Source organism: Apteryx rowi, unplaced genomic scaffold, assembly GCF_003343035.1.
Source record: "Apteryx rowi isolate R43461 unplaced genomic scaffold, aptRow1 scaffold_119, whole genome shotgun sequence".
Taxonomy (NCBI): Eukaryota; Metazoa; Chordata; class Aves; order Apterygiformes; family Apterygidae; genus Apteryx; species Apteryx rowi.
Window position 1 is genome coordinate 1,697,097 of NW_020447408.1, and position 141,202 is coordinate 1,838,298.

The window sequence follows — 141,202 nt, forward strand, 5'->3', positions numbered from 1 at the left end:
AAGTTAAATTCTTCCCGAGGGGGATCTGCGCACTCATAAAACTTGCGGTGCTTTAACACGGCGCTGGAGATCGGGCGCCTGACAGCAGGGGCAGATACGGAGACGTCTGCAGGAGCGCGCGGTGCGGGCGCCGCGGGCTTGGACGTGGGCAGAGGTGGCCCGAGCCAAGCAAAAGGGAAAACAGCTTCAGTATGTGAAAAATGCGGGCCCAGCCGGGCAGCGCGGCCCTGGTTCAGTAGCTCCAGCTAGAGAGGGACTAACGCGGCCTCGCCGCCGACCCCGAAAATCGCAGTGGCGAGGGCCCCCGCGACGCGTGCCGGAGCTCACCTGGAGAGAGCGAGCGTTTTTTGGGATCCGGCCCGCACCGGGTGATCTCGTGACACCCAGCCAGACAGCCTGGCTCAGATCTTGCCAAAACGTGGCAGCCCGCCGGGCATGTGAGTCTGTGGGATCAGGAACATCCCGTCAGCTATGCTGAGCAAACCTGGAGACCTTCCCTGGGGGTGCGTTGAGGAAAGCCCGGAGGGGGCCGGCTGCGCCGGAGCGGGCGGGTGTTGTGCTGGGGGCTCCTTGCTGCGACTCCGAGGGAAATTACGGGGTGAGAATTGCGTCGAGAAACCAACAGTTGGATGTGGTTTAAACACGGTTGTGTTAACAACAAATTAAAAAAAAAAAAGTTCAAATCAAAATTTCTTGATGAAAGTAGTAAAACGAGATGACAGTTATGCTCGTGTCTAGATGTTGACTGTGTTGATTTGCTAACATCAGTCGGAAAGATACGCTTCTTGGGAGAGCATAAGAATAGTCCATATGCTCAGTCACTTAAAGTTACTGCTTGACGTGAAAAGCAGACTTAGGGCAGAAGTGTTTGGTTTGTTTTCAGAACCTAAATGTGTGCTCTTTAGGGAGTAACTTTTCTGTTCTTGAAGAGACAAAAGCAGCTAGTGATTCATGTTAAGGAGATGGCGTGGGGCCCGGCGCAATAGAAAAATCTCACATTAACTAACTTCTGCTGGTATTTTAATAAGCTAAAGGTCTGCTTTTCTAGTCCAATAATCTTTCATAAGTTTCCACTTTTTAGTGATAATATAGATCTAAAATTATTGCAGAAGTTTCAAAATACCACAGTAAACATTAAATTGTACATCAGCAAGATGTATCTAGACTAACTTCAGGAAAAAGTGTGCTTCTCTAAATCCAGAAGATGAGGTGTTTTCCAAATATTTTCTTAAAAAACACTTTTAAACTTTTCAAAACAAACAAGCCACTGTTTTTTGCAGAATTTCCCTGACTGGGAAATACTGATTTTTATTTAATGTCTTCTGATGTTACATTAGACATTTGGATCTGCGGCTCTGGAAGCTGAATGTGCCGTTGGGACAAAGAGGTAGAAGATCCAAGCACTTTCCTGGTCACTTGTAGAAAAGTCTTCAGAAGACTGATGATAAGGAGTTCATTTGGCTTTTTAAGGATTCGGGTTATTWCAGTGTGTTTCTAGGATTATTAGTTTTGGTAGTAAGTGTTTGAGACTGTTTATATTATTGTTGTTTAGAGGCATTGAGTTGTAAAAGCTCACAGAATATTTTGGATTATGTCCTATTATGCAATGACAAATTCAARTTAGACATAAAGCTCTTGCAGGTCAACAAAACAAAGTGCCCAGAATGTGGGAAGAGGGCATCTGCTAAAGCGAATCTACTGAAACTGCGGGATAGTATTACTGACGTTTTTTTCCGTTTTCAGTGGAGAAATAGTTGTTTACAACACTGTTAAGAGCAGTGCTTTAACGCTCTACTGAGGAAGGATTGTCTTTGGAATTCAGACTTCAGTGAATTGTAAAATCATCTTTGTCAGGCAACAGATCATCTTGCGTGTATAGACTCAGCTGAAAAAGTGTGAGCTGGTTCTGATTTCTGGTACATGATGTGCTGAAATGGTCTGCTGTGGCAGATGGGTTTCCTTTGGGAAAAAGTTTATTCCCCTGTTTGACCTCCTGACAATGAGGAAGGAGACTTGTTTGCTTACATTGTCATTATAACCGTTAAAGATTTATAGATGAATTTCTGTAGGGATGAGAGGGACTCCAGCTCATGACACAGCGAAGTTATGCAAGTAGTTTTGTCTGTTCATTTCATGTTCTTGTTGTTGAACACAGACAGATAAAGTAAATAATATTTTTAATAATCTGCTATCTGTTCTCTTGAGGGGAATGTATTTTATATCTCTACAACCTTTTTTTTTTTATTCATCTGAAATGAAATGGAAACAGCCTTTAGGAAGGCAGAGTTCAGAAAACACCAGCACCGAGGCTCCCTGGTTCTGCAGCAAGCGGGTGTTAGCAGTTCCCCTAAGCAGATGCGATTCCCTTCGTCTAACTGTAGAAATAAGGCCTAGGAAATGAATTCYTCTTGTAGCCAGCATTACAGACGTAGCAACTTAGAGTAAGAAAATGCCAACTTCGGCAGAACAGTTTCCATGAGTACAGAAGAAATGCCACATCCAAAGAATCGCTAAGGAAATAAGCTCTGCTGCTTGCAGACGCTACATACCTAGCTGAAGGCAGTCTCCAGGCAGACTGAGTAGGAATATTGGCCCCCTCCCATCCCTAGAACCAGGTCCTTGAAGAAGTAAAATGCAAAGTCTCACTGGAAGAGCAAGGCTGTTACGCCAAATAGTCTTGTGCACAACATAAAAATTATACTTCAAGAGCAGCGCGTTTCGAGTGTCAGCATTTGCACTTCTGAGTTTCTCCGTCCGAGAAACGTTCTGATCTGATCTCTCTTCAGGCGCTCTGCTCTCAGCGCTGCTGGGTTTTGTTCACGTTTACTTTGAGACTTAGCTATTTCGTGAGATGATATCACCTCTTTTGTTCCTTAACTGGAAATAAACCTCATAAAGGTTTTCTGACTTTCCCTTGCAAATATTGACTATTTCTGACACATCTTTAGTATGATGGTAGTTCTGAAGTGGAGATTTGAATCTCAATTTATAACACACTGTAGCATTGAAACTTCCTTCTTTTTTCTTCATTAATGTTGAGTAGTATATGTGAAAGAGTAAGGAGAAGGTGAAAATATGTGATGAGACCTTCTATCACCACGCTTCTGCAGAAGTAGAAGCTTTGCAGGTTTGGGGGTCATAATTTTTATCCAAAACCCAGCGGGGCTTTTGGTGAATTTGGCAGTGAGCCCGGGGGTTACGCTGCCTAGCCGGTGACTTCACCTAAGCAAACCTTCTCAAAATAAACAGATTTTATGATTCAGAAACCTTCAGTCTGTAATATTTTAAATTGCAAAAGTTTGTAATTACTGGTAGATTTTAGCATTGTTATGTGACGCAGAAACAGCCTTTTCAAGGCTCAAGGAGTCTTCAAAAGATACTGGAAAAGAAAATCCAATTAAAATTAAAATCCAGTTTTAAAAAACCCATGAGGAGTGGAGTGTCTGTACAGTAGTGGTCTGTCCACAAATTCAAAGTAGCTTTACTTCTGTTCCTAGAAAAAAATAAGATAATCTGCAACATCATTCTAATAAGAATCCATATCCTTAGCTTAAATAAGGTTGTGATTCTTTTTTTTGAGAAATTTTGGAGGGGGGAATAAAGCCTAAATGAGGTGCTAGATAAATATTTTGCAAACAAGATTCATTCAGCCAGTGGAAGGGACCAACCAYGTAAGCAAATTGTAACTGTAGTTAAAGGACCGAACAAGGAGGCAATTCTGTATTATTCTGCCAAAGCATAATGGTCTCCGGTGTTAGTGAAGTGTCACCATGATGGCATTACACTGATGGCACTGTCCATCGAGGAAGAGGTCTTTGGGTTGTTTATTGTGCTCCTTCCTCAAGTTTTGGAGAAGTTTGAGCTCTAGTCTCATGACGGAGAAGCTTACCTTTTTAAATTTTAAACTTTGACTTTTTTTGTGGTGTTTAGCAATGTACTAACAAAAATGTACTGCTAGGGAAGAAAAGACATCTGTCACAGAGGTGACGTTTGAAGGGTTTCCTGCTTCTTGGCAAATGTTGTAAGGAAAGAATCCAGAGCAGCATCAAGGTGTCTCACTTCCTTGATGCTGGCCCAGCATTTAAAGATTTTGCACTTTGTAATTCGGTGCAGTTAAAACTATGAACCCTGGTAGTGGCTGAAAATGACCCGTTAAGAAACCACAGCTAAACGTCTCCCATCCCACCTGGGCAGAGGGAAGACTTGCTGTGTGAAGGCCTGCTCCTGGCCCTTGTCAGGAAAGGCCTGATCCTGCTTTCCTATATACTCATCAGAGAGTAGCCARGAGGGTTTGGATGGCACCAAGGTATTCTTTGCTTTAGTTTGCAGAAATAAAAAAAATAAAATATTATCCCACCTCCCCTTTGCTTCTTTTGTCTCCCTCACCTCTACCCTCCAGAATAAATCTGGGGGATCTACCATGTGATCTCAGAGTGGTTATAGGGCCCTGCCTTGGAGAATCTAAGGGAGCTTTTGGAACAGTTAATAATTCCCTCCCATATTCAACTTGGTGAGATTACGGGGATGTGATAGCTTCTAGTGTTAGTGGAAAGGAAGACCTTGTCTTTGCTCAGCTCATGTYTCTAGGTTCCTCTGAAATTTTTTTTAGCAAGTACTGCTTTTACGTTGTTTTTTTCCTCCTATCTCCTGCAATTTGCAGATTTACTGGTGGCGTCTCTTTCCATCTGTGGCTTTCTCATTCTCCAGACTACTTCCCCTTCTGTTTTCTTTTCCCTGTTGGAGAGGAAGTGTGTGCCCAGTCCTGCTTTTTTCCTCTGGCTGGCAAGCCCCCTCCGGGTTTCTCCATGCAGTGAAGGAAGCTGGTTTCACCCAGCTGCTTTCCTTCTGTTCTCACATAGAGGGGTTTTAAAAAGAAAATCTCTTGATTAGAAGGTAGAGTGAGAGAGGCTCATCTGGGGTTGCTAATGCTTTGCTCCGTTTGCCATTTAATGGAATTCCCTGTTTTACCTCTTTTGATGCCTCAGTTTCCACACTGTGGTTTCCGTACTGCATTTCTGTGTCATCCTTTCTTCATTTCTTCAAGCTTTGTTGTACTTTGATCACTGCAATTCAGCTTGATTTTGGTATCGTGTCTTTTATTTACCCCATATGTCCCTGAACACTCTCAGGGCTGCAGTAAGTGAGTAAGAGCAGAGATGGGGTGAAGAGGGGCAGCCTGGGCGAAGATGTGCTCTCTGCTGCCGGTGTGGAGCAGGGTGGGAGCTGCGTGGAGAGACATCCTTGCTGTGACAGTGAGGGCAGTGGGGGGACACGGCGCTTGTGAAACCACAGTCCTTATTTCTTAACCTGCCTTTGTATTAAAGCATTAGTTTGTTTTTTGTATAAAAGGGCTGTTGTTTGCTTAGACACTGAAGCTAAGTTGACATCTTTATGTGCCAAAAATAAAAACGTCAAATTGAAATATAACATTAGTTTTTGATTTGTGAAGAGCACAGAAAGCAAATAGCACGCAGTTACAGCCATTTCCATTTTTTTAAAGGATAACTATCATCAGGAAGAGCATCAACAACATGCAAGTTGGCCATCTGTAGCGTTTGTGGTAAATTATAGCAACTGCGACCAGTAAATAGATTCTGTCTTCACTTTCCCACTCCTCCTTTTCCCAAAAAGATTGCATCAGTTTTAATGATGTGCTACCACTGGACTTAAACAGAAATAATCAAAACAAAGCTATGTGTGTTCTTCAGTGAGCTGTTTCTTGCCAGTCCTGCTAACAGTAAAAGTAGTTCCCCTCAGGTTAGGAACCAGCAGATCTCTCTGGCTTCCTGGCGTTAGGCCTAGTAAAAACTTTAATAAATTGGGATCGGAGAGAAAGTTTCAGATGTGGCGCACTATGTTGTGTTTAATCCAGTGTCATTTTTAATTTAATTAGCAGCCCATGGTAAGATGCTGTGATATGCTGGTTTGGTACCAGTGCCTGATGGAGGAGAAATGGAGATGTTCTCTTGTGGTAATGACACTGGCATTTTTCAATCAGAGTGCATAGGTGTTAACCATGAGGCCCTGCTGTACCTTCAGTCTGGGGTCTCCAGGCTGCCCATCAGCAGTCCRGTGTTGAAAGGCAGTGGGACTCTCTCTTCCCCCTGCAGAAACACATATCAAGAAACACATTTGGCTCTACATGATACCACTTTGCATGTCTGTGGTGAAGTCATGAGGTCTAATCGCTGGTTTGAAACTGATATTTGCAGGGTTGCGTTGGTAGCCCTGGCTAGAACCTGTGCCCTTTCCTTGGACAGACATCCCTAATGATACTTGCAGGTCCCCAGCAGTGGCCTCTTCACAACTCCCTTGCAACATCCTCTGGCAGCGCCTCGTCCCTGGCTCCTGCAGGATCCGTGCTGCTGCAGGCTCCTCCAGCCGGGAGGCGAGCTTCTGCAGATCACCAAAGCAAAAGAGCGGTTTTTGCTGCAGCTTTGGTTGAGACGAGAACTGCAGCCTCCCCTTCCCCTCGCTCGTGCGGGGGGCTTACATGGGAGTCTGTAAGCACCCGTCCCTGTCCTGTGCAGGGCACCAATCCTGCTGGGAACGGGTTAACTAGGCTCTGCTACAGCAAATGCTTCATGGTTGGGAGAGGTGGGAGTGGCTCTCTAAAAAGAGGATCTAGGGTGTGGGTTGAGTCCTCCTGAGGGAGGAACCGAGGAACAGCTAAGCCTGGGAAAGGCAGAGCCGAGTTGTTCTGTTGGCCAAAGTTGCTAGCTTCTCTCTCAAAGCCACGCCTCGGGAAGGGGGTGGAGTGAGGCCGGCCTGAAGCATGTGGATTTTGGTTTAGATCAGGTCGGTAAACGCATCAGTGTCTAGTCTTGGCGGGGGCTGTGTGTGGAAGTTGCATGCTGTCGYGTGGTGGGAATTTGTGTCCTTTGGTCAGGTAGCTGCATGCTGATACCCYGTGCACACAGGAGAGCGGGTGGAAGGCATGCTTCCTTTTACCATGCTGCAGTGATGTGAGCACATGGGTCCCTCTAATAGCTGGGGGAAAAAATTGTGTTTTTTTGTGTATTTATTTCTGTACGGCTGCCTTGTGTTGCTTGAAAGAACATTACAGAAGTGGCTATTTTTGTACCTCTCTGCCCCTCTGCTTGCCTCGCAGCTGGGCTGGTTGTGTGGTAAGGGTGGAATACGCTTTAGCCTTTTCAAGTGTGGGTCAGATAAAACAGATGTTTCAATTCCTGTCTCCACCGCTAATGCGCACGTAAGCCACCTTTCCAACAGTAGGACATCAGCGTTGGCCCACGGGCCGTGGACGGTGCGCCGGGAAGGCACCGCGGGGCTCTTTGCTCCCCAGCGTCTGCCTGCTGTGGTGGGGCTGTCGGGAGAGCTGGCCASGCAGGCGTTCACTTCCAAGAGAAGCTCGTGGCTCCTCGTCAGCACCTGCGCGCAGCCCAGCGCGGCGCCCCCGCGTCGTGCTGGCAGCGGGGACCAGTGCGCTGTCAGTATGGGATTGCTCACGGATTYTGCCTCATGGGTTGCTTCTGTGCTCTTGCTAATGGATCTCGCGTGCAGAGGCTGCGTAGCTGCTTGTGAGCGGAGGGAAGCGTCTGAGCCACGCTTCAGCCAGTGCCAGGCRGACCCATGGGGTGATGAGAATAATAATCACGGGCCCCATCCTGCGGCATGTGCTCCCAGCACACAGCACATGTGCAGCGTTTCCTCTCCTGAGGCTTGGAGAACTRAGGGAACAGTTGTAAACCACAATGAGATGCGGAGCAGAGTCTCCAAGAAAAGCATTGCAGCCACATCCCCTCCACTCAGCTATGCCTTTCACTCCCCCAGACACCTCTTCAAGCTCGCTTTCTTCATCAGAAAGAGGGGATGGACAGGGGTTTTGGGACAGTTTCTTGCCTTGTCATCCCCAGACAGATCCTTGTAGAGGAGCATCGTGGAAACCTTGTGAAAGGGTCTGTGCCCTGCCTCAGCCTGTGCAATTGGCTTTGTGTGCTGCCTGAAGCGTGGAGCTGGCTCTCAGCAGAGAGTTGTGTTTCACCCCTATTTGGATGAAAAGGGCTGGAAAGCCTTGTGGAAAGAGTGACTTTTTGAATATGGAAAGAGCAGTCGACTGGCACCTTCGTTATTTTGTATTGCTGTACCACCACTTATGTCTCATGGCTTAGGCTCTGCGGGCACAGCAAAGAGACAGMTCTTACCCAAGACCTGCAGATGGTCCAGGCAATCCTGCAAGAGTAGAAGCTTGGGATATGCACAGTTGCCTTTGAGATGTTAGCAGTGCTGCTGTCATTCCAGTCTCATAAATGATTCCAGCAGGCCCTATAGTGACCCTGCAGTGATTTATGTTATAAAACTGCCCTTGTATCTAAACATAGCACAATTAAAAAAGAATTTTTTTCCTATATCTTAAAACAAAACAAATCTGAAATACGATACAGGGTGATTCCCTGGGAGAAGAGTTTCCACTGGAAAATATCTTGGCTCCTGACCAACCCTCTGTTAAAGCTGTTCTAGAGGGTAGCTCATTATTGCTACCTCAGTGGTTTTCTAGAAGAGGACTGTTACATAAGCAACAAGTTGGTGAATTGATTAGTCAGGATCACTTTGCAKCTCTTCCACTACATGGAAGAAAAAGGGTTCCCTGTCCTCCCAGACACAGGAGATGACTGCAAGTAGAGAGCCACTGAAATGAACAGTGACATTGGCCAGAGATTCATAAGTAATGAATTAAATCTGTGCAGATCAAAGGTTTCTATCAGAGTGTGGGAACGTTATTTTACTCCTACAGAGGGAAAACATGAAGTCACTGGCTTTACAGACTGAATTCTGCATAGATTTGCAACCCCTGATTGTGTGGATCAGTGCAAAGTTTGTATCACAAGTCTTAAAARATTTACTGTAGACAAAACTGAGGTAGTAAGACAAAAACTCTGAGAGGCCAAGGGTTAGACTGYGTTGGTCTTTCAGTTGCATATGAGAACTCACCATAGCTGATATATGTGGTGGATTGGGTTCATATCAGCAGTAATTAATAGCTTTATTAATGAAAAAAAAAAAAAAGAGGAATCTTGCTGCCCCATTGCTGAAATGCACTCATCCCCCTTGTGCCATAGAGCTGTTATAGTGCACGGCATGTKTCAGGACAGCACCATGGAAACCAAGCTTAAGCTATCTGGATGGTACTTCAGGCTCTGCTAGACTGGCAGAACACAATTCCCAAGTTTTAATTTAGAAAGAAAACACACCCTATTTTTTACAAAAAGTGCAAAGAGCATCATTTGTTCTTGTTTCTGTTTCATACAAGACAAAGTAACTACAGCAGCATAACAGCCAGACCCTGAACTCTGAGACCCTTTGCCATCACCTCTGCCCCCACTCTTATTTATTGCATCCAGCAATTAGCCATTTCTTGAAAAGCTTTCATCGTTTCCAGTGCTTGCAGGAAAGTAAACTGTAAAAGTAGCACTGTCACTGTTCTTGGACAGCTTAGTTTCTGTTCACATACTCAGATTGCATCTGATACAGCCACCAGTTTAAGTTGCATTACTTTGGATTTACTTTGCGCTGAGTGCAGTGACCCATGTTTTGTGGTCAGTCGGATCAGAGGATTACCTTCTGGCATAATTTAGAATTTGCAGCATCTAAAAGGTTAACTAGAGCTAGCCATCAGATCTCAAAAAGAAGCCAGCAAAGCCCACAGCTGCATTCCATCTTCCTGTGGATTAGCTGTGACACCTCTGAGTCTGTAGCTTGATCCTGTAACTTTGGAGAGAATTGGGAGAGGAATCTGCATTTGGATACTGATCTCCAAAACCCCTGCTCCCACAGGRCACAGAACTTCCCTCAAAGTAGAAGCACATGCTAGTTGCTTGGGAAAAACATTTCACAATTGGTTGAGTCTTTTGGATCTTCGGAGCACGTGCATCCCTACCCCAAATCCTCTCCTCTTGCAGGTGGTTGGTCTGATCAGCAACATGGAGCACCCTTTTCTCCCAGCGCGCACAACCATAGCTCTGGTTCAGTGCCATGCAGAGGTGAGGTGGAAGTGGAGCCTGTGTGGTGTTTGCTGGTTTGCCATGCCATTCCTCGAGGTTGCTGATTTCTCCAGCAGCCATGGAGGCTGTGTGTGCGGCATGTCCGGGACTAGGATTTGCTTCCCCCTCTGTCCTTCTCCCCTCCACAATCAGGGCATTGAAGTGCATACCTTAGTTTGGGAAGGGAGCCGGGCTACTGGGGGCAGTGTTGTCTAACAGCTGGAAGAGAGGAGAAAGCAGATGTCTTGGTTTTGTTTTCGGTTCTGACCCTGATTGCGTGGGCTGGCCTGTCACTGATTCATCTGCACTCAGTCTCCCCTGTCTGAGCAATGGGGCTCGTGCTTACTTGCTTCCCAGGAGTATTGTAGTGGTTATTTATAGGAATTAAATGCTTGCGGAGGGCTTGCATGCTTGGCTGCTGGATAAATGCCCTGGATTTCTAATTCCTGTGTGCCTGGTACTCTGCCATCCTGGCGAGAAAGGAGCAAAGGGTTACCCTGTACCAGCTCACTGGAAATTGAATCTCAGCCTGAGCGAGGTAAAGAGTTTTGCCCTAAGGCAGCAAAGCACATGCGCTTATCCATGTTTACAGGCTTATTTGTAGCCTCGGTCCTGCCTTCCAGCCCCTGCTCTTGCTTCACCCCTTCCTGCCATCACCCCCAAGCTAATCACATACCGCTCGCTTCGCTGGTACGCTCTGTGCGGTGGGTGCCGGCGCCACTTGGATCTCACTGTGCCGTTGCAGCCAGAGAATCATTTGTTTTTCTTTTAACGCATCTGAAAAAAAGAAAAGTTTTGTTTTCTGCCCAATTTTTTTTTTTTTTCTCAAGGCAGCTCTGTCAGCTTCTCACATGGAAATATCCCAGCTCTAGCTGCGAAGCCAGCGTCGACTCCGGCGCAGGGCCTCAGCTCCTGAGAGCAACGTGGCTGCTCCCCGCGGGCTCCTCGGGGGCAGATGGACGTGGGGCCGGCAGGACTTCCCTTGCCACGAGCAGCCTGAGCAAGGAGACTGCGCAGCCGCAGCCCGTGGGTGCGGGGATGGGCGAGCAAGGCCCAGCGTCGCTCCCGGCTGCGCTGTGGGGAAGGACAGCCTGCGCCGCCACAGCAGCCTGCGGCCATGTGCCTGGGCCTTGCTCCCCTCTGAGGAGAGCAAGGCCCGGGGTGGCCCTCCAGTGCTGCCAGCGCCTCCACTCATTCTCCCCAAAGCGTCCTGCTTCAGCCGGGCGCCATTTTACCTCAGCGAGGCGCCATTTTGCCTCAGCTGGGCGCCATTTTACCTCAGCTGCAGGCTGTTTTGCCATCCCTCCCCACGTAAGCTATCTTGTACCTCCGGGAATCTGGCAAGAGGGTCTCTGTGGTGTAAACAACCTGATCCTGTCACCGTCCTTGGTGCCTTCGGCCAGCAGGCCTGGGGACAGTCAGCCTGTTGGAACCACCATGGCACCACAGGGCTGGTAATGGCGCTGGAGTGAGGAGGCGGCGGCAGCATGGTCCCACAGGTAGGCCCTCCGGAAACGTGGGGTTTCATCTTGGCTCGTCCCCGATGCGTGGGCAAATGGCTGTGCCTCCATTTCCTTTCCCTCCTTTGCCCTCTCCTGTCGCTGTGGGCGCAGGTGGGCCCACGGGCCTCCCCGCGTGTGCACAGCTCGCGGCGAGGGCTTGGTCGTGGTGAGGGAGCGCCCTGAGGCACCCTGCGTCCCGGGCCGGGCTCCCCGCAGGGCTGAGCAGGCCGCTCTGCCTCGGGCTTTGCCAACACCGCCACAAACGCTGTGTGGGTTCAGGATCAGGCAGGCAGTAGCTCTTGGCTGTAGCGCGTTCAACAGGATCCCTGCTGTTAGCTGTTTGTTTAATGATGGCTGATTAAAGGGAGAGGACATTGCCCCTTTCCTTGTCCTTAGGGGGTGCGTTTCAGTGTTCCTGCGGGCAGTTCGAGGGCAGCTTGATCCTCTGCCTAATCGCCCTTACTGCAGGGTGCTAAAAGCGGTGCCTCTGCTGCACTGCTGCCGCTGCAGCTGGAGCATGGCCTTCCAGAGGGAGGGGCTTCTCGTCTTTGACCATATGAAACACATTTCAGCAGCAGCAAGTTTTTTTTTTTTCATTTTCTTTATTGAATATAGAGCAAAAAAGCCCTCAGCAGGGGCCTTGAGCTTACTGTTCAGATGTGATAAAAGCCAGAGGCAGCAATGGGTCTCAATTCTCCTCCTGGCTGTGACTCAACTTTTACACTTGTTTCTTTTAACGTTGTGGGGTCCTAATTCTTCCCGGCTCATGGGCTGGCTGGCAATAGCAAAGCCACCACTGGCAGAGCGTTTGCAGGAGAGGACTGTGTGGGAGTCAGGGAGTCAGCACAAGGGCAAGTGTGCATGTGTGGTGTGACAGTGACAATCTGTCCCATCAGATTTAAGTTAAAGAATTAATCTATAGAATTAAAGAGCAGAGAAGATTGTTGTGATCTTTCAGCCTGCCTTCTGCATAGGCTACAGACAGATGAGAGTCTTGGCCTTGACAGCATCAAGTCCTGGCTCTGCAGAGGAGTGTGTTAATCCTTCCCACCCACGCTTTCATGGTGTACCATGTTGCTCTGAGCAAAGCATGCTGTTTTAAATCCTGCTTGGCCATCAGTATGTGCAGGCCTTGAAATACCATGGCTCTCATACCACAAAGACAGGTTCCTGGGTCTCGGGATACTGAGACTCCTCCTATTTCAGCTCTCCATATACAGTTTTAGTTGGCGTTTCCCTGCCCTGAGTGGACACTGTGAGGGTCCCAGGGTTGGACAGTTTAAGCAGAGCAGGATTTTCAGGCATCTGACCTACTACTTGCCCTTGGGTGATGAGGAAGAAGCTGGTGGAGTAAATTCTCGACACATCAACAGTACTGGTTTTTCTTTGTATGCAAGGTACAAGAAAGCCCAAATTAAAATACACACGTTCAGCTGTGTCTATTATGTGGTACCGTGGTTTGTGTGAGCTTGCAGAGAAACCCAAAGCTCTGGGAACTGTTATTTGTATGGGTTGTGCCGAGAGCCTTGGGCAGGTTTGGGACCTCATACAGGGTACTGTACACAAGCATGGTAAATAACAGACCTTATCCTCAGGATCTGGCAGTAGAAATGGACAAGGCAAAAGAAAAAGGAAGTGTTCCTGTTTTACGGCTGGGTAAGGCCGTAAAAGCTTTATGCACATGGAGAGTAAGGGACTTGCCTGAGGTCGTACAGGGAGTTTGTGTCAGAGCCAGGGACTGAGCCCTCCCAGTTTTCTGAAGTGCAGTTGAGTGTGATGAACATGTGGGCTTGCATGTGCACATGTGGCCATGAATACCTTGTAGTGTGAGAAGGCTTGCTGGGGGGGGGGGTACATACATCTGCTGTAAAATAGTTGGTGGACTGGGTTGGTTGAAATTGTGATTCCTTTCCAAAAGAACCCCCCAGACTTTGTTAGTCAAGAAAAAGCAGCAGTGCACCCAATTTTGGGGGCAATGCAACATGATACATGAACTGCAGGACTGGAGTCTACGAGTAATGGATTTACAAAGCCATGGGTTATCCTGTGGGGTAGGAAGAGCTTGGTAAATTCTGTATTGACCTGCACCACCATGCATATACTTGCTGAGACTTGTGTGTTCAGCCAGGGGTTACTTCCAGCTGCCACTGGTCTGTAGCATCTTCAGGCATGTAAAACTGCATTTCCTTTCTTGTCCTAGTCCCAAACGCGTCACAGCATAGCATAGAGGCAGTTCATTTTGGGGTAGGGAGAGCAACGCCTAGTCATTGTATCCATTTGCTACCTTGCACTAGACCCTATTTCTGGTGTGCATGGAGGTCTTGCCTCTGCAGGACTGTGTAGAGACTGTTCTTCCATGGTGACCTCCAAGAAGCAGGATCCATTTAGATGAATTTGGTGTGACAAAAGGAACAGCATTTCATCATGAATTTGTGCCAGGGTTCTGGATTAATCATTACTGAACTTAATGGGTTTTAGCTCAAAGCTAGAACCATCTGCATCACCTGACCACTCTACAAGCAAAACCAATGTGATATCAGATTTTGGCATAGTTTTGCCACCCGGAAGTGGGGTTTCTGCAAGGCATGAGGGAATGGAGAGCAATGGTTAATAGGTAGGATGGAGTTAATCATTCACTGAATTCCTTAGCTACAACTTTTCTCCTCAGTCATTTTTTTGGTGCATTGCTGGAAAGGAAATAAGGGTATGTGAAGCAAAACCATACTTAACAAGTCACAGTAGCCCTGGTGTGTTTAGGATTTCTCGTCTTTTGCTAAGGGTGGAGCTCTCCTGTGGGAAGAGATGCTTGAATGATCTGATAGAGCTGAGCAGTGCTGGGAAGTTTGATGTATATCCACCTTTCACTTTAGATGCACGTGCCAGGGGTTGAAGAAGGAAATGTCTGGACTTGCACCTGCCTGAGACCCAAGGCAAAGATCTGTGCTTTTCTCATAAGAGTCAATGGCATCACCAACACCTCAAACAGAAGTGGGAAGACTTATCTTAATTAAATAGCTAGAATGTAACTACTTACAAGAGTCCAGCCCTGTCAGCCAAAATATGAGTCAGCCACTGCTTCCATAAATGTTGAAATTAAAATAAACCAAAAAAAGGCCGAATGTTATTGCCTTCTGGGTTCTGAGCCTTATGTCCTGTGCAGGAGATCTTTGGAGGCATCTCTTACCACTCAGTAAGGAGATATAGAGAAAAATCATTTCAACAAAAAAAAAAGTGAAGAAAGAAAGTATAGATTATCATTTAATGTCTTGATTCCAGGAGACAGCTTTAGGGAACCTACCACTTCCCTGATGGCAAGGCTGAGTACATCTTCTAATTCCCCTTTTTGTGTAAAACTGGACAGGGAAGGGTTATTTAGAGCTACATATCATGGGAGCTCCAGATAAAGGAGCTGGTTAGGATTCAGACAAGGTTGATAAAGCTTTGAGGTTGGTAAAGGTGCAGTTGAAATCTTGAGTGTCATTTTCAGAGGATTTATCCTGTGATCAGATGGATTATATGGCATTTGTGCTCTTTAGAGGTAAGTATTTAATCTGTGGATAACCCAAAACTGGATTGAGTACTTTGACAGCTAGAACTAGCCTTAGATCCAGGAATCTGACTTCCTCTCTCTCTCAGCCCAGATGCACCTCCCCAAACACCAACCAAATCTTGGGAAACTTTGTCCCTGAGCTTCTGACTTTTGCCTCCTTCTGCACAAAGTGATTGTGGAGTTGGGGATGTGATGTGTCCTACTGTGACAGACCTGCTGTCTTCTTCAGGAGCACTGACTGGACTTGAGATGTGTGACTGTAAGCAGGCAACCTGTAGGTTCAGGATGTGTTTTGTGGGTAGTGCCAAATTCAAGTACTGTGAAGCATTTAATTGGAACGGCAAGTTACTCCAGGGTTACTAAAAGGGATATTTTATCAATATTTCTCTCATATCTTCTCAGGAGTACTGTGAAAAATTATGATTTGAAGCCTGATTCTAATCTGTCTCATAACAGGAAGTTCACAGTGTTGTTCAGCTGAGTACTGTAAACTCACACCAGAAGTACATAGGTGGGAGAACAGATCTGGGCTTTTCCTGTGCCGGTTGAGTTTGTGAGCCTTTGAATGCTAAGTCCTACAGCTCATGCCAGCCCTGGGGAGATGTGTGGACATAACGGACAGTGACTGGTTGCTTGTGTGGCTGGTCGTTTCCAATTTGAAACTGCGAACCCTAATTGCTCGCTGTAAGTTACCAGGGCTCCCTGCGTGGAATCTAATTAGACAGCATAGCTAATGGGAGAGCAGAGGGAGCATTTTAAAGAGCATTTGATGGGATGTTGAACTAAAGGAAGATTTGTCTAAGATTACTGCCATTAGATGGGGAAATTTTGCTGTACTTATATTCAGCGTTAACTTGTATTCCCCACTTCTGAGCTACCAGCTGTGGGGTTCAGACTCTCTTCGCATTAAGAAAGGTAGGTTATTCCAAGAAGAGGGTGAATTTAATTTGCTGGCAGTTTCTTGTGTTCTTGTTTTTGTTTTTGTGTTGGGCCTGATGGCTTGATACAGCTACAGTGTCAGGGAGAGGTTGCAGCACTGGGGTTTATGGATGATACTGTTAACAGGAGCCCTGCTCCGCTCATGTGTCTGATGCTTTCAGTTTCTAGGATGGGAGCCAAATGTACTCAGTGCCTCTGAAGAGGCTTTCATTGAATCTTCATATTCAATGTCTGAAGAGCCTCAGACAAAATCTTCAAGGGAGGAGATTTCTTGCTTCACCTTCCTTTCTTATTCCAAGTTCTCCACAGTCCACCATTTTCCAGAAGCCTCTGCATGGAGTGGCTGGCTGGGTTGCCAGCTGTCTGACTGTGGAAGTCACAGTGCTTGAGCTGTGACAGTGCTCAGATCCCAGGTATGATGAATATACTGACCATTTCCAGGATCTTCTTGGAGTCCTGGTGTGCAGGGAGGAGCTCCTGGAACTGGCTCTGTAGTTGCATTTCTTGGGAAGTGTCTCCCATTGCTTTCTGTGCCATCAGTGATGTTCCCAATCAGTTTGTCTCCTGCATTAAGATGAAGCCACAGTCTGGCAGGGAAGGATAGCGGACATAGAGAGTTCTGAAATCACCCTAATCCACAGTTCAGAGATGTCCAGTTGCCAAAGACTTTTCCTCGTAGGGGAATGTGTTGGTTCCAGAGGGTATTTCATAAAACACTGCCTGAATCCTGCTCCCTGGGCCTGTCGCTGTCCCTTCTGCCAGACTGCAGTCAGTTAAATGTGTGCAGTCGACCAGAATCTGCAGGTGGATTTTCAGAAAAAAAAGCAGAGGGAGGGGAAAAATCTCCAAGCCTTCTGGAAGGACAAGGCAAAGTCTAGCTTTCAGGCAGCTTGGTGTGAGCGTGGAGGAGCCCAGCTAGGGCAGCTGAGGACTGAAGCCAGCCTCTTGGGGAGAGTCACTCTCCTCCTTTAATTTCTGTAGTAGCAACCTGTAGTTAGTTCTTCATCTTTTCCTCCTGCTGTTCTGTCTTACGCTTCCATACCAATTGCCCTTTATGTGGAAGAAGCCATATTTGAACATCCTTTTTGCTCACTGTGAAACAGGGAAGGCAGCAGCTCATCCCTACATCTCCTCAGTCACAGAGTAGYTGGCGAACTCTTCCCCCTGCTCTGTGAATACTCAGCACACTGTGTCATTCACCTGTTATTCTGCTGCTCTGTTCTGCTGTCCTCTCTGCTGTGGCAGGAAGATGGAGCCAAAAAAAGCCAAATGAGAGTGAAAAATAACCCAGTTGGTGTTAGTCACTCTGCAGAATGCGTTAGCAGTTCAACAATGGCCTTTAAACACCTAGTGGGATCCAATTTAAACCCATAAAAGCGAGGAAGTCCGGTCTTGGAGCCTGTTCCTCTACCTGTGTGAGAAGCAATGCTTAGAGTAACTGTGGCAGAGCAGGAAGGAGCTGGGATTTTTTTTAACTCTTAGCAATTATCATTTGTTTCCACGGATTTGATTTTATTGCTATTTCACACAGCAGGAAATTAAAAAAAACACACAAGACACCTCAGATGCAAATTTTTATTTGCTCAAATTGTGATGAATGTAGGAGTTGGGACTCCAAGTGGCTTCCGAAAAATGTCATAATATTTGATGATTCCAAGGGTAATAAAATACATGAAATTTATGCTCAATGCTTTGACAGAAAAAGATCCACCAGCCCAGAGCCTGTCAGGTGCAGGAGGTGTCCTCTTCGGGGCCATGTTTAGCTGTGTTTTAAGTTTAGGGTGGTTCCTGTTCTGGCCCATGGCACTGGTAGAAAAGGTCTCCAGCTGTCAGCCTTGGGTTTGCTTTGCTCCGCTTCCCCATAGTCCCTCTATCTGTGTTTTGTGCTGCTGCTTGTGGAGAACATGTCTCCATTCCTGGACACGGATTGAGAGAAGCTGTGCTCATTTTTCTAGTGATTTCTCCCTCACGAGGGGAGTCCGCTGCCCCCTCCTGTGAAGCTGGCTGCTCACACGCTTGTGCTCTTCCCCGCACGTGGGCAATGGGAGTACAGCTAGTCTCTTAGTCAAATAGCTCGTGCTGTCTCACTCTCCTGCCCTTCCCCTTACGTGCCCATTAATACCTGGGGAGTAGGGACTCATCCTGGGCATAAGGGACTGGAGGCCTAAAGGGACTACCAGAGCCAGGCTTTTGAGAATAAGGGACTAAGTAACTGAGCACATCAGCGTGGCAGAAGCAATAATCAGGCACTTGCCCAGCTTTGTAGGAGGGTTCTTCAGGACAACCCACTGATTTCAGCTGGAATTGGAGTAGTTCAAAATACTGCAGGAAGAGGCCAGGGGTAGGACAGAGATGGCTTCTCCACTCTCCTGGTTATCAGACTGAATGACATTTTGGCCTGACCTGAAGACATGGTTTGGACCACTCTGGCAAAGGACAACAAAATCTATTCCCCAGTCCCTTCTCCATGGGAAAGGTACAGACGCCCGAGATCAGGAGATCTGCCTTTATGTGATCCGTGAGAACATTAGTCACCAGTACTAACCCCCTTCCACATTTACAGCCCAGGCCTAAACCCGTGCAAGTAATGGTTGTCTTGCTTCCAGCACATTCCCTTCTCTATTCACTTAACCTGCTGTAAACCTCGGTGTGATCCCCCTATCATAGAAGGCTTCCAAAGCCCTCGGTAGCTGGGGAGCTGGGCTGCCTGTGAAGGACCCAAAATGCCTAATGTATTTCAGGGTCACCTCTCACTATCCCTGAATCTCCCCTTTCTAAGGATATCAGCAGCATCTCAGCCCCTTGGTGTGGAGTGGGAGCAGAGCTTTGCAAATGTCCTGCAGCATCTCTGAGTGGTGCAGCAGCAGCCAGCTCCACTGCAGGTTTCTCCTTGTGTGTGCGCGTGTGTGCTAACTGGGAGGACTGTGCAGTAAGAAATGTTTGCCAGACATGGCAGGCAGCTCTCAGAGTTTTCTTGGCAGGATGGTGTGGAAAATGTTGGAAAGGAAAAATGGAGCAAAGGCAGTCTGCAGCTCAGTCTGCCTCAAGACCAGAAGTGTGTGCAAGGCTGGGAAGCTCTGCATCACACACTCCTCAGTCCCTCTGCCTATCTGAAATCCCCCTTCATTCACTGCTCTACTTAGAATGCCAACATGCATTTTCCTTTCCTTTCCTTTCCTTTCCTTTCCTATCCGGGAAACAGTAGTTCTTTGACACCCTTCCAAGGGATAAGAAGGGCAAACTATTTATCTGGAAAAGCCTTGGGGTCTCTGCCTTCCTGAACCTACCAACTAATACAAAACACAACTTGCAGTGAGTCTAAGCTGCTATTTGTACTGCGAGAAAGATGGAGGGGTGCAGTCAATGGGGATTGTCACTGTTTGAATAGACACGACTGGGCAGTGATCCCGGCACGGTTTGACCAAATAAGGGCCTGGTTTTGCCTTCTAGTACGTGACCCAGGACCTTTGCTGATCACAGGTGCCAGGGCTGTGGTTTCGCATCCTGCTGGAAAGCAGCATTTCCAGCAGCTCTGCTTTCCCGGACACACACAAGGTACCTAATAGCCTGTCGAGGCTGCACAGCCCTGAGCTGAATGGGGGGGCTACACAGCTGTGCTGCCCCATTGGCTGGCGCTAAAGGGGAGCTCCAGCACTTGTCCTTGTCCCAGAAAGATCTGTGCTTAGTCTTGTCCTCATATAGCAGCATCTCTCATCTGACAGATTGGCAAAGAGCATCTTACAGACCATGGATCAAAGTCTACCTTTCCTCACATCAGCAGGATGAGGGAGGATTGAGGGCTTGCTTGGTGGCATCACTTTCCTAGTACGCTGGCAATTCTTCTTTCCATCTTAAATTCTCCTTTAACGCTGGATTGTGCCATTAAATAGTGGCTGTATTTCAGTGGCGGGTTACATAATCCCTGTGTACAAAGTGTACTTCAGTAAGTTAAGTTTGTAATGTCCTTTTGGATCTGAGAGGAAGAGAGGTGCTATGGAAACGTAACTTGTTATTATTATATGGGAATGAAATTTGTTATTTCCCTGTTCTGCTTCAATTTTTGATTACACCACAGAGTAATTTTTAGCCTTGGCAAGAAGATGATTTAATGTAAGACCAAAGATACAGTTAACTCAGTGTCTACCGTAAATCCTGAGAAATGATGATGCTGTCTGAGGGTCAGTGCTCCTTGAGATCCGGGCGGATGTTCTTTTCTGCCAGCAGAGCTGATGTAAGATCTGATTTATTATTCTGATACTTCTTGACACTGCTGTGGTGTCCAAAGATTACCAGGGATGTTTACCAAAACCCTCCAGAGTCTCTGTATGGAGCTGTAACAGGGAGCTGGAGAGGGGATCAGACTGCATTTACATGTCCCACCGTGCCAAGCCTGCTCCTGGTAACCTTCCAGCCTCTGCGGTGCTGGGAGCAGAGACGATGGATGGCTCTAGCAGGGCGCAGGGCAGGCTCGTGCCCCCTTCGCCTGCCAGGCAGCCCAGGAGCGCAGGCTGCGCGTCTCCGCTGCTTTGGGGGCACTCTGCCCTTGGCATTTTGTTGGACTTGGCATTGCTTGGATTTGTGCTTTTCTTTCCATTTTAAACCAAGCAAATTTACTGACAGTTTGGATTTGCTGCTAACACCCTCTTACACAATCACGATCATAGTTGTGTATCTTCAGCTTATGAAAAATAAGGTAGAGTCATTTTTTATTTAATCGTTAAATTGTGACACAGTCCAAGGCAGTTGCATGGGCCTGAAGCAAAGCATCAGGTTCCACAAAGACCACCAGTACTGTCAGTGCTTCATTTTGAGTAAYGCTGTGTCAGAGAGGGAATTCACTTTGGTTTTCAGCTTTACTCAACAGAAAATTAAACAAAACAAAAAAGCAGTTTGTCTACAGTAGAATAACATCTATGAAGTGGAATCGATGTGATTTTCTCTAATTGTCTGTCTGCTCCAGTGACATCTGCCCTGTTGGGTCTCTGACGGTTTGTTTCTGCTCTCCTGGTGCGTGCTTTGAGAACGGCGTACGGTGTAATGGCCGTGGGTGTTAGACAGCAGTAAACGCCTGTAGCTAAAGTGAATTGTCAGACGAGCTGTGTCTGGGAACATCAGAGAAAAACTGAGCTGGGGAAAGTTTAAGCTGAATAATCAAGAAGGGATTTCTGAGAGCAAGCAGCAGCTCCTGGGGAAAAGCCCCTTTGCTGCAGCCGTTTGAAACGAGAGCGTACAAGATGAAGCAGGGCTGGGCTGGGACAGGCCTTCATGTAGCTGCCCTCTCTGGCCCCTGGGAGCCTCTGGACACATGGATTTGGTCCTGGGTTGCTTTGGGGAGGGAAGGCTGGTGGGCAACACCCGTGGGGTACTGAGCCCCGGAGCCACAGTGTCAGCTCTCGTGAATGTTTGTGTGGGGAGTAGACAATAATTTAACAGATTTTACAGTTTGATATGCCTGTAAATATTGACCTGGGAAAGAAATGGCCCTTGGCTTTGCATATGAAAAGAAAAGAAAAAAAGGAGTAAGTACATAATGTAGGTTACCATTGGTGAGGTTCACCCCTGGGCACAGAGCCAGCACAAACAAGGCCCATGAAACCACTTAAGCCTTATTCTGAGGTCTTGAGGGGGACTGGAGTGTTTCACAGGCCTTGTTCTGGTCTTGTACGCTGGGGAATGCTTGACCCTGACTAGCTAAACCACAGCAGTCTGTCACCCGTGACTTAGCACCAGTGCTTAGGCACACTGGGCGTGTTGAGCAGATGCAGAAATCAAACTGTGGACTCGAGGATGTCCCCTGCCTGTTCTTGCTAATATGATTAAGAAATCGGGGGGAAAAAAGCATTGCAAAAGCTGCAGGGAAGGGATGCTTGCCAGAAAGAAAGAATAATTAAAGAAAAAGGGTGGCTACAGTAGAAGAAAAAATGCTGATTGTGAATCATCAACTGTCCGTGACTTTCCCGCTGTAAAAGGTTGAATGGTCCAGTCTGTGTATTTGTGCTGGCAGTGAGTGATCTCTACAATAACAGCCATACCCTGTTTAGCTTTGCTACTATTTGGAGAATCTGTGCCAGGACTTATTGGAATCCCCCAGACAGGCATTTAGAAGGTCTTCAAAAACTGGGGTGGGGATAATGCAGGGAAGGAAGCAAAAACCCCTACCCCGTCTCTGGAGAAATGGCTTTGTCTAAAAAAAAATCCACAGTAGGATGCTGAAGTGTAGTGAGATGTTTAATACGACAGCTTTTAATGCGCTCAGGAAAGGAATACCTCCCAGTAGTACTTGCAGGTATTAAATCATTAGGAAGATTAGCACAGTTGCATGGCTGTTTTTTTCCCTAGACAGTTTGTTTCATATAATGATGATTAAAAAAGAGGGTTATAGGCATCACTCCTGTGGGAGAAAGGAACAGACGTTGTAGCAATCCTCCCTTTAACAGAACACTAACATGATTTATAATCTGAAGTGAATGAAATTATCCTCTTTACGATTCTCTTACAACAAAATCAGACCAGCTGTGTCTCCATTATGTATTTAATTTTGAGGGACAGACATCACTTTTCCAAACTTTATCAGATAAAGCAGTTTACAAAAACAGACACCTCTTTCTAGCTGGCTGGAAGCTCATTTTGAATGCGCTCTGGTGCAGTCACGCCGGTGCCCACACCCCGGGGCTCCTGCGTGCAGGCAGGCTCCCGAAGCTGCAGGAGTCCTGCCGCGCAGCAGTGCCAGTGGTGCGGGTGGCCCTGCGGCATGGTGGCTGCGAGGGCAGAGTGCTCCAGGCGTGCGTGCCAGCCAGCGAGACCCCTCAGCGGGAGCAGCCACACCACTAGCTGCACGGGGAGCCCCTCTGCTGGGGCTCACACGCATCTTACCTCACTGAGAACCAGAAACACGTCCCGTTGCACCAGCTGCTGTGGCCACTGTGGTTGGGATGACCATCTGCTAGGAAGCAGACTGGGATCTCCGTGCCTCTTTCATGTAGGATATTGAATGGCAATTGTGACTTCCTCCTATTTATTACTCTCTGGGCTGAGTTGAAACAGATGCTCTAGAGGTAACGTGTTCATCACCTGAGGGTGCTGAGACTTGTGTACACATGTGGCTCATATATCTGCCAGGACGGGATGATGCCTGGCACTGAGCTGTGGAAGCTGTGAAGGATCAGGGCCTTCTGTGACTTTCCCCAAGGAAGCATGAAAATTCTTCTTAAGCAAAGCGCACCTCCTGCTTTTTCAGCAAGTGATGGTTTGTGAGCACAGCCCCAGCTTTTTCACTTTGGGACTGCAGCATGAGCCCTTTTAGGCAGCAGGTAGTAGGAAGAGCTTGCAGTTGCTGAAGGTCTCATGTGCTGCAGTTAAACAGCACAGAAGCCGTGTTACAGCCAGCAGACGCAAGGCCCAAGAGGGTCTTTGCCTGAGCCAGAGGTCAGAGGTAAATTGTTTTCATTGCTTTGGACAGGTGGAGGTCAATCCATGTCAAGGGGGAGAGTTGAGCAGGGGGGAGCGCTGTAAGAGCAGGTTATCTTGAGGTCCGCTGCATCTTTCCAGGATAAGCTGATGACTTGACTGGAGAGTTCTTCCAGAGCTCTTTCCAGGGATCTGTCCTTTGATCTCCACCCCGTACCCCCAGATGTGTTGAACAGTGGATTTATCAGCCATTAATATTTGGCAGAAGTGTGGACAGTTATTCTTCTCAGGCAGATCATGTAAAAGTTTTGGCTACCTCCTATCTGGAGTTTAAATTTTCCAAGGAATGGGTAGAAAGTTAGATGTGCAACTCCTGTTTAACCCATGAGATCCAGATCCTTCCTTTCTGCAGCATTAGGCTCGCTTTGTTCCAGCTGTAGCATGGCTAATGTGCCAGTTGTGCCATCTGCACCCTTTGCACATTGAGGAGGTGTTGACATCTCTTAATAATACTGGAGCGCATGGAAACAAATGGATCCCTGGGGTACATCTGTTGGCTTCGAGGCTGAATTTGGCCCATCGCTGCTTGTCAAGTTTTGTTCTAATTCCCTGTAGTTCTTGTGTTTTTGTGGTCTGCCCTTCTTACCAGGAACATTTGTCAGCTCCTTTGATGGGTTGAGCAGGGAAAGGTCCATATCCTTGGATAAGGGAGAGGTAGCTAAAAACTCAGAGTTTAGCTGATACTGATGCAAAGAATGCTAAAACCAGATGGGTTCAGAGGAGGACACTGAGCAGACTCCTACGCACAGTGGTCCAAAAAAGAGCCAGAAATGTTCATCACCTACACCCAGCCCAGGCACATGATTTGACTTGGTGTGGACCTCCACTGTGCTAGCAGCAACATCTGCGGACACGAAGCCTGACTGTTCACTGCAGAAGTGCAGAGCACAGCCAGCAACCAGGACAAACGTCCTCAAATTGCTTCTGGGTGATGAGTCTGACCTGACTGCTGGAAGAGCCTCAAGAGAAGGGAGATTTCCATCTTCATGCTTTTCCTTGAAAACTTTCCTTGAAATTCCCAAGGCAGGGGAGGGTGAACAGTTACTGTGGAGCATGGGGTCAGCTGTCTCTGCTGAAGCCTCTGTACTCATTCCTAAATCTAGAATGGCTCTCAGATGCCAATAGTCCTTAAATCAGCCTGAACTTAACTTGAGGTACATCTGTGCAGGGACCAGTCTGTGGATTTCCCCTCTTTCCTTTAAAACCTTCTGTGCTTTCCTTTTAGTTACAAATCTATCTGCTTGTTCTCCCCTAATCTTTCTCCTGTGATATCCTCCTGATTTCTTTTTAACTTTAGTTTGGCTTCTTGTTTGTACTGACAGACACTTCTACCTGGATTCTTATCCTCAAATCCTCATTTATTAGGCCCAGGAGGTGAAGACCACTGGTAGAATAAAACACCTTTCATTAAACTCTGCTTTTGCATATGGATCTGTAAAGATTTGCTCACAAAGGCTATATTCCACCCAGAAAGCTTAGCCTTAGCCTTGGGTATGAATTTGCAGATGCTGATAGCAAGAGAAGACAGCGGGCGGCCAGAAGGCACCCTGTGTAGAATAGCTGCTGCTGGTTTGGGTTCTCTTCCACATTACTTATCTGGAGATAAATAAGTTTCACATCTCCGGAGCTCAAAGGGATGACTAAGGGTAAGGAGAATAGCTGGGGGGTCCTTAGCCCTTAAGCGCTCCCGTCCAGGCTGTGGAGGTGGTGCTGGAGAGAGGAGCACTTGGCAGAACTGTGTCATTTCCATCCTACACATGCAGCCTCTGGTGACAGTGTCCCTTCTTGTCAGAGGAGCCCAAGGAACTGTCAGCTCTTCCACTGCAGTGGCAAAGAGCCGTCCCTCCTGAGAGCTTGTAGAAGGAACAAATCAGTTACTGTTTCCCACGGCTGCTCACACGATCTAGAGGGGGCAGGTCTGCCTCTGAGCTCAGGGCCCTGCAGAGGCCCGAGCAAGCTGCTGATTTCCCTTTGCTTTGTACCTACTTTGGGGCCTCTGAACATCAGCATTTTTTGGAGCTGAAATATTCTGACTGCATAACAGAAGACTTTCTAATGCTAAAAGGAAGCAACGCAACCACACAGATTATTAATGCCAGAAACATGCAAATCCATTTTGTCCTGGAAACAGAGGATCTATATTGGGTTCTAATTGTTTTTTGTTTTCAGAAGGAAGATGTTTAAGGATCTATAGTGAACATATTCCAAAAGCATTCAGAGTAGAGCCCTCCAACCCAAACAACCACATTTAAAAAAATACAGGGGGAGCTCATATCAGTAACAGCACCGAAACACAGGGATTAAAGAAAGGCCTGTCCTTTGGTGTTTTGTAAACGATTTTTTCTTTCTTTCTGTCTTTCCAAACTTACTTCACAGTTCCAGAGCAGACTGGTTCTGGGTCTCTACCATGCCCTGTGCTTTATGGCAAATAACATGAACCAAAGTTGCTACTGTTTAATTAATTCCTTGAACATTTCTGTTCCAGTAAGGATTCATGGGTCTGTCTTTGAATTACTCTGCCCTTGGGCTAGGGAGATGTTTAAGAGGAAGAAGTAGACGGGAAGCCCCCTCCCCACGAGAACTGGGGAAATGCTGTTATCTGCAAGCTGCAGAAGGAACGGTGACACAAGGAGACCACCTGCGGCACGGGCCCCCCTGCCTTCCGAACACCGCTGCCGCGTGGTCACTGTGTAAATCTCTGCTCGGTTTAGGCTGTTTATTCAGTTTTGCATTTTTTTTTTTTTTATCGAGAAAACCTCTAGGGTCAATTCTAAAATCTCTGTTATTTGCCTAGAAGACCAGAATGTTAATGACATATTTAGACAGTTTGTCCAAATGTGTTTTATTTAGTTGAAAGACACAGCAACTCCTGCAAAACTGCTGCTTTGATCTTTTAATGAAACACATATTTAGGTATTTAAAACAACAGTCTTGGATTCATTTCTTTCAGTATCTGATGGAATGTATAAGAAGGTCCCTTTGGGGGCACAATATCTGTCTAGCTACCTGTCTGCTGTCTGTCTGTCTATCTATCTATCTACCTACATCATTTCAAAATCTGAATATTGTAACACCCAGGGATCCAAGGATCATGGAAGTGAGCCAGGAAAGGAAAGGAGAGGTGCTTTAGGAGCTAGTGTAGAAGATGTTGCTGGACACTGCAGCCACACTCAGGAATACAAGCGTGTACTGGGGATGCTGTGAACTTAAAGCCTTGGTCAACATTTCATAAGTCAGCCCTGTGTTGGATCCCCAGCTTGAAACTGAGGGAAGGTATCAGGGCTTCAGGAGCTGTCATCCTCAAACCCATAGCCCTTCTGCTGGGCTCAGTGTCCAGCCCAGGGACCTCAGCCAGCGTGCTCTGCTCACAGCAGGGCCTGAGCCATCTGCTCTGTGGCCAGCGCTTCTCTGGGCCACATGGCATCATCTGGGCATCTGCCCCACATCTCACACTAATCTGATTTCCATGCCTCGCATCTCCGCTGTCACTTGGCTTCTCCTCACCCCCAGCTTCCCATCAGAATGCCCGCAAATGGGTCATTCATTCCCACGTCTCCTTGGCCTTTGCAGCTTCTGACAAATGCTCGCTCCAGCTGTATCACCCTCTTGTTCATACCACGTACCTGGAGGGGAGGCAGCTGAATTTGCCAGAGGCCTGGCTGGGTCCTCATCACCTTCAAGGGCTGGATCCCACTAGCAGAGACAGAGAAGTCCTCATCAGTGAAGCTTCTGGCTACATTCATGATATCTTCGGCCTGATGAATAACAGATATTAGAAAATATCCCTTCCTAAGGACCTGTAGGCTTTTCTTCTCTGATTGCTGTAGCACAGGACTTGTGTCCCTTCATACTCATTTCAGTTCTTCTCTTCTAGCTTGTGGTACAGATTGCCAAAGTTTTGCTGCTTCTTCCGCCATAGATGTTTCTGCATCCATTACTGTGTTCCTGCTTTAATTTAGAGCTTTATTTTTTGAATGTCAGTTGCATTTTTATCATGTTTTGGTCCTGTTAGTTACAGATCATTGCAGAACATGGGTTGAGGGAGAGGACACTGTACAGATAACTGCAGTATTTAGTCACCTGGCTTATGACTGACATGAGTAGTCCAGGTTAGGTGAAAACCAGTGCCCAAAGTGTTTAACCAGCTGACCTAAGTGCTGGAAAAACTGGCAGCTTTCTCCTCTCCTGCACCCAGGACTGACCATTCCTCTGCAGGGCAGATGGTGGGAACCAGCCAGCCAAGCCTCCATCTAGCTCTTCTAGTGTTTRTTTTGCTGTGGAAAGTTGTGGCAAATGCTGCTTTTCAGGGGTGATTATGGTGAGAAACAGCCCTTGCCATTGTCTCTCCTGGCGTTTTCTTTAATTAAGAAGGAATTGGGTACCTGGAAAAAATACTGACCAGAGGCCTGGCTGAAGTCTCTTGAAAGAGGCCTCTTTGCGAGGGAATGCGTTTCCCGTGCCCGGCTGCAGTGTGGCGGAGCGAGGGGGTGTCGTGGGCAACCTGCACAGGGTCTTTCGGTCTCTCATAGCGCTCTTTGGGAAGGAAGAGAAATGAACCGCGAAGTGGGGCAGAGAGAGGAGCCATTCGCTAAACTGGAGGTGGATGAATGTTACATAACGCACCACTCTGCTCCAAAGACACATTCTAATGATTAATTTGAGGCTCTGGCAGCCGCTTCCCTGTAATAATATTTTAAACATTACTTTTCCACTGCTGCTTGCCAGCAATCGTTATTTTGTGCTGTGGAGGCTGTAAAATTTCACTTCAAGGATGGGTTTCACTCCCGTTACAAAATGTGTCTGGAATGTGCAGATGTTTCCTTTGGGGAATAGAGAGCCAATCCGCTGTAACACATCATCCCTACGGGGAGGACTCAACGTGCTAAGCAGCCCTATTCACAAAATCACAAACAAACACACACACACAGCCCTGTGGAGCTGTACCAGGGCTGGGAATGTCGCTCAAAGCTCTGTTAATGTAAAAAGCCCGATGTCTCTGCCGGAGCTGCAGAAGGCTTTGGTCTGGGCTGCTGCTGGGCTGCAGGGAGACGCATGTGCTGGTCGCAGAGAGGTTCCGCACTGCAGCCTGGGTGAGCCGTGTGTGTTGTCAGTGCAATTCAGCTGTTACACAATGCCACATATTACTGTTTTCTGAGGAAAGATTGAAAGAACTATGAAAACTTTGGCTTAATTGGGTGCAAAATAACATCCTGCAGGTAGCCAAAGAGCGTACACGCCAAGGACAAAGAGGAGTTGCTGCAGATGGGCCAGAGTTAGAGAAAATGGAGAGATGGGGTTTAAGTGAGCAAGAAAGTTTGGGTGGAATGGGGAGAACACGGAAAACTTTTTTTTTTTAGTGGAACAGCCTTTCTCCATTGGCGGAAGGTAACCCCAACACTTCGGAATTCAAATTAAGGCTGTGACCATCCCTGAAGAATATATTATGGGGCTGGTCCTATTTTTTAGGAGGATCCGGGAGATCTCTCATTTTTTCACTTATGTCATTTTCTTTGTCAGGATCGTCTTTACTGCATGGGACTGGAGAGCACAGCTGTTGGGGGTGTTAGGGCTTTGGCGCTCTTAGAYGTTTGACCGTAATGCAGACAGTGACAGTGCCTGGAGCAGATCTGCGCTGGGGCCACGGGAACGCTGTGAATGCTCCTGGAGTCCTTCTTCTGCCCCGCACGGGCTGCTCCCCTCAGCTCGGAGCGTTAGTGCCTTCTGTACAGCTGTTCTCCTGTCTGCAGGTCAGCAAAGCCAGTCTTTTGGAGCCGTGTGCAATTTTTCTGCAGCTCCAGATGATAGATCTGAACTGTCTTAAACCCTGTCTGGATATGGAGCTTAGCCTCGCCACTCCAACGCTGGAGGTGCTTTCTCACTTGTCTGTGTCGTTTTAATGAATTCATTGCTACTGAAAGGCACCTCTGAAGTGTGATGATTTTCAGGTCCACAAAAGTGGTTTAATGACAGAGTGGGGAGCTGTTGCTTGAATCTCTGCTCCTAACAGTGTGAGAGCAATTTGGGCCCTTAGCACTTCTAGAAATAAATCCATTTGGGATGCTAGATAAATTTCTGTGATGGAGGTCTGCCTTGAGCCTGCTGTGCACCACTGTATTAATCATTATAGAGAGCTATCTTGACTGTATACCCTGAATAAAAACCAAGCTGAGCTTAGAGGAGAAATGAAGACAGTTATGGAAAATAAATAAATATGCAATATACAGTACTGGGAAACAGGAACATTGGTAGCAATGAGTATGGGCTGAGAGCTCAGGCTTATCAGACACTGATAAGTAAAAGAATACAAGGAAAAATCTATGGCCAGCAAAGTTGAGAAACTACAGGAATTAAAAAATGATATCAGTCCATTACTAGATGGATATGGTCAAATTATCAATGGAAATACAGAAAAGGCAGGACTGTTTAGTAAATATTTCTGTTTTCTATTTGGGAAAAAAAGCCAGATGATGTATTTGTATCATATGAGGATGATGAAACACTTTCCACTCCAACAGTAACTGAAGAGGATGTTAAACAGCTGCTATTAATGTTAGACCTTCTTAAACTAGCAAGTTCAGATATTTTGCATCCAAGAATTTTAAAAGATGTGTCTGAGAAGCCCTATGGACTAATAATGTACACTTTTGGTGGACTCTTGAGCAGTAGGGAATTTTGCAAAGACCAGAGTAAAATGTATGTGGTGCCAGCATGAACAGAAGGTAAATAGTATGGTACAAGTATATATTAGCCTTGTGTCCTGATTATCTAGCCCAAGGAGAAGTAATACAGTGCATAGCATGGACATTAGCTGAAAGTTAAAGGGGATAGTGTAATTAGTGGCAATCAGCATGGAAAATTCACTTATGGAAAATAGATCTCATGAATGTAGCTCTGCCTTTTAAGTAAGTTTACAGATGTAGTAGATGGGAGATGATGATGTTGATGTAATACACATATGACTTCTGTAAGGTATTTGACTCAATGTCACATATATTTGTCAGAAATTGGAATGAAAAAAGTCAGCACTGCATATATTAAAGGGATTACATACTGGCTAAATATTATGCCTTAGATGTAAGAATAAACTGGAGTCATCACGAAGAGTGAAGTCTCAAGGATTCATTGCTGACTGCCTCTGAAGCCTATTTGTCAACAGACTGGAAGAAAACAAACAACATTACTAATACCATGCTGAGAATGCAGAAACACAGAGAAGGAAACAGAGCTCTGTTTTGATTGGAGAGCTGATTGCAAAAAAGCAGAAAGAGCAATGATGCTGCCAAGGGTAAGATCATGCACCTGGGAGCAAGGAACGCAGGCCTACATATAGGATAGGAACCTTCTCCTGGAAGGCAAGGGCTCTGGCAGGGGAGGTGTAATAATTCATTGAACATGAGATGAAAGATATTGTCACCAAAATGATTTGTACAACCCCGGGATATATAAGCAGGGAACTACAGAGTAGAGATGTCGCATCTCCTGGTGTCCTCGCTTCAGGAGGATAGCAATGCCCTGAAGGATTCAGCCAAAAGCATATCTAAAGGACTGTCTCCTGATAGACAGCAGGAGCCTCCTGTTTACTGCACTGGAGAGAAGGTGGAAGGTGATAGCAGTGTGGGGAGTATCTATGATGAAGACCAGCAAGCTGGGAATAGGACTCTCAGTTTAGCAGACAGGCAGAATGAGTCCTGTACTTGGGAACTCAAACTGGACAAATTCAGACCAGAAATAAGCCTAACTGAGTAATCCTGGAATAACTTACCAAGCTATGGTGGCTGTTCCATTGCTGGAAATCTGTAAGTGAAGTTTGGGACTTTCTCTAGAAGAAGGTCAACTGCTTTCTTAGACTGGATGTGGGAATTGATTGCAAGAAACCCTATGGCTTGCCATACGTGGGTTGTTAGGTTAAATGGTCGCCTTAAAAATCTGTGAGTCATTCTCATTGCTCTTTGTTAGTGCAAGAAACAGACTGCCAAAGAGGAGGAAGGGTTAGAAGTTTTGTGTCGTGTCCCTCCCCCCACCCTGCTTTCCCCAAACCGGCTAAGGTATTGAGTAGGTCCCAGGGCTTCAGAACATCTGGAGAGCTTGTCCCTCACTAGACCACAGAAAGCAGACATAACATCAGTGTTGCATGGAAAATGCAAACTGGACTGCCCTGCAGCCATGGTTTGGCCAGGTCTCAGGTCCTGAACATGCCGCACTTTTCTTTTTGCTTGAGGCTCCCCTGGTTTGTGGATTTTCTGTCACAGGCAGTGGGCTGCGAACTCTGTGGTTGTGCTCAGCATCGTTGTTTTCACAGAGCAGCGCCATTTACTTTATACTATTTTTAGACATATCGAGTGCTAATGTGACTGCCCCACATCCCAGAGTTTTCTGTCTGGAGAGCAAGAAGAAAATAGTTAGAGGTTCTGCATCTTTCCAGCACAAACTGTGCTGCAAAATGTTGCTGCAGTTTGTTCTCAGTCACTTACAATGCATTTCCAGGTCTGGACCTTGTTGAATGTTCCAGGTCTTTACTTCTTGTCCTTTCCACCATCTCAGTTATTTTTAGTTTGTGGCCCGTGCTTTGAACTGAAGGATGTTGGTGAGAGCCTGGAACAGGGAATCTTTTAAATGAAAAGAAATGTTGTTGGTAAAACATCAAAAGTGAAAATCATTTGACAGACATGGTTAAAATACACACAAAAATGTTTTTCTTAAGCAACCACCCAGGAACTTGGAAAACTTGCTTGTCTGTTAGAGATTGCTGTTAGCTAAAGGTCAAACAAATCTATACTGTCAACTATAAAAGGGAAAGCGTTTGGGAGAGTGTTATCGCCTGTGGGAAGTGATTGTAGAGATTTGGCTACTGGACCAGTGTTATCACGGATGGGTAGAAAGTCAGATCTGTTTATGCACAGATGCCAGATGACTGCAGGTCTTGTTGAGGCCTGCGGAGAAGCACTGGTAAGAGTGATGACACCAAGGATAGTCTCTGCTGCTAAGTGCCGTACAGGAGGCGAGGGGGGGATTTTGGAGCTGGATTTGGGTGACTCTGTCACTCAAGACTTGGCAAATGACTGATAAAGTCACAAATTGCCACAAAATCTTTGTATTAAGTCTGCTTCTCCTTTATACTTTCTGCTGCTCTGGCAATAGAAGAAGGTCCCAAGTTGGGCGTGCAGTATGCTTACGCAAGGCTGTTCAGACAGCCAGAGCTGTGTAGCGTGTACTGCAGTAAATGGACGTGGTGGCTTTGCCTGTTGGCCAGCTTAATGGCATTTGGTCCTGAGACTTTCCTTATCCCTTCCTCACGGTATTTAGATCCAAGGTGCCCTCTTCTTGTCCCCCTTACCAGTATGTCTAGGTGACTTGGGCCAGCAGCTGATGCTACTACTAAATTCTCAGTCCTTCTTGGACCCCCGAAAGGCCCTGCCTGGCTGCTTCGTGGCTTTGTTGTCCTCTTGTTCATAGACTGCCGGTGTGCAGCAGTGCCCTGCAATGTGCTGTCCGTTCTCCCGTGTGAAGGAATGAGAGAAGTATTTCCCAATATTTGAAGAAATTGCTTTTGATCTGATACTACCTTATCAATCTCACATTTTCTCAGCTGGCTTCCAGTCTGAATTCAACCAGGAAAAGTGTTTTTGACTTTTAAAAAGTCTCATCAGTACTTTTCAGATGAGCAGACAATCCCAGTAAAGCTCCAGGAGAGTGCCCTGGCGCAGAGCTCTCATGCTGTATTGGTGCCCAGGTTGTTTCGCTGTTCTTCTTGGGATACAAAACACGGATGCCCCAGAAGGTTTCTAAGGAACAGGCTATGCAAATATTTTCTTATATGGTGTCAGTGTTTGCAAACTGAACATGTGCTTTTGAGAAGAGTTACTTGGAGCTCTCCTCATCTCTTGGCTCAGCTATGCGATGAATTGTTGCTCTCCGTTCAATAGTCTCCAAAGCCTCCTGTGTCCTATGAACTTTACCTGTGGCTCTCATGTGTTATGTGTAGCAGAACTCACGGTGCTGGGGAAAAATGGCATTGTTTTTTAATTATTTGTCGCAGAGAAATAATAGCTAATATCCCTAGAGGATAGCTATTCAGGCAAAACCCTCACATCAAAATCGATACAAATAAAATAACAAAAAACAGGACCTGAAGATCATCTACTTCATCCCCTGTCCCAAGGGAGAATTCATATCAAGAAAACCTAAACTTTCATTTAAAAACTTCACTTTCTGTGAGGCAGATTAAGCACTTAGTAGCTCATCTGTATGACTCCTAAATTACAGCTTACAGAGGGCTCGCTTTACATGGTAAAACAAATTATCACTGGGCTCTGAACATGCTGACTTGGAAATGCTCTGGGTTCTCAGGAGACCAGAGCTGGGCACGGAGAGCCGCGCGTCAGCATGCGATGCTGCAGACCGTGTGGGCCTCTCCTGAACGGATGCTTTTTCAGGGAAGAAGTGGCTATCTGCTTGGAAGGTGGTTGGTTTTGGGGTACAGGCTTCTCACRTTGTCTCCTTCTTGGACTCCGCTGTGTGTGCTGGGAAGATACTTTGTTCTGATGCATCTCTGGTTTCTTTGCAAACTTTCCATGGAACAAATGTATATTTGCAGGGCTGACGTTTGGCTGGATGAAACTCCAGACAGCTTGTTTATGTGCRACTGTAATTTATGCAACTTTATTTAAATATTTGGGTTGCTGCTTTCCCAAACTTAAGATCTTCTCTGTTCCAATCTTTTAGCAAGATGTTACAGAAGCAGATCAGGGCTGGGATACCTTCTGCTGAGTGATGTTTCAAACCTTATTTTATGCCAGCTTAAGTCACCTTACAGCAATGGAGGGGAGAAGCCCTTCCAGCACCGGTTCTGGTCGCTGATGGCATTTGGGCACTGACGTGGCTCAGAAGGTGGCAACTGGCTTGAAAAGCCTCTCTCGTAAGGGTGGCCAGCCCAAACTACGGCCAGCTCCTCGTCCCGCCAAAGCGCCTTGAAGCTCTTGCTGACCCCCACAAGTGCCGGAGGCCTGTGGTGCCTCGCCAGTGCCCCCGTTGCATTTGCTTCCGTTGTGTAAACGTTGGGAGGGAGGAGCTGAAGCCAGTGGCAGTCTAAAAATAACTTGTAAAATGAGCTGTGCTGTGGGTCCCTGTGCAGCCAGCCGTGCTCCGGTTCCTGGGAGCGCTCTCGTGTGAAAAAGCCCCCACCCAGCCCTCCTGACTGGGGAGGAGAGGAGAGGGATGACTGCGCGGTGCCATTGCACACGAGCAGGCCCTGCCAGAACATGACGTCGCTTCATGAGGTAACACATCCCCGTTGTTCGAGTGGCTCCATCCCTGGTCCTGCGCATAACCATATTTGGGAAAGTCTGAGAAAAGTTCCCTAGCTGCAAGGATCCGAGGAGCCGCTCTTTAAATCTCAGCTGCCCTTCAGACAGCTCCCACCTGGAGGCTCGGGGATGCCATGGCTGTGCTCTCACCAGCCCCGCGCCGCATGGGCCCCGCGTGCGCTGGGGGATTGGGACCGGCCACGCGAGCAGACAAGGGCGAGGAAGGGAGTGTGGGCGCGGAGCGCCTGGAGCAGGGACAGCCAGTCAGGACTACTCGCATTTGCTTTGGTATCCTGATACCTTTGGTATCCTGACCCTCAGCCAGGTCTCGTGCAGGGCTCAGAAATCAGCCTTAGCCCATGCTGCCTGAAGCACAGGTTCTCACAACCCCTTTTCCTGGGCCACCCCACTGCCCGGCTTCAACCCTGAGCTCAGCCACTCTGCTGAGCCGAGGGGAGTGTTTCATACAGCCCCCGTGAGCGGTCGCCTGCCTTTCTCGGCTGGGTCTCAGGGAGCCTGTGGCCCCAGAGCAGGAAGGCCAGTGGGATTTACTCCTACTCATCTGGCTGCCCCATGGTGCCGGCTGCTGTGGGAAGGCTGGCAGCAGGACAGCGAGGCAGGCTGCGAGGGGAAGGCGTGTGGCCCCACTCCCCTTCCCCAGGGGGGCAACGGGGACACACGGAGGCAGTGACCTGCTCGTGGTCCTGCAGCAAGACTGGGGCAGAGCTGGGCATTGTGTGTGGATCTCCTGTGTGTCAACCCAACTGTCTCCTGGCACAGCTGCCTTGCAAGGGCATATGTGAGAGAGTTTTGCAGTCCTCCCAGGAGAGCACAAAGTGTACGGAACATTGCAGAAATGTTTGTATCCTTGCCTTACATTTTCGTATCAACAATTATGATTTTGTTGTGGGAAGAAAAGCATTTCTTTTTTAGAGGAATATTTGTGAAAAAGTCTTTTGGGGCAAATTCCTTAAGAGAAACTGAGATATGGGCCAGCATTTGAAATTCATAAATTCAAAATGAACAAATAAATTGTCATCGTGCTGTGACAGCCTCAGGGAGTGGAGGGTGCTCTCCTCTGTCTGCCAGCAGCAGCATGCGGCACTCTGCTCAGGCCTTGCTCTCGGCAGTTGCCCGTGTCTCCCCTTTAGCCTTTCCCCGGACAGCACTCCAGCTAGTGCATTTTCTCCCTGACTGCTTTGCTGTTCTTTAGAAACTGGTCTCTGCAACGGAGTCCCTGGGGGCACAGATGAAATGCAGCCACCTCTGGGGTGGGATGTGTCAGTTCACAGTAACCTTCTGTTAAGTGGCTCTGGGAAATAGGTGAAACCCACCAGCGAAAGGCCCCTTTTGTCCTGTTATGCTTCAGTTCTTGGAGGTGATGTGCAGTGCAGTTGGAGAACTGGAATCCCTTAGCCTTGGAAAATCCCAGCTTCAGTGTGTTTGAAACCAGTAGCTGGTGACGAAAACCTCCGTAAGCTATTGCCCTCCTGTCTCCCTGCTGGAACGCCGAGAGCTTTATTGTGCAGGGAAACTGTTGAGACAATGTTGCTTCCAGCCTGAGAGCTGGGATGTCCCTATACTTTGTGCAGAACTACAGCATTTCTTCCCAGGTGCCCAGCTCTAAACCTAAGTGAGACTGTATTTTTTCAAATTTCCATAGCCGCTGTGGTATAAATCTCCATTCCCCCCTCTGCACACAAGCACCATTACCTCCACTGTACTTCTTAGGAGAGGTGCAAGCCAAAAGAAGAAGAAAAAAAGGAATCAGATCAGCAAAAACTCATAATTTTCCTGGCTCAAGCATGCAAAAACACCTAGGGTTTTTCCTCCTCTTTTCTGGAAAGTCTATTATGTAAGTCAGGCAGTGTCAGCGCAGACCACTGTTGCATGGGGTACCATGTTGCCTTTTATTCCTGGAGACTAGAAAAGCATTTGCCATGGTAACACCTAAGAGAGCGTTTCTGCTACGTAGGCAACCTCTTGGACCGCTCTGCTGCTCCGTCAGCTGCTCTGGGCGCGAGGGAGGTCTGGAAGGGGTGCTTGCAGTGGCCACAAGCCCTCTTCTCCCTTGTCGCCCAGGGACGCTGGGATCGTGAGGGGCGCAGTGGTGCGGCCTGGCCTTTGGGAGGGAGGTGGCCCAGCGGCGGGAGCCACTCTGAGCCCTGCTGGTCGGCTGCTGCTTCTGTGACTCCTCGCTGACACCTTCCGTGCCTCAGTTTGCCACTCGCTCCGATCATTGCCCCTCCTCCCAGGTTACAGCAAGGCTTTAGCCATGAGGACTGGAAGGGACTGAGTGCCTTTGGTATTCCAAAGGTGAAATTTGGTGGAAGTTTGGGTGAAGTATGTGGAATTTGGTGAGATCAGAGAGGAAAGTGTTTCACCTGGGGGATGTGCTTGGGAAAGAGAGGACTGAGGCAATCTGGGAAAGACCTCTGGCATCAGCAGTGGGGCAGGGAGGGTAAATAGGAACAATTATTCAGTGTTCACAGTGCAAAAAATTAAGCAGTATTCAGTGAAGTGATACTTCTAGCAGGTTTAAACAAATAAAGTATTTTTTCATAGAGCACATAATTATATTATGGAACTTGTTTTCATAGGCTCTTGTGGAGCCCAGACTTGTTCAGGAAGGGGTTAGGTAGCGTCGTGGAAGATAGGTCTGTCGGTGGCTGTTAAATATGATAGTCCGGATACAGTCTCTGGCTCGGAAGGCTCTCTGTAGCCGGTTGCCAAGAGCTGGGAGGTATATTGGGGAAGGATTGGTCTCTGATCACTTTGCTTACGCGTCTCCCTGAACACCTGGTGCTGACCACAGTTGGGGACAGGATATGAGGCAGGATGGACCTTTGATCCCATGGGCACAGCTGTTCCTACATCCTTGCAACCATTCCTGCTGTTAAAACACAGTATCTGGACCAAAATGGGGCCCAGCCATGTCCCCATAACTTTTGCCTCAGTCACACAAACATGAAGCCAACTCCAGATCTGTGCTGTCCACGAGCAGCCAGGGGTGCAGGCTAGTGCGTGGATGTGGGGGGGGAGTGTGCGGAGGCCTGGAGGGCTGGGAGGGTGCTCCGGTGTGGGGCAGGAGGTTTCAGGAGGGCAGTCCTGAGGCGGGGGGAGACTGGCTGGTTGGGGGAGGCTTGTGGGGAGAGCCCAGTCTTGCAGATCCCCAGGGAAAAAGTGGTTTTCCCTGAAGGGCAGGGTCTCTCTGTTGCAGATGGTTCATTTATTCACCCTGTGTATCCTGCAGGGCCAGCCTGGCTTGGGAAGCTTTTCCTCTGCCTGCAAGCTGGGGTGCACAGACACCCGGCATCCGGGAGTCCAGACGCCCTGTCCCTCCCAAACTGTTCTGGCCCCTTAGTAGCCGCTGCAGCAAGCTCCTGTGCAGACTCTGGATGGACATATGGATGTATCCAAGCCCCCTTCCTTCCCTAAGACCTCTGGAGCTTCACTGACCTCCAAGACTCTTAGCTTTTGTTGTGACTTGTAGACCTGGGGCTTCTTTTTTAATGAATCTCTGCAGCTTTCCCCCGGCCTGCACACAGGCTCCTCTCTGCACAGACACTTCTTTCTGTCTGTGGATGCTTTTCCCATTACTGTTTTGGCTGGGCTCCACGCACCAAAAGGGCTGGGAAAGGCACAAGCCAACACTGCCCCCCCTTCCCTCCCTTTTTTGTGAAGCGAAGGCAGAGCGGGCCCACAAATGACATAATGAGAGCATGACATCAGGCTTGGCAGGCAGAGGCGTGCTATACTCTGCTCAACATTATATGTTCTGTGGAATTAAAAAAACCCAGCAGCTCACCAAGAAAAGCCTGTCCACCACAGCGCTGCAGAAATAAACACAGCGGCCGCGCGGGGCCTGCCGAGCCTTCGCTGCCATGGGGACGGGGAGCCGGTTCTCCCTGGCGACCCTCCGCCTGTCTGAGTGTCATGAATGGACGAAGCAAGCGGCAGGCACCAAACCCTGCTGCTGGTTTCCATCAGCAGCTGCTCAAGGGCGGCAGCTCCGAAGYGGCACCCCGGCGAGTGCTAGAAGCTTTGCACCCCGGGAAGTTATCCGACCCCATCTCCAGGGGCTCTCGCTGGCGGTGTTTGTGTGCGATGTATCCTCACCCTCTCTGCGTGAGATGGGGTGCTCTTATCCCTGCTGTATGCACAGGTCTAGAGAGGTTACATGGCTCAGCCAGCATCACACAGGGAGCTGGTAGCGGAGCTGGGATGGAGCTCAAGGCTCCCAGGGTTCAGGCTGATGCCCTCATTACCAAATATTCCCTTATGCAAAGCTTCATCTTCCCCGCAGGACCAACTCCATTTCCAGAGACATTTTTTTCCAAAACTTTCTTTACTAGGCATGTTTGTATCCAAGCTAAATGTCTCTGTACTATCTGGGGCACTTAGGCAGCTGCAAGGGGAGCTCTCTTCTTAAAGCATCTTTCACTCAGTTCCTCAGCAGTGGTCGCTGGTCTTTCATGGTGCCTCTAGTCTCACAGAATTTTGCAGAGAAATGGACCAGTGCTCCCAGCCTGCTTGGACGTTACACAGCTCCATGTTACAGGTGGGAAACTGAGGCAGCATCGAGAAGCTGTAACTTGCCCATAGCTTCCTTCTTCCAGGCAGCGCAGCGTGCTCACAGTCTYGCCCATGGCACAGTTAAACTAGCCCTCGTCTTTTCTTTCTTCTGAGGGAGAGCGGCAGTCTGTGTGCTCAGTGCATTTCGGTGGAGAGCCTTGTTTTCTGCTGGCTTCAGCTCTGCTTTGAACCTGTTCCGAATTTTCTCCAGCCTGGCAATGGGCTGGGAAAATACAGTCGTGGCGGTTTGTGGCACCGAAAGGCTGAGCTCTGCCCACARCCTTTGTGTTGGGTTTTATTGCTCAGTAGTTCTTTCCTGATTTTTTTTTTCTTTTTTAATTCTGCAACCTAGTTTGGTTCATGGCCATCTTTCCCATGCCAGAAAGGCATAATATTATTTTCCATGCAAGTTGGAGAGGGAGCAGTGGGAGAAGACAAGCAGGCGGTAGGAAGCACAGCTAATGGAAAGTGACCCCGGCTGGAGGTGGCAGGCGTTGGTGCCTGCCGCTGTTCCTCGCTCGTCCGAGACTGTCCTGCCATCAAGATCTTTGCCTCCCTTGCAGGCACTGCACCGAGGAGAGCTGGGGAGGTTCGAAGCTGGGATTTATGCTGGTTCCTTGTCAGATGATGAAAGCAAGGGTAGAAAATAGCCAGAGAGGGAGTTAGACTTTTGTTTGTTCCTAACAGTGTGTTGCCCTCTAGTGACTGCTCTGCATGGAGGATAACGGCTTTTCCGCTGGTGCTGGATGTGAACTCCGGCAGGGGAAGGCAGAGTCTGGAGCCGAGGTCTTGGGATCTCTTGCAAAGCTGTGAGTTGCAGTTAAGCAACAAAGTGTCTGGGCATTTAGGCAGAGCATGGGTTAATTACGATCTCCAAGGGTTCAGAGCTTCTCAGAAGCAGCCTAGTCTGGAAACTGAGCCCCAGCTTTTTCCTTTGAAGCCTGCTGGTAGAGCTGTCTGTTTGCTGTGGGTCAATGTTAGCTTTGGACAACAGCAGTGGGTGCAAAATAGAGGACTAGGTGAGTTCAAATAATAATAGCTGGCAGCATGATGGAGAAACAGTCTGGTGATGACGTGTGCGGACAGACAGCCAAGCTGTAACTAGCAGGAGAGGAAGAGGAAAAAGCCAAAGGAGCCCCCTCCAGCCCCTTTCACAGTAACCCACGTGCAGTGGAGTAGAGGCTCGCAGGGACAGCTGACAGTGCCGATAACCCAGAGACGTGTATCTGAGTGGCCTGACACCCTCACGCGTTATCCTGGCAATACAAAGCAGCGCAGTCCCTTGATCAGGTCAGAGAATTCAGGCAAAAGTCACTCTTAGTTTATGGGGGACAGCTGCCTCCCAAGCCCTTCTTGAACAAAAGCCACCCACTGGCTGCAGACACAGCAGACAGGCTTCCTGCACCCCTTGGGTCCCCTTGGTCACTCTTGTTCACCAGGGAACCCCTTCTCCCCTTTTGTGTGCAGTTCAGTATGCAGTGACATCTAGTGTCAGTCCCATACACTGGGCCAGAGCAGCACTGAGGTAGGAATTACTGCCTATATTTGCATTTTGCCTGTTTGCTAAGACTAGTGTGAATAGCCTCTGCCACTGTGCTTTTTCCTGGAACAGGTCCCATGTGGGAGTCATTTCTTGTCCTGATCTAGAGTAGGAATGAAGCTGAATGACTCCGAGGAGTCAAGGGTTTGGGGGTCTCAGACTTTGGCTGRTCACTTCAGTTCTCTGAAGTTTAAAAGCTTTCTCTAGGGTGAAATGGGAATAATGGTAAGGGATGTTAGTAAATGGCTTGGGAAGGCTCAGGACTGACCCCTCCATGCCTGGCACTGTGACAGAAGGATGGAGAGGAGCCAATCTGCCATCCCAGAGTTCACTCCCTGTCTGGGAAGTAGCAGAAGGGAAGGGATGGGGAGAAGGAGCTGCAGAGAAGGTGGTTGGGCTTGAGGCTAAGTGTCCCTGTACTCTGCATGGCTCACGGTACCCGCTTGCTGATGTGCCATCTGTAATGCTGAGGCCTTCACCCTGCCCTGTGCGCACTCTTCCCCACGTGGCCAAGCAGCATTTTGAAGAGGTTCTTTACATATGCCAAAGACCTGATTTTATAACAGCAGAACAATTTGTTTTGGAGTTCTCTGTTGTCTGGGCAAGGAGCAAGTGAGACATCAGGCTGAAACACTATTTCCCTCTGTCTTGGGCTTGAGGTACTGCCTAACAATTAAATGGAATATTTCCAGGTATCTCAAAGGAGAAGAGAAATACTTTTACTGTCTCCCTGTTACTGCGAGGAAGCTAACTGCCCGGTGCATGTGCACCCCTCACAGAGGGAACACAGAGCTTGCTAAAGCCTCGGCCCGTGCTTACCTGAAGGGTGGGTTGTACTTCTGTGCAGAAGACCCTGCCRGTCCAGCCCTTCTGCTGTAGGTTAGCTGGAGTCCGTTAGCAGAGAGGCAGAGGTGAGGAAAGCAGGCGGGAGTATCCCGTGCTAGYAGTGGTTTTAGCAAGAGGCCAAAGGGAAAGCAACCACAGAAGCKGGGGCTATTTTGGTGCAAGTGCCTGGAGTGGCAGGCGGCCTGTCTCCAGCTAATGGCTCAGGGAAAAGTTGAGGATGTTGAAATGTGTGAGTGCTGGGGGCCTGTGGAWGAGCGTATTTTGAAAATGTGTTTGAGGCCCAGAGGGAAGGCCTGCATCCGAGCCAACCCTACTGCAGCTGGGCGCTTGAGGGGATATGATGCTTGGCTGATGGTGGTGTTTTGGTCCTTTTCAAAACTGGTCAAATAATGGAAAGAGGTGAAGAGGCAGAGGGGGGGTAAAATGTATCCCCGTGCAGAGGAGACAACGAAACCCACTTAAAGCAGAGCTGAATTAAGGCGAGGGCTGGTGGGTACATTGCCAGGAAATACCGTCTGAGCATCTTTGCTTTCACACATCTTTGTGCTTGCTTTCAGCTCCATGCACTCTCTCTCTGCTGCAGCARAGTTGGCACCTCTCACCTTGCCAATGCCTGTGCTTTTTTCAGAGGATTCATGCTACAAAGTGAACCTCTCCTTTCATTTAAAGCTTTTAGTGTCCCCAATTACAGAGGACAGTGAGGATAGCTGATCCCCAGGGCTCTGAAAACACAAGGCGTGCAAGACACGAAGTAGTACTGTCCGGGACCTCATGATGTTTAAGTCAGTCTTATTTTGRGAGTGACAATAAGAGGCCGAAGGGTAAAGATCAAATCCAGTTGAGAGYCTCTTTTCACTTATTCATTTTAAGCCTCCTGGTGATGCTTCATAAATATTAGAAATACAYTTATTTTGGATTTCCTGTTTAGGGAGTCTCTGCCACAGTGGACAGCAGATCTTCTTCTGAAGCAGACTACAGTACAGTAATTGTAGGCTAACAGGGTTCTAGGTGCAGAGCAGAGAGCAGGGAAAATACAAAAGGAGAAGTGAAGCAGGAGGCTCCCTGAGGAAGGAATCCGACCCGTCAGGATGGCAGTCGTCGGGATTCCAATCCGAAGCTGTCTTGTTTGTTTGCCTTGCACGTAGGAGTTGAAAACAGTTGTGGAGGTAACCTTCATGGTTGGACATCTCCCGTGCAGAATGTGGCTCACATGTGGTTTGTGACATGCCAGCAAAGGTGCTTTGTATTCTTTAGCTATTGTCCCAACTATCCTGAGCACAAAAGAACACAGTGGCTTGGTCAGATATTTTTGATAGCATCCTTTTTTTTTGTGTGTGCTTATGTTGAACTTCTATTTTGCACAATTCTTGGACTTCTCTGTTGGTGTTGATGGTGAGCTCTTCTGAATCCAGTCTTAGCTTGGCAAAGAACTCCTGGACAGCAAAATCAGGAAAAATAAACTCCAACCTCGCAAAGAAACATCCATCCTTGTTACTTATCCGCACAGTTTCCCAGAATCATAAGTAATTTTTCTGCCAGTTTGGCATAATTCTTTACATTCAGCTGAATTAAAGTTTAAATGTCAGATCAAAGCAAAAATTAATTGATTAGGGGGTAAAAATAAAAGATGAGAGAGCAAGGAGAAATTACAGGAGATGCGCTTAGGAAAAAAGGTGCGAAAGGAAGCTGGATGAAGTATGGGAGAATGTCTCTCTTTACCTAGCATGTCTGCAATCTTAGGGAGCGGCGTAGTGAATCCAGTCCTGTCCACTTCCCTGGAGSTCTTCCAGAAATCCTTGAAGGATAATAACCATTGCATGGACTTGGAATAAGTGTTTTGGGGCTGCTAAAAGAAGGTTTTGGCCAATGAAGATTCATCAGAAACCAAAGAGTGAAGTTTACTGGGAACAAGTGGAGACTGATCAGCAASACTGTTACTACTTAGCTGAATAACATTTTAAAATCGAAAAAGAGAACATGAGGTAAAAAGAAAGAACTGAACTGGAAGAGAAAAATAATTTTGCTTTGGATGAGCTGAAGGCTGTTAGTGTTACAGGGAACGATTAAAGATTTTTTTRAGCAGTGTTCCTTTTATAGGGAAAATCTCTCCTGATTTTAAACAGAAAATATTCTTTGTTACTTCTTCTTTTCTTTTAAGCTTTTTCAAAGGGAGACAAAAAGATACTTAAAAATTAAAAGTTGAATACCTCAGTTCTGTAGTTAATTATCAGTTCTTCAGCACTAGAAATGGACTTGAAAGTTCCTTAGAAAATTTTCTTTATAAGTTAATTGCTACTTTAGTCTAAATTATCTCTTAATTACTTCTTTGAACATATATTAGACTCGAATAATTTTTTTAAAGGATGCCTGAAATTTAATGATACATTTGTCATGTCTGTAATTACTCTAAATATGCTACAGAATGGTATGCATATAATGATAGTCCTAACCTATATCTACACATTATGCAAAGCTCTGAGCAGCAAATGCTGGGAAAGGTATTTTCTTTGGCTGGAAGAACTATTCCACTTTAATACACCAAGAACTTTCTGTCTGGAGTCTGGATAGAGTTTGGAGAGAGGCTCTTCTAAGCCTCAGCAATGGAGGAATGACAAAATGAAGTTGAATGATAAGTGAAAGCTGTGTTTTCTTTCTCTAGGGATCTTTCCAGTAACGAGATCAGCATTTTAGATGTTCAGATGTTCAAAAGCCTGACTTCTCTGGCAAAACTGTAAGTACACACTGCAGACCTCTAGTCCTCCAGCTAGCAATGCACATTTGAGCTGGTACCTAAAACACGTGCTTGTGTTTCATGAGTTAGCCTTGTTCTTGCCTGATCTGATTTGTCGAGCCCCAGGCATATGTTTCTGTAGATTCCTTCCTCAAGGCATTTAACTGCACGGTCCAGTGAATGGCTCATTCACTCACTGGCATTCAGAGACCTGGACAGGGTTTGCGTGACTGTACTGCTAGAYAGGAGGGGAGACTGGGGCAAAAGAGCGAAGAACCAGATTTGTCACAAGATGTGTGTCAGGACATGGAGAAGGATGATAAAGCTGTGGTGTCAAAATGCCAGTGAACTTCAGAGGGAACTGGGTGCTGAGTTCTGAGGGTCCTTTGAGGAGCCCAGCTGTAGTGGTGCAAAGGCTTGCGTTTCCCATACCTCCCCACGCTCTGAGTTGTCCCATTTCATAAAGATACCCAGACTGTGTGTGGGCCAGGAGGAGAGGAAAGCTTTGGCCATTAGCRAACTCACGAGTTCAGTTGTTGGTCAGGTAACTTTGCATTGTTATTTGTTGATGGTTCCTAGAGAAGATCAGCTGTCTTTTGAGAACTGCACTATCAGATCCAAAGAGGCACTAGCACAGCCAGCACCAAAACCCAAGTTGGTGGTTCTAGCAGAGTAGCTGACAGCCCAGACAGCCTACCCTCTTTACATCTCAAAATCTGGAAGGAGAAGGAATAATGGAAGGACTCAGTGCCTGTCTGGAAATTTTTCTATCATGTGCAAGTGGCCTTTGTGACTCAAGGTGTCCAGAGAGTAACCAGTCCCCAAGCAGAGCCTGGGACAGAGGTTGATCCTATATGTTGACCAGGAAGTTGTTATGAGCATGATGAACAGTTACTAAACTCTCCCTTTCATGTTCCCTCTTTTACAGAGATATAAGCCACAACAAGATTTCTACATTAGAAGATGGAATATTTGATAATTTATTTAATTTAAGTGAAATGTAAGTTCTCTCTGTCTTCCAGTTCTCTGTTCAGAGCTTTCCTTGAATTAGCTCTTCCCTTTCCTGTGGGGTGGGATGTAGCCACTGTCTTCAGGAGGTCTGGGGTACTTACCCAGCCTCCTCCACATCACATGTCAAGGCAAGCACTTTCCTGTTGTGGGAATGGAAGCCCTCAGTCCCCATTAACTCTTCTTCTGGCTCTGTCTGCTTGCCAGCTGCTCCCTTGGTGAGTTTGTGACAGCACAAGCCTCATCTTTCTCTCTCATGTTTTCAAAGCCTGTGAGCCTTAGAGAACACAACACTGGCAGGGGGAGGCTAAATCTGTGCTTGGCTGGTCCTCTGCTGTAGAGGGATGAGTGGATACACTGACTCCTGCTTTTTCGTTACCAGGCCTCTCTGATGTTACCTTCTCCAACTGCTGCTTCCTCGCCCTCCTGCAGTCCCTGCAGCTGCCTTTTGGACTCTCTCCAGCTTCTTCTTCAAGCTGTGTCCTCCTCCTGGGTCCTGTCGGTGCCCTTCAAGCCTAACCCCTTCCCAGACTTTGCTTTTGTCTCCTGAATATCTCCAACCTCTGCTGCTACCTTCTTGGCTTCCCCACTTCTCTCCCACACCAACTCTGCAGAGGTTATTGTTTGGCCATGCTCCAGGCCACACTTACTATTCCTGTTTGTATGGTCACGCTTTGGGACAGGAGATCTAGTGAAAAGGGCACTGACCTACAACACAAGAGAGCCTTACTGAGGTGTCTGAATCACTTGAAGGCGCTGCCTTCACTTGAAGATGTTCACCCTAAGCGATTCAGGTTCTTATAATGGTTTTCAACTGAAGTAATTAAAATCTGTGCTGATGATATGTGAAGGGAGGCAAGGGAATGCCACACRTTTCCAGGAGAACTACATGAAAGCACAGTACAGAGTGACAGTTCTGTAGCTGAATGTGCCAAAGGATGAACCCTTTAAACGAGCAAGAAAAGAGCTCAGCCACACGTTCTCCCTGAAGACAAAGCACAAAGGGCATTTTCTGCTCTGCATTTTCATTTATAAAGGGCATTGAAAAGATAGAAGGGATCCATGTTAGGTGCAAGTGAATCTGTCCCTGCTAAGGCTGGCCTGCAAGGTGATGCTTTTAGTATAAAAAGGCCTGGGTTCAACCCCTGCGGCAGCCCAGCCCGGCTGGCGTCAGCTAAACAAACATCTTTCCATCTCTGTCCTGTTCACAGCTGAATGCCAAAGGCTGCAATTTGGATCAAACTTGGCTGCAATTAAAGTTTCCATCTTTTCAATAAACTGCCACATGGAAAGATTATCTTTGACTTTGCATTTCTTTTTTGACAGATCAATTTTATCCTCTTAGCTATTTTTTAATGGAGCTGTAAATAGTCTCCCTTAGCTGTAGAGGCTGCCATTACATCCAATGGCTGTTAGATGGCAGACTATTTTAAATATAAGATTATGTCTGTAATTTGCTTCTAATTGCAACAATTATTTGTAGAGGGAAAAAAGTACTTGGAGTACTTGCCTAATTCTAGCCTCTAGAAAAATCGTGTTAATTATTGCTTGATTCCCTATTCATTAACTCCCCTAGCAGTTCTCTCCGAAGCATTTCACTGGAGTGGTGCAGATGGGAACAGTGAGGGATCTGCACATTGGTGTAATTAACACTTAGCACATGCTTCCTGTTGTCAAGTTAATGCGTAACTCTTCTCTGATCTCCCTGTTACAGAAACTTAAGTTTGAATCCATTTTTTTGTGACTGCAAACTTTCCTGGTTGCCCCGTTGGGTGGAAGACAGAAAAGTTGAAGTTATTCAGGCATCAGATACAAGATGTGCCCACCCTCCTGAAGTGGCAAACCTTTCTCTCTTCAATGTTTCATTCATCAGTGCTACTTGTGGTAAGGAACTGCAGAGGGCTCTGGTGGGTGAGATGACTAAACCAGTGGAAACAGTGAGCCCAAGGGGAGCTGACGAGCCTGTCTAGACCTCTTTATCCCTTAAGTCACTAGTTCTAATCTAATTAAACAAGTAATGGTAATGTATGACTATGCTCTGATGCCTTGAGGATAGAGTCAGTCACACCAGGGCTGAGATCAGCAAACTCATTACACACTGATCTTCAAGCAGGCATCAGATGATTCTCACTCCTGACCTCTAGCCTTAAGCTTTCCTTCTCAAGCATTTCAGAACTTGTCTGACCTTAAGCAGGTTCTTGAAGTCTCATTGGAGTTGATGGGACCTGAGCACATGCTAATTTGAATCTTTGCAGGTGACAGCGCTCCATGTCAGGAGTGTTGAATGAACACTGCCCCGATCTAAAGACCTTCTGCTTGTGGTGCATTTCTCTGACTGCCTTGCTAGCATAAACATGGGGCAGTGTTTACTTGGCGGGAGGGGAGTGGAAGCMGAAGAAAACTAACCCCACTGGATGCTCGGCTGTCTCTCTGAGTGAGAGGGAGAGAGAGAGTGCTCCCCTCAAAGGCAGCAGTCSTCTCCTTTATTGCGTGGCAGGAAGGCACGGTGAGGAGGGGTGAAGGCGTAGGAGTTAATGGCARTCAAGGGAGCCACCTAGTGAAGTGCAGTTCTTTCCCAGAGCTGAAACCCGGGTGGTGGCTGCTCTGCTGTCCCCAGCAAAGTTACTACAGCCTTGCAGCCCCCCTGTAGTGTGCTGTTCACTGGCGCAGGAGTCACTGGCACTGTTATTCCCCTTGATAATGAGTTGCTCCCCTCTTTAAGCACGGTGGTTGGTGGGGACACAGTAATGCAAGGCTGTCTTCTGGAGTAATTCAGTCTAATGGGAATGGGCTGGGGACAGGGTGCCAGCTACTGACAGCTGTCAGTGACCAGCGGTGGGCTGAGGAGCGTGACCAGGCTGGTGTTAAAAGCAAGGTAGTTCCCAGGCCACAGCCCTCCTCACAGGGGACTTTTCTTAAGAAAAGTGGGTCAGTGTTTGCAGGAAGGCCGTGGAGAAAGCTGGACAGTTGGATGGATTTGATATGGGAAGATCACGCAAGGCCAGAGCTGTTGAGATGTTTAGGGGGAAATGTTGTAGCAACGAACAGAAACAGACAAGCAAACATGGCTCRGTTGCGTGGGCAGAGTTGGACAGGAGGCGAGGCAGTCCCAGCTGGGCTGCGGCTGTGCGCAGGGCAGAGGCAGCGCGTGTGTGCTTGTGGCAGAGGAATGTCCCGCCCCTTGCAAGCCGGTGAGGGGGAAGCAAACTCAAGGGAGTGAGCGGTTGCTCTGGGAATGAGATTGTTGTGGCTACCATCGCTGTACATGCCTGTGTGTCCATGCACATGTGTGTCCGTGCTGCCTGTAGTCAGACATGCTTTGTTTCTGTGCATCCTTCCTATGAATGCCTACACATGCTTCCTTTTGCCACATACGCAAGTGGGCCTGTGTGTGCAGACTCTGTGGCATCACCTTCTTTTCTAGCACCAGATTTTATCTGCAAGTAATTGGCAAGCTCTTGGCTCTCTCCGAGGAGGAAGGTAGCTGCACTCTCTGCCCGTCTCCTGCCTGGTGGAGAGTCCAGCAGGCATTTCGCCCATGTGTTGCCCCCAGCGTAACACTCTGTCCAACTATATTTGGTCATGGGCTTGTTGCTGGAAACCCCAGGCGCCATACAGTGCCAAGCCATGGTGCAGCAAGGAGACAACCTATTCTCCTAGTCTTGCTTAGTCACTAGTCCTCTGGGCTCCTTTGGAAGGGTCAGACCCTCAGTGGCTCCATATCCTGTGGGACTGGCAGGCTCTCCAAAGGCCCCTTTTATTTGCTGAGTGTTGCTCCTCCATAAATCTGTGTGACTGGCTTGTGATTTCTGTCATYGCTAGCCTAAAGAGATTGAAAAACTTTGATGACGGATCAAAGACTTATCAGGCAAGACTAAAAAAGGAAATGCTTGGAGTAGAAACTGTCCAGGAGAAGTTCATTCACAGAGGTGGGGTGGTGTCTCTTGAAGGGTTTCACCAAGTCATGGCTTCGCAGTGTYGTTTTGCAAGAGATCTTCTGTTCTCTCCCCCAGGAGCTCAATATATAGCATGTCTGACGAGCAACCACACGGGAGGGGCTGAATTCATCATCCTCTTCACGTCTGTTTTCCCTGGGAACCTCACTGAGGAGACCTGCAGTGCCCTCTGCTATGCCGAAGACCAGGAATATGGAGGCTTCAGCACCCAGGGGCAGTGTTTGTGYGGTACTGCCCATGAAACAAACTCTTCCTCCGGTTGTTTGCCATTTTGCACTGAGCACTTGTCCGGGCAGGCCTGTGGTGGACCCTCACTTGTCCGCTCTCCCTTCCAGGCACAGCTGCCTGTGTCTTTCACAGGACTCCAGCCCCGTTATAGCCTTCACCAGGCTGTGCTCTTCAATATCAGTATTCCCGTTGCTGTCAGCACTTTACAGTGGGAATTCGGGGACCAGTCAGAGGTTCTCAACACCACTGGGAATGCAGCTGTCCACACCTATGTCTTACCTGGACGGTACAATGTCACTGCCACCCTCTTTGTGGGCACCAAGGTCTCCTATGTGCAGGCAGAAATTGAGGTGGTGGCTTCGCCCCAAGAGATAGAGCTGCAGTGTCCTTCCTTGATCAAGACAAATGAGAGTCTGGACATACAGATCCGCAACAGAGGTGGCACTGGCCTCGCAGTGTTGTACAGTATCACTGCAGAGTCCGGAGAGCTAGGCAGAGGTAAGCAGGGTTAGCTGGGAGGCCAACAGGTGCTGGGTGAGGGAGGGGATGGCCCTGAGTGCTGGGCCTTCCAAACCCCTTCCTTCCTAATGAGGGGGAAGGGAAGATTCCTCTGTGCACTCCGTACACCCCTGCGCTTTAGCCTGGCTGATCAGGCGGTGTTTTGTTTTGTACTGTGCCAGGACCATGAGCGTACAGAGTGCAGTTCAACAGTGAATTGAATTTACTGGCTTCAGAACGAGCAGGACATTCCAGGCACCTTGCACCCCCGTTCCCTTCATTCCTTGGGTCAGTTTCATGGTATGGTTTTGCTCCCTGGTGCCAGTGTGAATTGGATCTGCCCTACATACACGTTCCTCTGTGTGCATGGGGGCCATCAGCATTTTAATAGCTCAGTGCCTTATGTCTCTGTGTCATTCCTCATACCTCTCCCTCCCTCTGGGTTAGTCTCTTTTTATGCACCCTGAAAGGGTCCCATGCGATCAGGTAAGAGATTCCAAACAGTGTGGCATGTGTATGAGGTAAGGACGGCCAGCACCACGCGTTCAACCCTGTATCACAAGCTAAGGGATGAATTGCTGATCAGGCAGCAGCAGGATGAGCCTCGACTTCGATGGGAGCCATCCCAGGGCAATGATGAGCATACAGGCTTAGCTGGTATCTTACAGCTTCTTTGGGGGCCTTGTGATTGGGTTGGGATGTGTGGGCCCATAGAAAGGACATCATGTCTGTGATTTTCTTTCTCATGCAGCAGTTCACCCCATGTGTCCCCTGGATGGCTTGGTTTTCCYGGGCAATAACCACTGCTATCAGCTAGTGGTGGAGAAGGCCGAGTGGCTGGAGGCCCAGCAGCACTGCCAGGAGCATGGCAATGGAGASCTGGCTTTTGTGAGCAGCCCTGAGATCCAGAGTTTTTTGGTTGCTCATGTGATCAGGTAAGTGATTGGGGTAAAGGCTAAGATTCCTGGGGAATGGTCTTGTGTTCCTTTGGTTACATCTGCAGAGGTGTCCAGGGGAGTGCCTGTGCGTTGCAGAGACCGGCAGCCTGCAGCCCACTGTTGTTGGTCAGGTTGGAGAGACACGTGGATCCAGGCAGAGTGCAGTACAGTACAGGGAGATGCAGGGGAAAGGCTGCTGAGTGAAGAGGAGGAATGAGCAGAGCTGAGCTTGTCTCCTTTGTTTATGGAGGGAAGAAGTGGAAAGGGGCAGAAAGACTAGAGGTTGGAACTGGGAATTGTGGGTTTGCTGCTGGTGGGCATCTTGTGCCCTGTGTTTGTGTCTGTGGGTGCATCTGAAACGCTGCAGAGAGCTGCAGCCAGGRGCAAGCAGCTCTTGGCTGAGCCGACTTTGCACCCAGGCGTTCAGCAAAATTTGCAGACCCTGGTTGGACAGTGGATGGGGTCAGGTGTTGGTGTCTGGAGGCTGTTTGGCTTCCATGGCAGAGCCTGAAGATGACCTTACAACCAACTACCTCAATGAGCAGAATCTCAGCTGGATCGTGTAGTGAGTAGAGCGGTTTGTGTTGCTATGACATCAAGCAGCCGCTGTCGCAAGGCACCAGCCCATGCTGTAATCCTGCCTCTCAGCTGGGAATCCCACATCCTCCCAGACACATGGCTGCAGCCTGAAGTGCAGACCCCTTCCCCTCTTTTTTTCCATCCTGAGAAGGAGCAGCACTCCTCCCTGAGTGCCAGGCTCCAGCAACATCTGTTCCACCTCAGGACTTGGGCTTTATAAACAGGCAGCACTGAAAGTGTCAGCTTTTGATTATATCCACCCTTCTAAATGCCCTTTCTGTAACCAGCCATCTCCAGAGGAAGACCAGGAGAGCTTTCAGAGGCCTAACAGCTCTTGTCAACACTCCCAGATGCAGATGTTGGAGATGTCCTCTTAATAAACATGGCCCAGAAAGCACATGAGAGGAGGACAGCTGCATGTGATGTAGGCTTTGAACATGCCTGCTCTAGGCCTGACAGCCCTTCTCCCCAGACTTGTATTCTTGCCCTGTTCCCTTCACACTGGGATTTATCCTGAGATAACAAACGTGGTCCCTGCTCTGGGGAAGAGGATTCTGTCCCTTCCAGCGGGTTAGGAACTGGTCATTTGGTGCACTGATTTATCAGGCATTGCGTGCAGGGCTTTTGATGGACTGCAGTGCAAGGAAATCATGAGACCTCAGAAGAGAATGAGCTGCCCAAGCTGCTTCCCAGCTGCTGCTCCACATTGTTCTCCTCCCTGGCCCCCCTTTATTTCATGTATTTATTTTATTAATCCATTCAGATAAACATGAATGAGATGGTTCCAGGATGTGATTTCCCTAGCGATAAAAGACAAATCAACCAAGCCAYGGGTTTTTGGAACAAGCAGCTTCCATAGTTTCTTGTGGGAAAATGACAGAAGCAGAAATCTGTTTTCCATTAGAGCATGCAGTAGCGAGGACCTCTTTCTTCTCTCCTTTGGTCCTATCATTTGATCACCTCCCCAGGAGCAGTACGTGCTGAAACGGTTCCCTTCCCTCCTCCAGAAGCAGTGTGCTCCAACCCACCCTCCTTCCAGGGGACCCATTTTTCCCCTCTGAGCCGCCAGAGCCCCTCTCCCCTTCAGCCTCCTCAGACTTTGTTCTCCTGCTGCCCCAAGCAAGGCAGCTCATTCATTCCTCAGAGGCAGAGGAACACCCACATTTTGCTTCAAAGGAGGGTGACTAGGGCCCTCTTGTTCCTCTTTGCAAGGTAATGGATCAAGCAGTGAGGCAGGGGCCTGGAGCAATCCAGTCAGCCTTTTTCTTTTTTCTTCTTTTTTGATGACTTGCAATTAGATCATAGCTGGAATTAGAAAAGGAAAAACTATCAGATTTTACTGATGGCAGCAAACAGGCGGTTTCCTAGCCCATTCTCCCTAATCCCTGCCAGTGTTTCAGGAGCAGAGCACAGCGGTTATTTATTCTTTAATCTTATTTGCAATGAAAACTACTGATTCACAGAATAGTTATTTTCATCGTCGTTTTTCAGCATGACCTCATTAATCATTTCATCTGGCAGGAGCCTAGTGGTGGAGAGACACCAATTATATCCGTCTGCTTTTTGCAGAGCAATTGTACCATCCTGCGATTGTATCAGAGCCGAGGGGCAAGGTCATAGCAGAATCGATTGCAACCTGAAGGAGAGACTGTGGAGAAGAAGCTGGGGGTTTTGAAGGGTGCATGTTAAGGCTGTTCCCTCTAGAAATTAATATGGAACAAATGCCTCACTTTCTGTTGGGTGCAATTAAAAGCAGTTGTCCAGGCTGTTTGTGGCTATAAAAGACCACTCAACACTTTCCACCAGAATCTCTACTGAGATTCAGCCAGTTTCCAAATGTGGAAGGGATATTTCATTTTCCTAAAATGATCCTGGCAGATTCTCTTGTATGTGGGGTTCTTCTCCCTGCAGTGCTTTAGCCTCTGCTGCTGGTGTCTTGTACCCTAGAATTCACTGCATTTCAGTCGTGACTGAAGAACGCTTATTATCTTCCAGCAGCTGCCTCAAAGATCTGCCAATTTGGACAGGAGATCCCATGACTGACAGTCTGAGATTTAACGCTGCCCAGGTGCTAGTCCCATTTGTATTAGGGAAGTGACTAGTGGCAAATTTCCAGGTCTCCAGAGATGAAGCACGAGTTTTCTAAAAGACACAACTTTTTCAGACAGTTTTGTATGACTATATTATGCCTCTTCAGTCTTGACTCCATATGGGCTTAAACGTATGTGTGAGGGTCATTTAAACTCTACTGCAATCAGGCCATTTTAGCACACAACTYTCCTAAGTGGGGTCTAAGGTTCAAGGCAACCTGCTGATACTTCTTAGTATGCAGATCATCCCATTTCCCTATATTATATGAGTTAACACCTTGACCCAGGTGTACTCAGCCACGAGAGAACTGGTCTCAGCCTTTTCAGCACCTGTGAGTTGTTGTCRGGCCTCCAGGCCCATTGGGAAGGGAGACAGGGCTGCTTGATGATGTTAGTAAACATAGCCTTGTTTGAAGGAAGTGACTCCAACTTGGGGAAGCAGAAGACCTGCAATTTGAGAGTGTCCTGGGAAATTTTAAAAAYAAAATGAAACTCCATGGATCTCCTCTCCAGCCAGTGTCATCTCCTGCTTGTATTTCATGAGCCTCTCTGATATCTTTGTACTGTACCAGCTGTGGTTCCATTGTGGCTGGTATGAATCAGTGGTTGACAGCATGTCATGAGCTCTGTGGTGCTGGCAGTGCCTTTAACTGGGTTCTCCTGTAACTTGAGTGAGAGACCTGCATTTTGGGAACAGGGCGATTCAAGTTGTAGGCCAGCAGTCACTGAGAGTCCAAATCAGCTGCACACAGTGATCCCTGTGAGCTTTTTTTCCCTCCCAGCTCCGTTACACTGTACTATTAACATCAGCTGCTCTGTCCAGATCCTTTTGGCTCAGCTGTCCCCACAGTGTATCAGAGGGCAGATGGCTTTCTGTAACCCTTAGGACAATGGTTTGAATGGCTGGTAGACAGCAGCATGGTGTGCCGGGAAGGAGACTGTTATTAAAGAGACAGGTCCCAGTGGTAGAATGAATATTGAAATCCTTTAGTAATTAAAAATTTAAATGCAGCCAGCAGCACCCAGATGGAGCTGTTGTTGTTAAGGTTATTATTTTCATTGAGAACTATAGATGGCATCTGTCCCAGACCTTTCTAATTCTCATGATTTCCTGACATACTCTCCCTCCCCCCTTTTTTTTGAAGGAGCCTCGATGTCTGGATTGGATTCAATGATTTTGCAAGCACTGGAGCACAACAGAGTGGTGAAGGATTTAATCTGGAGAGCTGTCAGAATTGGCTGCCAGGAGAACCCCATCCATCAAATGCTGACCACTGCGTCCGGATGGGCCCAACAGGCCAGTGTAACACAGACCTGTGCATGGCCAAGCACAGCTATGTGTGCGAGTACAAGCCAAAAGGTGGGCCACGCTTCTCTCCTGCTGTCAGCTGGCATGGGTAGGTGGGTATTTAGTGGCATATGCCAAGAAGAAATAGGACTGCATGGAGAATGTCATCCAGATCATTGCCCCAGACCAAGTGGGGCTGGAGACACCCATGATATTACTAACAGATGCTTGACTGACCTACTTTGAGAAACCTGCACTGTTGGTGATTCCACTTTCCTAGGCAGCCTCAGGGTCCCCCTCAAGAAGGCCCCCAAATCTCCCTTTCTGTAGTCTAAGCTCTTTTTTGTCCCCAGAGGAGAAGGAGAACAGTTTGTTCCCCTCTTCCGTGTTTTCTGTCTCCCCTATCTTTTCCCTTGGCCTCAGCCCAAAGGGAGAACTCAGGCCACTCCAATCTTTGCCATCAATAGAAGTAGAGAGAAGAGGGAAGCTCTGGATAGAGCTTTGTAAAGAGGAGAAGAGCCAGTTCCTGCATCTTGGGTAGCCCTCTCCCTCCAGACAAAGGTGCTGGGAGAGGAGATTGACCAGGAAAATACATTCCTGTCTTCTAAACAGGACTAGAAAGCAGCAGGGGGAGGGTAAGGAGTAAGAAAGAGAAATGAGAAGGGCAGCAAATATTGGAGATGATTTGGATAAGATGGAAAGGACAGAGCTGAGAAAAGGGCCTACCGGCTCTGGAAGGAGGGACAGCATCAACTGGTTGTGTTCAGTCCCCAGAACCTGACCTGGATGTGAACAAGCCAGAGCTATTCAGTGCTGATGAAAATCAGGCGTCTCTGGCCACATTTCCTGTGGAGTCCAGGGGGAACAGGGAAGATGGGAGTGCATCTCATGCTCAAAAATTCAAAGCAAATCTTGGGGTGTTGGAAGGAAGAAATATTTTCAGAGTTTCTAGAAGTCAAAATTGATGAGAATTGCACTGTTTACTGCACTGAGAATTGCACTAATTCTGCAAGCATTAATTATGCAGGATGGGAAAGAAATCAAAACATCTGTAAGAAGAAGAAAGTAGCTACAGTGTTACAGCAGCTGCTTCTCCAGTAAAGCTGTAGTTACAGATTTTTGAGTGGGCCAAGCCCCATTAATGCTCTGCTGTGCAAGCAAGCATGAGCAGGGTGGGGGAACAGCTGCAGGCCTTGCTGAGTCTCACAGGCTTTGTTCARTTATGTCCCTTATAAACAGGAATTCTCTTAAATGCTGAAAACTTTTATGTGGGAGACCCTGTGTTTGACACACACGAGGCTGTGAAAAATGTGACAGAAGATGTACTGTCAGCTCCATTGCAAGCTATGGAGGTAAGAAAGGTTTGTGCATCCTACTGCTGCAGACGGAGCCCAGAGAGACCCAGGTATGTGAGAGCCTTGGGTTTCGTTTTGCAGGTGATGGTGTTCCCTGAGCTGGCATTCAGGCACGAAGGGGTTTTGACTGCCCTGGAGTTTGTGACACAGGAACTGCATCAGCCCATTCAAGTGAAGTTCCAGGTGCATAGACCGACACACAGAGAAGGTGAGACATCTCCTCTCAACACTTTCAGTAGTTTTACTGCTGATGTCACCAGGGCCATGTCAAACTGAGTGCGTGTGACCTCTCTGTTTAAAGCAGAAGGTCTAAACTGACCTTAAAGGCTCAGAGATTTGGTTCTATTTTTGAGGAGTCTCAAATACAAAGTCTGTGGTTGTATAGTTAAATAGCCTGAGGTTGCCTTGGAGAAATGGGTGTCCTGGAGAAGTGTATAGAGGGAAAAGCTGAGTGGATGAACTTTACATCAACCAGTCTGTTTAGAAAGGAGCAGAGCACAACTGCATTGATCAAAGCCAGAGTAAAAATGGTCCTGTTGGAGCCAACCAGAACAACTGTGAAATTGAAAGACATTTCTAGGTGGAGAGGCGGTTGCAGAGGAACAATGAATAGAGGACATCTGTGCAACTCAGTAATAGTTCTTCATCAGCTATGGAAAGGAGAACAGTGAAAGATTGACATGGGGACTGCAGATTCTGGACCTGCAGCTGTAACAGGGATGGTACAAACCCTCTTTGACTGCCCAGCTGACTGCACTGCTGAGAATGTCTCATCTCCCATCACTTCCGCGACAGAAGTCCCAAAACAAGCATTTTTGTTTCCTTAGACACCCTGAGGAATTTCCAGTTTTCCCTGTGATCATCTCTGTTTAGACAAGAGATCTCTCTTGCACTCATGAACCTTCATGTAAGGACAGTTCCAGGCAATTTTGACCCTCAGTTCTGAGTTAAAGCAGAATCTGTGAACTGGGCATCACGGAGTGGTAGTTATAGAAATGTACAGGCTTCTGTTTCCATTTAGTTTGAGCTGACCAGCAGCTGACATTTAGGGATGATATTTCTTCCCCACAAGGATCCCAAATGGTTTCTCACAGCTTTGTTARCTGTCTTAATGCATGAAGTCCAGCTGGAGCGTAAGGAACGTGTAGAGTGAATACATCTTCTAAGCTATACTTTTCATTTTACTGGAGAAGACTGGACACATCAAATTGGAATGCATTCTGGTCCATCTGGCCCCATAGGTTAACAAGGAAGAACATTTTCCTGAGCCCCTTTCTTCCTGATGGATGAGATAATCTAATAAGCCTTTGATTCCTTGTACAACAGCTCAATAGTCACAGTTTTGGCAACAATTAATTTTGCAGCAATAATGTTTGCTATGGCCATACGGTTGGCTGGTTACAAAAGGATACTTTTGACACTGAAAAACTGATATTTTGACATTAACCTAAGAAAAGTAACTTAATGTGTTTTCAGTGTCAAAGCCAGCTCTGCTTTTGCTTGGGCCAGCTTTCACTTGAACATAGATCTCTTTTAGATTGCAAATTGGCTCATTCTCATGGAGAAGTGACTAACTTGTTTTTTTAATAATCTTCACACCTTTGTGAAATTTTCCATTAGAACAGACACCTTTGTCTTAAATAGTGCCAGGATGCAGTTACAGCTTTTGCTAAGAGTGGAGCTATCTTCAGTCAAAGTTTAAAAAAAAAAAAAAAAGTGAATTTGGAGTGAAGGGGAAGTGCACTAGAAGTGTTGTTTGTCAGAATGGTGAGCTTTGCTTTCTCTTTCATTTCTTCCAGACTACCAGAAGGGGAATGATACATACCCATTCCACACTTCTCAGGATGATGGGAACTGGACTCTACTTGAATGTCCTACTGGTTTCCAGTGGTGTCATTTGACTAATTTGTGCTTGTCACTGAACAACTGCTGCAACACAACAGAGTGCACCAACAGTTCTCTTGCCAGCAGTCCCATCCCTGTTTTCCTTCAGCACAATGAAAGCCAACTTAGTTATGAACTCGTCAAGGAATTTCTCTTTACAATACCAGCTGGCCCTTCTTCCCCATATCTGGTCAGTGTTTATTAGCTGCAGTAACCAGTGAATAGGTGGAGCAGTTTTCTCTGAGTGCTTTGGGTACAATAAGAATTGTTCCCAATTTGCACATGGAGAAACTGAAGTCCATTCAAATGAAATGATTTGCCCAGTGTCACACAGAGAATACATGGCAGGCCTGGCACAGAGCTCAGGCCACCAATTCATCTCTTCCCCTCTCTAAGCTGGGGACTGCCCCCCAGTAATTTGTTGCAATAGTACGGTTCGCCAAAAGGTTCTGTTTCAAGTTTTGTGCAAATTCCCTGGGCTATTCTCCTTGCATTTAAGGAGTGGAGAAGTAGCATAAAGCTGACTTGCATGTTAGCACATTTGATTCAAAATGGCTAAGGAGAATATAGTAAATCCAGCTGTCTTGCCCAAGCAACAGTTGGGTGCTGAGTGCTCAGAACTTGGTGTATCTTCTCTTATGCATAAATGTCTCCTCTCTTTGCAGATCACGTTCAGAGAAGAAAATATCTTTGTCAGGGCCAAGGATGTCTTCAGTATTCAGCACAATGCAGGCAGGGGCTTACTCCTCCAGTGCCAGCCAAGTACCAGCTCCCCTTACAGACTCAACTTCTTAAGCACAAACTCTTCAGATTGGGCACGTGGCCTGTCTGCCAGCTTCACCAGTGCCACCTGGACAAACAACACCATTTGCTCTCTCAGGGTTCGTTATGCCGAGGAACAGCTGGTTCCAATGATCAGCCCCCACAATGCGGGACTGGAGCATCCAGGACGCTACACAGTCAGAGCCAGCGTGGACAACGGGGTCTTCAGTGCCAATCTGTCCTGCAGTTTCTGGGTCACTTCCTGGGTGTCAGGCCTGCGTGTCATCCACCCCCCTCCTCAAGGCGGCAAGGTCTATGTACCATCCAACCACACTACCCTGGTAGTCAAACTGTCCTCGGGGGTGAATGCGACAGCCAGCTGGCTGGGAGACAATCATTCCTTCCCCTTCGAAGGGGCCTGCCCAGCAGCTGTTGCACCACTGACGGCAGACTGTGCTAGAGAGACCAACGACACCTGGTTTGCTGTGGTCAGCCTGAGTGGCCTCAGGGAGGGCCTGAGCACCCATGTGCTTGTTGCAGAGAATGCTGTGAGCTCCCAGAACATCACTGTCACAGTGAAAGTGGAGGAGCCCATCCGTGGACTAAGAGCCACCCCTGACCCCGAGAGCAGAGTCCTGCTAAACACACGAGTGGTGAGTCATTACTGCTGCTTTTAATTCATTGGTAGCATTTTCAGCCTTTAAGGCTGGGTGTGGGTTTGACTGATAAGGAGGATCAGGGCTGTGTTCCGCACTGGTCARGGTGGAGCACTGCTTGCTGCTAAGTGCTGGCTCACATGCCCCCGCAGTCAGCACCACTGCAGATACATGCATGTGCCAGAAAACATTGATRCTTTCAAGAAGGAGGGCAGCTCAGCTGTATGCTCATTTTAATCCCTTCAGAGGGAAGGCAATGCTTCCTGCTAGGGGAATACTGGCTTTCCATTTGCCCAGGGGGTTGCTCAGAAAACCAGATGCATTATCAAAGGCCAGTGTTCACCTACCTTTGACTTGTCAAGGTAGTTACTCCCTTGGCATTTTGATTTGCTCGACTGAAACCTTCTACCAGCTGGCTGAAACTATAAACATGTTTCATCCATCCATCAAATTCTTGGACTTTTATTCTGGTGTCTGTGGTCTTTTTTTCTCAAAACCCTATCCCCAGAGCTACAGGCAAGCCCTAGGAACCTGTTTGATACCTACTCATCGTATCTGTCAAATGCTCTGTTCAGTCTTTCACTGCTTATGGCAGAACCCTGTGCCTGCAATGCCTGTTAGTCTCAGGCTCCCTGGCTGCCGCAATCTATGCAGGAAACACTGTAGGAGTGAGGAGGGGCCTGCCCTGTTCAGTGCAGATTAACCATTTTAGCCTTTGGGTCAAGCATCATCAAGGGACTAGGATCAGAGACTTGGCTTAGTGTAGCTAAAGCTGAGTTGTTTCTCCAAGGATATCAGAAGTTTTTTTAGCCTGTGAGAAAAAGACCTCATCACAAGAGCAGAACAGTGGGTGTGGAGGTAGGTGGTGTGGGTTCTGCTCCCAGCTCTGTTGTTGATTTATGGAGTCTGGGTCTGCATTTCTCTGTCAGAAGACAAAGCCAGAGAGGATCATGCACCTCGGAGTCATGCTCTGAGAGCTCTGCCTTACAGGTGCCTGATGCTACTCCTTTCAAAGTGACGTGGAAATACGGAAATAATAGACTTTCTGGAGCAACCTGCAGACGAAGACTGTCACATTTCGGAGTAGAATAGTGCTGTGGAGAGAATGAACGGCAAAATGCAGCAGAATTATCATCAGAACAGGAAGTTTTATATACTTTACATATGCTTTTATAAAACCTTACACTGCAGCATAGTGAGGCAGTAAAGGAAGTTTTTCCCTACATAGTAAAGGAGGTGGGAAGTTTTTTTCCCTGCATAGGCTCAGCCACAGAATACTACTCAGTCTGGCTCTGTTTCCTCTCTGATTCAGCTGGAGATCTTCTGAGAAGCAGTGTGCATGCTTTTCTCCCGTGCTAGTATAAAGTGTCCTCATGCCTTTCAGAGCTATGTCCCCATGATGGAAGCCGGGTCAGATGTGACTTTCCGATGGACGGTAGATGATAAGCCATCTTTCACTTTTTACAATGTTGTCTTCAACGTTATCTACCAAAGCCCAGCTGTATACAAGCTTTCGGTAAGCCAAGGCCTTTCCCATAACACCATTTCAATTCTGGGTTTCCATTTCATCCCACAAACTGAGCAGGAAGAGCAGAAGGTAGAGGAGAAGGCAGAGGTTTCTTGCAGCTGTCCTGCCCTACTCAGGAGCTGTCAATAGTGCAGGTTTATGCTGGGTGCTGCAGTTGACTTGAGGTTTTCAGTGTAGCTACTAAGGAGCTCTTGTCTGCTATTTCTCACTGGGCTGCTCTTGCAAACACAAATAGCAAGAGTTTCTTCTTGTGGCCTTCTATACTGCTGGCTTGACTCTCTTCCTCGTCTTTGCTTTCTTCTCTTTTCTCCATATTCTCCATTCTGTCCACAGAGTCTCTCCCCTCATTGCTCTCCAGCAGGACAGAGGCAGTGAGCCCCACTGCAGGGTGCCCGAGTGCCACTTTGCTATGTGGGAGATGTGGGTTCAGAACCAGGCAGAGGCAGTATGGGCTGGGCAGAGCTTCTGCTACAAGCTATTCTGGTCTCTGTCTTGTTCTCTTTCTGCTGGTGCAGACAGGAACATTGGGTTTTGTCATGACCCCAAAAGAACGATAGAGCAGAGACCCTGGGCAGAGGGAGGTATCTGTTGGGGAATAGCAACTTATCTCTAGCCAGAACATCCTTCTGTATCATACCCTGTACTGTGGTGCACAGAGTCCTACTCTGGCTCCAAGCTGCTTGATTATGTTTGCAGGGTAACTACTGGCTTCCTGAAGAGAAGGACTCTGAAGGCAGAGTAGCACTAATTTGCTGGGTGCAGCACTATGCCAATGAGTCTGGATTGCTTCTACTTACGGAACCGACAAGGTTGCGTGAGCCTGGGGTTCCCTCGTTTCAGTGTAACAGATTCACAGAAGCCTAGGCACAAACCTCTCTTACTTCTGTCTTCTGGGGTGAGAGGACTCTACTCCACTGGGTGTGAAGAATCCCTTCTGTCAGCCGCTGAACTCTCCTGCAGGAGAGGAGGTCGTAAGATGCCTTGTCATTAGGGGCCGCATCAGTGTTACATGCCTAGATAATCTTGAGTATCCCACTCTACTTCTGTCAGGTCCCTTCAGTCTCTTGTCTGTCCATACTTGCTTTCCCTCCTCTTCCCACCTTTGCTCTCCGTCTCTGTGCCTGCTACACCCAGGCTGCTGGAGCTGCACTTGGCACTCTTGGTTTTGTGAAGTCCCTCCCATCCCCACTCTCTGTGCCTGGAGCCATGCACCTGCCACTGTCCCAAGGAATCCAGGTGGCTGTTGCTCCCTCAATGTCAGCGAGTGCCTGTGCACAGCAGCTGGAGACAGTGTGCAGGGCACACACAGAAGGGGCAAAAGAATGATCAGCAAGTTCAGGGCCAGAGCAGTGTCAGAACGAGAAGTTCTCCCTGTCCTCTTGCTGGGTAGAACTAATCATGTCTTGAACTAACTTAGCAGTGGAGCTGTGATGGTTCCAACAAGAGGTGGCTTCTCCAGGTAGGTGAGCTTCCAGTCTATGCTGCTTTCCAGTGCCATTCAGGCTATTGCTTCTGCCTTCCTGTCCCACAGGCTACTCTTCTCTGACCTAACCTGCTCACCTCCATGGGGGGACCTCTTCAGTACAGTGAAGCCCCACTCTCAGGAGAGGGCAGCACGGCAAGGTGATCCCAAATGCATTCTTTGTCCCACTGTCCTTCCCAGCTCACCGCCTCCAACCACGTCAGTAACTTTACGGTCAATTACAATGTCACGGTGGAGATGATGAATAAGATGAAGAACCTGACTGTATTGGGTATCCTGCCGGTCCTCCCTCAGAACAGCACTGTGGAGCTTACAGCACGAGTTCAGATTGATTCAGCTGTGGATGCTATGTTCCTGTGAGTCCTTTGCAAGTTGCCCAAACTTAGGGTCTTGCTGTGCATGGCTTACCAGTCTTGCCTGCATTATTTCTCTCTTTGGGGCCAACTGATTTCAAATGGCCAGTTCTTCAGATACTGTCTTGTTCAGTTGAAATTCCTGGAAGTGTGGTTTAGCCTCACTGGCTGGGACCTATACTTAAGGCCTGAAATAATTCTCTTTTATAGGATTGCAACACTGGTTTAATATTGAGTTCCTCTGTTTCTTACCAGTGATGTACTCCTATCTCAGTCACAGTTCTGCAGAGTTAGCACAGCTGTTGCTTTGATACTTGGCATTATGATTCCCCAGGGTGTTCCTGATAACCCGAGCCCTGAGCCTGAAGGACAACCCTGAAACCAGGAAAGGATTCCCCTGGATTTCCTTTGTTCTGCCATTGTACAGCATAACATGGTTTGTGTGTTTCTCCAGGTGGGATTTTGGAGATGGTGTCCAGGAGACACACCAGTTCAAACCTCCTTACAACAAGTCTTTCCTTGTGCCTGATCCCAGTGTCCATGAGGTTGTAGTAGAGCACAATGTATCACACACCTATCAAGACCCAGGTATGTTCAGACCAGCTCTCTGGAGAAGAAGGGGCTCAGATACTTTTGTTGCATGGGGTTACAAGACCAAGGACTTCAAAGGTGTCCGGGCACCTTCAAATGAAAGAATGGCTTGAAAGTCGTTGTCTTGTTCCTGAGCAAACTGCCAGCAGAGTGATGGGAAGTCACTACCGGGTGCCATCATCTATAGCTCTGTTTCCAGAACAAGTTTGTCCACACTGTAAGAAAAAGGTCCACAGCGCACAGTCCCCTTTCTGGACAGTCTCAGCAGATAGACTAGTGGCTGGTGAGCTCTTAGCTTCCGTGCTGGTGGGAGGTGGGCTAGGGAGCGCTACTAGGGGGAGCAAGAGCGGGTCCTGTTGTGTGAGTGAACAGAAAGAAAATCAGTTTTTTGCATCTGTCAGACTGGCTTGTTACTTGGTATTTGATCCTTACATGCACAGCCTAGCTGTAATTCCTGCTGGTCCTGGAATGGAAGAGAGAAACACAATGCAGGAACAGAGTATCTCACTTGAATCCCCTGTCACACTCCCCAAACTACTGCACTACTGAGAAAGCTGTTGCACAAGCACTTCCTACATGACTGTTCTTTTTCTGCTCTCTTCCTATGCAGGTGAATATGCCCTAGTGGTTCTAGTGTCAAACCAGTTCGAGAACCTCACCCACGTGACCCCAGTTCACGTCCATAGTTATTTGATTGAAGTGAAGATGGAAACAGATGAGGATGTTCTAGTTGTGAGCCGTCCAGTCACCTTCAGAGCCAATCCACTGCCGTCTCTTTATGGCGTTGTCTACACGTGGGACTTCGGGGATGGGTCCTCACTGTTTACAGAGAGCCAGCCTACTGCGACATACAGCTACCCCAGAAGAGGGGTGTACAACATCACCTTGACAGTGAACAACACCATAAGCAGTGTGGAGACAGTTGAGAGTTACCAAGTGTTTGAAGAGATAACTGGGCTCCATGTTTCTGCAGACGAGGCAGCAGAGCTGGGTGCAACTGTAACCCTTAATGCTTCAGTGCAGACAGGGGACAGTATCACCTGGATATTTGATATGGGGGATGGAACCGTGCTGAGGAGCTATGTGCCAGTGGTAGAACACGTGTACATAAAGGACATCAACTGCACTGTGAACGTGACAGCTGTGAATCCTGTGAACTCTGTCTCCCAAATTGTGCCTATTCGGATATTTGTCCTGGAAGTACTCAAAATAGAGCCTACCTCTTGCATCCTTGAGCATCCGGATGTGCAGCTCACTGCATATGTGACAGGGAATCCTGATGAATACATCTTTGATTGGACCTTTGGGGACGGTTCATCCAACGTCACAATCAGTGGGGACCCTGTTGTGATGCACAACTTCACCCGAAGTGGGACATTCCCCCTCTCCCTGACTCTCTCGAGCAGGTTTAACAAGGCTCACTATTTCACCACTGTTTGTGTGGAGCCAGAAATAGTCAATGTCACGCTTCTTCCTTCCAAGCAGTTTGTGAGGCTTGGTGAGGAAAGCAGTTTCCAGGTCAGTGCCATGCCTCTCTATCAGTACCGCTACCGTTGGGATTTTGGGAACAATGAGTCCACTAGATCGAGTGGGACTGAAGTCAGCTACACCTATAAGAACACAGGGGTCTTTCTGGTCACAGTGACTGTCTCCAACAATGTCTCATTCAACAATGACACAGCATTTGTGGAAGTCCAAGAACCAGTTGGGGTAGCAAAGATTGAATATAATGGAACCAGGGTTTTGGAGCTGAACCAGATCTACCTGTTCTCTGCCAGCATGAATGGAACCAAAGTGAGTTACCATTGGGACTTTGGAGATGGTACTACCCAGCCTGGCCAAATCACTACCCACTCCTACAACAACACAGGCTGTTACACTGTTAGTGTGACAGGCCAGAATGACGTGAGCTTCAATGAGACCAGGATCAATGTCACAGTGAAACGTCGGCTCCAGGGGCTTACCATCAATGCCAGCAGGACAGTGGTGCCATTAAATGGTTCAGTGAGTTTTGTAGCCACGCTTGTAGCTGGCAGTGCCATCCGCTACTCTTGGATCCTGTGTGACCGGTGCACTCCCATCCAAGGCTCCTCCACAATTTCCTACACCTTCCGATCTGTGGGCACATTCAATGTCATTGTGACAGCAGAGAACGAGATCAGCTCTTTGCAGGACAGCATCTACGTCTATGTCCTGGAGCAGATTGAAGGCCTGCAGGTGGCTAGTAGCGACCTGGTGGAGGATGTCTATTTCCCAACTAACAAAACACTCCATTTGCAGGCAGTGGTGAGGGAGGGGACGAACATCTCGTACAGCTGGGTAGCCCAAAAGGATGGTAATGCTGTGCAGACCTTCACTGGGAAAACCTTCTCCTTGAGTGTCGTAGAAGCTGGAAATTACACTGTATATCTGAAAGCCACTAACATGCTGGGTTGTGCAACTGCTAACAGGACGCTGGAGTTCATTGAAAGCATTGGCCTTCTAAAGCCTTCTGCCTTCCCCAACCCAGCTGCTATTAATGCCTCTGTTAACATAAGTACCACCATAACCAGTGGCACTGGCATCATGTATTTTTGGTCCTTGGAGGATGGCTTCTCTCTTGTTACCTCTGAACCATTTATTATACACTCCTTCCAAAGCCCTGGAGCTATAGAGGTCATCATTGAAGCATCAAACAAGCTGGATTCCACCAATGCAACAATTTATGTCCATGTAGAGGAGGTCATAGAGGGACTGAATATAGGGACTGCGGAGCCAGACTGTAGATACGTCTCATCAGGTTCGACAGTGGTCTTTGAGGGGGAGCTGCAGAAGGGGACTGAAGTGACATGGCTTTGGGAGGTGCCAAATGGCACACTGACCGGCCAGTCTGTGGCAGTCATGTTTCCTACAGCAGGGTTTTATACGGTTTATCTGAACGCATCAAATAACATCAGCTGGGCTCTGGCCAGCAGAAATATCTCTGTGCTGGACAGAATTCAAGGGCTGGAGGTTTTTGCCAGCAAGAAGGTGGTAGAGCCAGGGGAACAGGTTACCTTTGTGATCAGGATGTTGTCGGGTACCTCTGTGAGTTACTTGGTGAGCATAAGTGGGGACTACTCTGTGGTGCTCAATGGGTCCACGTACACACATGAGTTCACCAAGAGTGGCGATTACTTGGTGACTGTGACAGTGCAGAACCAAATCAGCATTGCCCATGCCCAGGTGCTCATCGCAGTCTTGGAGGCCATCCGCGATGTCAGGCTCCTGAACTGCTGCGAGCAAGGCATACCAACAGGCACAGAGAAGATCTTCAGTGCCCAGGTGGGGAGCGGCTCTCGTGTGTCATTCTCTTGGCAGTTCTCCCTGAGGAAAGAGCAGGGCTGCTCTGTGGTCACCATGGCAGGAGAGAGTGTTTCTTACACTCCAGAAGCTGCAGGGCTGCTTGAGATTCACCTCAATGCCTTCAATGACTTGGGAGGTATCAATATCACCAGAACCATCCAGGTCCAAGACCCAATAGTCCAAGTCTCCCTCACTGCCTCCAATGCCTTTGTCAACAGGACAGCGCTGTTTGAAGCAACAGTGGTGCCAAGCGGCAGGGGTGTTGAGTTCTTGTGGACCTTTGGGGATGGCTCTTCCACTCAAATGACTAGGGTGGCAGTGGCCAACTATTCTTACCTGAGCCCTGGGGATTACCTGGTGGAGGTGAATGCCACCAATCTCATCAGCTTCTTCATAGCCCATCTTACCATCACTGTCAAAGTGTTGGAGTGTGAAGAGCCAGAGGTGGAGTTAGCCTTGCCCCCTCAAGTAGTCATGAAACGGTCCCAGAGGAACTACCTAGAGGCACAGATTGATCTACGAGGCTGCATCAAATACCAGACAGAGCATCTGTGGGAGATATATCGAGCACCCAGCTGTCTGCACTTGGATGACTCCAGCAGGATCCATCTGCCAAGCGTTGATGTGAACAGGCCCCAGCTAGTTATACCGAAGCTTGCTCTAGAAGTCGGAAACTACTGTTTCATCTTTATTGTCTCCTTYGGAGATACCCCACTGTCCAAAAGCATCTTTGCCAATGTGACCGTGATACCCAGTAAACTGGTCCCAATCATTGATGGGGGTTCATACCGTGTATGGTCCAATACTCAGGACTTAGTCTTGGATGGGAAGAAATCCTATGACCCAAACTTGGATGATGGTGAACAGACTCCGTTGTTTTACCAGTGGTCTTGTACATCCTCCTCCAAGGTAAGAGCATTTGTGCACAGCCACAGAGTGTGATCATTTGGGAGTGCCAACTGCATGTCAGCTCCAATATACACATTTGTGTCTGGGTTGAAATGGTGTTGAGGGGACCTTTTGTGAGCATCTTTAACAAAGCTGCTTGGGAAGGAGGGCTGCAGAGGTTACCCAGTTCCCAGTTGAGGAGGATGGCACAAAAATAGCTGTGGAGTGTTTTGCGATGCAGTCTCTTGCAGTCCACTGCTGCATGCCATCCCTATGCACTTCAGAAGTATTTGCACTGGATGCTGTGGCATTCACATTGCTGCCTCCTCTGTACCTGGCCTCTGGTGCACAGTTTTAGTGCAGCTGCTTCCATAACCTGAAGGAATTACAGAGATGCCAATTGCAGGGCTCCGGTCCCTCTCCCGTTAATAGTTAAATGCCTCTGATTTCAGCAGAGGCCAAAGTTAGGCTTTGGAGGGGCAACCACAAATAGCGGTCACTGTGGTACACAAGCAGGTCACTGTTTTTTTCATCTTCACACACTGAAATGGTCTTGCTGTACAGTGATAAAAGGGCAGGGACCCTTTCTTTCACATTCTTATGGGAGATCCTCCTCAGGAGTATTGAACAGGATTGAACACAGAGTTGTTTTGCTTATAAAAGGTCACTGCTTTCTATCTTAACCGCTATAAAGTGGAATGATGTGGAGTGTGTGGATTAGACTTTGAGTTTCATATGATCTTTTTGTGTTGCTTGACTTATTTTTGCAATATTTATAAACTATTTAGTAAAGAATTATTTGGTATAAAATAAGAATTTGAAACTCAGCTGAAATACAGAGGTGTTCCCAGTGCTATTTACTAACCTGACAAATAGGATAATGTGCTTTACTGACCAGACACCACCCTGTTTCTCCCACCCCTGGCAGTGGCATTGCAGAGTAAGATCTGTAACAGTAACTTGATACTGGGTGAACCTGAATGTTTGGGCTGTTGACTAACCCAATGTGCACCCATACCAAGGAGAGTTTGAAAGTTCTTTTCTCCTTGCAAGCAGAGCTCGGCTGCAGGGTGCTCTCTGAATTTCAGTGCCATGGGAGGAATTGTCACCATTCCCAAAGCTGTATTAGAAGCAGATGTGGAGTATACATTCGACCTCACTGTCTGGAAGGCGGGTATGAATCGCGAGGCAACAAATCAAACCGTACGTACCACAGAAAACTATTGCTCTCAGTCCTTGTGCGCCTGTCACTGGGCACAGCCAACTTGGAAGTCCATGGCCCTTTTCCTAAGGAAGGTTCCAGAGAAGAGTGCTGCTGGTTTAGGACTGTGCCCCACCAAAAGTGACTCCCACCAGCTGCTTCCCCTGGTCTGATCCCAGAGCCAGTGCCAGTTTACCTAGGGACAGCTACCACTATCCAGCTACACCAATCAGCAAGAGAAAGCGGGGGGRAGAGAGACCTCAGGGCATCATTGGGGCTCCATAACTGATGCCGTCCAGGTCCTTGGCAGGAATAGACACAGGTGTTTCAGTGATATATTCATCTTACACTGTTTTGGGCAGCACTTCTTGCTTGTCTTGCCAAGTCCTTTTAGCTTCTTCCTTCCTTTAGACCTGCATTAGTCTCACTCTGTGCAGACACTGCACTGATGACCCAGCCCTGAACAGTACTGGCCACAGTTACTGGGCCTGGTAGTCTGCAGCAGAGATGTGCTGTAGCAGAGCATCAAAGGAGTCCATGGGCAGTAGCCATTCCACCACTGTGTGCAGTCCCAGGCTCTTTACACTTCACAACACTGGGCTCTTCCCTGATTTTTGCCCAGAGATCTTTCTATGACTTGATATTTGATTTCACTGTCAACAGTTCTTCTCTTCTCTCCTCCTGAATTTTTTTAAGGGAAGATTCTTTTAAGTGCATGTTGTTTATGTCAAATTAAACCTAACACTAATGCATCTGCAGTCCGACAGCACTTATGGTTTATGTCAGAAACATTCATCGCGGTGCGTTTGGCAATTAGAGATATAGTTAGTCTGAAAGTGGAAACTCTTACAGCCTGGGTTTTAAACCAAAGCTGGAGGATAAAAAGAAAAAAATTAAATTGATAGTCTTTCAAGGACATTCCGTACTATCTGGTTTCCATGCATGAGCGCAAAACAATGATTCCAGTGTCATAGGAAATTTGCAAATACTGTAGGAATGAATGAAGCTTCAATGCTCTCCGGCTTAATGCTGTGGAATATTTCTCCTCTTTTAAAAGCCTGCCATATTAAACAATCTCTTCAGTATTGCCTTTCTTTGAATTCAGAATATTCATTATGCCAGGGCAGAGGGCTCTGTCAAATGCTAGACAGCCTTGTTTCCTAGGGGATTAAAGGAATTTAAACAAAATATAGGAGTCATAGCACAATAGCCATTGCGTCTGAAAGACTGGTTCTTCTAAAGCGCTCATCTCTCAGAGAGCTTTGCTGGGGAGGTGTGGTAGAGGTCTTGAGATGTACAGATTAGATCAGAACTGAAAGTCTGGGATAACATGCCACTCTCTCGAAAAGCTGGTTCTTCCAGGCCATGGAGCAAAATGCATTTGAGGCACAGTGGGAGTTGTGCTCTCTAGCTATTTTTATCATCATTCCTGTCTTTCAAGGGCATAAGTAGTGTCAGAAATACTGACTGTTCTGCAGTGAGCTATGAACAGTGCACTCAAGAGCCCAAGGGTCAGGTCCTGAAATGCAACRTGCAACTCTAGGCCAGGCTCCGTAGATCAGAGCAGGAGAGGGGGAGGCAGCCTCAGCTGCAAGACTGAAGGGGCTGTACACTGCCTTTGCATGGGAAAGAACATCCTATGTAAACACTGGCTTGTCCTGGATCCTCTGTTATTCTGGACTGTAAATGCTTTCCATTTAGCAACCCTTTGGGTCAAGGACAAGGACCACAGCCCAGCACTCCTGTGTCCCCTGCAGAATTGCCATAGTCCCACTGGGTCAGCCTCTCCACAGCTGCAGAGACTGGGCCAAGAGTTTGGCTCCCAGAAAACAAAGGAGAGTTGCATTCGCTTCCTGGGGCAGGTGCTCCCCAGATGTTTGATCTGCACTTGATGGAGGCTTTCCTCCCATTTAGACTTTTCCTTTCTTCCAAACTGTAACAGGGATTCCATTTTTTCGGGTAAGAGTTGTCCTGAGGTGATCAATATAGCAAAATGCTTCAGTTAGCATCATCCCCACCCAACAGGACAAGCAGACCTCACTGGGAATCCAGCACAGGGTACCAGACAGACATTTTCAAAGTGATTTGAGTTGTTAAAAAATGTAAATCAAGTAAACCCCGAATTACCTAGATTAGCCCAGCTTGGTGTTGGGTGGATCTCAAAAGTCAGTGGCAGAAAGACTAGCCTGTAGGTGGTGGACACTTTGCCGTGGCAGTGTAAGACAAGTAATGTGGCTTAAGTCTGACACGAAATCCTTCAGAAATTCCTTTCTGCTGTATCCTTAGTACAGATTGGGCTGGGGCAGGGTGGATTCCTGTTTGAAGAACCAGATACTGGGATGTCCGCTTACTTTGTTAGATCTCTGTATTTTTGTCCCCAGCCTCTCTGATCTCCCGATCCCTTACTTTCCCAGGTATTCATCAAGAGGGGAGGGGTCCCTATCGTGTCCCTGGAGTGTGTTTCCTGCAAGGCTCAGTCTGTCTATGAAGTCAGCAAGAGCTCCTACGTCTACCTGGAGGGGACCTGCCAGAACTGTCACAATGACTCCAAACTTGGGGTAACGTCATAAATAAAAATCTGGTCTCTGACCATCTTCGCTTCACCTTTGCTAGACTGCAGGGAGAAGGGGGAGTCAGAGAGGACAGGGTGGAAAGAGCTATGTGGAAAGTAAAGTCCTGGACCTAAACTTCCTTAGAGACACAGTGGCTAGCCAGGTCTGGCTGAGAGGATGAGGAAGGCTGACTGATGCCGATCTCTTCATTGCAGCCTCATGCAATTGGCTGCAGTACTGCCTTCCAGAGGCAGGAGCTTAAAACAAACCCTGCGCTGACCTAGCTGGCTGTGGGGTTTGGGGCTCCCTCATGCCGTGTCGTGTCTTGGCAGCAGGGTGCATGCTGTGAGAGCCTGTGAAACAGGTTTCCCATGTTCTGCAGGCACTGGATCCCCTACAAGCTGTGCAGGGCCTTCCCCTGCCCTGGGTGTTGGGGTTGTGCCAGCTGCAGCCTGAGGGAGAGATCTGTGCTCTTGTGGGCCTGCAGGCTGAGGGACACGTGGCATATCACTCCTCCATCAGTATCTCGACTTACCCAAGGGCACATCCCTCCTGGGTCATTTTTAAGTCAAGCCTGTGCGTGGCTAACTCTTCTCGCACAAAAGCCACTCCTTCCTATAAGAGATCTGTAAAGTGTTGTCTTCTCCCTGCTGGATGGCATTTTGCACAGTATTCTAGTGGTTCAAGTAGAGATTGTTCAGTCTGTTCTGATTCCCCTGTGTCCCTCATGTCCTCCTCTAATTACAGATTCCACTCCACAGCATCCTCTGCTACCTGTTGAATGAAACAGGTTTTATAAGTGGAAGTCTCATTGTGAGAGCTAATCTGTATTGCTCTGAGCAAGCCAAGCATGTACTTGAATGGCATTTTCTGGCTGGCTATCTAACTGTTCCTCTTGTTATCGCAGTTGTACATTTGTGCTATTAACAGTAACCATCCAGGACACGTTCAACTTGCAGCATATAAAACTTGGTATCCCATGGAGACTCCACCAGTACTTAGTTTATTTCCTGTATTTTGTGCTCTGTATTAAGAAATATTCTGTCGGAGGGTGATGTAATCCCAGAGACTAAACTAGATCTCACAGTGGAAATATTCCCACCAGACATTTTGGAAACTTTCCAGTTCTTGTTGCTGTAGCACACAAGACTAAAGCTGAATTATCAACTGCAAATTTGGCAGACRCTCCCACTAGAAATCTGTTACTTTTTATAAGAGACTCAATCTGAAAACATTTTAGGGACGTAACTTCAGATTAAAACAAAACCTCTCCTGTCTTTCCCCTCTTCATCTCTGTAGAGATGGGCAGCACACAGCTTTAAAAACAAGTCTCTCATCCTGGACAAAAAAACTACCTCCACTGGCGACACAGGAATGAACCTGGTCTTGAGGCAAGGGGCATTGAAGGATGGGGAGGGATATACTTTTACCCTTCACATCACAGACCTCACAACAGGGGAGGAAGGATTCGCCTCCATTGACCTGCTCCCAAACCAGCCACCCGTTGGAGGATCCTGCCGGCTGTCTCCCAAAGGACCGCTCAGGGCACTGATGGCAAAAGTGCACTTTGAGTGTGCAGGTGAGAGTACATGGACGGCAGTGCTGGGCACTGGCCAGCCCTCTCTATTCTTCAYGGGCAAATATTTTTCTCATGCCCAGTGAGTTACCGGCTGCCCTTGTTCCCACACATTTTTTCTTTACTCTGAACTCCCACCGCAGGACCCTGCTGACCAGGGCTGAGTTCAGAAGTGGACCTTTCAATTTCTAATCCCCAAAGCTTGYGCCTATGAGCAGCTTTGTGTGCCCAGGTTGTGGAGTGGTCTAACACTCATGGTGACAGGCACTTTTTTTAAGCCTAATCCATGTAGCTGAATGGTGGTATCCAGTCCAGGACTGTAGGTGTGGAAGAAATGGGTGTTTGGGTGCAGGAAAAAGAAAATAGATGCCCAAAGCTGAGTTACACAAACATGGGAAGGGTAAAAAGACAAAGCACTGGGGACTTTTCTGATATATAGGCTGGATGTTCCCATCCACAGTTACCTTTTCAAGCAGCTGCAGAGACAGCAACAGCCAGTCTAACATTCGAGAAGTGGGCTGGCTGACATCCTATAGCCTTGGGCCAAAGAATAAGTGCCTCTGAAAACCTTATTTCTCCAAATGATTAGTGTTGCAGATTAATGCTTTCTGGTGCACAAATGCTGGTAAGACACGCTGCAGAGAAAATGATGAATTCTGGTGGTTCTTGGGAGGCTGGTCAGCAAAGTGCAGCTTAAGTCAGGGGAAAAGCAGAAATGTATTTGGCATGATGTGATTGTAACATTTGGTATGTTTTGAGCTACCCGGAATAATTATGAAATCTGTACATCTCTGGACTGATGGGAATTTTAGCTATTAATAATTGTTTTTAAGCTGAAATGGAATACTCAGAATACAGACTCACTGGTCTATAACCAGCGTAATGAGCCCTGGCAGAGCCAAAGTTCATGTTCCTTCACTGTTGCTCGCTGGCAGATGCGCAGTGAATTTCCCAGCTGCCTCGCTCCCACAGAGCTCTCCGTATTTCCCGGGAGCCCCAAGGAAACCTTGTGCAGGTCATATCCAATACCCAGTCATTCCTGAGATGTTGAACTGCGTGAGGGCTGCACTCAGTCTAACATGAGGTTTTGCAGGGCTTTACAGAGGCTGTGGCCTTGGGTCAGTGCTACTTTCAGCCCTAGCAAAATTATTCTGATTTTTATTTTGGTCCTGAACTCTCACAAATCCCCTCAGAGCACAGTCAGAAGCCCCTAAACATCAGAAAAATTCAAAGCAGGGTCAGAGCTTTACATTGCAGGTCCTGAAAACATCCCTGGCAGAGTCATGAAGCTGACCTAGTTGTGAGGACAGCCTGCCTCTCCRGCAGAGCCACGGGGAGCGCTCGCTGCAAACTGCCCAGGGCTGAGCTGTGCGGGGCGGAACAGGGGACGGAAGGGGACACAAGGGTGCGGGGGCAGCTCTGCCTGCTGGGCTGAGAAGCTGGCCTCGCTTGGGCATGGGCTGCAGCTCCACCAGGCCCTTAGTCCCCAGTCAGACCTTCTGTACGGGCTTTGTTTTGCAGGCTGGCRAGACACGGAGGACGCGGGGGCCCCSCTGGTGTACATCCTCCTGGCATCTCGCCTCAGGGCCGGGCACTACCACGAGTTCTGTGTGTACAAGGGCAGCCGTGCTGAGCACAGCGCCTTCCTGCCCCCAGGCTTTCACGAGAGTGGCTTCCTGGTGTCTGTGTCCGTGCTTGTCCAGGACCAGCTGGGAGCAACCGTGGTGGCCATTAACTGGTAAGGCCCCCTCTCAGAGGCTGGGGATGGTGGGGATGGCTGGGGTGGCTTGTCTGGGGTTATGCAGCAGGCCAGTGCCAGGCTCCAGCCTAGAAGCCTGAGTCATGGTCTTTTGGCTTAACCACTGGGTCCCTTTCCTGAAGGGCTCAGTRGATCCTGGGTGAAGCGTTTGCCTCTTGGAAGAGGCTGCTGGCAAGAGGGCGACGGGAGGCTCAGCACAGGACGCTGACGCCGCAGAGAACTCCAGTCTTTGCATATGATCTCTCAAGGGGAAGACTTTTTTTCCCATCAGTTACTGCTTCCCTGACCACCCCCTTAATTTCTTGGTGACTCCTCCTTTTTACAGCATGGTTTCATTTTCTCAGAAGATCTCTGTATGTTTTCAAAGCAGCAGTGCTCACAGGTGGTAAAGCAAGAAATGTAAATGTCTGCCCTTTCTGTTGCATTCAACCAGTTGCAAACGGTTGCATTTTGATTAAAGACTTCTGCTGAGAGCCAAATGAATAATGACAGCTGGCCATTTATCTTAAAGGGCTCCATCCCATGCTGACAACATGTTCTGTCCTCTGCCATCTTCTCTGCATCAAGAACCCTCAAAGGAAAGTTGTCAGCAGCAGGYGCTGGTGCTGAGCATGGCCTGGTGTCTCACTGCTGAGAGCCAGAGGAGATCTCATGTAGCCAAGGTGGAGAACACACGCATTTGAATAGGGTGGAAGGGATTGCAGCTCGAGTCCCAGTGGGGTCAGTCCCATGCAAGCCCCGTTATCCGTTCTACAGACACTCCTTGGTCTCCGATGTGCTCCACACAGGTACCMAGTGCCCTCGGGCCTCCAGACAGCATCCTGAGCTGGTCTCAGCACTGTCTTACACAGCTACATGGCTGCTCCCTCTCAAGGCCAGCTTGCAGCCCCCCTCACTGTAGATGTGGTCCAGGCRTCCCAGGGTGGAGTGTGCAGTCCTGCAGCCTGCAGTGCCTGCAGAGGAGAATCTGTGTCCCATCTGTTCCTTAGACCCCAGGGAACAAAGCCAAAAGTAGTGTAGCTCCTCCCAGCACACTGACCATGATTTTTAGGTGCTCCTTATGCTCCATCAAGCTAAACCCAGATTTTCTCCTTTGGGCTCAATGTGCCCGTGTGTGTCCTCCACTTCCAACTTCACAGAGTTGGACCAGTGGGGAATCAGGCTTCTTCTCATAGGCATGTACAGCTGGTGCAAGTTGGGTACCAGAGCAGGTATCAGTGATGTTGTCTCTGTTCTTTAACTACCTGTTTCCCCCTTCTTTTTCCTTCCCAGCTACAAGGCAGATTCTGCCCTTTTCCTTCAGACCCATTTGATAGTCTGTATTTAAACCAAATGCCTCTTTGCCTTGGCAGCTCCATGGAAATCAGCTTACCTGAGGGGTTCCCCAGCCTCTCCCACTGGCTCTACAATCAAACTGACACCGTGCTCCAGGGTTTAGTGAAACAGGGGGACCCTCAGCAGGTCATTGAGTACTCTCTGGCYCTCATCACCATCTTAAATGAGGTAAAGCACCAGTCTCTGCCCCRGASGGGCCTCCGGAAGCCCTTGCAACCMCCAGCACTGTTCTTTGGCTAGGTTTTGTCCAGCGATGTGAGGAACTGACTAATGCTACAGTTTTTCATGTATATCAGTGTACATGCAAACTGGGAGTTGGGCTGGAGCTATTTTTGCGCATGAAAAAGAGCAACRAGCTCCAGACACACAATGGCCAGGGAAAGCAGAAGGGTTGCAAAATGAAACAGGAGCCCTAGAGAAGGCAATGCAGCCCCCCCATGCAGTCCCCCATGCAACCTGCATTTTTGCCCTCATATTCAGCCAGCTTTTCCTCATTACTGCCAACCACAAGTCTAAACACTGCATTTAGAAACAGAAATCTTGGACCAAATTCCTCCACCTCCCCCACTCCTCCCCTAAGCAGGCCTCCCCTGCTCCATCTCAGCAGGATGGGCAACTCCCTATAGCGCTCCCTGGGCGCTGCTCTGGGTGCTGAGGAGACCTCCTTGGTCTGACTGCTGAGCTGCGCCGGGTAGAAAGTTCCTGTCCTGGCTGCACACAATGTTCTGTTAGTCCACAGTGCAGGAGCCTCATCCTCCTGGGTGATGAAAGTTCACTTTCACTCATATCTGAAGTAGGGCCCTGGTCCCTCCATGTGCACTGCTGTAGGCAGGGCAAGAATTTTGGTCTATACTCCTGCTTTCCTGCCCTGTAAGAACCTGCTGCATGTCTGGAAGCCAGGCAGGGGTGTTCCCCCTGAACACAGGTACTGTGCTTAGCTGGGTAAGGATTGCACACTGCTGTACTACTTAGCTGTCAAGTGCAAGGCTGTTAAGATAATTGCCTGGAGCACAGAAGGGAAAATGAGGAAGTTCTACTGAAAACCCAGCTCATTAGATCACCCTCTGGGGAGAAGCATGGGCAGAGAGAAGATGTAGAGTGCAGGAAAGAGGTGATTTCAGCACAGCACCTCTTCCTTTGAAACAACCTGATACCTTTCCTCACTGTACCTGGTTTGGTCCCCTTCAGTACGAGCGGTCGATGCTTTTGGAACCTGACCCTGGGAATGAATTTGAACTCCGGACCTGGACTCGGAACAATATCACAGAAACCCTGAACTCGCTGAATGTGAACACGGTTGATGATATCCAGCAGATCTCAGCTGCCTTGGCTCAGTGCACGGTATGTTCCCCATCACCACCTCCAGCCTCCTGCTCTTCCAGATGCAATTTAGATGCCAATAATTACAGGGGAGGTCTCTTCAGTTCTTCTTCTGCTTTTCTGTCTCTCTCTCTCACACACAAACACACACACACTCCCACACACACACGAGGAGGACACGTATCATTTGTTGACATCGTTAGGGTTTCTGTATTGGTTTCCTAAGTGCCAGTGTTGTCAGTTCTGCSCCTTGCCACACCACCAACCTAGCAGGCAACATGGATAAAGTGATGTATTCACATGCTGTAAGACACCACCTAAGAACTCTGTGCTTCTTCTCTCGTACCAGGCCTGGGGTGGTAGCCTGCTAGCAAGTAGGTACCTTAACTTGTAGATGGAGACTGTAAGAAASGCTTTGGCAAGTTAGAGAAGCACTGGAATAAATTACTGGGGGAGTTGCAGAGTCTCCAAGGACAGGCTGGACTCTGTCAGGAGTAACACAAGTAGAGCTGGGCCTGCCTTGACCAGAGGACAAAGCCAAGGACTGATGTTCCTTCCAGCCCTATTTCTGCAGTACAAGATTAGAATCACTTCTCTGCTCTCTTGCTGATTGGAAGCATTGTGTTCCCCGGCCAGCCGGCAGTTTCAGCTCCACGTGCTGGGGCTGCTGTCTGTTGGATTTAGGAGTGGCTTTATATGTTTTGTCAGATGGGCAAAGGGAAGAGAGCCCRGTTATATAATGTGCTTGGGTTTTGGTGGTCAGCCAGTCTGCTCTGGCATGCTGTTCCTTCCCCACCCTCCCAAGTCTTTGCTTCTTGGGACTGGAGTCAGGTACCCCGGCCTTGCTTGCTTATCGGCTCCGTAACCAGGCCAGCAACCTTGCTCAGTGGGAACAGGCTGTCAGTCAAATGATGGACAAACTACTGTGTCCCACCCACAAAGTCCCTATTCTGCTCTTTCTTCATCTGCTTTAAAGTCTCTGAACCTCAAAAATCACTTCTTTCTGTTCACCTTTGTTCAGGGATTTGGGATTTTGCACATCCCATTCCTGTGCTAAATCGGTTTGTTTCTCTCATTCACACATGCTCTTGCCCTGCAACTTGATGTCATGGTGGAAGCTCAGGTCTAGAAATGGAATTTTTGTCACATGGGAAAAGCTGATGTTTAAGGATTAGTTTGTGCTCTGAATTGGAATGAAAAGCTTATAAAAAATGGTAATCTAGAATTTCCCAAATGTTTGAGAGGAGCAAAGAGTTCACAGATATCCTTTCCTTTAGAATTGTCAACCAGTGCTGATATTTTTTGATTTTACCTATGGGGGAGAGGAAAAATCAGAATGAATTTCTCCTGGCGAGGAAAAAAAAGAATCTCAAGCTTCTTAGTAGGTTCTACTTCCTAAGTAATAGCTCYGCTTGCATGGTTCCTCCCCATAACTCCTTGTTGTCTCACCGTGCCTTGCTGACTCTCATTTACTTAGTATGTCCTCACTTCTCATAGCTTACAAATTTAAGCAAAAAAGAAGGAATTCTAGACCTGCAGACKCTGTTTTGATTCTGCACCAAAACATATGGTGAATCACGTCTGAATCTTATGATTAAAAGAAAAAGATGAATAAGCGCTAGGAGCTGGATTGTGGTAACAGCTTCCATGTGTTGCCTTGGTCTCTCTGTCCAGCCCTTGAGTGTGCTGGGAGCTCCAGGCCATGGCTAGAACATTCTGTTTCTTGGACACATCTGGGAGCGGAGGGAGGGATATCCATCACGCCTGAGTGGCAGGGTCCCTCCCACAGCTTTTGGGAGTATTTGGACACTGGAATGGATTCAGTTAGGGCCAAATCCTGCTTCCATTGAAGTAAACTGTGTGCGTATGGAGGAGCCCTGCCCGGCTCCTTCTGGTTGTTTTCAGTAGGAGCTGTATGTGGCCCCAAAGGGGTACTCATGAGATGCAACCACAGGAGATGTGCTTGATCCTTACATGTGAACTTMAGGGAACTTGAATGTGCTGCCCTGTATTGCCCCTTTCCACCTTAATGCATCCTCCATCAGACTCCTGGCATTCCTGCTTGTATGCTGGCAAACTGTAGGGTGAGAGGAAGTGGATGGGGGAGTCCTGGAGACACCAACAAATTCTTGACATCTCTCAGTATGAACAGAGAAGCCCTGGTCTCCCCAGTCACCTGCTGGGGCTGGAAAGAGCAGGGTTAACTTTCAGAGTGTAATTAGTTTCTGAACCAATGTGCTCAGGTCTTTGCAAGACTGAGCCAGCTGAACTTGCCCACAGCTGCCCTTTTCCCGCAGAGCATTCCTGCTGGATCAGATTATGTTTCCCTTTGCAGGTGGTGAGCAAGGAGCTGGTTTGCAAGTCATGCCTGACAAGGACCCTGAACAAGCTAGAAACCATGATGACCATCCTGCAAGGGGAGACTACCCAGGGCACTGTGACCCCAACAGGCATCGCTGACAACATCCTCAACATCACAGGTCAGTTCTGTTTGTGCAGTGATGGGTGACTTTTGACTGCACACTGCTAAGAGCACAGGGTCCCTGCTCAGGGWGCAGGGCAGAAGTAGGCTAGAGAAGCTGAGGGAGTTTTTGTAGGTTCTCCCCTGTCCCATTAGAGGTTTGGCTCAGGCCTCTTCAAGCTGTTGGGGAAATTGCATTTAAAATTTGGAGCATGGCGCCCCAGTACTTTATCCTTCCTGCAGTTTTTCCAGGGCTGTCCTGGCTTTGGCAGCTGTCTCTGGGGACAATCAAATCTAACAGTTGTTAATAACCTCACCAATACTTCATGGAATTGCCGTTTTAGTAAACAATGAATAACAGATATGGCTTGCAGATGTTTCCCCTCCTGGTTGCAATCTGAGGAGGGTACCAGACTTCACTGGGGCACCCATAAACACCATGTGAGCATTGCCAACTAGTTATTCTTGAAGGAAGAGAAGGCACCTTCTTTGCACTGCTTGTCAGGTGTTTCTGAATGTTCTGCACTTCRTATTGCAAGAACTTAGTAACGTGTTTGATTTATCCATTCCTTCCCTGTTTCCCAGTCTGCCGTTCTAGTTACCTCACAGGAGGAAAACAAAGCCTGTTGTGATTAAGTCTTCACTACCAAACTTCATAGATTAGTCAAAGGACTGCAGGAAGAGTTGACAGCTCTGTTTTTAGCTGAGGGCTACTGAACACTTCCAGTGTGGAAAGTCATGTGCACAGTGTTGAGTTACAGTGAGAGGGCAGTAAGGAAGGACTTATCTGGTTGTTTTGGGAAGGTGTCAGATGTTATCTAGACTGTACGATTTACCAGTTTCTCTGTTTGCTCTTCTCTCCTGACAGGTGACCTAATTCACCTTGTCAACACGGTTTCACAAGAATCTAAGCCCCAAGAATTGCTTAGTGATTCCCACAATTTTCTGCTAGCTCCCAAAGCCTACAACTTGTCTTCCAGCCTGATGCGCATCCTCATGAAGTCTCGAGTGCTGAATGAAGAGCCCCTTGAGCTGGTGGGAGGAGAAATTAAGGCCACAGGCAAGCGGTCTGATCCCTTTAACTTGCTTTGCTATGAAAACACACCAAACTGCCAGTTCTCCATTCCCCAGGCTTTCAACACCACCCTTTCCAACCTGACTGATGTCATTCAAGTCATGTTCCAGGTGGACTCCAATCCTTTCCCATTTGGTTACATCAGCAACTACACTGTGTCCACAAAGGTAGCCTCCATGGAGTTTCAGACCCACAACGGAGTGCAGATCCCCATTGGGAGCCTGGACGCAGAGAAAGCCATCACAGTGATGATATCAAACAACACAGATTCTGATGATCTCTCTGCTGGCACTGAAGTCATTGAAGCAAGAACATCTGTGAACCTCATTGTAACTATGGAGAGCAACAACAGAGAAGCAGGACTGCACTTCCGGCTCACTTACAGAGTCTTGAATGGTAGCCCAGAGACAGCGCCAACTCTTTATGCTCGTTTTCCCATGGGAGAGGAGGGGTGGGTGCTGCAGCAAAGGAGGGTTGCATTGAGAGATAACTGATATGCAGAAGGAGATGTCAGGCCTAGCCAGTGAGCTCCACACAGCACAGTCAAAGTTCTGGTTGTCACAGGAATTATTCAGTCCCCAGTATAATCTTTGCTCATGAATTTTGACACTGGGAAATCTTTTGCTTTACCCGGCCCTTCAGTGAGCCACGTTAGCACTGGAGGGAGTTTGTCCTGTCCCTCTCTGGGTCAGGTGCAATGGTATCCAGAGTCACTTGCTCAGGGATGCTCTCAGCTGCAGACTGAGAGGGTACAATCTGGTTAAGGATCTCTCCCAGCTTTCTGCATTCTGGATGCTCCTCTCTGAGCATCCGCTGCTGGCAGCAGGAGTGTGATCGAGCTCTCCCTGGTGTTTATAAAGTACTCTCTGTTCTTTCTCCCACTCCCCATGCAGAGCACTACATTGCAAGTGAGCCTGAGCCATTCATCATGGCCTATCTCCATCACGAACCCGAGCCAAATGAGCACAACTGCAGTGCCTCTAAGAAAATTGGCCTGGAGGCCCTGGCTGGAAGTGACCACAAGCTCTACACCTTCTTCACCTCCCCCATGTAAGTGAAGCCTCTCATGTAATCCTTATCACCCACAGGCAGTCACATGAACGTGCATGCAGGATGCTCAGGGCCTTACCATGGCTTATGCCAAGTTGCTCTGCAGAGCAGGTGCTGTTGTAGCTATTAACTGTGTTCCTCTCTTCTCGGAGGAGACAGATCTTCTGTGCAGGCACCTGCAAGCTGCCATTTCTACACCCCAACACTGGCACCTCTTCTGTCCTGGCATTCCTTCCTTCCCAGACATCAACTGCCCCTAGTGCAGAAGCAGTTCATTGCTCTGTGATTTGCCTTTCTGATCCAGGTGAGGGAGGTTTCCCCTTTCTAGAGCACTAAATCACATCCCCTGTTAGTATCAAGACTTCACCCAGGGCCTCTCCTAATGATCAGTCTCCCCCTGCTGCCCTTCTCTGTGCTCACTTGCCTAGCAGTTGCTGGAGACTGTTGCCTGCCACCTCCCCAGCCAGGCTTTCATCCTCTGTGGCCATGTGGTAGTGCCAGAAGCACTACCAATCTCAGAGTTGCCCATGTTTAACAGGGCTGTGTCCCAAAGGTCTCACACTGACCTGTTGTAGATACAGGGATTGCTTCATGCAGCTCATGAAAGCATTTCTTAAGTCGAGGCATCACACACGTTAGCCCAGTTCCTGAAATACAGTGCAACCTTCACAAAAGCACTTCTGCCCTGTAGAGCTCATCTTCGCAGTGCGTAACATGAAGAGAATATGAGTGCCCTCAAGGGCTTTCATCCCCCCTACTTGCCTGGTGCTTCCAGCATGCCGGGGCTCATTAAGCACTGCTGCTGTGCTATTGGGTTTTGGAGCAAAGCTGTCTTTTTTTATCAGAGCAGTCATTCTCGTAACTTCAGTTGCTGCCTTTCCCAGGAGTGTGTGTGTTCATGCTTCATGTTATTTATGAACAATTCCTAGGCATTATCTGAGAAGAATGATAGGCAACTTGGGAATAGGTGGGGCAAGAGTGGAGCCACTGTTGTGCAAGTTGACACAGCTTCCATGGCTTTTGGTAACAGGATGCTCAAAGAGGGATTAATCGTCCTAATGAACAAACCTTCTCTCAGCCAAGAATCATAGAACTGCTATGGAAGTATCATGTGGGTCAGTGGGACTCAGTGAAGAGCGGGTGGGAGAGCTGTGCAAGGCTGCCAGCCAGCAGCATTGTGGAGGAGAAGAGGGTGTGCAACATAGTGCTTTTGCTCTGTTCCTGACCTGTGCCTATGGCTTCCAGGTGCTGAAATAATAAAAATATTAAAGAATAATTAAAGAGGTTTGTAGAGTGCCACAGTTTCTGCATAGCCAAAGGGCTCTGTAAATTACACCCCATTCACTGGACTTTTCCTCCCCGTCATGCATGTGCTTATCTGTCCACGCAGCAACGTGCTTTCCATGGGCACACTTCAGTTGGAATGGGGTTTGTGTCCCTTCAGCAGGTGGGCTAATAATGTCTCTTTGCTTTCTCTCCCTTCTACAGTACTGATGACACCATCCAGAAGTATTACTTCAACATCACAAACCATTTCAGCTGGTCCCCAGTGGAGGTGACTCTAGGGTTGTACACCTCCCTGTGCCAGTACTTCAGTGAGCAGGAGAAACGGTGGAAGACAGAAGGCATCATCCCGCTGGAAGAGACCAGGCCAGACCAGGCTGTGTGCTTAACCCAGCACCTCACCGCTTTCGGGGCCAGTCTGTTTGTCCCCCCAAACTCTGTCCAGTTCATCTTCCCTGTGAGTAAAACAAAGCAGAGGCAGTGCAGCATTGGCAAACTGAGCAGACCCTTGTCACCTGGAAGAAATCTTAAGCTCCCATCAGCATTTATGTTCAACATGGGTCATGGCTGATCTGTGCCTATCTGAGAAACCAGCACAAGCACCTAAGTGTCTTTAGGAGCTGCAGATGGGCAGAGCTCACAGAAGGGCTGTGTCCTTTGATTATGAAACCTGGCTGCTGATGCTAAAAACAGACCTTTGCAGAGAGCTTTATTCTGTATTCTGAGCACCTTGCAGTGCGTTCAGCTCTTTCCTGAGATGCCAAACACTCCTCCCAGCTGTCACCCAGTGCTGTTTTATTTCAGAGAGTTTGCACCTGTCAGCTGCTCTCTGGTTCCCAGGGATGTTCAAGTTCTTTCTAGCTCTGTCAGTGATGTAAGTGGGAGCAGAGAGCTGTCTGCATCTGCTACAGCAAACTTCAGTTGGCTGCTGCAGCTCACTCAGCATGGGCTATGAGCAAGTGAGGCCTGACCATGCAGTCTGTGTGGGGACAGGTCTCCCCCTCTCTGTGCGTGGTATGATATGTATGCTTGATGATTATAGCAAGCAAAGGGGTGGCACAACTCCTGGGGAGTGATAGGGATCCTCTTGGATAAGGAGAGTGCCTTTCAGCATGTTTCTTTTCTTTTAGGCTCCAGGCCCAGGTCTCAACTACATCGTTCTGCTGACGTGTGCTGTCTGCTTTGTGACCTACTCGGTGGCTGCACTGATTGTGCACAAGCTAGACATGATTGACATTAACCGAGTGGGGGTGATTCCCTTCTGCGGGAAGAACGGGCTGTACAAATATGAGATCCTGGTGAAAACCGGCTGGGGCAGAGGATCAGGTTAGTCCATAGACTGCTTCCATGCTTGATTGCCTAGAGTGACATCAGTGTAGTTCCCCTGAGACCTCACATCAGCACATCATGCACCAAACATTCCCCCACAGGGCCTGGTGTATTTGGAGGAGCACTGAGCAGACAATCAGTTCAGGGCTTCCTCAGCTTTCAAACACAAGTTCTGCAAGGTGGCAAAGTAACTCATGTGATGATGGGGCAGGCCAAGAGCCCTGGAGAGGAGCACCCTGACTTGGGCCTGTGGTTGCAGGAACAGCCAAGAGGCAGGAGCTGTTCTTCAGTTCTGATCCTCTCCTGCAGAAGCATCCAGGCCTTGTGGGCCCTCTACATGGACCATTTTGCTGTCCCCCAGCATCCATCTTTTTTCTTCCATCTGAACCTTTCCTGGCAGCATGGAGGCAGAAAGCTGGGCTTTCTGGTCTGGGGCTGGGATTGTAGCCAGAGCTGCTAGAAACATCATTTCTGAGCTTGGAAATCTGAGCAGCTGGGATGYGGGAGCTCTGAGCGAGGATGGAGGTGGAGTGCTACCATGTCACTGCCAGAGACATGCTCCCATTGATCTCGGTGTAACCACTGGTTTCACTGGGAGCAGCTTTGCCCTGAAACCACCCCCAGGACCATCCAGGTGGCMCAGGTGGACTGAGGAGCATCTGGCAACTGATACCAGAGAGAAGTCAAAGAAAACAAGCCTTTCAACTACTTGATGGAAAGAACATCCAGAACAAACATCTCCTCCCATTAGGGTGTTAGCAAGGCAAAGGGCATTAGCTTCAGTCCCCTACAAAGAGGAAAACCATGAGTATGCCAAGGTCCATGCACCAGGCCAACCTGAGCAGCTGCCTTCCAGACTGTGTGTAGCACTATCTCTGGGTGTGGGGTGGCTAGTGAGAAGCACATTCCTTCCTCCCAGGTCTCCAGGTGACCTCTCTGAAGGGCCATTGCATCAGGTACCAGGTCTGGGGTAGGAAGGCAGGGCTGCTGGGTTACAGCTTCTGCTTGGATGGACTCCCCTAACTGAGCCCTCTTAACTCTGCCAGGTACCACAGCCCACGTGGGGATTGCCCTGTATGGTGTGGACAATAAGAGTGGTCACAGACATCTGGATGGAGAAAACGCCTTCCACCGCAACAGCCTCGATGTGTTTCAGATTGCAACAGAGCGGAGTCTGGGGAGCATCTGGCGTATCCGTATCTGGCATGACAATAAAGGTGAGGCATGAACAGGCATGTGGGGCTGAGGCAGTCATCACTTGTCCTGGCTCAGAACCAGGCTCTGGTCCGTTTGGTACCTGGGCCAGGAGCAGCACTGCTTAACACCCTGGGCTAAACCTGGTGGGAGACCATGGTGAACCACTGGCTCAGTGGAAGATTGCTGGGGGAGGACATGGAGTTTCCGTTACAGGGAAGTCTGAAGACCAGGTCAGCTGTAAGCCCTTACACGTGCAGTCCAATGTGCTTTGCACTGTGGCAGTGTCTGTAAATGTCTGTACAAGAAGTACACCCTTCTCTTGGGTAGTGTGCAATCCTCATCAGTAGTGTTACAGAGAGACTGCTGTTGTCCCCTTTGAGGATTCTCCTTGTGTTGCCCTCTTGGCTTTGCAGACTTATGGAGGGAATGTCTGACATGAAACACATTTCCTTGTCCCTTGGCTTTCAGGACTGAGCCCCTCTTGGTACCTGCAGCACATCATCATCCGGGACCTGCAGAGCAGCAAGAGCTACTTCTTCCTGGTGAATGACTGGCTGTCAGTGGAGAGCGAAGAGAATGATGGCATGGTGGAGAAGGAGGTTTATGCTGCCAGTGAGTGCTCAGCCCTTGGGGTGTGGGGCTGGGACAGCTGTGCAGCATGGCAGCCCTCATTGCACCGGGGAAGGGCCCACAGCGAGTGACTCTGCAGGGACACCATGGCCCCTCCACACTGACACTGCCTCACTGCATTGATACCTAGTGCAGCCAAACACTCTACTGGGTCTTTTGTGCTAGAGTACAATACAGGGCAGAGACCCAGCTGTGCAGGAGGCACAATATAGATGCAGTGYGGACATCCCCTTGAATATCAGCCTGGAAGGAGAGGCCGTGCCAGGCCCAGCTAGGTCCCCTCTGTTCTGTGCAGCTGGCCCTGAGAGTCTCTCTTTTTGTGCTCAGGTGAGACGGAGCTGAGGAGCTTCTCCCGGATCTTCATAGCAGAGCTGCAGCGAGGCTTTTTTGAGAAGCATGTCTGGCTCTCCATGTGGGACCGCCCGCCTCGCAGCCGCTTCACCCGTGTCCAAAGAGCCACCTGCTGCTCTCTCCTCATCTTCCTCTTCCTCTGTGCCAATGCTGTATGGTACGGCGTGGTGGGGAACGTACACCTCAGGTGCGCTGTGTTCCTTCCTGCTCTGGCTAGTTCCTTACCTTCTTGGGGACCTTCCTGTGCTTCATTACTTAGGGCAGGATGGACCTTATGTCTGCTTAGAATAGGTGTCTTGCTTGTGGCCTTGAGGCTGCCCTCCCTGTTCCAAAGAATCTTGGATCAGGATATGGATCATGGACAGCCTGATGGGCTTTCCTCCTCGCCTGGTTTTGCTGTGTCTTCTGTTAGCACAGCTCACACCCCTTTTTTGCCTTTTAGCCTGCCCTAGGAGAGTGTTTCAGTTCTTGTCTGTGCCTTGCTGTGTGTGGTAACAGCCACCTCAGGGATCGCCATGGCAAAGGTGTTTTCAAATGCTCCCACCTGGATTTGTTCTGAGGTTTAGGCTTGGTGCACTCTTTGCACACCTGAAACGCCCATTTGTGCTCTCTTGTCTGCTTGCTTGGCTGGCGACCCTGAGTGCTCCTGCTCACATTGGTCTCTGTTCTCTCTTGATTCTCTACAGCAATGGGGCTGTTTCCAACCTGATCCCTGTTAATGTAGACACAGTGGCTGTTGGTTTGGTGTCCAGCGTGGTGGTCTATCCTCTCTACCTGGTCATTTTATTTCTCTTCCGGATGGCTCGTGGCAAGGTAATCAGGAGAAGCATTTGCAGGCTGCCCAAGCAGGTGTGATGCCAGGGCTAGATTCTGCCCTTTGTGGTGCAGCAGCTCCCTAGCTGGTCTCTGCCCCTTCCTAATCACTGCTCTGCACTGCCTTGCACCATGGTCAGAGCCTTGTGCTTAGCAAGATTCTGCCTCCCCATTGAGCTGGGAGCAGCCCTGACCTTAGAGGGAAAGATCMCCCCCTTAGATATGTGCTGTGTGATATTGGATTCTAGCAGTGCCCAGACAGATCCCAAAAGGGCAGATTTTAAAAGCCGTTTAGGCACTTACTACCTCTTGATTTCAGTATGCAATAGGTACCCAAATGCCATTTAAAGGTGTGACCCTTTGCTGTGTTGGCAGGAGCTAGAGAGATGCTCATTGGAGCGTTTCTAATGAAATACCTGCCCTCGGTACAAATTCAGCTGTCTGAGCAGAGCTGTGGTTATGCAGCTGTGAAGGGATTAGCTGGGGATTTAATGACTAGTTAGACACAATTGGCAACCCCATTAAGTATCACAGCCAGCTGCTCAGTGACTGATGAGCCACAAATGTGTCTGATATTTGTTGTTCCTGTAAGTACTCCCTGCTTTGCAGGAGGTTATGAACTTATGCAGCTTCCTGGGAGCCTGTGCCTGGAACAGCCTGGGCTGTGGTAATGTAAGACAGTGCCTAAGGTGTCTGGGAGGCAGGGAAGGACCTGCATGTGCCTTTTCTCAGCCCTGCTGTGCAGGCCGGGATCCCTTGGCCCTGCATCTAGAAGTGCGGAGCTCCCCAGCAGAGCAGTGAGTTGAGCATGAGAGAGTGAGCTGAGCAGCAGGCTCTGAGCCACAGCAACATTGTCACCTCCACCCATTCCTTCTCTGCTCAAGCCTTTCTGTCTCCTGCAGGTCTCCATCAACCACACCCTGACTCACTCAGACCAGCAGTCCTTGGAGATCGACAACTACYTGGACTCCTCAATCCTGGAGAGCTCCTTCCTCACCTTCCCAGGACTCCGGGCAGAGGTAATCTGGTTCACACCCGAAAGCTGGACAGGCTGCATGGATCTGTGCTCCCTGCAGCCCTCCTGTCCCCTGCATGGGCCCAGTGCCCGTCTGCAGCTGTCAGTGTAAGAACTGATGCACATTTGCCACTTGTAAATACTGGTGACTGGGGAGAGCCACAGCCCTTCATCTTTTGCCGCATCTCCCTCCAGGCCATCCTCAGGTACTGAGCACAAGCTGGTATCCAGCTATTGCTCTTTATCTGAGAGCACAGATCTTCACAGCATGCCTGGATGTTATCTCCTGGAGGACAGGAGGCACCTGGAGGTGTGGACCCAGGGCTAAGAGCAGCTCAGGTTCCAGGTTTCCAGTGACCCCTAGTGCAGCAGTGTTAACTGCCTGCTAGTTTAACTGGGCATCAGCCAGTGTGATGTACCTGAAATACTTCCCACTTCCTCCACAGGCCTTCTCTGAGCAAACCAAAACAGATCTGTTCCTGGAGGACTCCAAAAGGTAAGTAGGTTTTGGAAATCAGAGCAAGCAGGAATTCAGTGGTTTTTCTGCTTTCAGCCTCCCACACATCATTTCACCTTTTCCAGTGCTGCAGGCCAGCAAATGTGAAACACTGTTTCACAGCTTATGTTGTGTTTTGGGTGGGAGACTGGAGGGCCATCAAAGGCCAATTGCCTGCAGGTGTGGAGTGCTGCTTGCCTGTATTTTATTAGAGCTGATAACTATTTGTTGCCAGAGAGCTGAGGAAACCTAGCCCTCACCAGCTTTGTTCCCACAAAGGCTGTATCTGAATAGTAACCCAGTGTCCTCTGCAGATCACRATAAAGGGACATGCTGGTAGGTTGGGAGTTGTGCTCCCACAGCTGTTCCCCTTCTGGGGAGGACTACACAACCACACAGTTGCCTTTCTCATGCTTCCTGTTCCCCATGCATGCCTCGTTGCACACTATTCTTCTGTCTTCCTGCAGCCTTGTGCGGTGGCCCTCCAGCGAGGCCCTGCTCAGCTGGCCAGACCTCCTCAGCGACCCCTCCATCATGGGCAACACTATTCAGAAGCTGAAGAGAGGCCGGGCCAGTCGCCACCTTGGACTTGAAGCCCCGCTGGCGACTGAGGAGGACAGCTTGTCACTTGGCGTTCACCAAGGGCAGCCTAGATATTTCTCTGCCTCAGGTGGGTGTGTGAGCAGTGTTGCTCTGTGCTAGGGTGTAAACACCCCAGGGAGGTGCAGGAGGAGCAATCTGGTCCCTGGGAGCCCTGGCTCAGCTCTGGAGAAGGCAGAATAGCAGAGCCTGTTGCCATCACTGCTGGCTCCTGTTTGAGGGGCAGGGGAGGAGAGTCAGATTTTCTTAATGGGGAATTCAGTCTGGGAAGCAGAAATCCTGATGGTTGTGGATTAGTCTGAAGTGAGTGGTCACTACACCGCCAGCAAAGTAGGAGCAAAGAGACATGTTCCCAGGGRATCTGAATGTTGCAAGCAACCAGCACTTCACTGGTTTCAAGGCCATGGTGTGTCTCTGGACCTGTGTAAACGACTGGAGAAGGAGAAGAGCTTGGCCTCCTACACCAGCAGTTTCATGCCAGGCTCTGCAGCCAAATGGGAGTAGACAGGAGCCAGAAGACAGGGAGGGAGGATGGGCCCATCCCATGGAGAAGGATCCCACAACTATGTACACCTGGGCTTTTCCCGTCCCTAGCTCCACAAATAGCAGCTGATTGCAGGCAGAACTGTCCCTTGGTGCAGTRTTGTGTGCTGTGCTCCCATCACTGATGTTCTTGCTCTCCTGTTTCCCCAGATGAGGATCTGATACGGCAGATCCTAGCAGATGGAGCTAGTGGCATCTCCCACTCCCAGGACGTAGGGCCATACATGAGGGCTGAAACAGATCTGATCTCAGGCCTGTAAGTATTCGGGGAGCAGAGTCTCCCAGACAAGGCAGGATGAGCCAGTGCCTCGTGTTCCTTGCCCTTCGTCCAGCTCTGCTGCTCCCAGCTGTGAGCTGAGCTGGGCTTTGTGACATTGCAAATACCTAGGACAGCCTTGTCTCAAGCACTGTGTTCTTGCTGGCCCCGATTCCTGCAGCCCCCACAGACAGAGCTCCAGGAGAGCACTTTCTGCCCCTCCAGGATCCACCTGGAATATCCCCCTGGCTGAAGAAATGCCTCTGGAGCTTTGTAGACTGCCAACAAAGTACCAGCATGTTGGTTCAGTTCACAGCACTGACTGAAGGGAGAAGGGGATTTGAACCTCTGCTCTGTCACTGTGCCCAGAGCCACCCTGCTTTGGGACCCAAATCTCTGCCCAGATAGGCTGGCAGCTAATTGCTGGATAGCCAGTGCAGAGCAGCAGGGTCAGGGAGGGGAAGGACTTCCAGCTTCCCATGAGACACAGAACAGAGTGTCCAATCACTCCAACAGCCTGAGCCCACTGCATTAGAAGAAGAAAGTGCTTCTAACTGGCCACAGGGCTGCTGTACTGGTGTTAGTGCTGGAGTTCAGTCTGCCTTGGAGCCAGCCTGCCACAGGCCTGCTCACTGCAGAGGCAGCACTGGCACAGCTCACCGGTAGCACCACTTTGCCTTGGCAGGTCCAGTGTGTTCGGGGAGAAGGTTGAGACCGTCATGATGCAGAAGCTGAATGACAAAGGCCAGAACGTGGCAGCCCCTCCTAGGGAAGTGAGCAGATCAGCCAAGTCGACATGGACAGGTACCAGGGCTGCAGGGCTGTGTCCAGCATTGGGGCTTGGTGAAGGGGGGCTGAGGATGTGCACAAGAGGGGCCTTCACACCCAACAGCAGTTGGGAGGAAGATAAATAGACAAGGAGATTTAGGAGAGGCTGCTGTCTTCCTTGGGATATGTTTGCTATTTCCTGCCAGTTTGGGGCAACTTCTCTCTGATCCCTGGGTCCCAATAAATCCTAGGCCACCATTCGTTCTGTGGTATCCCCCACTGTACACCCTAGGGAAGCTCCACTCACTGCTTCCCCCATTGCTCTGCTCTCTGCAGCCCTCTGCAGACATCAGTTATTTCATTCAGCCTTCCTAAGGAGGAAGAGCGAGAGTCTTTGTACATAACCAGAGGGGAAAGGGAGTCAAATGCCAATGAAAGTTCAAACCAACAAACAAGGCAAAGAAAAGGAGAAGAGATGCCTCCTACTGGGTCATACGAGACAACAGCCAGCCAGCTGGAGTTGCACAAGGCAGGGAGCAGACTGTCATGCCCTGGGAAGGTCTGGGTGGTGATAAGTGCTCTGGTGTCAGGCCCCGTGGAGAAGCTAAGTGTCAGCTCTCTTAGCATGAGCTTTTGGCTTCCCAGGGCACAGCTTCTCTAGAGCAGGCTGCAGCGCAGAAAATTGGACACAGCAGCAATCCTCTTGGGTCTGTTAAAATCCATCAGTTCCTCTTGCTTGATGAATGTCTGTAGTATCTTTATGCCAGCATTTATTCACATGGGTGGATGRAAGAAGCTGTGTCTGAGCAAGCCGCAGGCCAGGGTGGCTTAGCAGTCTGAAAGGCCAGCAGTTGTGAGGGCATCTCCAGTCTCCAGAAGTCTGTGGCTTTTAATGGGTCTTGGGGGTAGCACCTCCAGCCAGTCCAGTCCTGGACATGCCTGATTTCCTGGGGCTCTGATGAAAAGTAGGGAACAGATTCCATCCTCCAAATCCCATCTCTTCCTCCTGCCCTCTCTGTGCTGTCTGCATATGCGAAACTGCTGTTCTGAGGCTAGCTGTGTTTCACGTGCTGTCCACGTTGCTACTTAGTGTGTGATGTCTGGGACAATCCCTCCAAACTCACCCAGGACTGGTGGCGAGTACTCTGCTGGGATGAGTCATTGCTCAGCCCTTCCTGTGCCCATTTGGTCCCTTTTGCAGTGATATTTACTCTTGTTTTCCTTCCCTTCCTCAGTTGCAGACCAAACATTCAGGAAGCGCTTGCTGCCACCCTGGTGCTCCTATCTGGCTCATGGCATCAGTCTCCTCCTCTTTGCCACCTCCACTGGGGTCTCTGTTTGGATTGGTGTGGGCTTTTCCTCCAGTGTTGCCCTCATGTGGCTCATCTCAGGGATATTCAGCTTTTTGTCATCCTTCTTGGTCTGGGAGCCCCTGAAGGTAAGGAGAGAGTAAGGGAGTGCACAAGCACATTATCTGCATGCATGCGTGTACACTCACGCACGCCGTTTCCTGTGACTACCAGCATCCCTCCACTCTGGATTAGCAAGTCCCTGGGGATCATCTGTATCTTTAGCTGTAATAAGTAGCTTGTCCAGATACTAATCAACTCATGGTGGACACTGAGTGGACTGAATTCTCTCCACCATCTTCATATCCCTGCAGGTGGTGAAGTGGACGCACACTAGCAGCAGCAGGAGAGGTAGTGCTGGTGGCAGTTTGTTCTAGGGGTAGTCCAGCTGCTCCAAGGCAGTGCTCGGCTGCAGTGCTGTGCTGGCTGGCTGGCTGTGCCCATGCTCAAAGGCAAACAGGAGCTGCTGCCTGCAGGAGTCCTGTAAAGGGGAGTCCAGCTGGCCTGGCTCTCTGCATGCTCGTGACACTTCTTGCCTCTCCCAGGTTTTGCTGGAAGCCCTCTATTTCTCACTGGTTGCCAAGCGCTTGCACCCAGAGGAAGATGACACCTTGGTGGAGCATCCATTTGTTGAGCATGTTTCTGAGAAGATCAGCAAAGTCCGACCTCCGCAGGGATTTGCCCTTTTCCAGGCCAAGGAGGAGGCCAGGAAGGTCAAACTACTGCACAAGATGCTGAAGGTAAGATGTGTCTCGTGATGCCCATGGCGCCTAAGGCAGCGGTAGAGTGCTAGCTCCAGGATCTGAGATACATCTTTGTATGGGCCCCCCAATCCGTCTGTGATCTCCTGAGCTAGTAGGCACTTGTCTCCAATCTCTGCCTTGGTTCCCCCATCTGTAGAAAGCAGATAGTGACATTCATTTTCTCTGTGAAGTTCTCCRAGATCTGAGGTGGTTGGAAAGCAGAACTGGGGATTGTTGTTCATCTTCAGTTTGGAACAGATAGCATGTTTGTAGCGTGCAGTAATTCAGGTGTTTGAGGTTAAAGAAAGGCTTGCAGCGTGGAGGATATGCCAGCTTTGGACCAGTGCACAAGACAATGCATTAGCTGAGTCTTGTGAAACACAACTCCCCACTTGGGAGCAGAAATTTCGATCTTTTCATGGATAATTCAGTGCTAATCCTCTGCACTGGTGCTGGGGATATACACCTACTTTGAGGGAGTTGAGTTATTTTTAACTGAGTGATGTCCCTTTAAAGGATGGAAACTCTCATAACTGTTGTATAAGCCAAGCTGCCAGCATATAGGACCTCGTACAGGGAGGTTGTGCAATGCATATCAACTGAAACATGTGGTGCTGGCTGCCTTGAAAAGAGAATATTGTTATGAGCCTGTGGTCTGGCTTTCATTTTAAACAGCTTCCCATATGGGAGGAAAAAAAAATAGAGCATTCTTTGAGGCCCAATCCTGCTGCATGGCAACTGGTGGAAAGCACTGATTTGTGGCAGGAGCAGGATTGGGACCCAACCCCACCGCTGTCCCTGACTGCGATCTCCCTTTCTGTTCTCTGCTTGCCAGAATTTCCTCATCTACATGTTGTTCTTGCTGGTGATCCTGCTCACTAACTATGGAGATGCCTCCCGCAACAGCAGGACCTTCCTTTTGCAGAGCTCCATCAAGCAGCAGTTGGGCAGCAACGAATTCCTCCGAATCAAGAGGTAACCACAAAGGACCTGGGGATGGGGAGGGACAAGATKTTGCTTTAAGTCAGATAAGCTGTGCAGGGCTGCAGCAAGGAGTCAGTGAGCAGGCTCACTTCCTTCAGCCGTTAATTGGGCACAGCAAGGCAGAAATGTCTGTTCTGGGTGGAATTGGCTGTTGGGATGGTGCTCTACAGTCACTTGCAGGAGAGAGGTCCTGAGCTCTGTGGAGAGCACTGACACCTCTGTGGAGCTGGAGCGCTCACAAACAGCACTAGGGCACTGCATGGCAGCAAGCAGGTCCCTTCCTTTCCCTGTGGCTCAGCTTCTCCCCTGGAAAAGAGAAGGACTTGTAGGGATTGAGAGCTTTAATTCCTTTGCATTTTTAAGCCCTTCTCAGTGGGAAGGGACTTTGTGAATTACAGATGTTTATCTTTCTGTATCTGGTCAAAAGGATGCAAGTTTGTTCTATTTGCAAAATCTACAGCTTTAAATAAGATTTAGCCGTATACAGGATCATGAAAATGGTTGCAGTTAACATTAGTGAGGTGACAGCTGGGAACCACCTGGGGCACCAAATCAGCTGAAAAGATGCAAAAATAACATCTCATATAAATACAAAGCCCTTTCCTTCCTTTCTCTGCACATACGGTTTAACTAGATTAAAATTTCCCAGTTGAGTTTCCACATTGCTGTAAACTCCAGCCGTTCAGAATGATATCAGAATGGCTGCCTGGAATTAATTGTGTCTTTGCACCCGTCTCACTACAGACCTCTTGATTGTTCTGTGCAAATAAAATTTGGCTTGTCCATGCCACACACTCGTAGAAATTTTGATTCACAACACGAATCAGGAATGATTCCACTGAACTCAATGGAATTACTAGCATGACAGTGGTGTAAAAAGGAAGAGTAGAATCTGGTTCTAAAAATAATCTCCTTTCCATTGCACTGCTGCAGACCTGCTGGTCTGATCCCTCATCCAGTTCCCACCTCCTCCATCCCACATGCTTTTTGCAGTGTGAGGCACTGGTCCTGAAAGGAAAGCTAGCTCGGATGCCAGGGAACAGCACTTCATTGACAGCTCCTTTGCACTGCCTAGGACTGGTCAGCAAGGACCAGGCTCAGAGCTGTTTCAAAGCTCATTTTTGAGTTCAAAGGCTCAAAGATACTTTGGGGGCATCTTGTTTCTTCAGAGGAACTTGTCAGGAGAAAACATGGTGCAATCAGTTTGACCTCTCAGGGAGCCTGGGCTGAGGGGGGCTGAGCTGAGCAATCCTCCTCTCCTCATGGCTGCGTGCTGCCTGCCAAAGAGGCAATGGGATCAGGCACCTGCTCAGTCTCTCCCAGGTCTGTAGGATTTCACTGGAGGTTCAGCATGGTGTTGAGTGGATTCAGTCTCCTCTAGTTCTTGCATGTCTAATAACCATTTTCCTGACACCCCTACCTCAGCACAGCTGGTAGAGTATGGATGGAAGTACTGCCTCTGCCTGCTGGCCAAACACCTGGGAGGAGAGGAGCCCAGGTTACCAGTCCAAAACCCAGTTCCTTCATCCAAGAGGAAATACAAATGTTCAGATCATGCAGAGACTGCCTCTAGCAGAGCTGCCCCAGCAGCTTTGCCTCTCGTCTTTCTCTTGTTGCAGGTCAGATCAGTTCTGGGTCTGGATGTCACAGGTGTTCCTCCCTTTTCTCTACAACAACCAGTCGGGTCAGGAGAGCTACAGTACCACACTGGGGGCAGCCCGGCTGCGCCAGCTCCGGCTGCGAGAAGGTAGGTTGGCAATGGCCCAGGGCTCTGCTGTCGTGTGGCAGGTGATGACGCTTCCTGGAGGGATGAAATGGCCAGATCTGGATGCAGCGAGGGGTCTGAACGAAGCACAGCAGATGTTACAGAAGCACCTTTTTTTCCTCTGTGGCGTCTATATTAATGTACCTCTGGTTCTGCTGGCTCCAGAGATGAGACAAACCAGGGCAGTCGGTCATGAGGATGGAGGGGATTTGCACTGATGAAGATGGTTTGGCTTGACTTCTGGAGGTGTGACTGAGGATGTGGAGGGGGGCTTGGGAAAAGGGAGATTAGTGTGAAAGCTCGGATTTGTACTGGCTGCTTTGGGCTCCCTTTAAGATGACAATGTTGGTCTCATTTCAGCTGAGTGCCATCACACCGCTCAGGACCTGCTCCGCGGGATGGGCACAGCTGCCGGGAGGAACTGCACTGACTCGCGCAGCTTTTCTACCGCTGATTACGCAGCTGGCTGGGAAAGGGCGGCTGGGAATTTGACGGCTGCATGGTCCTACTCGCCCCCTGACCTCACAGGGTAAGAGGCTGCCAGCCTTCACCTGCACTTTCTGCTCCCTGTGCCAAAGGCATTGTGTCTTTTCAGCTGATTTGGTGCCCCAGGTGGTTCCCAGCTGTCACCTCGCTAATGTTAACTGCAGCCCCTGAGCCCAGCAAAGAGTAAATAAATAGAGTGGCCAAAGGCCTTCCCTGAACACGTCCACGCTGACCTCTGTGCTGGCAGTTTGAATGGTGGGAGTCGCATAGTTCCCACTCACTCTAACTTCACTGGAGATGCACGTGTCACCATGAGTTGTCTGAGCAGCAGCATGGTGCCGTTCTCAGGGGTCCGGGGCAGACAGTGCAACCCTGCAACTTTAAGGGCAGAAACAAGCTGCAGCACAAGGTAACTGAGCCACCCTGTAGAGACCAAAGGGCAGCAGTAGCTCAGTTTTCCGTCAAAGTAGGTTACAGGTTTTGAGCGTTATCAGCACACTGAAAAATTAATCACATTTAATTTCTGCTCTGATTTATTCCTGGGCACTTGTTCATTGAAGTCTGGGGCACCACAGGGCCAGGGGCTGTTCTGAGGTTGGGAACACCAACGTGGATTGATGGACATCTGTAGCTTGTCCAGTGAAACAAATAACGAGGAAGCTGGTGCCCTCAGATAGCTCAGGATGGACAGCGTAGGCATCAGGGTGAAACAAGGCAGATGTTACGGAGGCACCTTTTTTCCTTCTGTGGCATATATATTAATGAACCTCTGGTTCTGCTGGCTCCAGAGATGAGGCAAACCAGGGCAGTCGGTCATGAGGATGGAGGGGATTTGCACTGATGAAGATGGTTTGGCTTGACTTCTGGAGGTGTGACTGAGGATGTGGAGGGGGGCTTGGGAAGAAGGGAGACAGTGTGCACACCCACTCCCAGTCTGCCACACAGTGGTTTCTCCCAGGCGGTCCTGCTCTATCCTTCATCTTCAGCACTAACCCTCTGGCTCCTCTTCCTCTGCAGAGTCTGGTACTGGGGTTACATCTCTTTCTATGATAGCGGTGGTTATGTCCAGGAACTGGGGGCTTCACTAGAGGAAAGCAGGGCTCAGCTGAGTTTCCTTCAGCAGCACACCTGGATCGACAACATGTAAGTGTGGCAGGGGCAAAGGAGATGTTCTTCTGTCACCCACATTTTAAATGGGCACTACTGGGGTGTTATAGCGGGAAGAGGATCTGCAATCCTACAAAACAGCAGCACCAAACCCAGGGCTGATGTTGTCCCAGTACCCTGAGCCTTTCTTCTCCCCTCCACAGGAGCCGGGCAGTCTTTGTGGAGCTGATGCAGTATAACCCCAGTGTGGACCTGCATGCTGCCATCACGCTGCGGCTGGAGTTCCTGGGGGCAGGCCAAGCCGTGACTGCTGTCACCATTAGCCCCTTCCCGCTGCTGCGGCTCAGCGGGGGCGTCACACTGCAGCTCCTCATGATGGTCAGTGCGGCACTTCCTCTTTCCACTCCTGTTCTCCCTCGGTCACTGCACAGGGTGCTTCAGGGGCCTGGTGCATGGGCTCCTGGCAGCGCAGCATAGGTCACCTCAGACTAAAGCTCCCCTGCCTGAGGCCACTTGTCCCCATGGCTGTCATCACTCTGCTTCCAGGCCTGGCCTGTGCACAGTAAACATCCTTGCCACCACTGCAGAGAAGGAGGTTCCCCTTGTTAGGGAGCATTTGCTGGTTCTGTCTCAGTCCTTCTGCTTCATTCCTGTCACTGTGGAAACTTGAGGCCTTTGTTTTTCTGTTCCCAGTAAGGACATGAGCCAGCCGAGACCTCTGCATACTTGGAGACCCCAGCTGGCTGAAGGTTAGGTGTAGGCAGATCCTGCCCTGCCCTTCCCACCTGGGCGCTCCCTGCACTGGCCCCAGTACAGGGAGTTTCACTGCTGGGGCAGGAGAAAGTGGGGCGCTGGCTGGGCTAGAGGAAGGCCTGGAGAAATTCGGGGCAGTGGGCCCAGGCTGTAGGGCAGCAGAACCCGGACACTGGGCTCTGGCTGTCCTGGGGTGCTGTGGGCTCCTTCGGTGCAGCACAGCAGTCAAGCACTGTCCTGTCCTTCCCTGGCAAACTTTCCGCTCCTCCCCCAGGTCTTCCTCATGATGTTTGTGGTCTACTTCGTGGTGTCCGAGTCGCTGTCCATCAAGAAGGAAGGCAGGGCCTACTTCACCCTGTGGGGCAACTACGGCCAGTGGGTCTTCATCCTCCTTACCACCTGCACTGTGGTGGTGCACCTCAGCCAAGCCACCCTCGCCGACCAGCAGTGGCTCAAGTACCTCAACAACCGCAAGGGTTTCACTAACTTCTACCAGGTGGCCTTTCTCAACACAGTCTTCAGCACCTTGGCTGCCTCCCTCCTCTTCCTCCTGACTGTGCAGGTATGGAGAGGGCTGGATGGGAGCGCCACATGGGCAAGGTGTGAGCTTGGCGCATCTGCGCCAGGTCTCCTTCCCTGCACGATCCCAGAGTAAGGGTAGCAAAGGATCCTGAAGTAAAATCAAGTGTAGGACCATGGCCCTGCCATGCCAGGCACTGATAAAGTKCAAAGGAGCTGCTCCCCCCTCCAGATCCTATAGCAAGACAGAGGTGACGGGCAGTGATGCCAGAAGCACACGGCAGCAGCAGACGTTCCTGTCCAGGGCAGAAGTGCTGAACCTTTCAGATATCCAGGCGCTCCTGAGCCACGCACCCGCCTGCAGCTCTGCTGCAACAGTTAATCGCTAAAGCCTCTCTCAGCCCTCAGTTCCCTGCACGCTGCGGAAGGGGAGGGGAGTTCAGCCTAATGTGGCTGATGGACGCTTTATTCAAAGAGCCCCTTGATGAGAGCTTCCTCTGCTCTGCCAGAGTTTCTCAGTTTTGTAGACATTTTAGGGAGATCCTYAAGACCCTTAAGAAAAATGTGTCAAAGGAGGGGAGAGATGGAGGATCAGGTTTTAAAGGCAGGAGGAAGACGTGCRTCTGCTGCTACGTGGGTTGACAGCAAATGTTGACTGTAGCTGCTTTAAARGAATCCAAGGGGCCCAGGCACTGGACACGTGTTAAATAGAAATATGTAACATGGCAGGGTTACAAGCGCTAGAGTTCGGCTGTAATGTGGGTGATTCTCAGAGGCGCTCTGGGCGAGCGCAGGACGGGCAGGGAGGCAACCCCAGACGCGCAGTTTGCTGGGCGGCAGTGAAGCAGTTAAGAGGCGAGCGCTGAGGTGTGCATGGGGGCTCGTGTGGGTCAGTTTGACAGGGCTCTTGTATCACCTCCACCCACGGCTCACGGGGAAGGGGCAGACTCAGCCRCCGTCAGCGTGACGGCTGTTGCGGTGAGGCGCACAATGGGAGCCCTTGTTCTGAAGTTTGCTCTGTTTATTGTAACGGTGTTATGACCCCCCCCCCCCCCCAGATGGGGGCTGTTCTAGGCAGTGCGGATACTGTAATGTCTGGGGGCCAGAGGCAGCGCAAGAATACTGGGGCCTCCCCATTAATCACACTGGACACCCATGTGTCCTGAGCCCGTGGACTCGGTGTCCGTGCAGGACTTGCCTGCCTTCCCGTTGCAAGTCTGCAAATGCAGCCCAAGAGCAGGCAGCACTGTAATGTCTGCTCCCCTGCCAGGGCAGGGACAGCACGGAGGAGGCTCTGCAGTAACRCGCCGTGTTGGAAGGATCTTGCAGCAGCCTCTGCAGCTGGGCCTCTGATCCCCGTTGTAACACCATCCTCTCTTGGTCCTAGGCTGCCCAGCAGCTGCGTTTTGTCAGGCAGTGGTCCGTGTTTGGGAAAACCATTCAGAAGTCCATGAAGGAGCTGACTGCCGCAGGGCTTGCGTTCACTGTCCTCATCCTGGCGTATGCACAGCTTGGCTTCCTGGTAACTACCGATGCCTCTGGCATTCTCTGTCTCACCTTACAGGGTGGCTGGTTGTGAGCAAGGACTGTCCAGGGTTGCATGTTATCCCCTTCCTCCCTCACCATGATATTTCTGTGAGCAAAGCCCAACAGGCCCTTTTGGCATTTGCAAATCCCAGCCTGCACAGAGCTCTTAGGGGTGGGTTTGTCTACAACAGATGAGGCTGCTTCGGCCAGGGGCTGTGTCTGTGACATGTCCCTGTCCTGGCTGATCAGTGGGCAGCTCCTCAGGGCTCATGCTTTGAAAATGGGGTGGTGGGTACTGGGGGGGCAGGGGGACACTTTGCCACTGACTGATCCATTTTCATAACATCTCTCACATCCCCTTTGCAGCTTTTCTCCTCCTCCTCGGAGTCCTTCCGCAGTATTGGCAGCAGCCTCCTGCTGCTCTTTGCCATGGTGCGGGGCAGCGTGAACCTCTGCCCCAGCCTGCCCGAGTCTTCTGGGCTGTACTACCTGTTCTGCACTAGCTATATTGTCCTGGAGGTGTGGATCATGCTGAGGCTCTTCACTGTGGTGCTTATCTACAGCTATCGGGAAATGCACTTTGAGCTGTACCGACCAGCCTTTGAGCCCCAGGACTATGAGATGGTGGAGCTCTTTGTGCGCAGGCTGAAAATGTGGATGGGCTTTAGCAAAGCCAAGGAGGTAAGTGCAGCCCTGGGAGACTCCAAGGGGAAGGGGCTCAGCAGCAGGTGACAGGCTGCAGACTTTTGCCGAGAAGCAGCATCCACCATCCTTGGACTTCCTTTGCTTCTGGCTGCTTCTCACTGCTATTTGCAGGCAGGTCAATGCTAGCCCCTCTGGCAGGCGAGGGATGGAGCAGTGGCAGTTCCTCAAGGCCCAAGGGATGGGTTAGTGATGCGGCATTACAGGGGCATTTGCTGCCAGTTCTCAGTCCCACCGTTGCATGTGTGGTTGGTTGGCTTGTTTGTTTTTTTCTTTGGGGATCCATCCCCAGGTCCATGCTGTGGACTGGCCCACCAGAAACAACTGGTAGTGGCACCGTGGCTGTTTGGAGAGGGTGCGCAGTGCCTGCCACAGCAGAGCGCTCCCAGTGCCAGCTCCAGAAATAACCTTGTTCCCTGCCCCCTCTTCTCTTCCAGTTCCGCCACAAGGTGAGGTTTGAAGGGATGGAGCCCCTGCCATCCCGAGACTCCAGCGACTCCAAGTCCTTTCGGGGCCCCACTCCCAGCGCTGCCTCTGACAGCTCCAGGGCCTCCACCTCCTCCAGCCAGCTGGATGGGCTCAGCCTTGTGCTGAGCACCCGGGACAGCCTGGAAGTGGATGCCGACATCCAGCGGCTCCTTTCCCTCTTTGAGATGCTGCTAGCCCAGTTTGACCGGGTCAATCAGGTGACAGAGGACGTGTATCGCATCGAGCACCAGCTGGAGGGCTCTCAGAGCCGCCGCTCCAGGAAAAGGTCCACCCAGACGACGGAGGACGTCCTGAGCAGGTACTGCCTGGGCAGCACAGAGCAGGGGCCCATGCCCGAGACCTCTTCCGACACGGACCTGCAGCCCCCGCGGGACTCCTTGCTGTCCCCCCACTCTCCGGCCCCCCTGCCAGGCAGCAGGGGCTCTGTGCCCAGCCGGCTCCTTCGAGCAAGCAGGGGCATTAGCGTGGCTTCTTCTGTGCTCTCCCCACACAAAACGTATGCCTCTCTGGTACCTGCAGTAAAAAAGAAACGGACCCTCCGGGCCAAGAATAGGGTCCACCCCACTGTCAAATAACAGGAGCCATGCTGGGCGTCACGGGGAGGAACGCCCCTTGGAGGGCAGAGGGCCTTGGAAGGGGTTTGCCAAGGGCAGGCTGTGCCTGTGAGCCGGAGCTGGAGCCCCAGGCGGCCACCACGTTGGAAGGCTCGTGCCGTGGCTGCTGCGCCCGTCAGGGCGCGTGTGGCTGCTTGGCTGGACCATGGCCGGCACAGAACCTCGACCCCCCGTGCTCCTGACCGCACAGGTCGTTTGTGCTGACTTCCTTCCTGCTGGTTCCCAGCAATTAAGGGTTCATTGGAGAAGGCTCAGCCTCCCCTCCCGGACAGCTGGGGAGGTGACAGGGTCACGCTGGAATCACAGTCAGCAGAGGCAGCGTGCAAAAAATACCTGTTACAGTAGGGCAGCATTAAAAAGATGTTAAATGGCCCCAACGGCAAACAGACGGCGCAAGGCAACTGTCACAGGGCCACCGTCCTGGGGCTGGCGCAGAGCGAGCGGCACAAGGCTCCCCTCCGCTGCCCGCTGGCTGTGCCGCTGGGCGTGCAGAGGAGAACCCCAGGCCTTCARGGTTTGAACTGTCTTGGATTTTGCTGACCAGACACACTGTGGAGGAAAGCTACAGGTTTCAAGAAGTTATTTAACCGCCTTTTTTTTTTTTTTTTTAAGCATAAATATATATATAGATATAGCTAAATGGTATCTACACCCAATCAGTTAATTTCCAGTATTGGCTTTTATCCTCCGGAAATTGGTACTATTATTTGTATTTAAAGAAATCCAATATTTAAAACAAATGACATTGCAAGCTGCAGCAAGCTGCTGGCCTTGCTACCCAGCCAGGCTTGGAGAGGACAACTAGCAACAGTTCAACCTGAAGGGTGCGGAGACTTCAGGGGATGCTTTCAGGCCCTCTCTGAGACGGGGGTTGCCGACGTGCTGGCTTCACGGCGGCCCCCCCCACCCCGCTCCCTGCCAGCGCTGGCCCGCRCGCGGCGGGCCCCCTGGGTGAGCATGCTGTTGGCTGCTTAGCTTTTCTAATCCAAGGAATGTATTGACGTAAGTATATGTATTTTTTTGGTTTACTTGTTCATATGTACTGCCCAGCACTTTAAACAATGCTTTCCTCAGCTAACAATGACACATGCGATCTAACAAGAACGGGATAATATATCACAAAAGCAGTATTTTTTTTTTTTTTTTTTAAATCATAAACGGAAATGAGCAGGAGATGAGAAAGTGAACGCAGCCCTGCCACGGGAGCCCGTGCCATCAGCCCCGAAAGCACAGCTGCGTGTGAAAGGAGGGGTGGAGGGACGCCTACCAACGCGCTTGTCCGGGTCGGAAAGGGGCAAACGCTCCTCATGGCCCTGTGGTCCCCACACGCCCCGGCAGTACGTTGGGCTACAGCTGGCCTGTGCTCACAGTGCCGCGGGGCAGCCGCAGCGCCGCAGCCCCGGGCTGGGAAGCAGGGCAGAGCCGYGGGCCGGGCGGCCGGCTTGCGCTGCAGGGCACCCGATGGCGGGAGCGCGCTTCAGCAGCTCGGCGCTCTGGAAAGCTCCCCCGGCGCTGCGTTCACTTTGTCATTGCCGTTTCGTATTATGTATATTGTAAGTAATTTATATGGGTTTTAAAAATGTATATATTTTTGTATGTTTGCTATATTTTCATAGCATCGGTAATGTGTTTGAAACATGTAGATAGGAGACAGAATACTATTGTCAGAGTTATTTAAAGGATGTATTAAGTGCTTCTTTCTAGGAATGTTCCGTGTATATAAAGTATTAGGTGTCTGTGTGCATGCGGTGCATATGCTCGCGTCCCAGCTGTGGTTCAGGCCGGGCTGGCTCTGGTTCAGTCCCTGCAGGTGGAGCGGAGCGTGGCAGGGGGAAGCCCCACAATGCACTAGTTGGTGTTTTCCCGAAACTTGCTCGATCCTTTGGAAATGGAGTCGAAGGGAGCTCTTAGAAACCAAGCCCAAGAGGAGGGCAGTTCTGCAGGGGACAGGACCGCGTGTTAAACTGCATCTCGCTGCTGACACTGCAGCTCCTGGAAGCAGCAGGCCCAAGTGCTGGGCCTCCCTGGCCCCTGGGAGGAGAGGACCTTTCCAGGGAGCCAGAGTGAGGGGGGCTTTTGAAGACATTTCCATTGCTGAGCATATCCCCTCTTTAGTCTCCCCATCCAGCTCCCAGCACCTTTGCTGTGCTGTGTTATATACTCTTAAAGGAGCTTTACAGCCCTGCCCCTTACTGTGGTGACTGAAGGAGGCAGCATGGGTGTTCCTTGTGATGGCTTTGAGACTGGTAAAGTCATCTTCTGAAAAAGTTTCTATTTATATAAAGGACAGACACTGTAGAAAGGTTGCAGAAGGATGTGTGCTGTAGAACGAAGCAGGGGTAGAGGGCGGCTGGGTTGCCATAAAGGGTGTTGAAAGAGTAGATGCAAAGAGGGAAGCAAAGCATAGAGTGGAAAAAAAATATATATTCCTGGTAACCATGAAGTTTTCCTAAGGGGAAAGATGAGGAAGGTTGGCGAGGAGATAGATGAAAGAGAAGTGCCTGGAGATTCAGTAGCAGTAGTTGGAGACCAAAGATTTGAGCTAGGCAGTGGTAGGTGACCATAGCACACAGTAAGAAACAGCAGAGCCCAGGTGAGCAGTGGCTCGTAGCCTGGCCCTGGGCCTGGTGCTGGCTCAGGTATTGATGTCAGCAAGCTTTGTGCACTGTACAGTAATAGTTCATCAGTCTTTTTTTGCAAACAAACATTTCCATCTTCCCCAGGACACTTCTGGTATGTAAAACTGTCTTTAACTCTAGGGATTTAAAGGATCCTGCTACTTCTCTGCTAAGCAGCATGGCAGCCAGCCTCGCTGCTGGTAAAGGTCCATGACCTGTGTTGAAGACTGGCATAGTGCTGGTGCCCGCAGTCCATTTCCAAAAACACGTAAGCCAGTAAAAGGAGCGGCAGCAAGGTGGCCCAGGATGGGGCACTTCCCGCTCTGTTAATGGTGCTGGGCACACGTCATGGTGCTCAGCTCACTGCCCAGCCCTGGGCTGGGGGTAGTGCAGTAACTCTATGGCCTCCCTAGGGAGAAGAAGGACGTAATTATGAAGCAAATGGTGCTAGGTGAGATGTGCACAGAGAAAACGAGGTAAAATGGTGGGGTCTCTGTTCTGCTTCTGCCCTTAAAGCCTGAGGAGTGTCTGATTCTTTGAACATGCCTCCAAAGGGACGGCACTAGAGAATTATTCAGTTGTATGAAAAGCAACTGCCTTTGCAGACAAAAGCAAGTCCTTCAGCTAACACAGGCGCAGAACACCAGGATGTTGTTGGCCAACACAAAAGTGAAAAATGAGGGMTAGCACATGTGCGCACCAGCTTTCATGTACTCGCAGGAGTGGGGCATCAGTCCTTACTGTGTTTTGGATTCTTCTATGGGAGTTAATAAGTCAAAGGGGGGGGGGGGTTGTAATTCAGCCTGCAGCTTCAAAAGCTAAAAAGCACAAACCAGGAAACTTGTGCGTTATCATCAGCACCTCTCGTCTCGCTGTGGCAGAGAAATCTCTTGAAAACAGCAGCTACATCTGCCCCCGCCGGTCATTTAGAAGGAAGCTGTTACTAGGAGTTAGGTGCAGGAAGGAGAAAGCGAGGCCGGACACAGTGGCGAGCAGGGACCCGGCGCTCAGAACTGCCGTTAATAAGCTAACATGAGGTGAGTGTGCAGCTTTAGCAAGGGTGCGCCTGAAGTGAAGCATCAAGACTTTTGTTCCCGAAAGTGACTGTTTCTTACCAGGCTTGCTGCGTGCGTGTGTGTGTGCGTGCGCACACGTGTGAGTGTGAGTCGATGCGAGTGACTTACTTACTAAGTGCTTCTTCTAATCAAAGAGGAGCAGAAACGGGATAAGATAAGACAACTGCCCTCCTTCTTTTCCTCACTTGAAGCATGGAGAGCAGCTCTGGCCCCCACAGGTCTTTCTCGAGAAGCCAGACACCTCAGCCAGGGCCCCCAGGCTCGGTGGGCACCACCAGCAGCCTTCCAGCGATCATAGCTCTCATAGCAGCATTTATTTGTACAGAGCTACAGCAGCACTCACAGGGTCCTGCAGTGTCACAGCTAAGGTACCGCCTACACGTGCACTTAGCTGCAGCCAGAGTTACTAGTTGTGGAACTTTACTGTTGACAGCAATAAACTTGACTCACGGCTCTAACCAGTACGTACTCCTGAATGTATATTTCTGTGTTCATAGTCACCAAGGGATGGTTTCTTATTTATTGCCTTAAGTCTCACAAAGATGCAACAGTATCAAGCTGCTTAAATAAAAGCTCTATATCCACTAGTTTAAAAGGGAGAGAGGGACTCATACATAAATGCTTTTTTGTTTTTAAAAGAACAGATGATCATGACCAATACGTAAACTGTTACTGTCTGGTTAGCATTTCACTGCAATAAAAATACCGTATTTTGTAACTGTGGGGGGGGTGTTTCTTAAAAAATGACAAGGTCAAATAAAAGATGACTGCTAAGAACTGGCTCCTGTGGTTTGTTAAACTCACCACAACCCTGCAGGCAGGCAGTGACCCACTCACCACTGCCAGCAAGCGCTCAGAAAAGGCACAGCGCAAGGCAGCACTGACCAGAGCGAGTCCAGCCAGCTGGACAGTCCTGCCCCCTCCACCATCATTCTCCTTGMCTGTGACTAGCATTTTAATGACGGCCTCCCATACAGTACCAAGACCCTTCCTTACATCAGCCAGCCTCTTAGGGCAGCTCTGCTCTGTTATTAACTACATAAACTTGGCAGTGAGGGATGGTCAACACAAAGTATGGCAYGAAGCTGGGGGCCTTTCTCAGCACCAGCACCCTCAAGGGACACAGGCCCTCAGCTGCAGCCGTTACCTGCTCCACCACCTCTGGCCGAYGTTCTCAGAAGCTGAACCAAAACGGGGTCAGACTGAAGGGAAGCTGAGGCACCTGCCTGTGTAGGCATCTCTCCAATACAAAGACTCGAACACAGGCCATGTATCCCACCACATCCAGCACTTGCAATGGTTACTGACACATGAGTGATATGGATCTGAGAACTGAAAGGGGGAAGGGAGGAAATTACATTACTAGACACAGTTTGAGTCTTCCCAGGCCAGCAAGAACTCACTGACCATACAAATATTTTATTTCCTTTATGACTTATAAACACTCAAAACACAACATACACTTAGAGTTCCCAAACAGTCTTGCTTCAGTTAGTAGCATCTCTTTTCTCTCCTTGCCTGCCACTTTCCACCTCCCTGTGCTGATCGCATTTGTCTTCAGCTCCCTTCCAAGGGTTTTGCTGTTATCCATGATCCAAAAGTCACACTTCCCCTTTATTCACAAAGCAGGAGATAGATAAAGTACTCACAGTATAGTCCAGCTTACACAGTTTCTCCCAGTAAGGTAGTGTAGTGTCTGATGACCATCTTGCCACAAGATGGACTACATAATCCCATTATATGTGCGCACGCTCACACTGAAAAGGACCGTTGTTAACTGTTTCAACAGCCAGGGGCCCGGGAGGAGAGGCTCTCGCTATGTGATTAGTGCAATAGGCAAAACTCATTCAGAGATGATGCCACGATGACAAGTCAACAATCTTTTGAAAAAGGGAAGATAAAGTGTACTTCTCAGCGGATTTACCGGCTCCACGGAAAGGGACAAGAGTTATCCCCAAACACTTGGTAGAAATTCTGCAGCTGAACCTAAAAGCAAGGTTTGGCCCCTAGCTAAATCCTTGCGGAGTCAGCCCCAGGGGGTCAGACTGTCTTCATCACAAGTGATTTGTACACCAGCGCTCTCTGCCATTCTATCGCTCTGCTGACTGGCACCCATTGCCCTGCTTCACATTCCTTTTGTTTGCAAAAACATTTCTGCTGGATGAGGGAGGGCTCATTGCGAGTCTCTCAAAATGGAGAGATGTCCTTGGAAATTTAAGCAGCATATTTGGCAGGTGACTTTAGAGCCCAAATTAACTCTTACCAGAGCTGGCAGCAGAACAAGCCTGGGAGTCTGTAGAGCTCAAGTGCCGAAAGGCACTGAGGCCTGGAGAGTAACAGATTCCAGGATGCTTGGAAACAGCGATTGGATTTTTCAGTCCATTGTATTCAATCCCCAATAAAGGTGTCAAAATTCCCATAATTCCTGCTCCTTCCAACTACTGTGAAGAAGTGCAGAGCACCATACCGCCTTGATCTTAGTCTGCTCCCACCAAACACCGGTGTCAAGTCTAGAGAAAGGTTTTGCAAGAAAGTTGCCAGCAGAGATTGAAGCCTTGAAATAGCTCAAGCCAAACAAAAACACAACAGAGTTGGTCCTCTCTTGGAGCATCTGCTGGGGATACAGTGTCCTTATTAGACATCAGTGGCAAGTCGAGACAATGAAACATGTTCAAGCCTCGTGGTACGGTTCAATGACTAGTTCACATGAAAGCAACACAGCCACACCGAGTTTGCCAAACCCTACTCATCTACATCCACGTGGCCGCATGGAGTCAGCATGCAGGGTAGAGAGCATTTGCTGCCTCTTATGTCTGAGAACAGACACACCGACCGCACTGGGGTTTACACAAACTCTGTGAAGTCATCCACCGAGGAGATCAGCCGCTTCCTCTGCCCAGTCTCATAGGTTGGCGGAGGGTCTTGAGGTATTTGGGGAGGGGGCTTTGCTGGAGCAGATGGATGCATTTGCAGGGGGAGGCCAGGAGTCTGGTACTGGGTTTCTTCACGTAGCTAAAAGTCAAATGAGAACTGATAAGCCCGATGTTCTCCCCAAACTCTTTTCACTCTCCATTTGGGCAGGGCAGCACTGGTTAGTCAGCACAGCTCATCTTACGATCACTAGAATGGTGCAGAGCGGGTGCAAGTCTGCACCCAGATATTAGGGTCCCCAACCTGCTTGCAGCCAGGGAAGCTGTTTGGAAGCTAGCCAGTCCAGATCTACATCACTACACTCATCATTCCCACAAGAGCTGAATTCTAAACCTCACATGCATATTCATCCCCTGACTTATTCAGCAAATTATGATAGCTGATTTTATTTGCCCCAGTTGCATTAAGACTGTGAGGTAGAGCACAGTTATAAACATTAAGGAAGCAGAACAGAATGCTTTATTTACCCGGTGTCTTAGCCTCTTGATATGACGTAGCCTTGCAATCCATTTGGATGGGTAGGTGTCAGTAGGGTTTGATCGACTATGATGAACCTGGGAAGCCATCTAATTTGGGAAAGGTGAGGAGAAGTGGGGAAAGAAGAGAGCAGGCACTGTAGCATAACTATGACAATAAAATTAATGGAACATTTCGGTACAGTTTGTCAGTCACCAAAATAAAGTTCCAAGTTATAACTCTTCATGTGTCAACTGTGACTCAAAGGTTACTTAACAGAAAGAAACAAAGCAGAAAGCCCAATTACTTTATGGAGCCCTACTCATTCGTTGGTAGTCAGCGATGGACCAAGACGCCAGCTGAAAAGAGAAGGTCTCACGGAGCTTAGGGGTACTCACATTAGCGTGCAGGGCCATCTGACGTGCTACAAATGGCAGGTTCTTATCAGAGATGATCTTAGCAACACTTGTGTCTACGAGCCCCTCCATATCTTCATTTTAAAAAAAGAAGAGAAACTCATGTAAAATACAGTTAAGAGAAGAACAAGCCAAAYGTTGCCAGTAATTAAATGTACAAGTAATATAAACCTGAGGATTTTCAGCACAGAATCTCAGAAGTTTCCATCAAGCACTACAGCTCCAGCTGCAACAAAACTCACACTGCAACTTAATACAAGCAGCTATTAAATTCTGGCTGCTTCGTAAAGGTTTGATGAGAGCCTGCTGGGCACATTATCCCATAAACCAAAGTGGGAGCTAAGAGCACTCCAAAAGTCCCCATTCRGTAAGAGGAAAGCAAATGCCCCTGCAGATCACTGAAACAGCACTGCTGACTCAGCAAGGAGCCTTGACCAGTTTCCAAGGATCAGGTCYTGCAGTGCTGGGAAGGACAAGAGAGGCTGACTAGCCACAGGGATCTCTACCTCCCATCTCCGAAGGCATTTCCAAGCAATTGTCAGAGGGACCTGCTGTACTCTGCTGACGCTTTGTCTTAAGCTTGAAGACAGTATGAGTGGTACAAAGGGAAGATGCCTCCTATCTTGGGGAAGATTTATGAATAGGACATCCAGAGATAAAAGGCAGCAAACTGGTTTCAGAGGGTTTCTCCTGGAAGTTTTTACTTTTGAAACACAAAAACGCTCCAAAGTGAAGGCAGTTATTGCACCATGAATACAGAAAAGACTGAGAACAAATGTTGGAATGATTCCTACCTTTCCGACACTGCAGCGTCACCAGGTTACAGTCATAGTCAAGTGGTGTGATGATAACATGCACAAAGTTGAACTGACCCTAATGAGAAAACAGTAAAACAGCAAACCACATTTTACTGGCAACCAGCATGACCCTTGTGAATGCCACGTGCTAACATGTGTGAATCCACTGAGGTAAATAACCTTCAATCGTGATTTCAACACTGTTTGCCAAGTTAAGAACATTCTTAAGTTTTTATAAACAGCCAAACATCTGTTTTACAACACACCCGCGAGTAAAATCTTGTACCTTTATTGTTCCCAGTTTAAAGTCTTCTCCAGAATCATTGTAAATGATAGAAACAAAATCATTCCCAAGGTGCCTTTTCTTGTCACAGCGATATTTATCCAAATCCTTAGTGGGCATCAGAGTAGCAATGTGGAAAATGGCTGAAGAAGAAACAGAAAAACCCTTCAGCTGGGCTGGGAAAGCAGTGCTACTGTGGATCTGGGTAGAGGCAAGAACAGGGCCCCTGTCTCAGCAGTGGTCAACACATGGCATTTGTCTGAAAGACAAAGTAATGCCAGCACCACAATAACCAAAAAATAAGTTGTGCTCCCTTGATAGGTTTGTCTTCATTTGCGAGAGCTGAACATGTCCTGGGCCTTCTGGATTGCTCTGCTTGGTACCTGGAGCACGGACCACAGTAGCCAGCTCTTGGTCATGGAAAGGGGACCCTTTGGAAGCTCCGTACCTGCCAGTTTTTATGTCCTGCCAGCATGGCCCTTCTCTAGCACCAGGCTCAGAAAAGTGCATTAAGGGTCTGGCTTTCAGCATGTGTCAGATTTATATTGGAATAAGAGTTCTAATCAAGCTAGGGTAGCTATCTGTCTATGTATATAAAATGAATAGAAGACTGAGGGAGAAATGCTTCATGGCCACAGTACCATGGTGAGCAGAATTTGCTTTGAAGAAGAAGAATTAAATACCTGAAAAAGGAATTCCCGTAACTGAGCTCTGCAGAGCACCAAGGCCACAGTAAGTAACGTGCAGCTGGCTCACTGAACCAGATTAAATACCATGATTCCAGTTGCAAGATCAACTGGGATGAACAGAGCTATATGAAAAATTTGGGAAGTTCATCATAGCCTGTTGAACCTTAGACTGTATCTGCACTGCTTAGTGCTACAGCATCTGTATACAGTTCAACTAGTAACGACCATGGAGAATGACAACCCTCCTACTTTCAATACTGTTCTTAAGAGAAACTTTTAGCAAATTTTTGGCAGGAACACTACCCTCAGTTAACAGCTTTCATAGCAGCTCAAGAACGAACAGCTTATTCTAAAAATCTCTATGTATCACCAAATCAATCTCTGATTGTACAGATTATTTTATAAGCAAGCAGCATGATTTTTTTCATAGATAAGGCATGTGGACACCTCCCCAAAGTTTTAACACACAACATACACAGATATCACAGAAAAACAGGAGAACAGAGCTCCAGGTCATCTTTACCACACCCCTGGGAAGGTTTGTAGGACACAGCTCAGTCTTAAGATGAGCAGAAACCATCCTTCCACTTCCAGCTTCTGGAGACATCTTACCTTGCATAATGTCATCATGCCAACAGTATGTGAACTGTCCATCCTCCCCACACACGTCCAGGCCACCAAGGTAAATTTTATCAGGCTGACAGTCTTTGAGTTCAATGAGCTTCCCTAACCCAGTCAGGAATTCTGTATAGCGATAGGATCCATGTTCATTTGACAGAATAGCAATTTCATTGTTGGTCTAGAAAATAAAAACATAAGAGTCCCACAATGAAAGCGAAGAGTACTCAATCAGCTGGAGTGACTAGGTTCTTCCATTCTAAGATGGGCTTCACGCAGGCTCCAGATCTGACAGGTAGAACAGCAAGACACTTTCTACACAGACAGTCCCAGGGTTACTTAGAGTGCACAACCTGTGCTTGTTGTGTCGGAGTGGTGGACTATTTGCATAAGGCACCACAGTTTCCAGAGCTGGTCACATAAAAAAGGAAAAACATCAAGACTTTCAAGAGTCACCCAAAAATAAGAGAATCCTTTCTTATKTATCAGGGTAATCACAGACAGTACTCAAACTATCAGATATTCACCCTGTAATACAGGCACAAGCCATGAGGATGGCAAAGACTAGTCTTCCAGCATTTTGCCACGCCTCGAGGCACTGCTTTTTAGTGCAGGAAATTAAGGAGAAACAAGGCTACTATGAGAGCAGTACAAATCTCACAGCTGCAGTGGTGGTGCTTGGCCTCCTATTGAAATGCAACCATTAAACAATTAATGCATTTACACACAACTCACCTGGCCTTCTCCAACATAGAGCACTGCAATCTTGTGCGTATCATAAGAAGGAATTTGATCCAGGAGCTGCACTGATCTTTCAAATGTCTGCAATCAAAACATTTGTCATATCTTTAAGCAGTAATCATCTCCAGACACCCTCACCCCTCCCTAAAACCTCTCCAGGATAGTGGCATGCCACGCACAGATTACGACAGTACGAAGAGTAAGCAAAGATTCCCGACCTTCGCTAGTGTCTTCCTCAATGAATGTTGCCCTATTCTGTTCTACAAGAGGACACGAGCATCAGTTTGGGGTACAGAGCAGTGCTATATGGCATCTATCAGGCTTTTTTTCTTTTATACTTCAGATGAGATTAATCTGGCAAACYGCATGGATTAGGTGCATCCACCATAATAAAGTACAAGATCTCTTCATTTCAGCTGCAGGCATGAAAAAATATCATGTCTCTTGCTCTGAAGAACACTTTCAGCACAGGGCATCACCTTATCCCACCCCATCTCCCCGCTGCCTTGCCACCTGAACCAAAAGTGAAGGGAGACTTTGCCATTCGGTCTGTTGTGCTCAGTTCCACGAGCACACCATCAGCGYTACTTCTTCAGGAAGTTTATCATTCATTTCCCATACTACCACAGAAAGCTCACTCTGCCATCATCACCTATTGCTCAGTTTTCATCCTGCATTCCTGCAAAAGCCCAAACCCCCAAAACCATCCTGCCTTCTGGCTGAGATTCTGCAACAGCCCCAGCAAAATCGCCCAACATCTGAGATCTATTTTATACCCTTGGAGTTGGTCTTCATTTGTTTCAGAAGCAAAACCACCTCAGCTCTCAATCCAGAGCACTACATAAGCACTGTCAAAGGAAAATGCAATCCACCAGAAAGTGGGAGCTACCAGGATTAGCGTACAGAAAATTTCACCTCTGCAGCAGTCAGTAGGAACCACCTTTAAATTGCGCCATCTGAACTGGACATTCTTTACTATGACTGACGTTGGAAAAATAGTGATGATGTTACAAGAATTAACTAGAAGTATTAATTAAGACACCCTTACCTACCTCATTTGGCAACAAAAGGGGCTTGTTGTTCTCATCTCCAAAGAAGGGGGAGTGGTACAACTGTAAAAACACAAAGCTGGAGGCGGGGGGGGAGGGAAACAAGTCCTGTTACTATATACATTAAGTCCATTTCAACCTGTTGCTTATAAGAACGTTATATAGAGAAGAAAAAGAGGAGAAATTACAGTCCTAGCAGAGTATTAGTCAACTTTCAAAGACAGTTTAAGTGCCTGGACTACCTCCAGTTGAGTACGAACCCATGTCAAAAATCAGTCACCATCTCAAACAGTGGCTGCTGCACAAATTCCTTATCTACAAGGCAGTCTCTACAAAGGACGAAGGAGTGGGAAGGCACTCCTGCGTCACAGTTATCTGGGGTATTTCTAATCTAGAAGATAAATCAATTTACAGAGACTCGTGGTTTACAAAATTAACCTGCCATCAATAAGAAGATTGTCTCATAACATAGTTTTGGGCAATGCCAATATCTAATGTTCAAAAAGCAGCTATTAAAGCCACCCATTTCTCCTTCTGCTAAGTATTCTGCGCTTTGTATTTCTTGAAAAGCAAGATGAGTAACTCATCCCATTCACAGCTGAATTAACTCTCGGTGACCTGTACTCAAGCCACAGATGTACATTTGGACCCCAAATTGGGAAAGAGTAGAATCATTAGAAAAATATTTATCTATTTCTTTCATTATTTAAGAGACTTATTTCCTAAGATTGCAAAGTTAATTTGGTGGCAGTGTGTTCAAGGTGTCTATATTAGGACCTGAAACAACAGGTTATTAGTCCTTCTTTTTAACCAGATACTGTTTTGTATCTCTTAAAAAAAAAAAAAAAAAAAAAAAAAAAAAAAAAAAAAAGTAGACCGGTTTGAGCAAATCCAGTCGTAGCTCCAGCAATTACGAGCTCACTATTTCTAGCTTCAGATATGCCCCTCCACCAACCTTGGGTTTATTCCAGGTACTTTCTCAGCATTGGAGGCTGCTGTTCTGCTCTTGAAGGCATCTCTCTCGATCCTTTTGCCTCTCCTTGATGGGGCCGAGTCAGAGATGGTGTATCCTCTGGGCCGGTGCCCAGTGGGGGAGCGAGGTGAGGTAGCAGGCACACCACCATCCAACCCACCTGACCCGGTTGCTCTGGCGTCCTCCCCCTTGCCCAACCAACTGCCCAGCCCTTCCCCTTCCAGGTTCCCAGACTGAGATTTTGATTTCACTTCTGTGCTCAGCCTTCTTGTTACTTCTCTGCCGTTTGCATCTTTGAGAACCTCCTGCAGCGTCTGTAGTTCAGGGGAAGAGCTCGACTTGCTGAGCGGCTGGGACGGCTGAAAGGAAAGCTCCTCCAGTGTTCGGCCATCCTCTGAAGGGAGGACTCTCCCGATGGGAATTCCACCCTCTACCAGGTCTTCTGATTTCAGAGATTTTTCCTCTTGACTAGAGGTTGAGGAGGACTTAAAAGAAAAGAAACAAAGATGAACAGTTTTCCTAATAAACAAAATAAAAGCTGACACAGTAGTATTTGAGACACCAGCAGACACTTTCAGTGAAAGATGAGTGGAGAAGTCCCAAATACAAAGAAATGCACATTGAGGGCCCTGCATAAAACAGGTATTTACTGCTGCTGCTCTCTATGCAGTCCCTTATGAACCATCCAAACTCTCAACCATAACTGAATGTGCATTTTGGTATCATTAGTGAGTTCCTAAAGGGGATAACAAGGCAGGGGACTCAGCTGAGCACAGACAATTCTCCAGCATCTGAAGATGAGGTTGCAATACAAGACAGAATTGGTAGGCCGCTGTTTCTCCTTACCCTGCTGTAAGATTCCTGGGGTTTACCAAACCTTTCTTCATTCAGGACTTGTTCAGGGCATGCAGCCTCAAAATCTTCACTCTCTGGAGACTCAGCTGGGGAATCAGTTTCCTTTAGCTCCATTTCCGACGGGCTCCCTTCCTCCAGCACTACCGCTGATTCTACCGAGACACAACACAGAAGAACCGAAGTCTGCAAAGAGGCACAGAATGGCAGGACCCTATCCTTTCCTCTGAAGTACCAGCCTTTTCCCTATGGGATTTCAATGGAAGGCCATGTTGGATGTGTGGTCTAGTTCTTTGATCTCATGTCATGTCAGACTTGTTCCCGGTTTCCCTTTTGTATAGAATAACTGATCAACTTACCCTCATAGCAAAGGGCTGCAGCTACTTTTGTCAAAATAAGTGCAGTTGTTTCCAATTGTTACTGATGAACAAGTAGGGGACAGAATGAAGAAAATGGGACCTTGTGCACATCAATAATCAGTTATCAGGACAGACAGTAACTACAGAGATGTGAGAAAATAAAAGACTGGCATTAAAAGTCCATTATTATCCAGGCAATGAAGACATCAGTTCTATGTAACTATGCAAAAGAATAAGTCTTTCTTGCATTGAAATGCAATGCTCCTGTGCCTTATAGCGGCCTAAAAGGAGATGAGAAATTTTACTAGGAGTCATTTCCTTGCAGTTTGGCAGTTTTCCTAGTATGTCTCAGTAGAAGCAAAATAATTCAGCCCCGGACACATGAAAAGACAAGAGAGGGAGAGTAATACATGCACTGCAACAATACTGGGAAACCTGCATGTGGCATCTGATCAGACAATATGGTTAATGAAACCACACTGACAAGAAAGCTCCTTGGAAGCCCTGCCTATGGTGGAGGAGGTTATCACAACATATAACTTTGTCTCTACTCCAGGCAGTAACCCTGACCACAGGGATGAGTCTGACCAAAGGCTCTTCTTGGCCTTGCTTTTTTGTCCTGAGGAAAAGGCTGGAGAACAGGAGGCTTCCCGTTACGCACATGAGGGACTGGAAGACCAATCTGAAAGGCCAAGATTTGTTTTCCAAATTAAAAAAAAAAAAAAAATTAGCACACACACAAAATAAAAATAATCAGCAAAAAATAAAAATCACTAAAGCAGCTTTTCCTGGATTGATTTCAACTCGCAGGACCAAAGTTATTTCAAAGAAGCAATTAAGAGTTAGCATTGCACACACATACCTTCTAAAAAAAACGTGCTGATCTGGTTAGCTGTCCAAGCCAGAACACACCTGCATATACCCAGTGCTTCCAAGCTTCCCTAGCTCTTACATTACTGCCAAGATTGCTGTGTTTTTAAATAATGTGAGCACTCTCTAATTACACTGTAGGTGGGAATGGAATAATATGAGCAAGGAGGAGAAGTATAGAAAAATATTTTACGGCAGCATCTTTGTGTTGCTTTAATAGGCCTGTGTCAACAAGAACAAGCAGTTAAGAATACCCTGCTGTTCTACAGAGAACTTTCCACTGAAGGAAAGAAGGTGGAAGGAAATTTCAACTCTCTCATTAAAATCACAAAGCATTGCAGATTATCAAAGCAATGCAGGTGCTGTGCTCATAAGGTATGCAATTTGATCTCCACATAATTTATTTAGGAAGACAATTTTAATGAGGTGGAGAAAGATTTTATGCTGCTATTGAGCCTCTAAAAAGCTTCAATTTATCAGGTTTGCACCTGAAATATATTTCTTATTTTTTATTTAAAAAACTTGCAACCAGCACCCACTGTAACATCAAACGGCTTCTTGTATCAGATTCTAAGGCCAGTTTTCTGTGGGGGTAGCTCTTCCTATGGCATACTCTATGTTATTCTCAGAAGTGGGAGCTTTCAGAATTAGCAGAACACAAAGCCAATTGTAAAATGAAGCCGAAAATAAATAATTCAATTAATCAAGACACTCGGACATTTTGACATGTCATTCAACACTGTGCCTCATGACTCACAATCCACCCCAGCTAAAACAAAAATTGCCTTAAGAAGTTGTTTGCACTTGCAAATGTTGGATCTGGCTTGGACTTCTTCATGCTAGTCAAGATCCCATTTGTTGAGAGTAATGAGACCGGGTACAGACAAGAGACATGAAAGGGAAAATGAAGTATGAGGGATACAGTTTCTATGAATCAGAGGTGTTCTTCTATGGCAATACTTTTTTTTTTTTCCTTAAATATATATAAATATACCTGCCCAGGATATGCTCCTGTGCAACTTCCCTTGACAACTGGACTGGTACATGGAAGAGAAAGAGGCCACTGCAAAGGGAAATCAAGTGAGCAGCTACATCAAAAGGAAAGAGAGACTACATGAAAAAAATTAAAAAGCACAGAGTTTAAAATGTAACCAAGAACCTATTTAAAAATAATAATAAAANAAAAAAAAAAAAAAAAAAAAAGGAAAGAACAAGCTGGGATAAGCTCACTAGATGCCAAAGGGATACTTTCAGGGTAGAGGGTCTCAACATGAATAGGGAGGCATAAACACATTCAAACAATGCAGACTCAAACTGCTCTTGGAAGAATGCATCTTTAGCTTTTAGAGCTAGAAAAGGGAGAAGCCCTTAGTGATATTCTAGCACAAGCAGGAAACCAGTCTGGGCTTTTCCTAAGCTACATACTTTTGGCAAAAGATCATTTTTAAACACACAGAAGAGGGAAGAGTAGAAATACGGATAAAGATTCATGCAGTCTTAGCCTCTAAAAAGGCTAAAAGAGAGCAACATGTATATGACAGTTTGATAGCAAAACTTCTTCAGAACATTAATTTGTCAGACAGTTCTAACAACTCTACAGTAGAAGTTGCATTAACAAGAATATGGCTAAAATAATTTTCTCACTGACTGCCACAGGACTGACATTCAAGTGGGTGCTTCTTTTAACTAATCTGTTAGTGTCTTTGTACCAGAAACTCTTAAAAGTCAATGAAATTGTTCACAAATAAGATTTTTTTTAAGTCATCATTTAATTTTGGCTTGAATTTTGTGTTTTACACATCCTGAAACCTTAAAATCATGTTCTGCCAAAAAGGCCTTGGTCAGGAGTGAGATTTTGTTGTTTAAAGCAAGCATTTTTACTGGATTTCCAAACAACCTACACTATTAATGTCACCTCCACAGAACAGCCTTTTCTGCAGTTATCACCAGTCAGTTGTGCTAGCACTAGCAATGCTGAGAGCCTCAGACAGTTTTAGATGCCGATGATTAGAGCTCTGAGCTGGGGTTACTTACAAGGCTTACAAATTCCAGCTGTTGGTCAACACTAGGCCTCCCAATATTAACAACTCCTGCGGAAGTGAACTAGTGCTAATGTCACCAGGCAGCAGAGTCAACATAGCAACAAGTCTAGGCCCTTGTTAAAATAAAGCCATCAAAAGAAACTCAAGCGATTCAAATGCATGAGTCTGAAGGCCAAACAGTCCTTTTAAAGGGGAATACATCCACAGAAAACAGGATTTACATGCTGCTGTCTCACACTGTAAAAGACAGAGGCAACTAACTGACCCTGAATGGCAAGGTTTGTATTAGGCCATTCTCTTAGGAACCTAGCGCTGTCAGCAGCCAAACAAGCTTCTACACTAAAGACATAAATGGAAATGGAAACGCTGCACAGGAAGATCCATCCACACGTGGGAAGCCCAGATCAGCCCCAAACAAGTGGGAAAGGGAAACCATCCATGGCTTTTTTCATTTTCATCTGGGGAACATTTAGCATGACACTCATTACTCCTCCAAAGAAGGTATTTTTTATTTAAGGAAGAGAGATATTTTTCTGATGGAATATCAGAAGCAAGGAGGAAGGGGATTTTTCACTGAACACTTCTCTGCTATGGAGAAGAGTTGATTTCCTTTCTCCTTACTACGTTATTCCTCATGCTGCTAGCTTTACTGTTCTAGAAGACTTGYAGTAACTCCAACTGACTATAAACAGGCTAGTGACAGCTACGTTGGACATGCTGCTGGCCAGACATCTCTCACCTGTATTGGAACGCTGGAGAAGCGATGGCTTGGCTGTCCCAGTAGCCAAGCTGGAAGATGGGACAGAGAGGGATTTATAGAGAGCTGTTTCTCGGTGTTCCTTAAAACGCTCTGCAGCCATGAGCGCATTGGAGAGCTCTTGCAGGGGCATATTGTTGATATCTGAAGAAAAAGGACTGAGCGGGTTCTCCAGACTCATTAGCCAGCTTGTGTTACCTGGTGGAGACAATTAGGGAAGAGCGTTCACTACTTCCACTCCAGAAAGTTTACAACTCGCAATGAAAAGCATAAATTGTTTTGGGTTTTGCAAGTAAAATCAAAACGGAGCAAGTTTTCAATTCTCCCGACGCTTGGGAGATCCCTTGATTAATTTCCTATTTTTAGTGAGTAGTTCCCAGTACTCTATACCTCACATCAAGCTCTCCAAAAACCACCATTGGTAACTCATCACCACAGCAGACTCTCAAAAGGCATTCAAAATACTCAGGTATTTTAATTAATGATATTAGGTCATTTCAGCTATTTTCTCATGAAGCAACTTCCAGCTGAAATAGACAATTCCCAGTTTATGTTTTGGAACACACTGTACAGGAATTTTTACCTTCAACATCTCTTTCCCTAACAGGAAATGCAACTAGGCACTCTACTCTAGCTATAAGTCTTATTCATCTTGCATCTAGGACGGGAGGCTAAAACACAGCATAGACAGATTTCCAAGAAAGAACACAGTGCAGTGTAAAAAYGGGAGGCACAAAGTAGGGTTGACATCATCTGGCTCTATTTCTGTAACAGCACCTAATCTACAAATTAAGTCCTCACTTCAGTCTTTTCACGGGCCTTTTGTAGCTTTAAAACACTAAAGAAAGATTTCAAAGAATCAAGTATCAGATGTATTAATTTCAAGAGGCAGAAGAGTCTATGTAGTAAAGAGGAGATCCATTTGCACTAAATATGAATTTTTCTTCATCAGGTTCCAGCTCCTTAGCTACTCAAAAAAGCCCACTCCACACCCAGGTAAAGAATACCTGTGGGTCTGCGCACCAGGATTTCTGCCCAGCCCTGTGTCAGCAGAGGGACATATGCAGCTAAGTTTGCTTTTTCTTTCTGCAGAGGTGTCTGCGCAGCAGGATTTGTTTTCTCTGTTCGAGAYGCAGGAGCAGGAGGACTCTGTATCCCTTGGGAAGCTGAGCCACTGGAGAAGTGGGAGGCTGAATTGTCTAAGGCACCAACACGCAAGGCATGACCACCTAGCAGGAGAAGCACAAAAGAGAAAGGAGAGCCATTTTAGCTACCAAGAAAAATACCTCAGAAACAGCAAGTCTTTTGAGCTCCGCTAGCACCTGTGCTCACAATATTAGGAACTTACGAGAACTTTGAATGTGTTTCTTTTAAACCATGAGGTTAGCTAAATACAGGTGATTCTCGCTGCAAATGCTCACCACTTACACAACCGCCAAAGCTTCCTGCAAGGAGAAGCAAGCATGAGCAGCACCTCCCGAGGCCAAGAGCTGCTGCTACTTGCCCACTATTAAACACAAGACAGGCCCAGATTCTCAAATTAGTCAACACCTAAGTCAAGTCTACTACTCAGACCCAACAGCAGTTATAAGACTCCAGGATAGGAATTTACCAGACATGGATCTGACTCTGTTGCGAGAGCTTCTGCAAACCTGCTGCCCAGCTTGAGATTCTAGCTTTGCTGGAGCTTCTTTAGTTTGTCTGACTTGCGAAACAGGGTCTGAGCTGTGGAAAAAGAAAAATGGTGATACTGAGAGAGCAGTCATGCTGGACAAATGAGAGTCCTCTTTAGTTAAGAGGAAAGCCTAAAAAGATTCGGCATAACAGTGGTTTAACTGACTTTGCTAGGTGAATACTTCTAGAAATAGAAGCAAAGCTTACCTTGATTCTGTGCTGCTTTGGAGCTCTCCACAGTCTAGGCCAAGCAGGGACCTTGTCCCTGTTCCAACACTTGTAGTGATAGTCACTAGCTTGTTACCAACCAGCCATGTCTTTGTCCTTCCTCCAGCCAACAGAAACTCGCCCACGGGAGACCTAGAAACACATTTGTGATGAACACAGCTCTCAGACTGTGGAGCACAGAGGCTATGCAGACAACATTTTCTGCAAGTACGTAGGAGATACTGCTTTCCTCCTTTTTCTGGTGTCTTTTAACTTACTCCCCCCCGCCCTGATCAATGTACACATTATCCRTCAGGATAAGGGATGAGCTGACTTTAATATCAGTTGATAGCAGTGCTACTGCTGAAACACTCCTGGGCACACATTATAGAGCACTATGGAAAGTAGCCTTGCCTGAGCTACAGGCCKCCTTCTGGGAGGGATTAGCAAGAAAAGTAAATGCCCTTGATTTGAAGCCAGCTGGCATGACACTCAGCTCTGTTGCGAAGAGGGTGATTAAGCAGCAAGGAAATAGAGCAAACCACTGCTCRGAGACAGCATGCCACTGGAGTCTACACAGCTTTCAGTGCATCTGCTTTTGGACAGTTCAAGGCTGAGGCAAAGGCTGGCTGGCTCCAATGGAGTTCTCTCATCTAACTTCATATTTAGCCAATCCAGATTTTATCTGCAAGGAACAGCTTAAGAGCCTGGCTCTGCCAGAATCTCAAGTGTGTAACAGTAATTTTCCACTAATAAGGTGAAATATGAACCTCCAACAAAAACATCTCTCCTATGGCGGCCAGTGACTGACTCCTACCTCTTAGGCACTGCAGTGAAGTTTGAAAAGACRTATCGGGCCATCATATCCAGACAGGTCTCGGTGAGTTCCAGATGGAGATTTTTTAAATTGTCATCAGCCTGAGCCATTGAATTTTCATCCGCAGAGCCTAGGCTTGAACTAGTGATGGATGTTTGTATCCGACTAGAAGAGAATGTTTCCAACTGACAGATCACATTGCAAAATGCTTGTCCCTGTCACCCAAAAGATAGTAAGATGCAGAGCAACCTGCAATACATGCATTTGCCAGAATAGAGAGAGGTAGCCAAACATTAAACCCAGAATATTGTCAAGATATTTTTGGATCGCCCTCATATTATGCTTTGTAGATTGTCACTGTAGAAYGTATATTTTACCTCAAGAAATTGAGAAATACTTAAATGTCCATCAACTGACTAGTGATGTTGGGTGGCTCATGGGCAATTGCACCAGTCAAAGAGCGAGTGGCAGCACCATGCTTTGCATTTGCTAATCTATAGTGAGGGCAAGCATCCTGTGACATAAGCAACCTGCAGATTCTCCCAGGCAACATGTTGCCCATGAGCCATAAATTATAATGCTGCGGTTTGCTTTTTTCTCTGTTGCATCCTTCACATATTTTGATTTTTTTGCCCCAAACAAATTCAACTGGTATGTAAAGCCTAATTTAATTTGAAATAGAAAAAAAATTGCACTCTGAACAGTACATTTGCACAACAATAGAGAGTAATTTTGCTTTCAAACTAACTGGGTTAGGAATGTAATTTGAAACAATCAGTTGCAATAGTTGGCCGGGTTGTAGTAATTTTATAAAGAAGACTCCTTGTGCCATCGTAATACAAGCTAAGTTGACATATGGCCAAATTTTCATGACACGGGAACTTCTTTGTCATGATTAAGGGTAATTATCTGAACTTTCAGTTGCTACAATTTACATATAAACACAAGAGAAGAGAGTCAGTAATACACTAATGGGGACATTAGAGAATGAAGTGCCAGAAGTATACTCACAATCCAGTCACTTCAGCATCACTCCCCCAAATAAAATATAGTCAAAAGTACATATACAGGCAGTAAAATTCTACTGACAGCAGGAAATATATTCCCTATAGATTAAAGCACAAATCTTCAAGTTCAGATTTTCAACCAACATGTTATAGATAGCAATTTAACATTCAAGGGAAGAGATCTTAAGATCTTYAAGAAACTAGCATAAATTTTCATCTTTCATGTGAGCAAATCAATGCCCATGATCAAAACTTGTTTTTTTTTTTTGTCATGAAAGCAATGGCTTCATATGGGCTGAGCATACATTTCACCCTTCACTGCTCTGTAGAGATATAAGTTAAGGTTTCATGGCCAGTTACTTTAGTCTAAAATACTTCTGTAAGCTCTCTTTACCACAAAGAACAAGTCCCAGACAAGGGCCCAAAATATTCCTCAGTTTGGGAGAAGGGCTTGCGCATAAGTTTGCAGAATATCAAGACCCTCCCACATCAAGTCACTTCCTGGAATGTCAAAGTTTTAGTGAGTTTAAACAAGGATTCTCATTTGCACAGAATGCAACCTTTTTCTTTTCTTTTTTTCTTTCTTTTTTTTTCTTCTCCACTATCTTTACTTTGGAATGGAAATTTTTGTTGCTAAAGCATCAGAGAACAGGGCAAAGTAAATATACCCAACACAGAGTGTGATGTGACAATCCAACAGGTGGCACTGGGAAGCCATGAGATATCCATGATACTTTCCCAAAACCTAGATTGCGGCTAAGACCAGATTTTTAATAGCCTAATGAAGTCATGCAAGCATCCCACATGCAAATCCACCCTGTTTCCACCCACCCTTGCAGTAATATTTCCAAGTGCTGAATTGCTCTTGGATTCTCCCCATTTAAAGTGCCTCTACCTGCGGACCACATGTTCAGACACACTGATGCTGCGGGATCGGAAGGCATCAACTGCAGAGGATTCTTTCAGCTCTTTCACTGGAGGAGAGTTATTCAAGCCTTGCTTTGCATTTTTGGCTAGTCTTAAACTACTAGGTGGAGAAGCACCAAGCCCCAAAAGAGGTCACAGGAAGGGAGGAAATCATTGTAGGGATGTAGGTTGAAAGGTCACAGGTCACAGGGTCAATATTGGGGGATCCCGGAGGGTGATATAAAATAAAACAAATGCCAAAAAAGGAAAACAAAAATTAAAACATACAAACAAGCAGAGCTGAAAGCATTAAAAAGACAAACCATATTTTGAAAACAAGATTTAAATGTGCTACAAAACAAATGAAATTAGTACAAGTTAAAACAAAAACTGATTGAAATGATAGTTGGAATACTACACTGTCTTAAACAAAGGCAAAAGCAAAAGCATCTGAATGCAAATTTGGCACAACTTTCTCAAGTCTGAGAAGTTTTGTGCATTTCAGCCATCTCTTGTGTTACTCTAACTCACCATTTCAGAACAGCTAAAAATTGGCTAGTTCCATCRAGAGCAGATCCCAAGTTCCTAAAATGCCTTCCAGTACTAGATAGCAGCACATTCTTCTGAGAGACACAGGACTCTGTCAGGGCATCTCTATACTGCTAGGCCTGGCCTGGATAACAAACTTACACCCTGAACCACAAACATCTGTACTGCTAAACCTCCTCCCAGGGTCAGTCAGAGGTGCCCCTTAGCTTAGATCTTGGGACMTGAGAGGAGATTCAGCCCTTCTGAAGGAGACTTATCCTTCTTGCACTGTATGGATGGAATGGCAAGAAGACAAATACCCTTTTGGCTGTTGCTGACTGCATGATGCTTTTCTGTCAATCTTATTTCAGGTGCCTTGAGGAAACCCATTTGGCTTTCAACTGGAACAGAAATGAAGATAAGCTTTCACACTGTCAGGTGCCAGCCACATTCGGGAGACAGCAATTAACATCTAAGAGGCACTTTAATTAGTCACAGTGAGATTCCTGCCTGGCTGAGTACTAATTTGGACACAACAGTTGGCCCATCAGCTCCCATCAGTGTATAAGAAATGCAAATACTTATTTAACCCGTCTGGCTCTTTCTAAACGTGACTTATTGGCAGTCCTCCTTCAGTGTAGGATTACACAGTTCAGATAGTCACTTGCAGGGATCGGAATTTATTTCCTCTTCTCTTCTCCTCCCAGTGATCTCTGACAGATTATATTTTGGTCACAGCTGGAAACGTGACCACAGAGAGCACCGGYTTATACTCTGAGATAATCATCTCCACCAACACCATGCCATTCAGAAACCTTGGGATTGATCTTGATCTCTTGCAACACCCAGCACCTTACCTAAAGCACATAAATGCTTTTTTGAACTTAGAGGGTGAAAACCAAATAACAGTTTCTCAAGCAAAGAAACAGATATCTGCTAGAAGCTGTTTCCTCTCTCACTTCAGCACAATCCAAACTCAGACAGACTTAAAGGCAGTGGCATCGCTGCTGCTCTGGCACTTCAGCTGCTGTCTGAGCACAGCTTACAGTCCTTAACACAGAATTCTGTGGAAAGTGATCCAACAGTGTTAGCAAAAGCAAAGCCTTTAGATACAGTAGTATTCCAACCTGGTTGAATTAAATAGGTTTTGAAAAAAAGATCAGTTGAAATTCTAACTTGAGAGACAAGTGGCAAAAGGCATCTCCTCCAAATTTCTGAATGAAAGCAGAGGGGATGGGATAGATGAAAACACAAAACAGGGTTTACAGCTATAGCACAAGGGCAAGGATGGTGTTTCTTCATTGCAAGATACTCATTGAGCCTTGCAGTTAAAGTAGAGGCACTTTCCCCAGGGTTCAAATACCACTGTATGCTTACTGCACATAAACACTGAAGCAAGTTAAGTTAACCAATTTAGGTAAGCCCTGCAGGTAAAAGGACATTGGAGATCCCCTGTATGCTTTCCAAGCAGTATTCTCCCATCTCTGCAAATGGTATTTTGAAATACTGCTGGCAAAGTACATTCTTACTTCTGAAGACATCAGGGCTTTGACATACTGGTTTCAAAATTCCAAACAGGATCAGATATACAGATATTCCCACCCCATCCCTTCTGTACATTGACTTGACAGACAATACTATGGAAAAACACAGCATTGGCTCACTCAATGTATACATGTTGCTAATTATAACGATCTCTCTGGCAATCATTTAAATAGTCATTACAGGTGAATTATTAAAAGGAGTTAACACTATCAGTATGAATGTAGTCATTCCCTTCTCTCTTACTTCAGGTAGTACCATACTGACACACATCAATCTGAAAGAACTTATTTCAAAAATAAATGAACAGAAAAAATAAACCCCACACCTTACCGTAAATCTTATATAAGAGCCAGGGATATCCTCGTATGTACTATCAGACTGTCAGCTTAGTTTGATTCCAGTTTCTTGCCAGCCTAGGTGTGTCTTTTACCAATCCCTTGACCTAAAGAGGTTTACTTTGCTTGCTTAAATGCACTGTCAGATTTTGGATAACTAAACCCAGCCTTCAGAAAAACACAGGGAAGGGTGTGAGCACTAAAACAGGGAACACATGACCCTACTGGATCCGAATTCAATTTACCTTTTTGGCCTCTCATTCAGGCTTGTACTACGAGCCCTGAAACTGTCCTTCTCTGGCGTATCATCAAAGGAGAGGAGGACATTTGAGCGCAAACCCTGCCAATTCAGACAAACAGATAATGGTTTGAAAGATTAGGATTCACAGCTGAAAAACTACAATCATGGGCCAATGCCCAAGAACTCACATTTAGTTTTGAAAAAGATGTTGACAAGAAAAGAAGAATCTTTCTGGCTTCAGACAGAACCTTTATACTGCTCAAACCAGTTTTTAAGTTGTCATTTTTATTATGTGTTGTTAGATTCAGTAGTATCCATTACCTTTGTAATATAAGGGACAAAGTCCTTTCGGAAGGGAAGTCGACACCGAATGAACCACATAGCTATCACATGATGGGCGAGGCAAACAATGTACTGGTTAAACCTAAAACAGCAGAAAGATCTCCACAGAGTTTAATGCTGTAATATGAAGACTTCCTATTCCAGAATTGAACAGAGTGATTTTTCTACTAGGGAAATACACTGTTAGTTTACATAAGCTTAAAGAAAAAAAAACCTCAGAGTTCAGTTTAAACAGATATTTTGTCCAAGGTGAGCGTGGCCCTCCTTTAGCAAAAGTCTGACAATACCAGGATAAGCAACATCCCAGAAATAACCTTGACTCAAGCACTACAAAGGAAAGCATGTCTCATTCACTTCATTTTACAGTTGAGGAAGAAGAGAACAAAATTAAGTATATTAGCTATGAACTTACTTGGAAGGGTTTGTGTATGGTAGGGAGATGGCAAACACGCTAGCATACTGCTCTGCTGCAAAGTTCCTGTAAAGGTGAGGCAGCCTCGCTAGAGCTGGAACCATTCAAGAAGAAAAAAACAAACACATACACACAAAAAAAGAAACAGATGAAGTCTGAACATAAGCTATTCACTACCACAACTCAGTTTAGTCTGAATTGTTTTGTTTCTTCTAAATCATCGGCTGACATGGAAGTTAACATCATGCTGTAATTCCACGATCACACTATTTAAGTTATATGAAGCTGTTCTTCCTGCCTTGCTGCTTATATCCCATAACTGTATGACTGCACTACACAAAGCATGCCTTTTTTTCCAGTGTGTGCAACTGCCTTTAGTAGAAAAACAGTAGCAAACAAGATGATCAAACATTTATATCTTCATGATTGTGCAAGAGCAATACCAAAGAGCAAGAAACCATTAAAACGCATTGCATTTGACTAACACAATAAAAATAACCATATTCAGTCTAAAAACACATTTACAACTACAGAAGATCAAATGTAGAACATTGTAACTTACTTGAAAGAAATTCCAAGAGAGGGATTGCCATATTGGCAGTAGCAGAAATGTGCGTTAATTTAACTATTAAGACAGGAAGTGCCTTTATAATGATATCAGGCATCTCGACGCTACAGACAGAGAGTGCCACAACGCACTGGTTTGCGCAGCGGTAAATAAGACCATGTTCCAGGCAATACACTATTTCACGCTAGAAGAGTTAAAAAAWAAWAATAATAATAATAATCATGACACAGTGAAAGAAACAACCTGTGATATACTATCCCCTGACTTCAGTTAGCATTTCAGAATGCCTTGCAAGGTATCACTAYCACAAGCCTGTGTGATACACACACTTTTACCCAAAATGCACTCACACAGACACTGGAACCCTAAATAATGTTGCAGATATCCCTGTATCCTAAGCCAAAACCCTAAGAGTTTAACCTTTGACCAGGTAGAAGTTTTAGAAATCATTACTTAAGTTTCTGATCAAACCAGAGATGTATCAAACTCCTCTTTAAGAACCTTTTGTGTCTTTCTGTTCTATTTTTATTATGTTTATTTTTATATTTATCAAGGTCTTTCAGCAGAGGGTAGAGTCACTCAGGAACCTATGAGGGAGACACAGGTGTGGATGGAGAACAGTGAAACCAACTAGCCAGTTAGGGCTGCACAAAGTTAGCAAAGTATTTTGCCACCCCCTTCCACCCCCAAAACAGTAGATGCAACTTTTTGTAATAGAAGAAGAAAGTGCTACCTTGCATTTTAGAATCCTAGTTGTCCAGTATGAGAAAATTCTCTACTATACAGGCTCAGACCCTGTTCCCCCACAGCCTGTTACTTTCCCCGGTACCTGTTTAGCTTTGTCCAGATAATTATGATAAGATATTAACGCTGTCAGTACTGGAACTACAGCCAGATGCAAATCAGTGCGAGAGAAGCCTTCTGGGGTACCATGGAGCCTGTCAGTAGTCTTTTTGTCTGTGAGCTGATAAATCACACATTAAGTTAGAATACATCATGCTAAAAATACCCTCTAAAATGCAGCTGAAAGGCAGTGCCTATAGCTCCATTTTAAAACATTTTACAATTTTACTATTTACAGACGGTGTTCTACAAGCCAGACTTCTTAGAAGCACAGTTTTAGCAAAAACATTAAAAGTAATTCCCTTAACCAGTTTCGGACAAAAGTTCTCCGGGGCTCCACTTAACTCTGACAGCATCATGTAAACATAAAGACAACCTAGAGATGGTACCTCAACAGCCTTCAAAAATGCACACAGAGACAAATGCAAACACATGCTAATCTCCAAAGGGAATCTAAAGCCACATAGCCGTCCATGAAACCTGGTTTTGGATCTCTTTGGACATGAAAGAGTACACAGCTTTACAGAGCAAAGAAGCTGGAGAAAGTCTGCTATGAAGAGAGGCTTGTGAGTGCAGAACAAGATTGCTTGCTCTCACACCCATGTGTGTGAGTACATAGATATATACACACACTATATATATATATAAAACACACACTTATATAAATTGTACATGTATAGTTACACACACACACAAATATATACTATATACGTACATGTGTATACATATTCTCTCTCCCTCTCTCTGTAATTAAACATCTAAAATTACCCTCACAAAAAGAGAAGGTGAGTGAGGACTGACAAACACGCTAATCTTCAAAACATTAGATTGAAACAAAAAACTGTTAAGCAAACTAAGGATCTGGTGATTATGCATCAGTGGGGCACATGGTATTACCATGTAGCTCAGTGCAGAGGCCAGGAGGTCTATGTTACAAGGAGAGGTTAAGAACAGCACTTTATAGCGGAGGGATTCTGGTAACTTGTTGAGGACCAACTTCAACACCTTCCAGTCTGTCTCCTGGAAAGAAAGAAAGAAAACATTAAGGAGCTTTAAGGTGGAATATTTTCATATGATTTCTGTTCAGTTTGAAAGTAAGACCACTCAAACTTCAGACAATATGCCATTTTCTAGAGCAGATGTATGTCTTGCCACAGTAGCTACATAAAAAGAACTATGTTTTATCCAGCTCTAGGTGCAATACTGGCACTACAAACTGAAAGACAACTGCTATTCAGATCTGACTGAGCTCAGTCAGACAGAGCCAGAATTCAACAATCCTAACCACTAGCACAAATTAACTTCCAGAGCAAGACTCTCCCTCAGAATATGACAGTGTCCAAAACCAATATTAATGAGCAACTGACATTTACAGTTCATTAATGACTAAAAAAAAAAAAAAAAAAAAGTATCAGTTCTCATTATACTTCATAAATTTGCAGGAGAAGGGTTTCTTTTAGTTTCAACTGCCCTTTCAGAAATAGGATGACTTTTTTGATCTATGCTGGGCAAATACATTTTTGCCCTTGTCTGTTCTGAAGTAGAGTGTAATGAAAGCCTTGCTTAGTTTCTGAAGAGTTGAACTGGTGCTCCCACTGGTGGTTGGAAAGTTCCACAACTACACATAGGTTCTGCCTATGCAGGAGGAATTAAGTCTTCCTTTTSACATGCTATTTAGATACTCTGGGATGGCATTCTCTAGTCAAAATAGTATTTACCACTAAAAATTTTAAAAGTATGTAACATGTCACATTTGCCTCATTCCATCCTTTTAAAATGGAGTAAATCTCTATAGAACATCAACCAGGAAATGATCACTTAGTCACCAAGGTTTCTTAAAATATCTTGAAATATTTTCCAAAATTGGAATATCTGAAAGCCTTTTTTGTTTTTTTTAAGGATCTATGGTGAATAGATTTAAAGATACAAGTAAAGTAGCCAGCTCAAAAAGCTAAGATAACACTTAAATTCCCAATTCTTAAAGAACTGAGTTTTCCATCATTTTAAATTGACATATTTCACGTGAAGATGACAACACTCATTAAGAGTGGACATACTTGCTTCAAACATTGCAGAAGGACACCAAAGACCATTGAGTATGGCAAATGCCCTATACGAATGGTAGCATTCTGGGAAGGCACACTGGGACTTCCTGAAGGTGGAGAGAGTGTACCAGTAGGCTTTTTCTCAGAAGCCCTCTTCTCTGCTTCTCTACAACACGGAAAGGCAGAAAAAAAGAAAAATCAAGATCAGAATAGCCTATTCATGTGACCTACAATGCAACTCTATTTGGTAGCGAGTTTGACAACCAAACAACAACATAAACAGCATTTTCAATTAAAAACACCCACAAGATTGCCAAGTAGACAAAAAGAGGGAGAGCAAGGTGGTGCTGGTTTGGTCAGGACAAAGCTTTTTCTATCCAGGCCCCTACCGAATTTATTTTTCAGGTTTCTACCAAAAGAGGTATCATCGGGGTTTGTTACACAAAAAAACATCAGACCAGGCTATAAAATCAAAAGTAGCCAGATTTGTACAAATCATTGAATTAAACTTTAATGTGAAAACTGGTTTCAGGTTGGAAATTGCAAACATTTTTGTGAAGCTTTGTGAAGCAGGAACAAAAATTCCATGTCTGAGATCAAGAGCTCCGCAGACAAATGGTTTGTAAGAGCAATTCACCAATGAATGATTTGTCGCAAACCTCCTAGGCTGTAACTACAGATATGTCTAGTAGCAGATTCATCAGGATTTGGAAGACTTAGAAAAATTGGAAATTGCTACTGATGGACTATTAAACTCTTGCAAGAATGCCAAATATTTTTGAAAACAGTATTTGCTAAATACAATGAAAAACCTACACAAAATCACATAGACAATAAGGGCTGAATCTCACTGCTCCATCCTTGTTGGAAAGGCCAAGACGGTGGAGAGAGTCAGCTCGAAGCATGAGCAGGAAATCAAACACCTGCAATAGAGAAGACAGAGGAATAACTCAAAACTCAAGCCAGTGGAACACTTTCCCACCTCCAATACTCTGGCAGGTACAGACAAAGGGGTTTTTTTTGTTTTGTTTTGTTTTTTTAAGATGCTGTGACTAGTTCTATAGTGATCACTTGAAGTCATCACTTCTGGTGTTATGGTACACATGCACACTCCTATTAGCCAAGATGCATTTAACTCTACTTCTGATACAGTTCACGTTCATGTAGCTGCAAACATGGATCTAGAGAACACAGTCCCCATCTGCTACCCAAGAATCCCCAAGACAGCATGAAGCTCTCCACCTGAAAGCACGGGCTACTGCTCATACCTGCAATCTGATGCTGCTAGCAACAGCAAGGCTGTATGCATATATATAATGGCGTTGGACATGATGAATCAGCATCTCATACACCCGCATTGCATGGCTGGCAGGCAAGCTGTAGAGTTTTGTCTACAGAGGAACAGAAACACAGTCAAAAGGCAGACTGAAACCTTATTCAGAAGTGCATATCTATACCGAGAATTCAAGCACACCCAGCTGAGAGGAGCTCCTGGAAGCAAGATGAACTGATGCACCTAGACAGAATCTCTGCAGAGACTCCAGAGCAACACCGCTTGGCTTCAGAAGGGCAATGGTCAGAACAACTAACTTCGCAAGTGCTTAACCATACCTCAGGACATGTTTACCCAAACATAATAGATTTTATTACAGACTATGAACCACTCCCTTTCTCCTACAGCTTATGAACACATCTGTCCTCCACACTAACACAAAAAGGTGCTCATATTCATTGCACATTGGAAATTAAGAAAATAAAACATTTAGCAAACAAACATACAGTACCCAAAAGGAAATGAAGTCACCAAAACAAGAGTTAAATATTAAGACATGGACAAATTGGAAGGCAGAACATTTTCTAGTGAGAAAATGGTTATCTAAAAAGTCGAGTCCAGCAGAAGACTATTCTGAAGAAGACATGTTTAATGATCTGCAGCATTTACCTGAAGAATTATCAGGAGTCCAAGAACTGCTGTCTTGACATCCTCTAAAGAAGCTGAATATGATAGCAAGTCCCTCTCTTCCAGTTCTGAGGGAGATGAGAGAGAATGTGCAGCCACCTTTTAAAAAGAAAGGCAACACATATTTTAAATTTGCAACCCAGCTTTTTTTTTAATTCCATCCTAGGAGGTCAGAGAATCACGAGCCATCCTTGCTGGAAATCCTGCAAGCACTGCCAGGTAGCTTGGATGTGCACTGATAGGGTTTCTAAGCTTCCCTCCCACTCTGTATGCCAGGCCTGCATCCTGAAAAAGCCCAGTAATCTTACAATATCCTGCTGAACCAAGCAAGTGATAACATTCACGGGTTAGTCTCCTCAGTCACAGTAAGAAGATCTGACAAAAGCTGCAGTGATTAACAGTTGACCAAACTGGGCCTCACCTTTTCTATGATATCAAGCAAGCTGTTGAAGTGATGCGTGTTGCAGCCTTCAGCTAGGTCTACAAGTAGCTGAGTGGCCAGTTTTCGGACTTGATGGTCTTTATCCTCTGGAATGTGGGCCAGCTGAGAGATCACAACCAAGTTAATCAGCTCTTCCTGCAAGAGGACAGACTTTAATAAGCCTCGACATTTTGCTGTCAGTTGTTCAATGAGCATGTAAAAAGAGACAAATAGTTACAAATGAAAGAACACTGATATTCTGTTCCCCAGCTAACTGATTCCTTGATCTTTCCTCTTCAATCTAGTTAAGCATTTTTGTATGTCATGCCTCCAAATATTTATGACTCCTATTGAACTTGGATTTAATGTTTTGGTTTTCATCTATCCTACAGACTTTAAAGACCAGGCTCGGATAGACTGTTCGCAAGGCATTTCTAAGCCTTTTTTTTCTTGAGAGAGGCAGAAAACATGAGACTGCAACATGTTTTCAGAAGTCTTCAAGGAACCAAGAAGCACCTCTGCCATCTCCCGTCATCTGGCACATGCTGGGTACAGTCCAAGGAGCTGAAGACACCCCCCAGAGCTCATGAGCAACTCCTCTCTCAGGCAGCTTCCATCTTGGATTGCAGTTAAACTGGAAGCACCAAGACAAGTCAAGCTGCTCATTTCAGACTGTGCTCTGACCTCATATTTTTACAAACAAAGCTTTTAAAGAAACTTTGCACCTCACCCCAACTTTCTATTCTTCTAAAACAAAAAATGTATATGGAATTAATGATCTTAAACCAGGGAAGGGAATACACAGCAAGGCATGTCATCAAAGCATTTTACAGGACCTCCCACTACAGGTACCACGCACCTTTACCAACTAAGGACAACTAAAAGGCAAACCATTCTACAAAAATCCCATAGTAACTTTGTTGTATGCAACATTTAAAGCACAGTTTGGTGCATTCTTCAAGTGCGCCAGAGAAGACTTGAAGCACACTATAAAACAAGCTCCACCAAAGCCTTTCCTACACACTTAAGATCTCACATGTAATCATCAGAAACAGATCAATACACACCTCATAGAACTGTCTGTTAATACTCAGGACAAAGGACAAAACATCCAGAACCTTAATACGAACAGCACTACGACTTTCATTCCTAAAATGGGAAAAGCAAATTCAAGATGAATAAAATAAAGTTGCTGTTACTGGGGGGGAGAAGAAGAGGAAAGGAAAATTTAAGTAAACTAAGAAACTTCTTTTGAGATAGAACAGCAATCATTAGAAAGCAGCTGAGTCTTCAGTTATTGGCCCTACATATGAAATCAGATTCAAGAAAAATTGAAAACTCGAACCCCAATAAAACTTTTACTACTACTAAAAACCTGTAACTGCAGTTCTTCCACTTCCACTCCAAACCAGGAAGCACATGTCAGCAGAAGAACTGTTCTGGTCAGCAAACTTAAAATCAAGCATACAGCACAGAGGAAGAATTGCTCTTCAGCAACATTTCACAGATGAGACAAAGTCTTTTACTGATGTATGTTGATATTGTATGTTGTAGCACAAGAATAATTTTTAGGAGTGACAATTAAAAAACAGATATWATTTTAATATTGTGTAACCAGGTGCAGTCCTGATGCTTAATAGGAAAGTCTTGTTTGGTGTCAGAAGTGCAAGATGTACAATGGAGTATGTAACAGCCTAAGTTAACTAGAACAGTACCATCCAATGGAAATAAAGAAAAAAAGGAAGGATAAATAATTCTGTGGAAATTTTTCTTCTCTTAAACAAAATCCTTTCATATACTGTGCCCTAGAACTACCATACTTCTTAACAGTCATTAATAAAATTAGAACTTCAGAAAATAAAATGATTTAACATGGAAAGGTGGTAAGAAACATTTGAAAGGGCCTTGTGTTCACAAAGTTATGATTTCTTACCTGAAGAATCTCTCCATTAACATCTGCAGGTTGTGAATCCAGCCATCTTTGGCAGGATGAATGGACTGAGCTCTGTATGTTATCAAGTTTAATACAGAAGATTCCTTTTATGGAAAGATTAAGAAATGTTTTTAGTGTATAAGCAAATACAATATAGCCATTTCTTTCCCCTCCCTCTGAAGCCAAGGCTCATAAGATGGTAAATCTTTGCTTTGGTTTTCTAAATACCTGCTATTTTAGGACTCCCAACTTTAAATTGTACTAGGTAACAAAACAGCTGCAACTGGCAATAAAGGACAAAGATAATAAGGAAAGTCTTACCGGCCTCTGATCAGCACATCTTTCCACCAGCTCAAAAAATCTCTCTTCTGAGCCATGAAATTCATTCTGGTCACAGAGTTCTTCTACTGTAGTCAAAAGATCATGTACAATGGACTTAAGTTCTTGGCTCTCTAGACTCTGAAACGGAGACAGAAACATTTACAACAAGGTCTTTTGACTGAAAGAACATCAAGATAGGCTCAACACTCACCTGTAGCTGTTGGAGTAATCGCTCCATGATGTCCAAAAGGATATCCCATGTTACAGCTTGCAGCTCCTTCCCATACTTCTTTATTAGACGTGTTATGGACAGAACTATCTCATAAGATACAACTGCATTGGGACATGTCATAGCCTGGAACACAAGGTGCTTCAGTCAATTAACAATYGGAAAGCAGTCGTCAGAAACCCTCTTGAATTCAAATGAAACTTATCTTATTTATTAGGAAGTTAGCGGGAGATCCAAGTCTATACACAAAGACCAAAGCAAAGAACCATTTTACAAAGTGCAGTTACGCACTGCTGCAAGCAGCTGTAGATCAGATGTCAAATATAGTCCCCTTTTAAAGGGCAGGCACGTGGGGTTAAAGCTAGTATTTCCTGCTTGATGCACTTGGATGAGAAAATCTTAAGAGAGCCCTGAGGCTGTTCCTGAAAACACAAGACTACACTAGCTACAGAATTCTATGCAGATCAAACCTTAAAAATCAAATCACAGGTGAAACTTATTATTATCTTTCTTTCCCAGATATTATAACCCAGAGATGAAAGGCATGGTAGGACGGGCATAGAAGGAATTAAGTCTTCTTTCTGTTGTTGCTGTAATCAACTTCTGCTTCATTACTTACAGATCAAGCTCAGCCTTGTCTTTCCCTAAAGAGAGGTTGTAAAGATCAGGATCCCTCTGCTAACATCACACTAAGCAAATAACAAGTATCCTGGATGAGGGCATAAAACTATAGTACAACTTCTGGCAATACCTTCTTTCTGCTCAGACACTGAAACTCTCTTCTAAGTAACTGCAGTGCTAAGCACTTACCAAGTAACCTGGAAGAGAACATAAAATTATAGTACAACTACTGGCAATAATTTCTTTCTGGTCAGATACTGAAACTCTCCTCTACATAACTGCAGTTTCCCTTAAACATATGCATGTGAAAACAACCTCTGAAATCTTAAGTCTCTAAAGTCTCCATTTAAAACTGGATTTAATTAACAAATTTGTTTTCTTAATAAAAGTCAGCTCTGTTCTTTCAGAGTCAGATTCTTTCCCTCACATTTGTGTACTACACACTAGAAACAGAGGTTTTCTCTCAATTATTTTTTAAAGCTAATGCATCCACAATACAGATATTTTATTTAGAGAGAGAGAGAGAAAAAAAAAAGGAGATTTTACTATTTGGCCAATAAAGATATTCCACAAGGAAGCCTTAGTTCTAAACTTAAACCTTCAGTTGTTTCATTGTTTTTCCCTATGCTTCACCCAGCATATCCAACTGCTGTCTTTTGTCTTTCAGGCAGACGAAGATCTCTTTGGTGTAGGGGGCCACCTTTTTGCTATAGATTTGTACAGGTCCAAATCTATACCTGATCAAGATCCTCCAACATCCAATCCTACCTTGAGAAATGAAGGCAGCACTGATGTTGGGGAATTCTTGAGTGAATTGAGTCGATGAGCACCCCAGAGGGCCATCCCAACAAAGAACACAGCTCCTCTCAGCAGTGCTGCATCTGCCATGTAAGCTCTAAGAGTAGATGGAAAGAAAGTCTTAGATTACACTAAGGATATTTTAGCACAAAAGACTCAATAGAAATATGCACTGTCACAACAAGAATTGCCAGCTGTTATATATCATGGCATTGCAGAGCAATTTACGAACATTAAAAGTACAAAACCACTTAGTATGACTTTATTTTTAAAGGAAGGAAAATTAAATACAGAAAAGCTCAAAAAAGGAGCAGTTCAGCAGCATACCTAGGGAGAGAATTCCCTCCTAAGCACCAGAACTTTCAGCCTGCTCTTCTGAAGTCAGTGACTATCTATTTCGACAGGACCTGTACTGAGTTCCTTGGGTTTTATTAGATACTGCTTCCTTACCTGTCTTCCATGATCCTGCACATGTTGTAGATAGCACTGTGTCCCAAATGGGTTCCCAAAAGGTTGCGCATAAGCTGCAAATTCAAAGAGAACACTTTAATAGTTAAAACACTCGTTAGCTTAAATATGCAGTCAGCTGGCCAACCATGCCTGCCTATGGTAAAGTAAATGTGCCCAGCCATTTCCACGCCACAACAGAAAAAGTAGCCTGTCAACAGCAGCTGAGAGAAAAGTATGGGTAAACTGCATGGAAATGTACTCATCCTTTAAATACTTGAAACAATGATTAATTTATTCTTAAAACCAAACAAATCTATGGCAAATGTTCACAGACACATCTGACACTATTTCTGAGGCTGAAACAGTGACCTCAGCAAAAAACAAAGCTACAAGAAAGTTCTGACCTTCCAGCATGGCTCACAGAGTTCCTTCACATTGATGGTACGGCACAAAGTGATGATAAATACTGGCAGGTTCGCTGATGGTAGACAATTATAGCAAACTACTGCATCAAGGACTTGCAAGGAAATCTTTGGGAAAGTGAAAGACAAAATGATTATACACTTCCCTTGGAACAAAGCAGGTGAAACACTAACCTGACATACCCAGGAAATTTTCTAGAAGTCAAAGGGGATACAAACATGGGGTTTTTTAAATCATTGTAGGATGGAAAGCAAAACATGAAAAGCAATGTTAAAAACCGATTCCCTTATCAAATTTAGCCATGTTCCATTTGTTTTAGAACTAAATTACTATTTGCGTAAGAGACACAATGGCTCACAAAACATTGCACTAACGCCTTCGTAAAACAGGGACAAACTGAGATGAGAGTTCGATCATCTCATTTTGTTTGTAACAGGTATAGTTTCAAAGAACTTCAGAAAACTCTAAAGTACTAAGAGACTCAAATTACTGACCTCTATGTCCACAGATGATGATGTCTGAATGCACAACAGGCATATCTTGCTGTTAGGAAAGAACATTTATAATTGTTTGCTTAATAATATTTTAAGCAAATTACAAACAAGATATAAGACAACTAAATTAGCATGTTATTTTTCTTATCATTCCCTTACTATGGCTTTGTTGATAATATTCCTAGGGACATCAAATACTACAACCTCTTTTATAAACAGTTACCTTAAATTCGCACTTAAATGATGTCTCAGTATACCTATGTTAATAGAATAACAGACAGCTATCCTTTGCGAGACTAACCAGTGCAGTCAGATTCATCACACAGAATAGGGAAAGTATGAACAATTAAACTAAAAGAGATTGGAACATTGTAAGAACTGAGAAATTTTTTTCCAGTGATCATCTCTCTACTTATGACTAGGTTTGGGGAATATCTTGGCCCAAAGCTCTTCAGAGCTCTCCTCCAGAAAAAACAAACAAGCATGACACTGGAGGGGCCAATTCTATGCCAGATCTGACTGACTTTCCAGAAACAAGGTTCTCTTTTTGTTATTCCTGCTTTTTCAGTTTTGGATTTAGAGAGCAAGAGGGGATTTTTTTGCCTCAGGATAAGCATCATTCACTTACAGAGATGACAAAACCTGAATTTTAAACTTCTTTTCACTCTGGCCGTGCCATTTTCATTTAGATCACAGATCTAAGCAGGCTCTAAATTTGGCTGCCCATTCGGAAGTCAGTTCACTGTTACAGAAACAGCAAACAAACAAAAAACAAAATCTTGTTTCTTCATCTGTGGTTATTAAAACAGCCAGCAGTAGTAAAAATCACACATTTGTAGAAAAGTCAGGTATGATCTGAAACGCAAGAGATCCAGATCAGTTGAAAAAGATTCCACTTATCTCTATACTGATCTGCAACTGTGCACTGCAATTTACCAAGAATAAGAATGTAGGAGTTTAAGAACTTACTGGACCATGTCAGCTACATAGTCTTCGAGATAGCAGCTGTTGAATTTCACCAGGTTCACTAAAACCAGAAGGAATTCAGAAGACAAACCAACATCCATCCACTGCAGTACAAAGTCAGCTAAAGAAGGAAACAAAGTTGTTACAATATGCTTTATATCCAGAAGTGTTGTCACTGCTCGTTTCTATTATCAATGAAAGCCTGTCTCCTGACTTATTAAGATCAAGAGGGGTAGAGTCAATACGCACCCAATTCTTCTTCCAAGTAGGTTATGTATCGTCCATTCTCTGTGAGAGCCTTGAACACTTCAAGTCGTTCATGTAAGTCTTCATTGGATGGATAGTCCTTAATCACCTTAAAAAAGTGTGCTCTGAGGATCCCTAATCTCTCACCCTTTAAAAAAAGGCAAATAACTGTGTCACTAACAATAAAGGCCTAGACCTAATCAACACCTGCAACAGTAATCTTCATGCTTGAAATTCTTTTTCCTATAAGTTGTGAAAGTCTCCTGAAAGTACCTCCACTTCTACTGGCTACTGACACTGGCTCAGCTCTTCTCCATCAGTTATAATGTTTGTTTACCAGCACTCAAGGCTCAAGGCATTTTGTCCAACATCACACAGACAGCCCCCAATACACAAAGGAATCCATGGGAAATGCGACAAAGATATTACCAGGAGAGCATTAAAAAAGAAAAAAAAAACAAAAACAAAAAACCCCACCAGAATGGATGCCTACTCTTTCCCTGTGCATCTGTCTCTGTTTGCAGGATCCTGGGAAGGAGGACCTTGATCCGCTACACTGTTATGTTTGAATAGCACATTATGAAATCTTAAGAATTCATAGCTTGCTTAACTTGGCCAGGCTGGGAAAGTATTACACACAGAACTTCTTGCACACTTGACATACTGAAACATCAAAAAGAGCTGCAGAGTGGGACTGATGCATCTGGGCAAGGATCATACAAAATTTACTGTGCTAGACCTGAATTTAAACCCAAAGCATTCCCGGACCCCCCGAAAAAAAAAGTTTGTCTTGCGCTAAGACTTAAGTTAAATGCTGCCTTGTCCCATTTA

General features: G+C 47.1%; 2 protein-coding genes across 5 annotated transcripts in view; one reads left to right on the top strand and one right to left on the bottom strand.

The window, feature by feature from the left end:
• Positions 1-30,926: 30,926 nt before the first annotated feature.
• PKD1 (polycystin 1, transient receptor potential channel interacting) lies at positions 30,927-103,109 on the top strand. Its single transcript, XM_026084717.1, has 46 exons — positions 30,927-31,201; positions 44,383-44,454; positions 45,383-45,454; positions 47,177-47,346; positions 49,476-50,144; positions 50,896-51,079; positions 54,897-55,111; positions 56,279-56,391; positions 56,476-56,602; positions 58,194-58,468; positions 58,944-59,693; positions 61,081-61,212; positions 62,888-63,063; positions 63,515-63,648; positions 64,262-67,884; positions 68,917-69,066; positions 71,479-71,622; positions 72,916-73,195; positions 74,714-74,930; positions 76,304-76,454; positions 77,475-77,627; positions 79,942-80,086; positions 80,936-81,538; positions 82,036-82,192; positions 83,681-83,933; positions 84,607-84,802; positions 85,852-86,022; positions 86,471-86,614; positions 86,960-87,170; positions 87,670-87,796; positions 88,699-88,815; positions 89,258-89,307; positions 89,775-89,977; positions 90,601-90,706; positions 91,392-91,510; positions 92,710-92,912; positions 93,369-93,563; positions 94,402-94,541; positions 96,170-96,297; positions 96,676-96,844; positions 97,819-97,944; positions 98,112-98,286; positions 98,936-99,223; positions 100,568-100,702; positions 101,074-101,388; positions 101,847-103,109. Exons 1-46 carry the CDS (start codon positions 30,927-30,929, stop codon positions 102,471-102,473), a joined length of 13,185 nt encoding a protein of 4,394 aa, XP_025940502.1. The 3' UTR covers positions 102,474-103,109.
• Positions 103,110-107,578: 4,469 nt separating this feature from the next.
• TSC2 (TSC complex subunit 2) overlaps positions 107,579-141,202 on the bottom strand; it is a 35,749-nt gene continuing 2,125 nt past the window's right edge. Inside the window, exons 4-40 of one of the 4 annotated variants that reach the window (XM_026085625.1) lie at positions 140,375-140,519; positions 140,129-140,246; positions 139,160-139,208; positions 138,647-138,772; positions 138,243-138,316; positions 137,763-137,889; positions 136,356-136,499; positions 136,145-136,282; positions 135,824-135,927; positions 134,958-135,039; positions 133,891-134,046; positions 133,452-133,568; positions 132,778-132,900; positions 132,326-132,432; positions 131,522-131,675; positions 130,362-130,484; positions 129,451-129,585; positions 128,616-128,805; positions 128,054-128,147; positions 127,621-127,723; positions 127,304-127,398; positions 124,640-124,768; positions 122,738-122,902; positions 121,921-122,073; positions 121,652-121,764; positions 121,047-121,268; positions 120,022-120,237; positions 116,006-116,166; positions 115,142-115,644; positions 114,190-114,265; positions 113,132-113,218; positions 112,391-112,577; positions 111,093-111,232; positions 110,804-110,882; positions 109,992-110,083; positions 109,605-109,703; positions 107,579-109,218 (exon numbers count right to left, since the gene is read on the bottom strand). In XM_026085625.1, coding sequence (XP_025941410.1) covers positions 109,051-109,218; positions 109,605-109,703; positions 109,992-110,083; positions 110,804-110,882; positions 111,093-111,232; positions 112,391-112,577; positions 113,132-113,218; positions 114,190-114,265; positions 115,142-115,644; positions 116,006-116,166; positions 120,022-120,237; positions 121,047-121,268; positions 121,652-121,764; positions 121,921-122,073; positions 122,738-122,902; positions 124,640-124,768; positions 127,304-127,398; positions 127,621-127,723; positions 128,054-128,147; positions 128,616-128,805; positions 129,451-129,585; positions 130,362-130,484; positions 131,522-131,675; positions 132,326-132,432; positions 132,778-132,900; positions 133,452-133,568; positions 133,891-134,046; positions 134,958-135,039; positions 135,824-135,927; positions 136,145-136,282; positions 136,356-136,499; positions 137,763-137,889; positions 138,243-138,316; positions 138,647-138,772; positions 139,160-139,208; positions 140,129-140,246; positions 140,375-140,519 — 5,094 coding nt within the window. In that variant the 3' untranslated portion in view covers positions 107,579-109,050. Of the gene's footprint in view, positions 109,219-109,604; positions 109,704-109,991; positions 110,084-110,803; positions 110,883-111,092; positions 111,233-112,390; positions 112,578-113,131; positions 113,219-114,189; positions 114,266-115,141; positions 115,645-116,005; positions 116,167-120,021; positions 120,238-121,046; positions 121,269-121,651; positions 121,765-121,920; positions 122,074-122,737; positions 122,903-124,639; positions 124,772-127,303; positions 127,399-127,620; positions 127,724-128,053; positions 128,148-128,615; positions 128,806-129,450; positions 129,586-130,361; positions 130,485-131,521; positions 131,676-132,325; positions 132,433-132,777; positions 132,901-133,451; positions 133,569-133,890; positions 134,047-134,957; positions 135,040-135,823; positions 135,928-136,144; positions 136,283-136,355; positions 136,500-137,183; positions 137,192-137,762; positions 137,890-138,242; positions 138,317-138,646; positions 138,773-139,159; positions 139,209-140,128; positions 140,247-140,374; positions 140,520-141,202 lie in introns of those variants that run through there. The other 3 variants (XM_026085614.1, XM_026085635.1, XM_026085643.1) reach the window with 3 other exon arrangements.